This window comes from Rana temporaria, chromosome 1, assembly GCF_905171775.1.
Source record: "Rana temporaria chromosome 1, aRanTem1.1, whole genome shotgun sequence".
Taxonomy (NCBI): domain Eukaryota; kingdom Metazoa; phylum Chordata; class Amphibia; order Anura; family Ranidae; genus Rana; species Rana temporaria.
The window spans coordinates 449,715,513-449,859,691 of record NC_053489.1 but is presented as its reverse complement, the minus strand read 5'-3'; the positions used below and the strand labels follow the sequence as shown (position 1 = coordinate 449,859,691).

Genomic DNA, 144,179 nt, shown 5'->3' with positions numbered 1-144,179 from the left:
GCGGCTTCACTCTGCTCGCTGTGCCTGTGTGACATGCGGCCCGGGACTGCTCAGACAGCCCACAGCCGCGAGACTCTTCAACACCTTTTTGATTTTCTAGGGGGGTCATTTGCCCCCCCCTTGCCCTATGGAGTGGACGCCCATGTACATACACTTTAATGCTACGATGAGTTGAATATTGCTGTCTATGATACAGGGGAAACAAAGCTCCTTCATAACAAGAGAAAAAAAGAGAAAGAAAAGATGGCAAGACCAGCAATCGAATTCTTCCATTTATAACCTGCGTTGTAAAAAAACAAAAGTAGGAAATTGGGAAGTACAACACAGACCCTTTTATGCCTAATGTCAGTATAAATTAGCCGTAATATGGGGTTGATGATCTAAACTTCCATACAGTATACTGTAGCATACATAATTCATCATACCTGTATTGGATCTCCTGTACACATGGCTATCAGCATGCCTGGGAGTAGAAAAGACGGGAGGTCCATGGTGGAGGACACCTGGCTGTAGGGAGGGGAGACGACGTGTGCGACGGGCGTTTAACAGGCAATCCCCACAAGGGAAAATAGGAAAGGGGGGCTAATTGTGTACCAGGAATTCAATGCAGTCTTTTTTTTTTTCTGATTCCTAATACTCTAATACTCTAATGCTGGCTATACACGGCTATACACGGGGAAAAGTTTTAACAACAAAATACTTTTAACCAGATTTCAATCAAATAACCATCTACCAGATTAATGCGGAACTCTAACCATAACAACTAAAAATAACGTTCTTTAGCAAGGAACATACATTCAACATTAACCACTTCCATACAGGGCACTTACGTACCTTCCCGCCCAAGCCAATTTTCAGCTTTCAGCACTGTCGCACTTTGAATGGCAATTGCGCGGTCATGCTACACTGTACCCAAACAAAATTGGCGTCCTTTTTTACCCACAAATAGAGCTTTCTTTTGGTGGTATTTGATCACCTCTGCGATTTTTTTTTTGCGCAACAACTAAAAAAAGACCAAAAATTTAGAAAAAAATTACGTTTTTTTTTTCCTGTAATTTTTTTGTAAATAAGTAAGTTTTCTCTTTCAATTACGGGCACTGATATGGTGGCACTGATGGGCACAGATGAGATGGCACTGATGGACATCGACGAGGTAGTACTGACGGGCACAGATGAGGTGGCACTGATTGGCGGCGCTGGTATGCGGCACTGATGGGCACACATAGGCGGCACTCATGGGCGGCACTGATGGGCACTCATGGGCGGCACTGATGGGCACTCATGGGCGGCACTGGGCACTCATAGGCAGCACAGATGGGCACTGTGGGGTGGCACAGATGGGCACTGTGGGGTGGCACTGATGGGCACTGTGGGGTGGCACTGATGGACACTGTGGGGCGGCACTGATGGACACTGTGGGGCGGCACTGATTTACTTGTTGCCAGTCAGTGCCCATTTGTGGGCACTGATTGGCATTTTTTTTTTTGCATCTTTTATTTTTCCCCATTTTTTTTTTCAGACTTTTATTTTATTTATTTTTTTCAGACTTTTATTTTATTTTTTTGACTTTTTTTTTCCCATTTTTTTTTGTTTTGCCCTTCCCTGGTGGGCATCCCTGGTGGTCTATGTGGCGATCCGAGGGGGGGCTGCGCTGATAAACAATCAGCGCGAACCCCCCCTGTCAGGAGAGCCGCCGATCGGCTCTCCTCTATTCGCGTCTGTCAGACGCGAGTGAGGAAGAGCCATCAACGGCTCTTCCTGTTTACATCGTGATCAGCCGTGGTTGGACACGGCTGATCACGTGGTAAAGATAGGGTGACCAGACATCCCCAGTTTCAGGGGACAGTCCCCTGATTGAGGACACTGTCCCCGGACCAAGTCTGTCCCTGGTTTTGTCCCCAGATTGGATTTAATAGGGGGCAGGGGCAATTTCAAAGACAGTCAGTGCAGAATTAAAATAAAAAAAATAGAATTACACACCCCCGCTCCGCCGTGCCTACTAGCATAGGGGGGTTGTATTTTTCCCATTATCTGTGCCCCTTTCTGATGATTATGTGCTGGTCGGAGTGGAGGGAATATTTCTTTAGTTTCGGGCGCATGTTCTTCTGCCTTGGCTCAAATCCTGGCCAGCCACCTGCCCATCTCCTTGCCTTCCTTGGCGGAGTGATCTTCCTCCTCTCACCATCCAGTAGTAGCCGGGGCCCGGAGAGTAAGACTTGAGAGGCTGTGAGGCGGGCGGCGACGGGCAGAGAGTCGCTGATTGTTGCCATTACTAGTAAAGAAAAAATATGTCCCCGGATTTCATTTTAAAAATCTGGTCACCTTAGGTAAAGAGTCTCCGTGAGAGACTCTTTACCGAGATCGGTGTTGCGGGGTGTCAGACTGACACCCCGCAACAACGATCGCCGCGATGCGCGCCCCCGGGGGCGCGCAGCGGCTCAGAATCCTGAGGATGTCATATGACGTCCGGTCAGGATTCTACAACCACTTTGCCGACGTCAATCTGTCATTGGCGGGCGGCAAGTGGTTAATAATTATGCCACCAAAATTAGTGTGCATTTTAAATTGCCTCCAGCATTGCTCCTGTTTCTTATTGCTGGAGTCTGCCAGAGCATTGCACTCCAAGCCCACCCAGTTAGGTGATCCTATTTGATGCCTAGCGCTTTGGTGGAAGAGGAGACACACAACGGAGGAAGCATGAGGATCGGACATCGAAGAAGGACCCACCAGCCGCCACTGCTGCCAGGAGAGCACAATGATTACTGCTAGTGGCTAAAGCTGCTGGAAATAATCGTATGCTTAAAATCCGACATACGGGCTGTACGCAAGTCAATATTCTGCTTCTTCCAAAATATATAGCAGACCTTTGAAAGACAGTGCATGTTTTTTTTGTGGTTTTTATTTTTGCGTAGAAGTTGGATAGGGTGAGCCTAGGCATACGTGACAATGAGGACTCTAATTCTACTCTATGACTTCAGGGTGAACGCACCCCCCCTGAAGTGTAAAGCTGAACAGTAACAAACCAGAATCCAACAGGAATACAGTCCTGAATATGGAAAGTAGACGCTAGTGATCTCCCAGGACTCATCGAAGGTTGGTAATCGCTGTATCCTGATCTCTAGGCAGCCATGTGCAGGGGCATCAACTTTAGTCCTCCAGCAGCCTGTGTCCTGAATCTTTTAGCGGCTTCCTAAAAATGCTCTAGGAGGACAGAACAGAGGTCCCCCAACCGAACCATAACTGGAACCCCATTACAGTGCTTGCAGCTTTAGGCCCCTTTCCCGTTTGCGGATGAAAAAGGGACATACATTGGTCCCTATGAGATCACGGATGTCAGTGGATGAACATCCGCTGACACCCGATCTAGTCCGCCTCCGCAAAGGTCCGATTTTGCAGACGGAAGAAAACCCTATTTTTCCTTCCGTCTGCAGATCGGATCGGATGAACACGGACATACGGTCCGTGTTCATCCGATCCCCCCTTAGGGAAGAGCGGAGAAAAGACAGGGCCCCCTAGCGGAGTCCCTCCTAACATCAGATGCCCCCAGAAGAATCTGTCCTTGCATCAGGTGCCCCCAGCTGAGTCTCTCCTTACATTTGGTGACCCCATCAGAGTCCATCCTTACATCAGGTGCCCCCAGCAGAGTCCCTTCTTACATTTGGTGACCCCATCAGAGTCCATCCTTACATCAGGTGCCTCCAGCACAGTTCGTCCTTACATAAGGTGCCCCCAGCAGAGTCCTTACATCAGTGTCCTCATCAGAGCTCAGTCCTTAGATCAGTGTCCCCTCCTTACATCAGTGTCTGTCCCCTCTCGTCGGACGCAGGGCAGAGAGTTGGCGGCAGCTACAGTTCCCGGCTTTCTCCATGTGTTTTTTTTGTTTAATCTCTCTTTATTAATTTTTTTCTTTACATATAACATTTAACATGCCTTGACACTTAAAGGTAGATCAATACTACCTTCCTTTACTATATGGCGGTAGAAAAGTGGGGAGAGCGTAGAAAAGTGTTTGTGACTATAAAAAAAAATGTATTAATATATATGTATTCCTAGTGCTATATAATTGTGATATTTGTTATTTCCTCTGTGCCTTCTTATACTTATTTATCTGTGATTCAGGTTCACCTCCCTTATTGAGGGGTAACAACACACACAAAAAAAAAAAAAAAAATTGTGTATAAATGTATGTTTTAAATATTATATATACAGTATATATATATATATATATATATATATATATATATATATATATATATATATATATATATATATATATATATATATATATATATATATATATATATATAAAAAATATAAAAATTCTACTTAAATTTGTATTTTAAATATTATATTTATATGTGTCTTCTTATTTATAATTGTTGTGTTCCCTTCTTAATTATACTTGTTTTCGGAAGAGAAAGGAGAAGAAAGGGGAAAAAAAGGGGGGGGGGAAACACATTCTCCCCCCCCTTAAAATAGGTGAGGAGGATCTTTCTTTTTTATAGTTCCTATCTCCTTTTCCGAGCTTGATAAGGCTTTTGGTTTTATCCATCTATTTCTTGGTTATGATTTTCCCAGATCTCCCAGATTTTTTTTAAATTTCTCCTGTTCATGCCTGATGTCATGTATCCATTTTCTGCTCCCATTATTACAACTACTTCCCTTTTCCATTCTTGAAGGGTGGGGCATGTTGCTTGTTTCCAATACCTTGGAATTAATCTTTTGACCGCATTTAATAAATGTGGTACAATGCTATTTTTATAAGTTTTTTTAACTCTTGTGGTTCCATGGAACAGGAATTGTAACGGTGTAAACTCTATTGTTTCCTCCGACATTTTCCTGATCCATGGTGCCACTTCCTCCCAAAAGATTCTTATCCCTGGACTTGCCCACCAGATATGGAGGTATGTTCCCTGCTCCCCGCACCCCCTCCAACATCGGTCATCTCTTGTTGGATATATTTGATCTAATCGCACTGGGGTGCGGTACCATCTAACCAAGAACTTAAATGCCATTTCCTGAATGGCTGAGCTTGTGGATGTGGCATGTGTAATTGTGATTATTTTTTTTAGTTGGAATGGGGGGAATCTGCATCCTCGTTCTTTTTCCCATTCTTTGATAAAGTAAGGGGTTTATTTATTCTGTTCACTACATATTATTTTATACATTTGTGACAATATTGCCTTGTTTCCACTGAACGGAACGGTTTGGGTCAGTATGTTTGGAACGGTTTAGAATGGACCGGTCTATTCTCGTGAGTGTTTCCACTGCAAATCGGAACGTCGGGACCATACAGGATTTAGGAAAAATGCCTAGCGCGTCCACCAATCAGTGAGATGTATTTGTAGGTCTGCCCTAATGGAACCGTTCCATTTCTATGGCCCCACATCTGAAGCAGGACCCAGAATGGTCCGGTACGGTTCGCTTTTATGGCACGCTTTCATAATGCAAACACCCAAAATATCGTACCGAACTGAACCGATCCGCTCAGTGAAAACGAGGCATAAGTGGTCCAGGCTTGATATGTTTCTACATATTTTTTTGAATATAGTTAGGGAATTCAAAATTCTTACTTGAGGGTCTAATCGTCTAAAACAACTTTGCATCTGGCTATATCTCCATCCTGCATTACCATATCTCCTTGTGATGATACTAAATCTGCCTGAGGCATCATGACCCCCAGCTGTGCATACCTCAGGCACATTGTGCATACCTTCCAACTTTCTAAAATGGAAATGAGGGACACCTATCGGCAAAAGTATGCAGGCATAGGACACACCATTGCCACGCCCCCTTAAAGGAGAATTGTACAAAAACATACGATTGGTTAAACCCACAAGTGCTTTTTTTTACCACTACTATTCCTTTATATTGGCTTTTGGAATGTAAAAATGCAGCAATTTAGAAATCAGATGAAAGGTTTAGCGCTGGAAAACCCTTTTTGATAGATAAGAAGTGCATTTTATATACATCTGTATAGATCAGACCAAAATGAGGGACAAATGAGGAGAATAAGGGGAAAAGGGGGATAGGCTGTTTCAGGGCCCCCCTTTTCATCATGGGATTCATGACAGGGGGCAGTTTCAAGCTCTCCCTTGGGTTTTTAGGCGGGAATCCTGGGGATTGGTTAGTGCAGGCTGTTGCTAGGGGTTAAGGATGAGGTTGTGATAGGTTTAGGGTAAGTTTGAGCGGGAATGTTAGTGATTGGTGTAAGCAATCCAGTTGCTGGGGTAGATTTGAAAATTTAAGGGTTCTGGATAGGTCAGTTAAGGTCATCTGACCTTCCAGAACATTCCAGCTCTGGGAGAAGCCCTATTTAAGGAGCTGTCTGCTGTGAGTCAGGGCCAGCTGTTTCCAGGAGTAACCCACAGCGGATCTCTGAGCTATTGCTCTTTTCAGAGCTCTTAACACTTTCCCTGTGGTTCTCCTAAACGGCATGAAGACATTAATCAGGCAGCTGCTGGAGCGGGGGGACGCGGAAGGAGAGGACTGGATTCGCCAGTGCCTTCGCTTACCGTCGGGTCAAGACGCGGAGTTCGGCATCGACGACGGGGAGCTGCCGGAGGAGTCGGTGGACGCCATCGTGGAGGAAGAAGAGGAGGCGGGTCCAAGCATCGAATTTCCGCTTCCAGGTCGGGCCGCGATCTCGGCGTCGGCCCGGGAGGAAGAGGAGGACCTTCCGGTGAAGAGGCGGCGCACACTGAAGAAGAGGTTCAGCCCATCCTCCAGTCCCTGTCGATCACGGAAGAGGGAGGAGTCAGTGCCGCGGTCGAAGAGGCAGCCCGCCCAGTCAGCGTCAGCAAGGGGCGGGAGCGGCGAAGACCCGACGGCAGCGTCACGGATTCCGGTGGCGTCACCACGGCAACGGGCAGCGTCGGCTGCTGATACAGAGAGGGGTCGGCGAGGTGGCTCTCCGGCGCCTTGCGCAGCGGAGAAGAGGAGGGAGACCATTGCAGGGGCAGCTGGGCACATACCAGTGCTCTGTGCACCACAGATGCCAGCACGCCCGGAGGCGGAGCTATCGCAAGGTGAGACAGGAATGTTTGATAGATTTTCTTCTGCTCTGACACAGTTTTATCTGACTTTAGGAAGCAGAATGCATTTTCCCCAGGTATTCCGGTACTCTCTTCAGGTCCTCACAGGGCTAGTCCTGTGGAGGCGGCAGCAGTGATATGGTCGAATGACAGGCATGATCTGACAGCCGGATCAGCAGTGGTACCTGACCCAGTGCATTTGGCTGTTTCTGCACAGGCAGCTGGCAACCGGATAGCCAAGTGAGGGAGGCAATGCCATGTTTGTTGTCCCCATTAGGATTTCATCTCTCTGCTGCTATTAAGGAAAAAATTTGGAAGGGAGAATTTATTGAAATTCTCTCTTTGCTGCCTAATAGTAAGGAGGTGTTGAAATCTGAAAAACCTGATCGGTTAGAGGAGGACAAACGTAAGTCTGGTCCATACAAATCCTTTTCGAATTGGTTACAAGGGTTTTGTATTTATGCCAGCGTAATGTGTGAACGGTTTCCGGTCAAGAGTCCGGGATTGTTCCAACATATAGACATCATACAGGAGGCTTACAAGGGTTTTCCAGGATATGCATGGTTTGTATATGATGAAGCATTCCGCCACAAGCTATCTGTGTATCCTTCTTTACAATGGGGGTCCAAGGACGTAGGTCTTTGGCTTAATCTTTTCCTTCCGCAGAAACAATTAACGCCCAGGACAGTCCCAGGTAATGGCCCGTCGGTTAATAATGTAGCTAACAAGAAAGGTCTGTGTTTTTCTTTCAATGATAGCCAATGTCGATGGCCCGCATCGTGTAGGTATAAGCATGAGTGTGCTCTCTGCGGAGGTTCGCACCCAGTGGTTAAGTGCTTTCGGAAAATGTCCGTTGGCAACCAACCCCAAAGGGAATATTTTCTCAAAAGCAACCACGCCGGTGAGACTGGAAAAAATGCTCCCTTGGTTGTGTCGGTACCCAAAGCAGCGGACGGCGGAGCTCCTCATTAATGGTTTTGATGAGGGGTTTTTGATTCCGCTTTTTTCTGGTACGGGCGTGACTATGGTGGAAAATTTAAAGTCTGTAGCGGCTTTTCCTTTGGTAGTTGAAGAAAAGTTGACGGCAGAAATCAAGCTGGGCAGGATTGCGGGCCCATTTTTAACACCTCCTTTTTCAAATTTTAGGTTATCTCCTTTGGGGCTTGTGCCTAAAAAGGAGCCTAACACTTACCGATTAATACACCATTTATCGTTTCCGTCGGGTACATCACTGAATGATCAAATTGATGCGGATTTCTCTTCAGTATCTTATGCATCATTTGATCAGGCGGTCCAGAGAATCAGAACATTGGGAGTCTCGGCGTTGCTGGCCAAAGCGGATATCAAGGCCGCTTTTAGGCTTTTACCCATTCACCCTAGATGTTTTAGTTCTCTGGGTTTTCAATTTCAGGGACAATTTTATTTTGATCGTTGTCTTCCGATGGGATGTTCATTGTCCTGTTTCTATTTCGAGGAATTTGCTACTTTTTTGGAGTGGGTGGTTTCCTGTACTTCAGGATCCCCTTTCCTAATCCACTATCTTGATGACTACCTTTTTATGGGAGCAGCTGATTCCTCGCAATGTCTGGACCTTTTACATCAATTTATGGAAATATGCAATGCTTTTGGCATCCCATTAGCCCATGAAAAAACGGTCTACCCTTCTACCTGTATCGAATTTCTCGGTATCACTATTGATACGGTTAGAAGGGAATTTAGGTTACCATCAGAGAAAGTCCTGAAATTGCAATACCTCATTCGGTCTTTCATTAAGAGGAAGAAGGTATTGCTTAAAGAATTGCAGTCACTTTTAGGCCTATTAGCTTTTGCAACTAGGGTTATGCCGGTAGGAAGGGTTTTTTCCCGGAGACTCTATTTGGCTATAGCTGGGATCAAGAACCCCTATGCGCACATAAGATTGACCATTGATTTGAAGGAAGATCTTCTAGTATGGCAGAATTTCTTGTCTCATTTCAACGGGAGAGCTTTTTGGCAGGATGATTTTGTTTCAGATAAGGATTTCTGCCTGTCTACAGACTCAGCTGGTGCTGTGGGTTGTGCAGCTATCTGGGGTAATCACTGGTGTTTTTCTTCTTGGCCATTGGATTGGGTAAGTCGAGGGTTATGTAAGAACATCGTCCTGCTTGAACTTGTTCCTGTAGTGGTAGCTCTGGAGGTTTGGGGAAGTCATTTTGCTAATAAGAGATTATTGATTAGCACAGATAATAAGGGCGTCATGTTTGCCATTAACTGTCTATCCTCCAAATCAACACCGGTTATTACGCTATTGCGTTATTTGGTATACAAATGCTTGTTTTTTAACATTTGGATCAAAGCTCAACACATACCAGGTAAGACTAATGAGGTGGCGGACGCCCTATCTCGTTCACAGATGGAGCGTTTTTTCTCCCTGCTACCCACGGCAGACAGAGTCGGGACATCTTTCCCAGCCAATATATGGGGAATCGTTTAATATCCAAGCATATTGAGAATTCTCTGGCTTCCTCTTCTTTGACTAGTTACAGGTCCTCTTGGTTACTTTGGTTACAATTTTTAAATTCTTGCGGAACCCCTGTTGGTTTAGCATCTGAGGAGTTGGTGTTATCCTTTTTGGAAACCTTATTGACAAGGGATTATTCATGGTCTCATGTGTATAAGGTATTATCTGGTATAGCATTTTTTCAGAAATTAAATAATATAAAGCCCTGTTTGTCTTATTTTTCGGTACAACAGGCTTTAAAAGGCTATAAGAAGGGTCATTTTCATAGGGATAATAGATGCCCGGTCACTCCTCAGATGCTAGCCTCTTTATGTACAATTACAAGTTCTGTTTGTTTTTCCATTTTCAAAGCTGTCCTTTTCAAAGCAGTGTTTACAATGGCCTTCTTTGCAGCCTTGCGTATTGCTGAAATTGTGTCCAGTAACAAAAAGAATCCGGCAGGTTTGTTTTTTCATCACATTATTATTGATGGGGCTGGTTTACATATTTTTATTCCTCACAGTAGGGTTGTCCCGATACCACTTTTTTAGGACCGAGTACGAGTACCGATACTTTTTTTCAAGTAGTCGCCGATACCGAATACCGATACTTTTTTTAAAATGTGTCCCCAAATGCAGCGATGTCCCCCCACAGATGCAGCCATGTATCCCCCCATCCAGCCAGCGTCACCCCCCATCCAGCCAGCGTCACCCCCCATCCAGCCAGCGTCACCCCCCATCCAGCCAGCGTCACCCCCCATCCAGCCATTGTCTCCCCCCATGCAGCAATGTATCCCCCCATCCAGCCATTGTCACCCCCCATCCAGCAATGTATTCCCCCAGCCATTGCCACCCCCCATGCAGCCATTGTCACCCCCCATCCAGCCAGCGTCACCCCCCATCCAGCAATGTATTCCCCCAGCCATTGTCACCCCCCATGCAGCCAGCGTCACCCCCCATGCAGCCAGCGTCACCCCCCATGCAGCCAGCGTCACCCCCCATGCAGCCAGCGTCACCCCCCATCCAGCCAGCGTCACCCCCCATCCAGCCAGCGTCACCCCCCATCCAGCAATGTATTCCCCCAGCCATTGTCACCCTCCATGCAGCCATTGTCACCCCCCATGCAGCCAGCGTCACCCCCCATGCAGCCAGCGTCACCCCCCATGCAGCCAGCGTCCCCCCCCATGCAGCCAGCGTCCCCCCCCATCCAGCCAGCGTCCCCCCAGGGGGAGTGTCTATGCGTGGTGCGAATCATTACAGCTATTCAAAGCTGTAATGTTCCCGCCCGTATTACAGAGTCGGCGGCAGCGGGGATGAGGCGAATGGCGGCGGATTACGGCGTTTCGTGGCGGCGGGCGGCGTTCGGCGGCGGGCGGCGTTCGGCGGCGGGCGGCGGCGGTCGGCGGCAAGTATTCTATTTATGTATCGGGGCGGGGTATCGGCGTCTGAGTACCGCCGGAAAAACTCGGAATCGGTCCCGATACCGATACTAGTATCGGTATCGGGACAACCCTACCTCACAGTAAAACGGATCGCATGGGTAAAGGTCATTGGATTCACCTGGCGGCCTGTCCAGGTGCATCGGTATGCCCAGTAGCATGTTTATTTGCTTATTTACAGGTCCTCCCCCATAGGGACGGGGTGCTTTTCCTGCATGAAGATTCCTCTCCACTCACTACTTTTCAATTTCGGGCAGTTTTGTCCAAGTGTTGCAAGGCTCTGAATATATCTGATTTAAAGATTACATCGCATTCCTTTCGTATTGGTGCGGCTACAGAAGCTGCTAAACTGGGTTTTGATTCAAGTAAAATTAAATCTTTGGGTAGATGGAGATCTAATGCTTTTCAGCTATATGTGCGTCCTAATTTTATTTCTTAACTGTTTTAGGTGTGCCGAGGGTGGTCTGGATAATCGGTCACTCATTCGTGTACTGGGCACATCAGCGTGCGGACGCCAGGTGTTTTGCTTCCACTTTGGGTCTGGATCCGAAATTATTTCAAGTTTTTTGGTGCGGTAGGAGGGGAATGGTTTGGGTTGAACTGTTGTTCGAATTTGATGCTTTAGTTTCTGTTTGGCCCAAACCTAGTATCCTAATTTTACACTCGGGGGGAAATGATATAGGAAAAGTGAGAACATTGGATCTTGTCTTTGGGATCAGAGATACGATCCAAATTCTTCATGAATCCTACCCGCAGATGGTCATAGTTTTTTCAGAAATTCCGCCCAGGTTGCGATGGTTGGAGTCGGCGGTTCTCAGGCCGTTTGAAAGGGTCAGAAAGAGGATCAATAAGGCGGTGGAGAAATTCATGCCACTTGTGTTGGGTTTCTCCTATCGACACATTGATCTGGAGGGTGGTTTCCCTGGGCTGTATAGGGATGACGGAGTCCACCTTTCGGAGATAGGCCTGGACATATTCAATGTTGCTCTTCAGTCCTGTGTTGAAAGGGCCGCGGTTTTGGGGTCTGGGGACAGGCAGGGTTAAGTCACCCGTGCCTGTCGTTTGGGGATATTGGTTGAATGATTTAAGACAATTCATGCAGCTTGAGTCGTAGTGACTGAGCTGTGAATTTTAGTTGGTACAGTTGTTTCGAAGTTATAAGATTTTAATGGTAATATTTATTGAGTATTGAAAGAAGAAACCAGTAGTTATGCCGCGGCCTTAATTATCCAAAAAATTTGACTATTTTAACTTAATAAAAATTGGTGTGTGTATTTAATTATTTAATAAATTATTTATTTGAATTTAATTATATAAAGGTGTGTGGTCTGCAGTTATTGTTATGTCCAGGCATCCTGTTTATAATCCCATAAGGGGAAAAGGGGGATAGGCTGTTTCAGGGCCCCCCTTTTCATCATGGGATTCATGACAGGGGGCAGTTTCAAGCTCTCCCTTGGGTTTTTAGGCGGGAATCCTGGGGATTGGTTAGTGCAGGCTGTTGCTAGGGGTTAAGGATGAGGTTGTGATAGGTTTAGGGTAAGTTTGAGCGGGAATGTTAGTGATTGGTGTAAGCAATCCAGTTGCTGGGGTAGATTTGAAAATTTAAGGGTTCTGGATAGGTCAGTTAAGGTCATCTGACCTTCCAGAACATTCCAGCTCTGGGAGAAGCCCTATTTAAGGAGCTGTCTGCTGTGAGTCAGGGCCAGCTGTTTCCAGGAGTAACCCACAGCGGATCTCCCCACCCCCCCTTTCCCTTGTCGCGGTGTAGCTATCTGGTAAATCCATTTTGCATGGTAGCAGAAGGGGATATTGGTTGAATGATTTAAGACAATTCATGCAGCTTGAGTCGTAGTGACTGAGCTGTGAATTTTAGTTGGTACAGTTGTTTCGAAGTTATAAGATTTTAATGGTAATATTTATTGAGTATTGAAAGAAGAAACCAGTAGTTATGCCGCGGCCTTAATTATCCCAAAAATTTGACTATTTTAACTTAATAAAAATTGGTGTGTGTATTTAATTATTTAATAAATTATTTATTTGAATTTAATTATATAAAGGTGTGTGGTCTGCAGTTATTGTTATGTCCAGGCATCCTGTTTATAATCCCATGAGGGACAGAGGGACATTGCTCCAAGCCAGGGACAGTCCCTCAAAATCAGGGACAGTTGGGAGGTATAGCTACACTGATAATGTACACAGGATACATGTGATCATTGTTCCTGGGAACTGAGAAGTGATGGCTGTGTTGTGAGTGGGAGCATTTTGAAGTGGTGCACACAGGAAGTAGGAAGAGGTGAAAGAGGACTGAGCGCAGTGAATGATGGGTAAGCTGTACTTGTCCTTGTAAGTGGATGATCATGCTGGGGATGAGTGTGATGAAAGCAGTATGTAAGTCTCTGTCATTGCCATCTGTCAGGCTGCAGCCTGTCCACACTGTGTCTGTCCTCAGAGCTGCAGATCAGCCGATTAGGAGCAGCCAAGTGTTTGACAGCAGTGTGCTCCAGTTCCTGGCTTGCCCCCTCTCCAGGAAAGCACTCAGGTAATACAGATGTCATGCTGACAGCACAGCAAACTAATGTCTTTTTCCTGTAAGGCAGCTGGTTGTTGGGTTAATGATCATAAATGTGTTTGTTGCAGACATGCTTCCTTAATATTTGCTTTAAGTAGGCAAAGGATTGTAACATTGTGAAAACATTACTAAGTTATCTTAGACCAGGGCTTGACAAATTTGCTTTGAATCTAGGAGCCAGCAAAAAAAGTTAGGAGTTTCTTTGTTTGTTTTTTAACTAACAAATCTTATGGCTGCAACATGAAACGTTCCTGAAAGTGAACTTATCCTTTAACAGCCAGAGCTATATTTTTGCATTTCTAGCACCGATTTAAAAACACATTTTTAGGGCTGAAGATTACATAAACCCACCAAAACATGATATATTTTCTGAAAGAAGACACCCTAGAACAGCTGTCACTAAATGGTGGTCCGAACACAGACCGAGTGCCGCCCCTGCCTGAACCCCCCCAGGCTGCCAGTGTGGTGCCCCATTTTAGCACACTTTGGTTGCTGGGACTGCCGGTGTCCCAGCAACCCATGTGCGCCCTGCCCCTTGCTTTTCCTAAGGGGATCGCTGATGGGCATATTTGTTTGTGACCATCAGAGTGCCCCTTAACAAAAAATGTGCATATCAGCATACCCCTTATTTTATGTTGAGGGGCATTCTGATGGGCACATTTTTATGTTAAGTTGCACTCTGATGGGCAGATTTTAAGAGGTAAACTGATGCGCACATTTTGTTTTGCCCATCAGAGTGCCTTCTAACAAAATGTGACCATCAGCATGCCCCTTATTTTATGTTAAGGGGTATGCTGATGGGCACATTTTTGTTGTGCCTCTTAATGTAAAATGTGCCCATCAGAGTTCCCCTTAACATAAAATGTGCCCATCAGCATGCCCCGTATTTTATGTTAAGGGTCATGCTGATGGGCACATTTTATGTTAAGGGGCACAACGATGGGAATATCTGATGTAAGGGGGCACTCTGACGTGAATGCCTGATGATAGGAGGCTCTGTGATGGAGACACCTGATGTAAAAGGGCACTGATGGGCACACATAATCTAAAGGGCACTTTGATGGGCACACCTGATGTAAGGAGGCACTCTGATGGTGACACCAAATGTTAAGGGGGCACTGCGATGGGGGAACCTTATCTTGCAGCTCTCTACAGCATCTTGCAGATTTTTCCATGTATAGTTAGGTAGAAACCGATGGCAGGCAAGCACTATCGCATAACTGAGGAAAGGATATCACCGGTCCCCTTTTTTGCTGCCACTGATAATTTCAGTGCCATCTGTGGAGTAAAAAGGAGTGACGGGGGAGCACTGAGAATGTGAGTATAACTGAACTGCTCTCTCTCCCTCCTCACTGGACTAGGTGACAACAGTGGGAGCCATTGGCTCCTGCTGCTGTTAATCAAATCCGGTGTTGGGGGGGCGGCAGCGCCAAGCCTCACTGTGTGTGTCAATAGACAGATACACCACGGTTCAGAATTGAGCCCGTACCTGTACTGTCATATGAAGTGGCACACAGAAAAGAGGAGGAGCCCACAAGGGGAGGATTAGACCGCTCTGTAACACCACAGCTCAGGTAAGTATAACATGTTAGTTCTTTTTTTAGGAACCTTTAGAATCCATTTAAATTATGTCTGCATGCTTGTTGCCAGGTCTGTCACTGTGCGATTATTGAAGCCACTTTTTCAAAAATAGATCAACAATGGCCAATCCTGCATTCCTTCCAGGAAATCTTTTCTTTAATGCTGAGCTATAATTTTTGTTATAGCAGAATGGTATTGTGGTGTTAGTTATCTGCTAGCTTTATAAACTTAGATTATTCAAAAGCAAACGAGAAGAAATAAAAAGGGTAATGACAAGAAAACAATAAAACATTATCATTCTTCTCTGTTTTGTGTTGTAGGTATGATGAATCCACCAATGAGCTAATCAATGATGACCTGGGCATTGCATATCCTATTATAGATGGAATACCAAATCTGATTCCTCAAGATGCACGGATGATTAACAAAGGCCAGAAGCCTGAAGAGATTGATCAGAAATCAGAATAACCTAACTGGAGTACTGTGCAGACCTGGAAGCCATGTTTCTGTCACTCCCCACGCTGACAGTACTTGTCCCTCTGCTGTCATTGGCTGGGATTTTGTATTCTGCCTCTGTGGAAGAGGACTTTCCCAAAGGGTGCACCAGCACAGCCAGTGTTTGTTTCTACAGCCTCCTGCTTCCAATTACTTTGCCTGTGTATGTGTTCTTTCATCTATGGACGTGGATGGGACTTAAGCTGTTTAGGCACAATTAATTACCAAATTGACTGTACACATTGTTATTGGTCATTGTGGGGGATATCTTTATGCTGGCCTGTAGCAATTCTTGATAATAATAAAAGGTGTCCTGCAATGTAAATGGAGAGAGTAACTTTTTTTTCCTACATATTTCAGGAAATATTTTTTTTTTTTTTAAAGGGCTTTTAACTCTTGCTGTCTATTTCCTTGGAGGAAATACTGTAGACAGTGTGTGCCAACCCACCTTTACCTATACCTAGTATATCAGATGACTGTGTTGTACTGTACTTTTGCTGTATGTTCAGATCCAATTGCATGTGCTTTTGGTTAAATGTTTTTATCCATTGTCATCCTATTGGTAGTAAGCAGCTGATGGACTATTCTCTTCAAACCACCTCATAATTTCTATTTTTTTTTGCAGTATGGCAAAGTTTGTACCTTTTTTTTTAAAGCAAACCTATTCCAACCAGTTTCTTTAACCACTTAAGCCCCGGACCAATATGCTGCTAAATGCCCAAAGGCGTTTTTATAATTCGGCACTGCGTCGCTTTAACAGACAATTGCGCGGTCGTGCGACGTGGCTCCCAAACAAAATTGGCTTCCTTTTTTTCCCACAAATAGAGCTTTCTTTTGGTGGTATTTGATCACCTCTGCGGTTTTTATTTTTTTCGCTATAAACAAAAATAGAGCGACAATTTTGAATTTTTTTTTTTACTTTTTGCTATAATAAATATTCCCCAAAAACATATATAAAAAAATATTTTTTCCTCAGTTTAGGCCGATACGTATTCTTCTACTTACTTTTGGTAAAAAAAAATCGCAATAAGCGTTTATCGATTTGGTTTGCGCAAAATTTATAGCGTTTACAAAATAGGGGATAGTTTTATTGCATTTTTATTAATTTTTTCTTTTTTTTTCTTTACTACTAATGGCGGCGATCAGCGTTTTTTTTTTTTTGTGACTGCGACATTATGGCGGACCCCTAGGACAATTTTGACACATTTTTGGGACCATTGTCATTTTCACAGCAAAACATGCATTTAAATTGCATTCTTTATTGTGAAAATGACAGTTGCAGTTTGGGAGTTAACTACAGGGGGCGCTGAAGGAGTTAGGGTTCACCTAGTGTTTGTTTAGTGTGGCTGTAGGTCTGACGTCATCGATTGAGTCTCCCTATAAAATGGATGACTCGATCGATGCAGCCGCCACAGTGAAGCACGGGGAAGCCGTGTTTACGTACGGCGGCTAGAAACGAATAGCCGCGCTCTTGTCCCGGATCGCTCCCCGCGGTTTTCCGACCGCCGCATGTAGCGGGGGGGGAGGGGTGCCGACCCCCGACAAGGCGGGGACGTACATGTACGCCCATATGCCTGTACGTGCCATTCTGTGGACGTATATTTACATGCGGCGGTCGTTAAACGGTTACGTTTAAGTGCAGTCTATAGTACTATTTGCTATGTTTTTATTGCTTCTTACCGACGTCACCGGCGCATGAGCTGTTAGCCCTTATTTTCTGGCAAGTTTATGCTGGCAGTGTTCTGTTGAAGTGCCCGCGCATGCGCAGGACGGAGCCGCACTCCAGCTGGAGTGACTTGCCAGAGCGCAAGTGCACATCATAGGAGGTATCTCTCGATGCGAGATACCATTTCACAGGCACAATTGAAACCTATACAAACAGCGGGGGGGAGACTGTAGTTCTTACATTGTGCCTCGCTGTTGTGGGGCGGCTTTACAGTGTGCTGATGGTCTGGTTTCCCCGCTGTTTGTATAGGTTTAAATTGTGGCTGTGAAATGGTATCTCCCATCGAGAGATACCTCCTATGATATGCGCCATGGCTACGTCAGCCCAGCTGATCGGCAAATCAGCAGTTGTGCTATGAAGAACGGCGCATGCGCCGTTTGTCCTGGGCACTATACGATAGGGGGCACTTCTCGACAGAACACCGGAAAAATGCTGTGTTTATGCTGGGGGTGCGTCATTTCCTAATGTCGATCTCAGCCCCGAGATCCCACGATACTCCCCATTGAGAAGCTGAGCCTAGAGCCCATGTGACTCGCTACGTCACAGAGGTTATGGAGAGGAGTCGAGGCTTGGCTTGAGGGAATAATGCACAAGTGCGGGATTATAGCCACAAATACATATTGCGGGCAGAAATATATTACTGTACAGAAGCAGAAGACAGCAGTAGTAATGGCGGCGGTGAGATACAAGCAGGAGCGTTCACAGAAACGTATATTATATACAGTATTGCGATTTGAAGTTGCATTGTCTAAGTTTACTACTGCTTTAAAGCCTCATGCACTTTAGATGCTTTTGCAGCTGCTTCTAGGGGAGTCAGGTTTTTTTTCCCCTGCAAGAATGAGCTCTGGCGTGTTCGCATAGAACACGTGCAGAGCCCGCCAGGAAGTATGCACGGCGCTGTGCTAATAACAGCCAGGGAGACATTTCACGATCCCTGCAGCCAAGCATCGGGACAATGTCTCCCTGGCTGTGATTAGCACAGCGCCGTGCACACTTCGTGGCTGGCTCTGCACGTGTTCTATGCAAACACGCCAGAGCTCATCCTTACTCCCCTGCATGTTAACCTATGTGTCCATGCATACATAGGGGGAGATTTACTAAAACCGGAGCACTAAGAATCTGGTGCAGCTGTGCATGGTAGCCAATCAGCTTCAAACCTTAGCTTGTTCAATGAAGCTTTGACAATAAAACCTGAAAGCTGATTGGTTTCTCTGCAGAGTTGCACCAGATTTAGTAAATCTACCCCACAGGCTTTTAGCAGCGTTTAGTGGCAGGAAAAAAAACACTGCCAGCGTGTCCAGGAAAAAAAAAACACTTGATGCTGCTAAACGCTATGCAATTCTTGTTCTGGCCAATGAAATGAATTAATACCCAAGCTCTTGACGCAAGTAAAAGCTTGTGACACTTTAAGGCCCCTTTCACATTGAGGCGTTTTTCATGCGGAACAGCGCTAAAAATATCGCTGCTATACCGCATGAAAAAACCTGCCCTGTAGTGTTCAATGTGAAAGCCCGAAGGCTTTCACATTGAAGCAGTGCACTAGCAGGAGCGCTCCAAAAGTCCTGCTAGCCGCATCTTTACCGCGGTATAGGAGCGGTGTGTTCACCGCTCCTATACCGCGCCTTCCCATTGAAATCAATGGGAAAGCGCGGTAATACCGCCCCTTTTTCGGCCGCTAGCGGGGGTTAAAACCTCACCGCTAGCGCCCGAATATCGCGGTAAATACGACGGTATAGCCGCGCTACGAATAGCGCGGCTATAGCGTCACCGCGGCTGCACGCCTCAATGTGAAAGCAGCCTTAGGCCTCATGCACACTGGATGTTTTTACAGCTGCTCCTAGGGGTGTCTTGTGTTTTTTTTTTCCTGCCTATTAAACTCCCCTGCATGTTAGCCTAGGTGTCCATACACACTTATAGGTGGATTCAGAGAAGTTTAGGCCGGCGTATCAGTAGATACGTCGTCGTAACTCTGAATCTCCGCCGTCGTAAATTTAAGCGTATTCTGGAAACCAGATACGCTTAAATTAGGCTAAGATACGAGCTGCGTAAGTCTCCTACGCCGTCGTATCTTAGGGTGCATATTTACGCTGGCCGCTAGGTGGCGCTTCTGTTGAGTTTGGCGTAGAATATGCAAATGACTAGATACGCCGATTCAGAAACGTACGTGCGCCTGTCGCAATTAGTTACGCCGTTTACGTTCGAGATATGCCGGCGTAAAGATAAAGCTGCTCCTTAGGTGGCGCAGCCCATGCAAGGTATGGACGTTGGAACAGGCCTATCTTTTTATGTCGTTTGCGTAAGTCGTACGAATTTACGTTCACGTCGGAACGGCGTACTTTGGAGCAATGCACACTGGGATATGTCCACGGATGGCGCATGCGCCGTTCGTAAAAAACGTCAATCACGTCGGGTCACGAGTAATTTACATAAAACACGCCTCCCTCATCCTCATTTGAATTAGGCGCGCTTACGCCGGACCATTTACGCTACGCCGCCGTAACTTAGGAGGCAAGTGCTTTGTGAATACAGCACTTGCCTCTCTGACTTGCGGCGTAGCGTATATGCGATACGCCGCCTCAAAAGTGAGCCGCCCTACCTGAATCCAGCTTTTAGCAGCGTTTAGTGGCAGGAAAAAAAAACAGCACTACCAGTGTGTCCAGGAGCAGTAGAGTTTGGGCAGAAAAAAAAATCTGCTAAATGTGCCTAAAAGCTAGGCACGTTTAACATTTAAGCATTACAATGGTCAGAATAAATTGTTTATTCTGGCCAATGAAATAAATTAACACCCAAGAGCTTGACTCCTGTAAAATAATTAAAATCTTGTAAAAGCTTTAGACGCTTTTACAGGCGGCTGGCATTCTTTCTGCAAAAAATACAGCTGGCTTCTAGGAGAGTTATTAGGAAAATTTATTCTTACCTGAAATTTTCTTTTCCTGTAGTCCGTAGGCGGCACACAATGGGTTAAGCTTTCTCCTAACCCCTAAAGGAAGAAAGAGTTAAACTAGCAGTGAGACAAGTTAGATTAATTGATTACCCATAGTGGGACCACCTGTCCCTGCCCTATAAACTGCCCCCAAGAACACAGACACACGTATTTTATGCAGCAATAGAGTAAATTTAATGGGAGGGAAAGCTGTGCCGCCTACGGACTACAGGAAAAGAAAATTTCAGGTAAGAATAAATTTTCCTATTCCTGGTCGTCCTACGGCGGCACACAATGGGATTTGCAAAGCAGTGCAAAAAAGAAAAAAGGGGGGGATCAATGGTTTAAAGCCGCCTGAAGCACTCTCGAGCCAAAGGCCGATCCCTCGGACGATACTACATCTATTCTGTAGTGCTTTATGAAGGTGTTCGGTGAAGCCCACGTCGCCGCCTTACAGATCTGGTCCATTGGAATATGATACCTCTCTGCCCAGGACGCAGCTGTAGATCTTGTAGAGTGAGCTTTTAGGAGAAGAGGGGAATCTTCGCCTTCCAAAAGGTAACAGTGTTTGATAGTGTCTCTTATCCACCTTGCCAGTGAAGATTTACTTGCTTTTTTCCCCTTGTTTGGGCCTTGGAACTGTAGAAACAGGGCTTCAGACTGTCTGAACATCGAGGTTCTCTGCAAGTAAGCAGAGATGATCCTCTTTACGTCCAAAAGGTGCAGGTTATCTTCAGATCTATCTTTGAATACAGGCAACACAATTTCCTGATTGATGTTTGAGGAGGTGGAAACCTTGGGAAGGAAACCCGGCATAGTTCTTAGGACTACTGCGTCCGAAAGTAATCTGAGATAGGGCTCCTTGGATGACAGGGCCTGCAGTTCACTTATTCTTCTGGCGGACGTAATTGCTACCAGAAAAGTGCACTTGAATGTGAGGAACCTTAAGGATGAACTCTCCAGAGGCTCGAAGGGAGGTGATGTTAACCTTTTTAGTACTAAGGGCAAGCTCCAAGCTGGCAACGGTTTTTGGAAGACTGGTCTTATTTTATTAATTGCCTTGAAAAACCTGCTGACGAGAGGAGTTTTTGAAAATATTCCGTTCAGGCAGGAGTTAATAGCAGTCAGCTGGACCCTTAGGGTGTTTGGCTTTAGGCCCTTTTGGAAGCCCTCTTGTAAAAATTGTAAGAGAGATGCTACCTGCTCAGGAGAGGATGAAGTCCTGGCGCACCAGGCGGAGTAGAGGGACCATACCCTGCTGTAGACTTTCAAGGTAGCAGGCTTCCTCGAAGCCAGGAGGGTAGCTATAACCTCCTGCGACAGACCTTGAGCCGCCAAGGATCTGAGTTCAAATTCCATGCCGCAAGCTGGAGTTTCTCGAGGTCCGGATGTAGCATCCCTGATTGGAGAAGAAGGTCCTTCTGGATGGGTAGTTTCCAGACCTGGTTCCTTGCCATATTCAAGGCTAGCGGAAACCATGCCCTCCTGGGCCAGAATGGTAGGATTACTACTGCTCTCACCTTCTCGTCCCGAATTTTCTGCAGCACCTTCGGGATCAGCGGAGTCGGGGGAAAGATATAGACAAAAAGTTTCCTCCAGCTTATCGAGAGAGCATCTAACGCCAGCGGGTCCCCCACACTGGAAAGGGAGCAGAACTGGGGGAGCTTTCTGTTCTGGGAGTTCGCCATAGCATCCACTTCTGGCAAACCCCACTTGGAGGTGATCTTCCTGAAAACCTGAGGGTTTAATTCCCACTCCCCTGGCAGGATCGAGTTTCTGCTGAGCCAATCCGATCTCACATTGTCCACACCCCTGATGTGAGTGGCCGTTAAGGAAAACAGGTTCTTCTCCGCCCAGAGCATGATGCGGGCACACTCCCTTTGCATGGAGGGGCTCCGTGTTCCTCCCTGTTTGTTCAGGTAAAAGACCGATGCCAAATTGTCTGACTGTACTTGAACTGACTTGTGAAGAACTTCGGACTTGAAACGAATGAGTGCCTTCCTGATCGCAGTAAGCTCTTTTAAGTTCGAAGACATCTGAAGCTCTCTCCGAGACCAGGCCTCTTGTACCCAGTGGTCCCCTACATGGGCACCCCAGGCTGAGCCTGAAGCATCCGAGGTGAGGACTATCTGAATCGGAGTCCTGAGGGATCTGCCCTCCCGGAAGCGATGAGGGTGTATCCACCAAATGAGATCCTTCCTCACTATAGGGGAAATGATGATAGTCCTGTCCAAAGAGTCTCGGCTCCTGCCCCATTGGGACAGGATGCAGTTCTGAAGCATTCTGAAGTGGGCTTTGGCCCATGGAACAGCCTCCAGGGACGAAGTCATCATACCTAGGACTTTCATTGCCTTCCTCACTGAACAGTGATTGGATTGCAGGAGATCCTGCACTGCCTGTTGGACATTGGAAGCCCTCTGAGGAGAAAGGAAAAGTTTCATCTGAAGGGTGTCTATCGTGAACCCAAGGTAGGAAATGATTGGAGTAGGGATCAGAGAGGACTTTTTTTCGTTCACAATGAACCCGTGAGAACTCAGCATTCGGAGGGTCTCGAGAAGATGCTGTCTTAACACAATTTCCGAGGGAGCCCTGACTAGCCAATCGTCCAGATAAGGTGTCACGTATATCCCCTGTAGGCGAAGGGCTGCTGTCAGGACCACCACGACTTTTGTAAAGACTCGAGGTGCTGAGGTGATGCCAAATGGTAGGCAAGTAAATTGATAATGGAGAATCTGATGGTTGTAAATTAGAGCTAATCGTAGATACTTCCTGTGCGATCTTAGGACGGGGATGTGCAAGTATGCGTCCTGAAGGTCGACTGACGCTAGGAAGTCTCCCTCTTCTATGTTCGCAATGGCAGATCGAATCGACTCCATTCTGAACTTGCGTTTCACGAAAAACTGGTTTAGGAAAGAGAGGTCTATTACTAACCTCCACCCCCCGGAGGCCTTGGGAACTGGAAATATTGGGGAGTAGAGACCTTGAAATTTCTCCCGATCTGGAACTTTTTCTAGAGCGTGCTTTTTTATAAACTCCTCCACTAACTCTAGAACCACTGGGTTGGAGGGTTTGTTGAGCATAAACCTCTGTGGAGGGAAAGATTTCAGTTCTAGGGAATACCCTCTGGAAACGATGTCTGTTACCCAGGAATCCAATGATGTCTTTTGCCAGACCTGAGAAAAAAACCTCAGCCTGCCTCCCACAGGAGGAGAGGCGTTGATGGCGTCAGGCTTCTTTGGGCTTGTTGAAGGGCTGCTTTTTAGCTGTGGTTGAATCCTGCTTTTTCTTATAGAACGGTCTTCTGCCCCGAAAGGAATAATTCTTCTTCGGGGAGTATCTGGGTCTTCCATAAAATGGTTTATTAGGCCTCCTCTTCTCTACAGGAAAAGAAGCGTCCTTCTCCTCGTTGTAAGATTTGAGGATGTCCTTCAAATGAGGGCCAAACATGGATGAAGGGTGGAAAGGCATGTTAACGAAACTGAACTTTGAAGATAAATCACCCGTCCATTGCTTTATCCAAAGCGCCCTCCTAGTCGCATTAGACAAAGCGAGGGATCTGGATGAAAACTTCAGGACATCTACCGGGGCATCACACAAAAATTCAGCAGCAGACTTCATCATGTGAACATCTTTTAGCAAAGATTCTCTAGACACGCCTTCTTCTATATCTAAGGATAATTGACTCAGCCAGACCCTTAGGGCTCTAGCTACTGGGATTGAGGAAGCTGCAATTTTTGAGGTGGAGGCTGCAGCTAGATAATTCTTTTTGGCTAAGCTATCCGCCTTGCGTTCTAAAGGGTCGGACAATTTGGAGGATTCGTCAGAGGGAAACAGCGATTTTTTTACCATCCGGGCAGCCGCCAGATCCAGCTTGGGTGGATTTTCCCATTCGGACGAAACCTTAGAATCCAACCTATAAGAGGTTTTAAAGCGGGCTCCTGCATCAGTTTTTTTGTCAGGGTTGGGCCAGTCCTTCTTGAACCAGTCAGCAAGAATGGGGTGAAACGGAAACCTCATATCTGGGACTTGAGGAAAGTAATATAATTGGTCTTTCTTTGGCCTAGCCGATACATCTTTGGATGACTCTATAGTGTCCTTGACCGCCGACAGTAGCTTGGGAACTTTGTCTTTGGGTAATAAATACAAATCGTCATCTAGGTCCTCAAATAGTATCTCCGGATCCGAAGAGGAAGCACTACATTCCCCAGAGGAGATAGTTGCAGTGGGGGAAATACCCCTGGAACTTCTCTTCCTTTTCCTGGGCACCAGAGAGTCCTTAATTTCTTTAAAAGTATTGGACATTTCCCCTTTAAACCACGATAGAAATGAATTGGTATTGTCAGATGGGTTTAAACATGATACACAGGTGTCACTTGTATAAGACTCCGGCATGGGCTGCTCACATTTGTTGCAGAAGGTGTGTTTGGACTTTCTCTTGGCTTTACCAGAGGACGCCATCTGGGAAAAACAAGACATAGAGAAGACCCTCTTTAGAACTGCCAAAGCCTCCATACTGGTGTCCCAAAAAAAATCCTGCCAAAACATGCTCTTACCTCTGACCGGCCAAGGGATCTGCTGCCTAAGGCTGAGTGCAGCCATAGCAGATCCCTGCCGGCCAGAAATAGTGTGGACACTCAGACCGGAAGTGACGCGGCCGCGGTATGTGGGAAAACCCCCCAGATGAGACCCCTCTGTTAACCCCTCTGTTAGCCATACACAAGAGCCAAGTGGGTGTAGAGAGGAAAAACGGTCGCCACAGGCGCTTACCTTACCGTCCCTCCAGTCCCTGGACGCGATTTCCGGAACTCCCGGAAGTGCGTCATCAATACGCGCGGTCCACTGCGACGTTTCCGGCCTGTGGAGCGCAAACAAACCTCTGGTATCCATGTAGCCGTTTCTTTGGACGGGGAAAGTATGGCGGCCTCTCGGGAAACACTTCCTACTGCCGAACCAGAGGATGACGGGGCACAGGCTGAGGGACCGGAGATAGCACCCGGTATACAGCCTCCCCTTCGCTCAAGAACCCAGAAGCACCGGGGGTGAGCACTTGCCTCACGTCTTCTTCTTCTCCTTCCAGGTACGAAGAAAGAAAAAATACGTGTGTCTGTGTTCTTGGGGGCAGTTTATAGGGCAGGGACAGGTGGTCCCACTATGGGTAATCAATTAATCTAACTTGTCTCACTGCTAGTTTAACTCTTTCTTCCTTTAGGGGTTAGGAGAAAGCTTAACCCATTGTGTGCCGCCGTAGGACGACCAGGAAAATAAACATCCTGGGGCAGATTCATGTAGATCTGCGGATCTTTAGATCCGCTAGATCTACCTGGTTTGCGATCCGCCGGTGCAATTTAGCGAGGCAAGTGCATGATTCATCAAGAACTTACCTCGCAAACTGCACCGTCGGATCCTAACTCCCCCCGGCGGAATGCAAGTTCCGCGGCTAGGGGGAGTGTACAATTTAAATCAGGCGCGTTCCCGCGCCGATTTAACTGCGCATGCGCCGGGGCAAAAAAGCCCAGTGCGCATGCTCCAAATGACGTCGCTACGACGTCATTGTTTGCGGCGTGTACGTCGTTTGCGGCCATCGGTATTCCCGATCGCGGTACGCAAACGACGTAGAAAATTTTAAAATCGGCGCGGGAACGTCGGCCATACTTAACATTAGCTACCCCTCATAGAAGCAGGGGTAGCTATCCGCCGGAAAAACCCGAACGCAAACGACGTAGAAAACAAGCGACGGGCGGGCGGGCGTACGGACGGACGTGAATCGGCGTTTTTCCTCATTTGCATATGCGACGGGTAAAAAATCGCGACGACACCTAGCGGCTGGCGGGAGATTACAGCCTAAGATTCGACTGGTGTAAGTCACTTACACCAGTCGGATCCAAGGGAGATCTATGCGGAACTGATTCTTATGAATCAGTCGCATAGCTCCGACGGTGGGATCTCACAGATCCGACCGTCGGGTCTCACAGATACGACGGCGGATCAGGAGATCCGCCGTCGTATCTATTGATGAATCTGCCCCCCTGTGTGCATGAGGCCTAAAGCTTATGTCCAGGCAGGCATATAAAAAATAAAATAAAGAACACATTATTGTAGTTTTGTAATCAATAATAACTCGTATGTAATATTTTTTAAATGCAGGCAGTGCAAGTACCTACATTTTGGCATCTCCCCTTTTGCAATCGCTATATACAGGGACAGAACTCTATAGAGGGAAAGATAACACAAAAGCCAAGCAGATGTGCTTTAGTGCAAGGAGCATGCTCATAAGAGGACTGACTGAGCATAAATTGGCTCATCAGTCTGCTGCTTCTCTTATTTTCTAGCATCGGGGCTCGGGTGGGAGGAGACCTATAAGGCCGGGTTCACACTATTGCGAATTGGATGCGGAATCTCTGCATCCAATTCACAATATCAGGAGAATGTGAATGGTTCTCTATGGAGCCGGTTCACATATCTCCGGTGTGGATTTGCACAGGAGCCTTTTGGTCCGAATTCAGGCTGAAATCGGACCTGAAACGGTGAACCAGGATGCACAAGACCCATGCTGGGAGCCGCATCGGCATCCAGTGTGAACCCAGCCTAAGTGAATATCAAACTGCAGCAGAGAAAAATCAGGTCCTCTCATCTGCCAATCAGGCCTGTGTGGTATGACAGAACTGCGTAAATCTCAGGAGTGGACAAACAAATAAAAATACATTTGCAACTCTGATATGTATTTCATGTGTATATTTGACTTTTAGCGTTCAGCTTTAAAAAGATTGCGTGTGTGCATGCCAGCATAGATGACTTTCATGCTTACAGTGCACATTATTTTATATAAACTTTAGGCACAAGTGCAATATACATCTTTAAAAAGTGGTCCTGAAACATGGGGAACAGAGAGAGAATTAATTTATATCAACCTTTAAACATGGCAAGAGAAGAATCCTAAAACCTGAATGAATAAATAATGAGGTTGATTTACTAAAGGCAAATATACTGTGCACTGGAAGTGCACTTGCTCCAGAGCTGAGTAAATGAGGTAAGACGTCACTTTGCAAATAATACTCAATAACATGCAAGGAAAAATAAAAAACAAAATTTTTGTTTTTACATGATTGGATGATAAAAACCAGCAGAGGGGGGCGTGACCGGAAGCCGTCCTGGATGGAAGCCTGAACCTCCTGCTCTCTCTGAGAGGTCACCCCGTTTGGATCGGCACACCCTGCGATCCGCGGAGCATTCCGGAGCCTCGGCCTAGAAAAGTCCCCGGCTTCAGCCTAGCTCTGGAGCGGCGGCCATCTTGGTACACCCGGCAGCGGCCCTCCTCTCTGTTCACACCCACAGAGGAGGAGGAGCCCGCACTCGAGGGAAACATACGCCGCTGTCTGAGGTCTGCACTACTGTGGGGGTTACTGTCTGAGGTCTGCACTACTGTGGGGGTTACTGTCTGAGGTCTGCACTACTGTGGTGGTTACTGTCTGAGGTCTGCACTATTGTGGGGGTTACTGTCTGAGGTCTGCACTACTGTGGTGGTTACTGTCTGAGGTCTGCACTATTGTGGGGGTTACTGTCTGAGGTCTGCACTACTGTGGGGGTTACTGTCTGAGGTCTGCACTACTGTGGGGGTTACTGTCTGAGGTCTGCACTACTGTGGGGGTTACTGTCTGAGGTCTGCACTACTGTGGGGGTTACTGTCTGAGGTCTGCACTACTGTGGGGGTTACTGTCTGAGGTCTGCACTACTGTGGGGGTTACTGTCTGAGGTCTGCACTACTGTGGGGGTTACTGTCTGAGGTCTGCACTATTGTGGGGGTTACTGTCTGAGGTCTGCACTACTGTGGGGGTTACTGTCTGAGGTCTGCACTACTGTGGGGGTTACTGTCTGAGGTCTGCACTACTGTGGGGGTTACTGTCTGAGGTCTGCACTACTGTGGGGGTTACTGTCTGAGGTCTGCACTACTGTGGGGGTTACTGTCTGAGGTCTGCACTACTGTGGGGGTTACTGTCTGAGGTCTGCACTACTGTGGGGGTTACTGTCTGAGGTCTGCACTACTGTGGGGGTTACTGTCTGAGGTCTGCACTACTGTGGGGGTTACTGTCTGAGGTCTGCACTACTGTGGGGGTTACTGTCTGAGGTCTGCACTATTGTGGGGGTTACTGTCTGAGGTCTGCACTACTGTGGGGGTTACTGTCTGAGGTCTGCACTACTGTGGGGGTTACTGTCTGAGGTCTGCACTACTGTGGGGGTTACTGCCTGAGGTCTGCACTACTGTGGGGGTTACTGTCATTGATCATTTTGTACGGCCCCCGAATGATGTTACAAAAATCCAAATGGCCCTTGGCAGAAAAAAGGTTCCCCGCCCATGCTTTAGACCATACATGGATTGAAATGTGGCTTTCTGAGCAGGGACCAATGTATGGGCATGAATGGACATACAAGCAATGTATGGGCAGGGTGGTTGTACAGAAGTCCATCTACCGATTAAATTCTGTACAACTGTTCTGTTGGAATTTTGCCAGTGTATTCTAACGAGGGAAGACTCCTTGCTGTCAGAATACAATTGCACAGCACAGCAGAGTGGATTTAAAAGGACATGTAAACCTTTCTTTAAAAAAAAAATAAAATAAACATGTCATACTTACCTCCTCTGTGCAGTTGGTTTTGCACAGTGTCCCCGATACTCCTCTTCTAAGGTCACTCAGCGGTGCTCCTGGATGTTTTCGAGTGTCCTGTCGGAAAAGCGCTCTCCCTCAGGGCACCCCTGTGTAGGGTTGCCACCTTTTCATCAAGCCAAACCCGAACACGAAAGCCCCTTTTACACTGGCTTTCTGATCAGGCCTGTCAGTTTTTCAGGCGGACCTAATCGGAGCCTTCATTCACCTCTATGGAGCGGCAGATAATATTGGAGACATGTTCGCTAACACCTGCCGCTACGTGATCCGATTCTGTCCGTGAAATCCAGACGGATGGTGACCCTATTTTCCACCCGTCTGGCGGATCGGATGAAAATGGAGAACAGAGCTCTGACAGGTCCATCTCTGCACAGTGATCGGAGACAGACCTGTCACCTGCCTGCTCAGTGGAGATCAGAAGATCGATCCCCCGTTAAGCAAAATGGAGTCTGTTGGCAGGATCTCCCGTGTGAAAGAGCCCACTAGCATATGGCACTGTACCATCACTTAAAGTGGAGATCCCACATAAAAAAAAATACATTTTTTAAAAGCCAGCAGATACAAATACTGTAGCTGCTGACTTTTAATAAATGGAGTCTATTCCCAGAAATGGGTACAAATACCTGTGTTGCACAGGTATCTGCACCCCCTCCCCCCTGAAAGGTGCCAAATGTGACACCGGAGGGGGGGAGGGTTTCTGAAAAGCAGAGGTTCACTTTTTGTGTGGACCTACGCTTTAACTCAACCCATTTAACTGAATGGGGCTGTGCAACAACTGTGTGCAATACCCAATGGCTACAGCACAGTGGCATTGGATTTTAGGGGTTAAAAAGAGGTGGTGAGGAAAAAATCATAATGCTTCTTCACCACCTGTTAAATACTTCTAAGAAATAATCCACTGTGGATCACTCTTCAGAATGCTCTGCGACTTTGTTTACACTTGTGGTTGGGGGACAGTAAAACATAGACATTGAGCTGCAAAGACAGCAGAGGAGGGGATGGGCACACGCAGCAGTCAAAATTCTTTGCATCACAGTGTGGCAAAAATTGAGCTGTAATGCCGGCTGAATGCGGCCCACCCAAGTGAATGGGGGTTTCCTGCATCCCTGTGCAATGCATTCAGTTGCAGGGTGCTGATGTAGGGTTTAAACAAGTGGTGACTGCCTGTCAAAAGCCCTCTGAAGAGCAATCCAAACATGGATTGCTCTTCAGAGGACACCACATGTGTAAACAAGCCCTGAGCCTAGGTTCACATATATGCGATGTGGGAACCAGCGCAATTCCAGCGCCAGGTCCTGCATCACATTTCTCCTGCAAGCAGTTCACATCGCCCTCTGCCAACTGCTGTGGGTGTCATTACGTTGTTAATGACACCCACAGATCGGTTTGCAGATCGCAGTGCGAACTGTGAACTCACACAGGAATCAGAGTGTTCCCACCTATGCGAAACGTTGCCAGTGCGGGGCGGAGGGATTCCCTGCACTATTTCCTGCAAAGCTAATGCAAGTTCGGCCATACAACTGTATACAGCTGTAAGGCTGAACTCGCATTAATTGCACAGACATTGCATGCGGGTGCAAATCACATGCATTGTCTGTTTTTGCACAAGTGTGAACCCGGGGTGAAGCTGTTCAGCCATGCCAGTGTGTTCTGTGTCCAATTATTTCGGTGGAGTGACCTTTTGTGTGCAGAAATTCCAAAAAATGTCTGCTGGGGGGCCAGGAGAAGGAACTCTATTTAACTCCCTGGGGGCTCAAGAAGTGCCGACCTCCTGTGGTGATCCAGACTGTTCTCTGTGATCTGATCTGCTGGAGGAGGAACACGAGTAGTTAAAGGATCACTAAAGGAATTTTTTTTTTTTTAGCTAAATAGCTTCCTTTACCTTACTGCAGTACTGGTTTCATGTCCTTATTGTTCGTTTTTGCTTTGAAGTAGCTGTAATTCTGCTGTGCTCTCCACACTTCCTGGTTGTCTGGCTCCTTATAACCACAGTACTGGGAGCTTTTCACGGTGGTCTAAGCTGTCATTACTGTGTGTCTAAAACTCATCAGAACCAATCAGATTCATTTTAAAAACAAAACACTGCCCTGGAATGGTTTGTTTTTGTTCTGTGGGTCTCTTTACTTCACAGAAACATGAAACCAGTTTAAAACCGAAAGTGAAACTAGAGGCACATTATATGATTGAATTTAATCTATTTTTAATCATTTTTAAAAGGAATCAGTTAACTTTTATGTCTCTATACCCTGTAAACAGTCATTTCAGCAAAAAAAAAAAAATTCCTTTAGTGACCCTTTAATGTCATTAGGGGAAAGTTCTTATCTTTATTCAGCAGTTCCGAGTCCTGACAATCTAATCTCCCCACATCCTCTTCTATACAGATAAGCTGGCTGAGTAATGTAATTGCTGAGAACCTCTGCACAAGGATTACTCCGCCTGAGCCCGAAAACCATCAAATAGTCCCTGCAGAGTAATCCTTGTGCTGCTGATCCCGGCAATTACATTACTCAGTATATCTGTATAGAAGAGGACATTGGGGCTCAGATTAAATTGTCGGAACTGCTGTATAAGGATAAGAACTTTCCCCTAACAACTTTAACTACTAGTGTTCCTCCACCAGCTAAGCCACAGTACAGTTTGAATCATGTGTCCAGGTAGAAGGCGGAAGGAGACCCGGACACATGATTCAAAACCCGTACTGTCCGGGTGAATCCCGTACAGGTGGCAACCCTACCCCTGTGGCCTCTCTCCCATGTCCTGCAGCTGCGTCCATTGACACAGACAGCAGGACCTGGAGAGCGCTGGCAGCTGAAGGAGTGTGGCATAAGGTGAGTAAAAACGATGTTCTTCTAGATAAAAACAAGAACTAACTTTTTCCGGGTTCAGCAGCTGTTCCACAAAATGGGGTGGGGGGTTGTTAGCTCAGTGATGCAGATCACCCAGATTTGGGTCACATGACTTTTTAGACACTGTAATCTCAAGTGTTTCCATTGGAAGAAAAGAATAACGACATGCAATGACCAGCGGTTTTCTGGGAAAAAAAATAATTGAGAGTGGTCAGAAGGCAATAGCTAGAGTTATTCAAGCTGACAGGGAGTTTCTCAGCTTCTCCTAACCTTTTTACAATGGTAGTATGCAGAATAGGGTCTAAAAACATTGTGCACAAATCCTTGAAGAAAAAACAGCAATAGAAGACCTTTTTGGGGTTACTGTTGTATCAGTCATGGACAAGAAATGGAGACTACATGGGTCATGAGATCACCTAAAGTAGACTAATTGCAGATTAACCAAAAGACTGCCTGGTTTGATGAATCTCAATGTCTTCTGCAACATGCATAAATGGTAGTCTCCATTGAGATGAGATGGCTTAAAATGAGTCGGTATTGACCATTAGGGATGAGCTCCGCGTTCGATTTGAACGTGTGTTCGACGCGAACATCATCTGTTCGACCGTTCGAAATACGAACAAAACGGGTCGTTCGCGCCAAATTCGAGTGACACGCCACGGCCCATAATTCACTGCAGCATTGCGCCCTGATGATTGGCCAATCATGCACTATAACCTGCATTCTTGGGCAATCACAGCGCGCAAAAAACGGAGAGCCATAATTGGCCAAAGCCAGGGTGGCTTTGGCCAATTATGTCTCAGGGCTTTAGTACACACCCCACACTATAAAAGGCTGCCTGCAGGGCAGCCTTGTGTAGTGTGTTGCGGCGGTGTTAGTGAATAGATCAGTCCTAGAGAGAGAGAGAGTGTGTCTTTTTCTCTAGATAGATAGAGCAAGCAGGCTAGTCAGTTTAGTTAAAGTTACAGTGTGTAGAGGATATATATACATCCCAGGTGTGTTACATATATTTATACACTGTATAGTTTAGCTAGATCAGTTCTTCCTATCCTAATTTACTGTCTATCAGTTGATTGTGCTAGCTGCAGTATTCTCTTGTGGTGTATTGCCCGTGTTCTCTGTAGTTTGTACCTAAAGTTACTTTGTGTGTACCAGTACTGCACTTGTGCATTGTAGTTTGCACCTAAAGCTACTTGGTGTGTACCAGTACTGCACTTGTGCTCTGTAGTTTGCATCTAAAGTTGCTTTGTGTGTACCAGTACTGCACTTGTGCTCTGTAGTTTGCACCTAAAGTTACTTTGTGTGTACCAGTACTGCACTTGTGCTCTGTAGTTTGCACCTAAAGTTACTTTGTGTGTACCAGTACTGCACTTGTGCTCTGTAGTTTGCACCTAATGTTACTTGGTGTGTACTGCACGTGTGCTCTGTAGTTTGCACCTAATGTTACTTTGTGTGTACCAGTACTGCACTTGTGCTCTGTAGTTTGCACCTAATGTTACTTTGTGTGTACCAGTACTGCACTTGTGCTCTGTAGTTTGCACCTAACGTTACTTGGTGTGTACATCACTTGCGCTCTGTAGTTGGCTGCAAGTGAGGGGACAAACTGGCTGCGTTTGATGGGCACATTGGCTGCGTTTAATGGGAACAGTGGCGGCAATTGATGTTTTTGTTTTTTCAGTTTGTTTGTGCCCCCCCCCCCAAAGATTTTGATCACCAGCCGCCACTGCTAGAGGATAAGTTATAGCGCTCCTCTGGTCATGTGACGATGTTCAGGCTAGCGACTGGCTGCTAGACTTGAGTACTGCCACTTGATAGGAGAACACATTCTGTTCCATGCCAGGAAACATCAGCTATTTTTTACTGGCTTAGGCAGCAGAAAGAGCTGCAAAGGTCCATTGGAAAGATGTGAATCATGGGAAGGGGGATCTTTAAGCTGGCCAGGACTAAATGGGGGAAAACAAAAAAATTAACACAGTACTCCATCTACAGTAGTGAGATGGATGGAAGCAACTTGTCGGTTCAACAGACGTCAATCTAATGATTGGCTTCTGATGAATGGGGAAGACAACACACTGATCAAAATTTGGTTGGTCGCTGCGGATCTTGCTAAATTTCGATCCTTCTATGGCCAGCTTTACACAGTCACTGTCACTTTGCCCTGAATGGAAAAATTGACAGGGACTCTAAAGCCTCGTACACACAAAATCTCTTGTGTGTGTATAAGGCTTAAGTGATATAATCACACTGGAAGCAGGAGACTACCACGTCAGGGGTCCCCAACCCCCGAACTGTGGACTGGTACCGGCTGGTGGTCTGTTAGACACTGGGCCACAGCAGAGCAGTAGGGAAGCAGAAAGGCTTGATGCTTAATTTACAGCCACTCACTGACACAGAGGAAGGCAGGGATGATCTCGGGAGAAGTGAATGGCCTTGTGGACACCTGTTGTGTACATGAATGAGCATTGCACAGCCCCGCCTCCTCTAGTATGAGCCGCCCCAGTGCCTGGCATCAATCTCCAACTCCACCCCTGGTATTCCGCCCAGCAGCTTCTGCCCTTGGTGATTGTGATACACCTGCTGCAGGACAAGGGACAGAGGTTACAGAGAGGAATGAGGAATCCACTTGCCCAACTCTATAGTGGGCGTGTTTTCTCCGGACAGGGTATCAGCAAGTAAGGGCCACTGCCATGGCCCCTACTCAGGTATGGTGTGTGCAGTTTAGCTTCCATGTTAGCGCACACTGGTGACCCATTCCAGTAGTTAGGAAGCTACTAGTCAGCAAAATACTTGCGAGTCCCCCACTCTCATAAGAGAGGAATGCTCTGACTTCACTGGCTGTCTGACCTGGCGGGGGTCCAGGGCCGAGACTGCCACTTGTCTACATGCAGCAGGTCTTGTTCCGATATGCGGTTCCCGGGATCTTCTGTTCTTCACTGGCTGCTTGCTTGTTTAGAAATAAAGGGCCCAATAAATTCTGGGATCTTCCTAATCCTGACACCGAGCCTGTGAAAAAACGTGCAGCCCAAATTGCAGTATCGGCGTAAAACACACACACACACACACTGTGTTAAAAGGCCAATAAATACAGTAATTTCCAAGCAAAGGAATAATGCACTGGCTTACAGAACTGTAATTCATTTTAATGTTTGCAACAGTGAAACTTTTACAAGTATTTATGTTGGTTGTCAGGATATGAGAAAGATCATTAAATATAAACAGTGATAGATAATAGAGCCCCCCATTGTATGATTAGCTGAACATTTTGGCCTCATGTACAGTTAGTTATATTGTGCTGCATTAGTATACCGTTTTGTCTATCATGTATATCAATACGGATAGGATTTTAAGGGGCATTTGCAAAACTGTAGAAACAAGTGTCATTATGAATATAGGTAAAACTGTTCGCTAGGATCTAAAAATAATAAAAAAAAATAAAAAATGTATAGAAATATCCGCTAGCCCTGGCTCGGAGATCCACCCAGTCTTACCATTTCAGAAGTGTCCGTGAAATAATTCTGATTATCTATCAGAACAATACCTGAACATGTATAACACATATACAATGACAAAGCAGGTAAAACATAAAAGTATTTTCTACAGACCTAATGGCAAAAAAACAAAAAACAAAAACAATCTGGTAGTCCTAATATATGGACTAAATACAGATCACCAATTATAAAATATCACAATTATTTAGTCAGAATCTGGGTTCTGAAATCTAGAGATGAAACATATTATAGATTGAAAAACAATGGTTACAGGTTTCTATATTCTGTCGAGTCCTCTGTTGTTCTCTATAGCTAGGAGCAGCTTCTTGCGGAGCATGGCAGATTTGGAGTATTCAGGGAGCAGTAGTAGCTGGGAACATGTCTGAGATTCTGGGAGATAGTCTTCCTTTGGAACACCAAATGAGGTGACTTTCATACATGTGTTTTCAAAACCAAACACAGGGATTTTATCATTTCCAGTCAGGAAATCTAAAAATACATATCAGATGTATAAATCAGGTTAGTCAGCATACCACAAATACTAAATTTATTCATTTTCTTCTGCAGCACTGTATCAAATCAAGACCATGATTTTTTTTAAAGTAGGCAACACAGGAAACAGTAAGGCCCCGTACTCACGACCAAACATGTCTGCTGAAACTGGTCCGCAGACCAGTTTCAGCAGACATGTTTGGCCGTGTGTTGGCCCGAGCGGACCATTTTGGGACGGATCGGACAGGTTTCCAGCGGACAACTGTTTCCCGGACTTGTTTTAAAACAGTCCGCTGGAAACCTGTCCGCCCGGACATGTACGGTCGTCTGTACAGACCTACCGTACATGTCCTGCCGCCCGCATCCCTCGCATGCGTCGAATGACTTCGACGCATGCGTGGAAGCATTTTTAAGGCGGCCCGCCCACGTCGCCGCGTCATTGTCGCGGCGACACCGCGTCATCGACGCGGCGACACCGCGGACACGCGGGCTTCTGTTCGATGGTGTGTATAGCCATCGAACAGAAGTCCCCGGGCAGTCCCCGGCCAGACATGTCCGATGGAAACGGTCTGCAGACCGTTTTCATCGGACATGTCCTGCCGTGAGTACTCGGCCTAAGGGTGAAAACTAAATCTAAAAGGGGATAGTATGTCCAGGAAAAGTAGGGAATATTTATTACAGGTATTTATATAGCAATGACAATTTACGAAGTAAATATATATTGTACATTCATATCAGTCACTGCCCCCATGGAGTCAACCTACCAACATGTCTTTGGACACCTCTGTGAAAGAACGGTTTTCGAACCAGTAATCCTACCTGCACAACTGATGACCCTAGTGTACTGCTAACCCCTGAGTATAAGGCCCCGTACAGACGAGCGGACTGTCCGCTGAAAACGGTCCACCGGACCGTTTTCAGCGGACATGTCCGCTCGAGATTTCTGTCTGATGGTTGTACACACCATCAGACAGAAATCCACGCGTACACGATACGCGGTGACTTGGCCGCGACGATGACGTGGCAATGTGCGCGGCCCTGGAAGGTCAATGCTTTCACGCATGCGTCGAATCACTTCGACGCATGCGAGGGCTTTCGGCCGAGCGGACATGTACGGTGAGTCTGTACAGACAACCGAACATGTCCGACGGACAGGCTTCCAGCGGACATGTTTCTTAGCATTTGTCCACTGGAGACCTGTCCGATCCGCCGGACAATTGTCCGGTCGGCCATACACACGACTGAACATGTCTGCTGAAACTGGCAAACCAGTTTCAGCGGACATGTTCGGTCGTGTGTACAGGGCCTTACAGGTATGTCCAAAGTCCGGCCCACGGGCCAATTGCAGCCCGTGTTTCAGTTTAATACGACCCCGATGGTAATTTGGATAGATATAGATCTATATCTATATATCTCTATATATATATATATATATATATATATATCTCTCTCTATCTATCTATCTATCTATCTATCTATCTATCTATCTATCTATCTATCTATCTATCTATATATATATATATATATATATATATATATATATATATATATATATATATAGAGAGAGAGAGAGAAAAACAATAAATGCGGCGCTAAGAGAAAAAACACTGTGATCCACTATCATATGGAAGTGTAAAAAATGCCACTAGGTGCATACAAAATATGTAATTTAAACATATAAAAAAGGCAAATGTGCATAAAAACCGTATACAGTGATAAACTGAATAGAGTGCTAGAGTCCAAAATCATCACAGTAACACTGAAAAAGATTTATATCTTAGATAACTCTGTGATGCGACTATGTTGAACATATGAGGTGAGTCGCAACACTTCTGAAATTCAAGGCTCAACTGGAATATCCACCATAGAATCCAAAGCCATAAAAGATGTATAAAGAGAATGGGTACTCTTGCCAGACTTCGTGGACACACTCACCAGCGGTGGTGTGTCAATCAGGCATATACGAGATCCTTGAACTGGTACCGTCTGTGGAAGAAACACCAAAGGCAGCCAGGGGAATCCAGAGTCCTCGATCTCATGCGTCCAGGATAAGATGAATAGAAGAGAGGCTCCTCATAGAAGTGAAATCACATGGAGGACATGCAAAAAAATGAAAGAAGGCTCCACATGGTGCAATCTTTTTCAGTGTTACTGTGATGATTTTGGACTCTAGCACTCTATTCAGTTTATCACTGTATACGGTTTTTATGCACATTTGCCTTTTTTATATGTTTATATTACATATTTTGTATGCACCTAGTGGCTTTTTTCCCCCCATTTTTTTCATTATATATATATATATATATATATATATATATATATATATATATATATCTTTGGTGGCCCCAACAAGGGGGGCAGGATGAGTGCCATCAGATCACATACAGGAGTATCTCCTCTTTACTTGGTGGCCTCTGTAATAGGGTCTCCTGGGCTGCCATTGGACGACTGTTCTGTCTATCATAGGAGGCAGGACTTTGTATTATTAGGCTTCATTTCCACTGGCGTTTTTACAGCCACTTTTCTGAGCGTTTTTTACAGCTTAAAAACGCCTGTCCATGTTATTCTATGGCATCATGCCCACATAGGCGTTTTTGAGCTGCAAATGGCATAGGCGTTTTTGAGCTGTAAAAAAAACGCAGGACCAGGGCGTTCTGAAGCTCCAGAGTAGAGCTTTAAAAACGCCAGACGTTAAAAAACGCTCAAAAACGCGACCGCAGCATTTTTAAAGCTGCAGCTCACAAAAAAATGTTTTTTTTTTTTTTTTTTTACAAAATAAACATGGACAGGCGTTTTTAAGCTGTAAAAAAGGCTAACAACAGTGGCTGTAAAAACGCCAGTGGAAATGAAGCCTTAGAGGCCGCTGAGTAAACAGGAGATTCTTCTGTATGTAATCTGTTGGCGCTCGTCCCGCCCCCCATCCCCGTCCCCTCCGAGGCTGCAGACGGGCATGGATCAGGCTGCACTGATAGCAATGGTGAGGCTGCATTCATGGCACTTGAGAGGCTGCATTCATGGCACTTGAGAGGCTGCATTCATGGCAATGGTGAGGGTTCTTTATGGGCATTGACCCTTATTTTGCTTCACAGTTCTTTATTTAAAATGTACGATGTACGTTTTTTCCTGAAACTTCCCTCTTAAAGTGAAGGTGTGTATTATACGCCTGTGCGTGTGTAATACGTCAATAAATACGGTATATCCAAATAACACAAGACAAGAGAATTCTTGTTGGGCAGTGTATTTGTTCATTTGCATTTAATTTTAATGGTTCAAAGAATGTCAGGCAAAACGGTCGTCCCTTACAAAAACAACATAGAATATCCAAGCTCAAACTTACCGACCAATCAGCAACCAACCAAATTCACCTGTCTAACAGTATGCGTTAAAAACAGAGGTTTAGTTGCACGCATTTGAAAATGCATGTGTAAGCTGCAGGCCCCGTCAAGGCTCTCTGTGTACTGCAGTCCTAACTCTAAAATTTAAAATGGTCAGCCCTCACACGTTTACTTCATCAAATCTGGCCCTCTTTGAAAAAAGTTTGGACACCCCCGATTTAGCAGCATTAGTTGTCTGGAGATTAACAGTATATTTATGAGAACATTTCAGAGTATAATATCAGATCCTAAATAATGGATTGTAGGGGGTACTTCAAGCCCTGAAGGTATGGTGAATACCTTATGGAACATAGAGGACCTGAAGCGTAAGTGAAAATTAGTCAATGAGGAGCTCTTAAGTGCTTTGAAAGGGATGGGTGTATATGGAGGAAACTAAATGGGTGATGCCAGAAATGCAGGATTTTATGGGGTGTAAAATATTATATATATATATATATATATATATATATATATATATATTACACAAACAAACATTTTAATTTTTTTTTGTAGTAGATGGGACAAGAAGATAATTTTTTTAGGCCAATTACTGTGCTGGTCAAATGTTTTGCATTGATTTAATGCCTATTTCTAGGTTTACTTAAAATACTGTATTTATCGGCCTATTGCGCGCTCCGGCGTATAGTGCGCACCCCTAATGTGGACTTGAAATTCCTGAAAAAAAATGTTTTATTACTTACTGTTTTGGTGTCTTGCCCGGCGTCCATCGGCGGCCTTGTCCGGTCCGGCGTCCGTCTGCGGCCTTCATGGTGTCCTCCACGCTTCTCCCGCGCTGGTCTCTGAGCCGATCGCCAGTTCCCGCCCTGTGTTTGAACGCCGCCGCCGAGCGCAGTACACTCGGGCACGCTCGGCTCCTCTCGCATAACCGCGAGGGGAGCCGAGCATGGCCGAGTGTACTGCGTTTGGTATACTTCGGCGACCGCGTTCAAACAGTGCGGGAAGCGAGTGTCGGCATATATCGCGCACCCACGATTTTGCCCTGATTTTAAGGGCAAAAGTGCGCGGTATACGCCGATAAATACGGTAGTTTGTTTTCACCAAGCTGACCCAAGCAAACCATTTCCTTGACTAACATATATGCCCATTGGGTGTGCTATGTAAAGTGTATGTAGAATCAGCTGTATACTGTATACATCGCTGTGTTCCAGCAGTGAGATGGGGACTTCCCATTCCTGGAACAAAATACAGTAAAACCTTGGATTACGAGCATAATTTGTAAAAAAATGCTTTGTTTTTGGAACGGAGTATAAAAGAGAAGAGAGGAAACTCTAAGTGTAGCAATAAGTTGCTAAATGTTGTACCTTCATTAAATGTAACCATATTGCTACAATAGGAGGTTCCTCTCATCTCTTTTATACTCTGTTGTGAAATGACGCCACTCTTATATCAAGACATCGCTTGAGTATCAAGGCAAAATTAATGAAAACATTTTGCTCATCTTGCAAAACGCTCTCAAACCAAGGTTTTACTGTATAGTTGGGCTGAGCGCTACTCAGCCATTTAGAAGGATCCTTATATTTTATTTTTTAATCCAGCAGTTAGCAGTCCTGGCTCCCCTGTTTAAGGGAGCGACTGCTGCAGGGAATAAGAGGGAGCGGTGATAACAGCTGGACCATGGGAGCCTATGGATGACATTGTGGCTGCAGGAATTCACAGCCATTGTCAAGGGCGCTCCCATACACAGAGTAGCTGAAGCTGCCAAATCATGTGACCGGACCAAACCAGATTTAAAATAGTTAAGTTCGCAGATGTTTTTTGAACAGTGTATTATGTGTAGGTTATGGACCGTTTAAAGTTAAAATGAGCCTTTACTACCTTTTTAATGAAAATTTTATGAGGACCGACTGTTAGAATGCTCCCTAATTTATACCTCTAGGGGGCACCAACGTTCTCATAATATCAGAATACAATTCAGGGTTTTTCTGTTATTAGTACATATTTATTTTAATGGCATATGACAACCCTTTTGTTGTTTATTTAATATATATTTTTTTTACAAAAGGTCAGAATCGGTGACGATATCTTTGTTTAAAGAGAATGAGTCACATCAAGGCTTATACAAGAATCTGTTCAGTTCAGCTTTCATTACTACAATGGTAAAGGCATAGCTACGAAACTTTTTTTATACCCCCTTCATTAACTATCCATTTCTGAAGATGACGTTTTGACCCACGAGTCAAAAGTTAAGAGGCCCTGAGCTCTGAGCTTCCTTGTCAATTGCCTGAATATCTACTATAATTACAGGACACTTAACGTATATACTCGAGTATAAGCCAAGTTTTTCAGCAGATTTTTTTGTGCTGAAAATGCCCCCTTCTGCTTATACTTGAGTCACATTTTTGCGCCTGATCTCCCGGACTTTGGGGACCCGGTACCAGCACACTTGGCACACATGTAGCCTCACTCTTCCTCTACAAGTTTGCAAAGTTTGTTATCTGGGGGACCTACGGCTGGGGAGCACCGATTTTTCAAATCCGGGCACCCCTTCCATAGACTCCCATGTTAAAGGTAATTTCTCCGGTGAATTGGGGACCCGGTACTGGCCGGTCGTAGGTCTCATGTAACCCTATTTCTCCTCTACAAGTGTGCAATGTTTGTTGTCTGGGGGACCTACGGCTGGGGAGCACCGATTTTTCAAAGCCAGGCACCCCTTCCATAGACTCCCTTGTTAAACGTCAGTCTAGTCATGGACACAGTGAGCCATTGGCATAGTGAGGCATAGTGGGGATCTCGTCCCGGCCGGTCGTAGGTCCCCTGGACCCGGAACTTGGCACACATGTAGCCCCATTTCTCCTCTACAAGTGTGCAAAGTTTGTTGTCTAGAAGACCTGCGGCAAAGGAGCACTGATTTTTCAAAGCTGGGCACCCTTCCATAGACTCCCATGTTAAACGTCAGTCTAGCCATGGACACAGTGAGCCATGGGCACAGTGAGGCATGGGCACAGTGAGGCATACAGATGGACACCCTAGGCTTATACTCGAGTCAATAAGTTTTCCCATTTTTTGTGGTAAAATTAGGTGCCTCGGCTTAGATTTGGGCCGGCTTATACTCGAGTATATACGGTATATGGTATAATACTATTAATGTATGTGTTATTAACACATACATTAAAACAGATAATTGGTAAAGTTGTCAGACACCAGGGGACCACTGATCTCACCGTCATCCTCATACAGAGTAGGTTACATTAAAAAAAAAGAGTCAATATAAATCTCTCATAGTAAGCCTATACATTTACAATAGTTTACCATAAATATTCGGATTCTTGTAAAAGCTCATTTGTGACTGGTTTTGTTAAGATATTGTTAATCAGAATTTTTACAATTATTCAAGTGTGTCCCAAACTTGAATTGTGGTTGCATCAAATTAATAAAAGTAATTATACCAGCTAAAACACTTGATCATTAGAAGTATGAATCTGATGGAAACACTGAAAACTAACAGGAGGTATTCTGACATCTGTATGTCCTCATTTGACAGATGACAAGAAAAAAAAAAAAAAAACATTATTCCACCTACACTCTCATATCATTTCACAAGTCAATAAACGGGCTGCTTTTGAAGACATTTAAGTCTTTTACTTACAGAGAAAGCTCTTCTTTTGTGGTAGTGTCAGTTTATGGAAAACCTTCCAGAACATGATAATGGTTGGGTGATCTCGTGAGTATTTCCCCACATATTGAGTGTTCTGCAGGAAACACAAAATAAGAGTAGACATTTTTAATAGGAACAGATATGTTGTGCTAAGATATACAGTGCATCCAGAAAGTCTTCACAGCGCTTCACTTTTTCCACATTTTGTTATGTTACAGCCTTATTCCATAATGGATTAAATCCATAATTTTCCTCAAAATTCTACAAACAATAGCCCATAATGACAACCTGAAAAAAGTTTGTTGGAAATCTTTGCAAATTTAAATAAAAAATAAAATTACATGTATAGAAGTATTTTTACCATGGCACTCAAAATTGAGCTCAGGTGCATCATGTTTCCACTGATCGTCCTTTACGATGTTTCTACAACTTGATTGGAGTCCACCTGTGGTAAATTCAGTTGATTGGACGTGATTTGGAAAGGCACACATCTTTAACAGTGCATGTCAGAGCACAAACCAAGCCACAAAGGAATTGTTTGTAGACCTCCGAGACAGGATTGTATCAAGGCAGAGATCTGGGGAAGGGTATATAAAGATTTCTGCAGCATTGAAGGTCCCAACGAGCACAAAGGCCTCCATCATCCGCAAATGGAAAAAGGTGTGGAACCACCAGGACTCTTCCTAGAGCGGGCCACCCAGCTAAACTGAGCGATCGTGGGAGAAGGGCCTTAGTCAGGGAGGTGACCAAGAACCCGATGGTCACTATGGCAAGTGTATTTCCAGGCTGGGAAGCAATCAGGAGGGTATACAGGATCTGTAGCAAGAGGAGTTCACTATGTGTGCGTCCTACTCTGACAGAGAGCCTTTTTTTCACTGTGGAGAGGGGAGATACTTCCAGAAGAACAACCATCTATGCAGCACTCCACCAATCAGGCCTGTATGGTAGAGTCTGATCAATATTCCAATAGCACACATTCCTGGTAAAATGGCCCTTACAAAATGTTGGGTGCTGCAACGATTACCAGCTGGGTCCTGGAGACAAACCAAACAATTGAACATATTCGCCAGCACACCAAGGATCGTCCAATTACGTCCAAAAAAGTTTTATTACAAAAAAAAAAAAAAAATCACATAACAAAGGAGCAACGTTTCGGAGTCATGTAGGACCCCTTGGTCAGGCTAATGCCATCCCTACAGTGAAGCATGGTGGTGGCAGTATCATGCTGTGGGGATGTTTTTTCAGTGGCAGGAACTGTGGGCTAGTCAGGATCGAGTGAAAGATAAATGCAGCAATGTACAGAGACATCCTTGATGAAAACCTGCTCCAGAGCGCTCTGGACCTCAGACTGGGGCGAAGGTTCATCTTCCAACAAGCCAACGACCCTAAGCACACAGCCAAGATAACAAAGTAGAGGCTACAAGACAACTCTGTGAATGTCCTTGAGTGGCCCAGCCAGAGCGCAGACATGAACCTGATTGAACATCTCTGGAGAGATCTGAAAATGGCTGACGCTACCATCCAACCCGATGGAGCTTGTGAGGTCCTGCAAAGAAGAATGGGAGAAACTGCCCAAAAATAGGTGTGCCAAGTTAGTAGCATCATACTCAAAAAGACTTGAGACTGTAATTGGTGCCAAATGACAGTGACTGTAATTTTAATAAATTTGCACAGATTTCAAACAAAACAAACTTCTTTCACGTTGTCATTATTTGGTATTGTTTGTAGAATTTTGAGGGAAATAATGAATTTAATCAATTTTGGAATAAGGCTGCAACAAAATGTGAAAAAAAGTGTAGCGCTGTGAATACTTTCTGGGTGGAATGTACAATACAACAGTCCAAAGGACAACATTCCCTTTTGGATTAATTTGGTTCCTTTTTACAAAGAACAAAATACTGATTATATATAGTTCAACAATAGGTTTTATGATGTCAGCAAAAAAGGAGATAGAGCTAGAAATATACATCATATTGTAATTATAAATGATATATAATAAGTATACTTAAGCTTATAATCTGAAAAACATAGAAATGGAGAAGTAGAGGCCAAATATTTGTTAAAAAGGTACATAATAGGTGTATTCAGGAAGTAGGGCAATTTGTACTGGGAGGGGGGCAGTGTGTACGGGAGGTCAAAGTGTGCAGACAAGGAGCGGTGTATACAGGAAGTAGGGCAATTTGTACTGGGAGGGGGGCAGTGTGTACGGGAGGTCAAAGTGTGCAGACAAGAAGCGGTGTATACAGGAAGTAGGGCAATTTGTACTGGGAGGGGTGCAGTGTGTACGAGGGGTCAAAGTGTGCAGGCAGGGAGCGGTGTATACAGGATGTAAGGCAATTTGTACTGGGAGAGGGCAGTGTGTACGAGGGGTCAAAGTGTGCAGACAAGGAGCGGTGTATACAGGAAGTAGGGCAATTTGTACTGGGAGAGGGCAGTGTGTACGAGGGGTCAAAGTGTGCAGACAAGGAGCGTGTATACAGGAAGTAGGGCAATTTGTACTGGGAGAGGGCAGTGTGTACGAAGGGTCAAAGTGTGCAGACAAGGAGCGTTGTATACAGGAAGTAGGGCAATTTGTACTGGGAGAGGGCAGTGTGTACGAGGGGTCAAAGTGTGCAGACAAGGAGCGTGTATACAGGAAGTAGGGCAATTTGTACTGGGAGAGGGCAGTGTGTACGAGGGGTCAAAGTGTGCAGACAAGGAGCGTGTATACAGGAAGTAGGGCAATTTGTACTGGGAGAGGGCAGTGTGTACGAGGGGTCAAAGTGTGCAGACAAGGAGCGTGTATACAGGAAGTAGGGCAATTTGTACTGGGAGAGGGCAGTGTGTACAAGGGGTCAAAGTGTGCAGACAAGGAGCGGTGTATACAGGAAGTAGGGCAATTTGTACTGGGAGAGGGCTGTGTGTACGAGGGGTCAAAGTGTGCAGACAAGGAGTGGTGTATACAGGAAGTAGGGCAATTTGTACTGGGAGGGGGGCAGTGTGCAGGCAAGGGGCAGTGTATACAGAAAGTAGGGCAATGTGTACGGGAGGGGGGGGGGGGGGGAAATATGTGGAAGAAAGGCAGGGTGTACAGGAAGTGAGGAAAGTGTGCAAGAAGGGTGTCAGTCTGTACAAGGGGCCGTTTATACAGGAAGAAGGGCAATGTGTGCAGGGGGTGCAGTGTGCAGTCGGTGAATATAATTTGGAATTCCCAGGTGGTATTAATTTTTTGTTTCTAATCAGACTAGTATGTCACACCCAGTCTTCAGTATTATTTATTCATGCCTGCTTTTTGCAGGTCATCATCTCCATATAGTCTCCCTTATTGTCAGGTTCTTAAGTTAGGGGGTAAGCACAGGCATGATTTCTATCAGTGTTACTGCAAACACCAAAATAGGTCAGAATTTACCTGCTCAAATATATTCCAGTCATATCTTGCATGACCAGCAACAAGATCCATCAGTTCATCTGGTTGGAAAAATGACAGAACGTCTTTGTCACAAACTTTGTGCAGTCCTGTCTTGAACTCCTCAAAAGTCTCGGCCACAGAGGTGTTGAAAATGTAGTCAATGTACTTGTTCACATAGTTGTGCCTTTAAGAGAGCAAAAAAAAAAAAGTAAATCTCAATTTTATTGATTATTATGCATTACAAACATCAATATATCTTTGCTTCTTTGATTTAACTCACACAAGGGGGAGTGATATACTGATTGAGTAGCTCTATTAGTAAACCAGAATGTAAGAAGCCATGTGTTCTGTCGGGGGGGGGGGGGGGGGGGGGGCAGTCCCCCAGTCAGAATACAATAGCTCAGCGGGGGAGATCAAACACTTGAATCATTTTTGATGCAGTAATGCTCCTAAAGTATTCACACACCCGCACGTGTGAAAAAAAGAGATTAAGTTTAACAAACTACCAGTGTTTGTTACCCTATTTTATATTCCTGATATGTGCCTGCTCTATCATGTACTTGTGTGAAAATGTATCCTGCTCTCTTTGTATTGCTTCCTTTGTGCGAAATCCCTGGTGTTCCTGACAGTCACTCTGGTTTCCTATTAAAAACTGACCACACCAAGTACAAGAACACACTGTGGTCAGTTCTCTAGCTATGCTGGGACCTTAATATGCTCTCCTCCAATGATCAGCCTTGTTCTGACACACCTTCCTTGCACAGCCATTCACTGGAAAGCTCCACTGCTTCTCCTCCCCCAGCTCTTATGCAGCTGAGAACAGAGGGAATGTGATTACTTATAAAAAAAAAAAAGGGAAAAAAAAGGTATTTATGTTTTTTTTTTAAATTCATACCACAAATGTTTTGCCCCCCCCCCACCTGTCAACTGCGACCCTCCCCCTTTTATTACACTGCTCCCTACCCGTCATACCACTCCCTTACACTGTCCCCCACCTGTCACACTGCCCCCTTGTCACAATATACCCCCTGCATACTGACCCCTTCCAGTCACACTGCCCCTCCATCATTCTTCCCCCTCGTCACTGCCACCTTCTGTCAAACTTCCCTCTCCTCCTGTCACACTACCCCATTATACTGCCCCCTCCTTTCATAGTGGTCCCTCATCCCACTGCTCCCTTTCTTTCACACTGACCGTCTCCTGTCACACTTCCCAGGTACCCTTATCCGGTCACACTGCCCCCCTCTTGTTACAATGCCCCCCATTATACTGCCCCTTCTTGTCACACTGCCCCCCTCTTATCTCAGTCCCCCCTGCTGTCACACTTCCCAGACACCCTTCTCCTGTCACACTGCCCCCTCTCCTGTCACAATTACTCCATCATACTGCCCCTCCCCCCATCACACTGCCCTCCTCATGTCACAATACTGCTTCCCTGTCATACTACCCCCTTCTTTTTACACTTTCCCCTCCTTTTACAGTGCCCCCCTCCAGACCCTTCCTTTTCTGAATGGACACGGTGAGTAATTGGTACTGCACTCACTGTGTCCATTCATAACTGAAGCATAGTAACTCTGCTTCAGTTTGTAAATGAATAGGAAGCTCTATTGCAGCTGAGGTTGCAGAGATGGAGATTGAGGGCCCTTCATGGTTTCTTGCACCGGGGCCCTGAAGGTTCTAGTTACGCTTCTGACATGCAGTACCTAAATCCCACACTGATAATTATAATCCCATGTAAATGCAATGATCGGTTGAAACTAAAAACTGTTGTGAACTGCGAGAACAAGGATACATACTTTTTTTCACTGGTCACACGCTCTGATGTTCCATTTGGAACGAGTTCCACTGTTCGGTTTTCCCAGGTGATCTAAAAGTACATTTAAATATTTCTGGTTGGTATATTTCAGAGTAACGAAAACATTGAATTATGTCCATCAACCAGCTTTCATTAATTCTGTTCTTAGTCTAGAATGCGGTTGTGAAATGAGAGTACGCAGTGTAGCGAAGAATCTCTTAATAAGATTACATCAATGATGTCATGGAAGACGGAGCTAGCTGAGCAGGCCAGAAGGTTAGATGTGTAGGTATCTGTTACCACTAAAAATAAATTATGCTTACTTAAATCCAGGCGATATTATGGTGCAGCGTCATACAACATTTTCTAACATAGCATTTGTTTGATGAAGGGATTTGGCAGTGTATTAGGTACTATATTTACAATATGCCAACTGCAAATTCTGTTGCAAACCATAAATTTCGACCTAAATAATATACTGAAAAACAGATTAAGTATGTGAACCGCATGGCAAAATGAGCATCGGATCCAAAAAACATAGGCAACTTAAAGCGGTGGTTCACCCTAAAAACTACAATTTTTTTATTCCACTGCCCCCCCACATTACAATTCGATTAAGGCTCTTATTATTTTTTCCATGCTGTACATACCTTAGTACAGCATATTCACCCGTGCATCCGGGTTGCGAGTCCCGCGGGAGTGGGCGTTCCTCACATGTGTTTGATTGACATTTTGCCCAAAAACGAGCTCCCCCCCGTCGCGTAAGCCGCGTCACGGTTGGCGAAAGGAGCCGAACGGCGAGTCGGCGCTATACTGCGCATGCGCATCGCCGTTCGGCTCCTTTCGCCAATCGTGACGTGGCTTACGCGACGGGGGGGGGGGGGGGGAGCTCGTTTTTGGGCAAAATGTCAATCAAACACATGTGAGGAACGCCCACTCCCGCGGGACTCGCAACCGGATGCACGGGTGAATATGCTGTACTAAGGTATGTACAGCATGGAAAAAATAATAAGAGCCTTAATCGAATTGTAATGTGGGGGGGCAGTAGAATAAGAAAATGTAGTTTTTAGGGTGAACCACCGCTTTAAGATACAGATATAACAATGTATCAAAATAAAAGAACTGGTGTTCAAGTGATAAAATCGCGCTATAAAGTTGGGTGTGGTCCAGTGCAAATAAATGAACCTAAAAGCCAGAAAATGAATAATTGTGACAGGTGATCAAAGAAAAGGATGTTCAGAGCACCATACACCGATTCAGAGATAGCACCAATAAGTGGGTCCTGTTATGCCACTTACCATAGATGAGGTAAAGTCAGCATAAATAGCTTCTCTTATGTCAAAACTTTCAAAATCCTTCAATTAGGTCAAGGGGTAAAACTCAATGGAGGCACATATAGGAGAGAAAGGGGAAAGAAAAACTACAATAGTGTAATTCCACCTTTTATCATGTACCCCACAAACAGTTAAAACATCCCATAAGGTAATGCCCGTACAGGAGATCACATATATATGAGCAGAGTAAGGAGAAGATATCACCAGTTCACCGCTGTCCTCCACGTCTAGGGGCCGCGCGCGTGCTGTACAGCGTTTGTATTGATGCACGGTGATTGGTCAGCGGTGGAACGCAATGGAACGCAATCTTCTTCCTTCCTTGTGGCGCCGTTGTAGCTACGCCCTGACGCGTTTCGTCACTTCCGACTTCAGCAGAGGGCGCCCTCTGCTGAAGTCAAAAGTGACGAAACACGTCAGGGCGTGGCTACAACGGCGCCACAAGGAAGGAAGAAGATTGCGTTCCACCTCTGACCAATCACCGTGCATCAATACAAACGCTGTACAGCACGCGCGCGGCCCCTAGACGTGGAGGACAGCGGTGAACTGGTGATATCTTCTCCTTACTCTGCTCATATATATGTGATCTCCTGTATGGGCATTACCTTATGGGATGTTTTAACTGTTTGTGGGGTACATGATAAAAGGTGGAATTACACTATTGTAGTTTTTCTTTCCCCTTTCTCTCCTATATGTGCCTCCATTGAGTTTTAACCCCTTGACCTAATAGAAGGATTTTGAAAGTTTTGACATAAGAGAAGCTATTTATGCTGACTTTACCTCATCTATGGTAAGTGGGATAACAGGACCCACTTATTGTTGCTATCTCTGAATCGGTGTATGGTGCTCTGAACATCCTTTTCTTTGATCACCTGTCACAATTATTCATTTTCTGGCTTTTAGGTTCATTTATTTGCACTGGACCACATCCAGCTTTATAGCGCGATTTTATCACTTGAACACCAGTTCTTTTATTTTGATACATTGTTATATCTGCATTTGAATGGTTTTATTTCCATTTAAAATTTAAATTGCTGCTGTCAGGCTAAATACCCATTAACATTTGCGGGTACTTGCCTATGTTTTTTCTTTCATTTGCTTATCCAATAACTTTCACTATAGAAAAAGTTCATACCTAGTTCCCAGGCGCCAAGAAATGCACTGCAGGCCTTTCTATTTGCACCTTTTTCTATAACTTAAGATACAGATCTAAAGTCTTTCTCCATATTATTAGTTCTTTATTTCTTTATTGTGAAGGGCTGTGTCACTGCACAATAGGAAAGTTCAGTAGTTGGCATCAAGAGCAGCTTGGGGAACCAGGATAAATTTTTCAAGAAAATACCTAATCCACAATCTGTATCTGAGGCTCTGTCAACTTGAAATGATTTTGCTGATGGGAAATATCAAGCTGATTTTTTTTAACAAAGAGGAAAAATTTACAGAAGCTCACAGTAACAGATAAGAAACTGTCTTTACAAGCATATCTGATTAGATGCTTTGCATTACTGCACTATTCTTTCTGAGCCGTCTTAATAGCATCATGGGCCCCTGGGCAAAGTAATGCACTGGGGCCCCACCAGCTTGCCCCAATTTACACACCTACCTTCAAGAAAGAAAGTATAAATAGTTGATAGAATTAAACATATAGGCCCAGATTATCGTAGGAGATACGCCGGCGTATCTCCAGATACGCCGTCGTATCGCCGAGTCTGAGCCGTCGTATCTTGGCGCCTGATTCAAAGAATCAGATACGCCAGAATTTGTATAAGATACGACCAGCGTAAGTCTCCTACGACGTCGTATCTTAAAGCGGGAGTTCCGCGGGAAAACAGTTTTTTTTAAAGAGCTTTTTGTCACGCTGGTGGTACATAGAAAATAGTACTCACCAGTCTCATCCTCGCTGCCGCTAGCACTACGATATCGCCCAGAAAGATATTTTATAAAATTTTCTGATGGACATTGCCATCTTTACTACTGGCACTCTGAAGCCGTCCTGCAGGATCTTCCGGGATGCGGTGAATGCTGTCCCAGCATTCACCGCTCTATCCCGCGCATGCGCAGTGTGACGGCGAGGCGCGCCGTCAACACTGCTGAGTTGCTAGGACAACGGCCGGCAGCGTCCTGAAAAGGACACTCCCCGCTGTGCCTAGCATATAAATTTATGTTTACTATGGGAGAATTGTATCCGCCCCCGGTCACATGACCGTCACCTGACCGCGTGCAGTCAGGTGACGTTCGAAAGATCGCGAGATTGCTTCTCTAGCTGCTGTGTCTCGTCACCGTCCAGAGACACACGTGTTAGCTCCCAAAATCCTTTGCGGAGCTAGCCGACACGCCCATTCCCGAACCCCTACAACCCGGATGTGCCTGCTCGAGATGCTGAAAAGGGGGTATGTAGATTTTTATATTTTTTTGGAACCGCCAAATCGTCAGGCACACCGGGGGGACTGTTATATCAAACAAAGTGACCTAATAGGGTGAACCTCCGCTTTAACTGCATATTTACGCTGGCCGCTAGGGGCGTGTACGTTGATTTACGCCTAGAAATATGTAAATCAGCTAGATACGCCAATTCATGAACGTACGCCTGGCCGACGCAGTACAGATACGCCATTTACGTTAGGCTTTTCCTGGCGTAAAGTTACCCCTGCTATATGAGGCGCAGATGAGGCGTAGCAATGTTAAGTATGGACGTCGGAACAGCGTTGCATTTTTCACGTTTTACGTCATTTGCGTAAGTCGTTCGCGAATAGGGCTGTGTGTCATTTACGTTCACATTGAAAGCATTGGCTTCTTGCGGGTTAATTTGGAGCATGCGCACTGGGATACTTTCACGGACGGCGCATGCGCCGTTCGTAAAAAGCGTCATTTACGTGGGGTCACATTAAATTTACATAACACACGCCCACATCTTCCACCTTTGAATTAGGCGGGCTTACGCCGGCCTATTTACGCTATGCCGCTGCAACTTTGGTTTGAGAATACTGCACTTGCCTGTCAAAGTTGCGGAGGCATAACGCAAATAGGATAACGTTACGCCCACACAAAATACGCGCTTCTAAGTGAATCCGGGCCATATTCATTAGTGCTTTCAATAAAATCGATTTTACCAAAGGAAAACATTCCATAAGTCAAAGACTAGTCAACACAAAGGGCACCGTATAGGTTCTGGGATGCCTCCCGGGATACGACCATATCGGGACAGTTTAGTAAAAAGCATGACTGTCCCAGCAAATCTGGGAAAGTTGGCAAGTATGATGTAATGCAAGATTATTGTGGGGGCCCCCTATATACCTGGGGCCCCTGGGCAGTACCCAGGAGTGCCCTTGCATTTCGATGGCCCTGCACATTACTGTAGGTCCGATGCGTTACTTTTCTACATCAGAAGTCTGTGTATAGCTACTAAAATTTCTCAAAAAAGATGTGTTAGTTGGGAACAGCTGTGAATCCTGTTGGAGAGTGTCAGTATCAAAGGCGTAGTGCATTTCATTTCAACATTACTAAAAAGCATGGTGAGCACCTCTGATAAATATTGTCCCATAGGAAATTAGAACTTGGCTTCTTATGGCCAGTCTAAGGGGCGTGTTTTATTACGTTAGACTTTTTTTTTTTTTAGACACCTTACTTCTTTTACAATAAAGGTCATTTATGCCCAAAAGGATGCCTTTGTTGTCTACTCCTTACCTCAGCCTACATGCTACATTTAAGTATGAGATGTGCTAATATACAGTGGGTACAGAAAGTTTTCAGACCCCCTTAAATTTTTCACTCTTTGTTATATTGCAGCCATTTGCTAAAATAATTTAAGTTCATTTTTTCCCTCATTAAATGTACACACAGCACCCCAAATTGACAGAAAAAAAACACAGAATTGTTGACATTTTTTCAGATTTATTAAAAAAGAAAAACTGAACTCACATTATTATTATTATTATTATTATACAGGATTTATATAGCGCCAACAGTTTGCGCAGCGCTTTACATCAGGGAAGACAGTACAGTCACAATACAATCAATACAGGAGGGATCAGAGGGCCCTGCTCGTTAGAGCTTACAATCTAGAAGGGAGGGTAGTCACATGGTCTTAAGTATTCAGACCCTTTGCTCAGTATTTAGTAGAAACCCCCTTTTGATCTAATACAGCCATGAGTCTTTTTGGGAAAGATGCAACAAGTTTTTCACACCTGGATTTGGGGATCCTCTGCCATTCCTCCTTGCAGATCCTCTCCAGTTCGGTCAGGTTGGATGGTAAACAGAAATTTTTAGGTCTCTCCAGAGATGCTCAATTGGGTTTAAGTCAGGGCTCTGGCTGGACCATTCAAGAACAGTTACGGAGTTGTTGTGAAGCCACTCGTTATTTTAGCTGTGTGCTTAGGGTCATTGTCTTGTTGGTAGGTAAACCTTCGGCCTAGTCTGAGGTGCTGAGCACTCTGGATAAGGTTTTAGTCCAGGATATCCCTGTACTTGGCCGCATTCATCTTTCCTTCGATTGCAACCAGTCTTCTTGTCCCTGTAGCTGAAAAACAGCCCAACAGCATGATGCTGCCACCACCATGCTTCACTGTTGGGACTGTATTGGACAGGTGATAAGCAGTGCCTGGTTTTCTCCACACATACCACTTAGAATTAAGGCCAAAAAGTTCTATCTTGGTCTCATCAGACCAGAGAATCTTATTTCCCACCATCTTGGAGTCCTTCAAGTGTTTTTTTTAGCAAACTCTATGTGGGCTTTCATGTGTCTTGCACCGAGGAGAGGCTTCCGTCGGGCCACTCTGCCATAAAGCCCTGACTGGTGGAGGGCTACAGTGGTGGTTGACTTTCTACATCCTTCTCCTATCTCCTGACTGCATCTCTGGAGCTCAGCCACAGTGATCTTTGGGTTCTTCTTTACCTCTCTCACCAAGGCTCTTCTCCCCCGATAGCCAAGTTTGGCCGGACGGCCAGCTCTAGGAAAGGTTCTGGTCGTCCCAAACGTCTTCCATTTAAGAATTATGGAGGCCACTGTGCTCTTAGGAACCTTAAGTGCAGCAGAAATCTTTTTTGTAACCTTGGCCAGATCCGTGCCTTGCCACAATTCTGTCTCTGAGCTCTTCAGGCAGTTCCTTTGACCTCATTTGCTCTGACATGCACTGTGAGCTGTAAGGTCTTATATAGAGAGGTGTGTGGCTTTCCTAATCAAGTCCAATCAGTATAATCAAACACAGCTGAACTCCAATGAATGTGTAGAACCATCTCAAGGATGATCAGAAGAAATGGACAGCACCTGAGTTACATATATGAGTGTCACAGCAAAGGGTCTGAATACTTAGGACCATGTGATATTTTTTATTTTTTAATAAATCTGTAAAAATTTCAACAATTCTGTGTTTTTCTGTCAATATGGGGTGCTGTGTGTACATTGAGGAAAAATGATTTTAGCAAATGGCTGCAATATAACAAAGAGTGAAAAACTTAAGGGGGGTCTGAATACTTTCCTTACCCACTGTACTGTGATCAAGGCGGTTGTGCCGAAACGTTAGGCCATTGTACCCGTTTATGTGTACCTAATAAACCATTCACCAAGGATTTGGAGTGCTGGCTTCTTCTATTGGAATGTACTTATATTATGCTATGCATGTCTTAGAAGAAAGCCGGGGGAGAGAGTTTCCACGGCTACCTGGAATGCACGGTAGCTAATTTTGGAATACAGCTATCATAGGATGCACCTTAAAATCTATCAAAGCTGTGCAGTCCTAATTATTGGCCTTTACATATGTACACACCTACCAACTTTTTGAGATGGGAACAAGGGACACCTATTAGCAAAAGTATGTCGGCATAGGACACACCCCCTTAAAGGAGAATTATCCCCCCAAAAAAATATTATTTAAACCCACAAGTGCTTTTTTTACCACTACTATTCCTATACTGGCTTTTGAAATTTACAAATGCAGCAATTTAGAAATGAGATGAAAGGTTTAGCACTGGAAAACACTTTTTGAAAGATAAAAAGTGCATTTTATATACAACTATATAGAAAAGACCAAAATTAGGGACAAATGAAGAGGAAAGAGAGACTTTGTTCCAACAGTCCCTCAAAATCAGGGACAGTTGAAAGCCATGTATGTATCCTTAAAGCGGAGTTCCGGACACAATTTCACTTTTTAAATATAAATACCCCTGTAATACACAAGCTTAATGTATTCTAGTAAAGTTAGTCTGTAAACTAAGGTCCGTTTTGTTAGGTTGTTACAGCATTTAGACACTTTATAAAATAGAAATTGACTGGGGCCATCTTAAGTGTGGGCATCATGAAGCCAGACTGTATGACTTCCTGGATTTCAGCCTTGCAAATCTCGCACATGCTCAGTGCTGCACAAGCAGTGTAATAGGTTTCAGATCAGGTTTCAGCACCTGTACTGTCCAAGTCACATGATTCTTCGAGACTGGGGAGTGCACAGACTCCTGGAAAGTTACACCCACTACATTCCCAGGAGTCTGTGCGGTGTAGGTTAGGAAGCTTAAGCACCTAGGTGCAGGAAGTTTGAAGATTAACTATTCTGCCTAGCAACAACACTTTGAAGGCATCTAAAAAAAAAAACATTTTCGTAAAGGACTAATGACATTTTTTTAAAACTACTGATGTAATGTTATATTTATAGGTGGAACTCCACTTTAAGTCGGGACATCTATGAAAAGATCAGTCATTAGAATAAGTAATAAGTCAAGACCAGTTTCTTACAGTAAAATACAGTTCAAGGGCTTCCACTGCATTTTCTTTAGCATCCAGTATGATCTGTAGACTTCTACAAAATAAGAAAACATCATTCCAGATTTGCCTGCATACAATCATAATACTGTAGGTCTAAAATGCAAGAGGGCCTATCAAAAAAAAAACATGCATATTTACCAAATGTCCCGATCTGTCTTACTAGCTTAAGATCCCTGGTGGCTAGAGACATGATTAACCCTTTTATTGCTAACAAATCCTTGCTGGCAGTACATAATTAACCCTTTATTGCTAACAGATCCCTGATGGAAGCACCGGATTGACCTTCTTATAGAACCATGCCTATATTAAAAGAATGCCCCAGACCTACCGTATTTATCGGCATATAACACGCGCCGGCGTATAACACGCACCCCAATTTAAGAGGGAAGTTTCAGGAATAAAAACATTTTTTATTTATTTTTTATTTTACGGTCAGTGTCCATCTGCAGCCTCAATGCAGCCTAATCGGTTCCCATCTCCAGCCTCAATGCAGCCTATGTGCCCATATCCAGTCTAAATGCAGCCTATGCACCCATCTTCAGCCTAAATGCAGCCTATGTGCCCATCTTCAGCCTAAATGCAGCATATGTGCCCATCTTCAGCCTAAATGCAGTCTATGTGCCCATCTTCAGCCTAAATGCAGCCTATGTGCCCATTTGCAGCCTTACCATCTTTCGTGCAGTGAGGGAATCACTGAGCCGTCATCTCCTGTTCACTTGGCTTTCAGTCGCGACGGCAGTCACATACACAGTCCCGCCTCCGCCATCGACATTGGACCAGCTCCTGTGATTGACAGAACACTGGTCCGATGCCGGTGGCAGAAGCGGGACTGTGTGTGTGACGTTAGAGCCGAGTAAACAGGAGATGACGGCTCAGTGAATTCCAGCGGCGCTCGTTCCCCTCCGAGTCCAAGGTACACTATCGGCGTATTGATTTTCCCCCTATTTTCAGGGGGGAAAAGTGCGTGTTATACTACAATAAATACGGTAATTAAAATACATGCTCAGCCTACAGCGTCCATAAAAACGCTTTTGAAATGTTGGCAACTATGCACATGCAGTGTTTAGTGGGATAATAGCAAGGAACCTATACATGAAATGGCTAGCTCTGCCCTAAGTAACTCAAGTTCTGACTTTACACAAGCCCTGAAGATAAGGCTAACAATTTCAAAGCTCAATTTCAAAATCAATATTCTTTATAGAAACGTAAAGAATCCCTGTCACCAGACCTCACTTTTAAATGAAAACCTTGCAGGAGTAGAAGATAATAATAAGCATAGTACTTGCATCCCCAATTAATTTTAATTTTTTTTTCTCACGTTGTGACCTGTGTCATTTTTTGTAGAAATCTGACCACTTCCTGAAAATGTCAATCTCCGTCTGTGCCTGCCCCCTCCCCCTGCTGGCATCAATAATTATGGTTAAATTACATGCACAGGTAATCAGCCAAAAAGGTATATAGTGGCAGTATTTTAATGTAAACAGAAGATTTATAAACTGTGGGCACTGTGTGTGTGTGTGTGTGTGTGTGTGTGTGTGTGTGGGGGGGGGGGGTGTAGGAACCATTTTCATAAAATGGGTTTAGTAACACTTTAAAGCTGAACTCCATGAATACGAGATGGAGTTGTATTCACTGAAAAAAAGGGATTTTTTAATACAGCTTACCTGTAAAATCCTTTTCTTGGAGTACATCACGGGACACAGAGCAGCATATTCATTACTATGTGGGTTATATGGAGTACCTTCAGGTGTTGACACTGGCAATCTCAAACAGGAAATGCCCCTCCCTATATAACCCCCTCCCATAGGAGGAGTACCTCAGTTTTGTAGCAAGCAGTATGCCTCCCAAAATGGTCCCCAAAAAGAGGGGTGGGAGCTCTGTGTCCCGTGATGTACTCCAAGAAAATGATTTTACAGGTAAGCTGTATTAAAAAATCCCTTTTTCTTTATCGTACATCACGGGACACAGAGCAGCATATTCATTACTATGTGGGATGTCCCAAAGCAATGCTCACAATGAGGGGAGGGAGAACATCTCCAAGACAAAAGGATTTAATTTAGAGAAATACTCAAATCATAATAAATCCAACTTAGTTGAGAAAAATAATCTTAAATTTTTAATTTAACTCAAAAAAGAGGAGCCCCCGGAATCCGAGGGTCTCAAACTGCAGCCTGCAGCACTGCCTGCCCAAAGGCTGTATCAGTATTCCTTCTTACGTCCAACTGGTAGAATTTTGTAAACGTGTGGACAGAAGACCAGGTTGCCGCCTTGCAAACTTGAGCCATAGAGATCTGGTGATGTGCTGCCCAGGAGGCGCCCATGGCCCTAGTAGAATGAGCCTTTAATGATACTGGAGGAGGCAACCCTTTCAAGCCGTAGGCCTGAGTGATTAATTGCTTAATCCACCTAGAAATGGTGGACTTTGCAGCTGCCTGCCCCTTCTTGGGCCCATCCGGTAGAATGAACAGCACATATGTTTTCCGGATCTTCTTTGTAGCTTTAAGATAGGCCTTCATGGCCCTGACGATATCCAAGGTATGCAGCAACCCTTCCTTTCTGGAAGTAGGTTTAGGGAAGAAGGATGGTAATACCAAATCCTGGTTCAAATGAAAACTGGATATAACCTTCGGTAGGAAGGAAGGATGAGGGCGTAGAACGACCCTGTCCTTGTGAAAAATAAGATATGGTTCCTTACAGGATAAGGCCGCCAGTTCCGATACTCTTCTTGCGGAAACTATGGCGACCAAAAATACTAACTTCCTTGTCAGTAAAACCAAAGGAATTTCAGCCAACGGCTCAAACGGTTGTTTCTGTAAACCTGACAGAACAAGGTTTAAATCCCACGGGCAAAGCGGGGATTTAACTGGAGGTTTAATACGTAAGACCCCTTGAAGGAAGGTCTTAACCAGCGAGTGGGTGGCCAGCGGCCGCTGAAACCACACTGACAGGGCAGAAATCTGTCCTTTGATTGTGCTTAATGCCAATCCTTTATCCACTCCTAGCTGGAGAAAACTTAAAACTCTATCAATGGTGAATTTGCGAGAAAGCCATCGCTTGGACTCACACCAGCCTACATAGGCCTTCCAGACCCTGTAATAAATCACCCTAGAGACCGGTTTCCTGGCTCTGATTAGGGTAGAGATTACTTTCTGAGACAGACCTCTACCCCTGAGAATCAGGGATTCAGCTTCCAGGCCGTCAAATTTAGATGCCGTAAGGCAGGGTGGAGGATCGGACCTTGCGATAGCAGGTCTGGCCGTAGAGGAAGAGTCCAAGGGTCTCCCACTACCATCCTTAAGATTAGTGAGTACCATGCCCTTCTGGGCCATGCTGGAGCTACCAGGATGACTGGTATGTGCTCCACCCGGATCCTGCGCAGCAGGCGGGGTAGTAACTGGAGCGGGGGAAACGCATAAAGAAGTTTGAACTGATGCCAAGGGCAAACCAACGCATCGGTTCCGCAGGCCATCGGATCCCTTGAGCGGGACATGAACCTGTCTAGCTTCTTGTTGAGTCTCGATGCCATGATATCCACGTCCGGCACTCCTCATCTTTGGCAGAGTGCTTGAAAGGTTTGTGGATGCAGAGACCATTCCCCCGGCAATAGAGTCTGGCGGCTTAAGAAGTCCGCCTGAAAGTTGTCCACTCCGGGAATGAATATTGCCGATATGCAGGGCACATGAGCCTCTGCCCCTAGGAGAATCAAGCTCACTTCTCTCTGAGCGGCCTGACTCCTGGTTCCCCCTTGGTGATTTATGTATGCCACTGCCGTGGCATTGTCTGATTGAACTCTCACCGGGAACCCCTGCAATTTCGACGTCCAAGCCCTGAGGGCTAGTCGAACCGCTCTGAGCTCCAAGATGTTGATGGGTAAAAGCTTCTCTGGCCTTGCCCAAATACCTTGGCGAGTGGAACCATCCACAATCGCTCCCCAGCCCGTCAGGCTGGCGTCTGTGGTCACTATCTTCCCAGCCACTGGGTTGAAAGACTTTCCCTTCAGTAGATTCTGAGGGTCTAACCACCAACACAGACTTTGCCGGACTCTTGATGAGAGTGGCAACGGGATATCCAAGGCCTGTGGCCTTCTGCTCCATGCTGACAGGATGGCTGCCTGTAGGATGCGAGTGTGGCTCTGGGCGTATGGCACCGCCTCGAATGTAGCCCCCATCTTGCCTAGTAGTCTCATACATAGGCGAATAGTCGGTTCTTTCTTGCTTAGAACCAGTAGGATTAATTCCTTGATGGCTTTGACCTTCCTCAGAGGTAGGAACACCCTTTGTTGTTCTGTGTCTAATCTCATGCCGAGATATTCCAACTGCCTTGTGGGCTGGAATGCTGACTTTTCTCGATTTAGGACCCAGCCGAACCTCTCGAGGTATTGGACCGTGAGGGCCACTGCTCGCTCCAAGCCGGGAGACGAGTGGTCTATGACTAGGAGGTCGTCCAGGTATGCTAGGATCGTGACCCCTTGGATCCTTAGCTTGGCTAGGATTGGAGCTAGAACCTTCGTGAACACCCGGGGGGCCGTAGCCTCCATTAGGTTGGAGTAGAAACCCAGCCCCTGTTCCAGGACTGGTACCTCTACTATTACTCCCTGGGAAAGTAGATGATCTAGAGCCGATCTTAATGCGGCTCCTTTCTCCAGATCGTTTGGAATCCTCGACTCCTGGAAATGAGGAGGAGGAAACCTTAGGAACTCTAGCTTGTAGCCTGTGGCCACGGAAGACCGTACCCACTCGTCGGGAATGCTGGCTTCCAAAATCTCCGAAAAGAGTCGCTGCCTTCCCCCCACCTTCGTGGGTGGGGGCGCCCCTTCATGAGGTAGACTTGGGGGCTGGTTTTGCTGGCTTGCGAAACCACTGCCTCTTGCCTCTAACAGCCTGTCCTTCTGATCTGCTGTTGAAGCCGAAGTTTGCTCTTGCAGGAGGCCGTCGATACTGCTTGGCATTAGAGGGCCCCTGCCCAGGGGAGGACTGTCGTTTAAACGCAGGCCCCTGAACCTTCTTCTTAGTTGGCAAGAGTGTACTCTTGCCGCTTGAAATGGTCTGAATGTATTTATCTAGGTCCTCTCCGAAGAGCCGTCCTCCATGGAAGGGGAACCCTACCAGGAGCTTCTTGCATGGGGGCTCAGCCTCCCAGCTTTTCAACCATAAGAGTCTTCTCATATGGATAAGGGATAACGATAAACGTGACGCTTGCTGGATGGAATCCTTGATTGCGTCTACCGTAAAACATATGGCCTTAGGGACATCCGAAAATTCTTCTGCCTGCTCGGCAGGAATAAGTTCAAGCATTTGCTTAAATTGATCTGATAAAGCTTGAGCGACTCCAATCGCAGCCACGGCTGGCTGTACTACTGCCCCTGCAGAAGTGAAGGAGTTCTTAAGTAGTGCTTCCAAGCGCTTATCAACTGGATCTTTGAAAACCTGTACGTTCTCTACAGGGCATGTTAACGATTTGTTAACACATGAGATGGCTGCGTCTACTGCAGGAGAAGCCCATCTCTTGGAAAACTTTTCTTCCATAGGATATAAGACAGAAAATTTCTTAGGTGGTAAGAACACCTTGTCTGGTTTGTTCCACTCTTGGAACAAGACTCCCTCCAATAGAGGATGGATCGGAAACACAGCACTGCTTTGAGGCGCCCTCAGTGAGCCCAAAGCTGAAATCGTCGATACCTGGAGATCTGGTACAGGCAGGTTGAATGCCTTATGGACCAAGTCCGTCAAGCCTTGAATCCACCAGCTCTCCCTCAGGGAGACTGCCCCAGACTCCTCTGTATCCGGATCTTCGATCCCTGAACCTACTCGGTCTTTGTCCAAGAGGTCGTCCAATTCCCCAGAGGAAAGGACCTCCTCTTCCGAGGGTCCGCGCACGGGTGACGGAGATCTATTCCGCTTACTACCCCGTATAGCTGCGGCTATCATTTCTCCCATGCTTCTCCGCATCTCATTTAAAGAGGTGAGCAACACCTCCTCCGTGACCATCTTAGGGTTGGGTTGACTCGCGTCAGCTCCAGCCCCAGATCCCGATGGCCCAAAGGCTCCCTGTGGGGAAAGCAGCGGCATAGCTCTGTCCGAGACCTCAGACTCTGTGGGGGAATCCCCACCTTTTGTACCCTCTGGCTTGTTCTTTGATGCCATGGTACAATACCGAGGTACACCTGCTACTTATTGGTACCTGGGACTTATAAATAGTTAAATGCCCAAACACCTGTTTGGGGAATAAAAAATGTTTCCTCTACCCCAGATGACACTTTTTTTTTTTTTTTTCAAAAGAAAAAAACTTTTCTTCTTTTTTTTTTTCTTTTTTTTTTTCAATCTAGGCAAGAAAAAACATTCTATCCCCCTGAGTAGTATTGCCAAAGAAAAGACTATGAGATGGAAAAGAAAAAACAGCCTATTCCTAGGCTAAACCACAATCTTCTGAAGACTGTAGTATTCTTTCTGGCCACTGTGTGTCCTCAGCGCCCCGTGCTTCACTCCAGTCCTTCCTCCCTCAAGCCAAAGTATTGAATGAGCTGTGGCACTAAGGAAGGGCCGCCCCTTCCTTAAACCACTGACCCGCCCTTCCCCCCCAGCTAAAACGGCGCCAAATGCGCCTATAACACGTGCACGCGCACCGCGCGCGCGCCCGCCGACGGGGGGGGGGGTTGGGAGGAAGGGCCTCTCTGTTCCTGCAGCCGCAGGCCTGGAACACACGAGGAGGTCAGCGTTTCTTGCCTGCCTTGCAGGCATGAGGAAGAGGACTGGATAGAGCATCGCCTGGAGGCTTGCAGGTAAGCATAGCTCTCTGACACACACATACATTTGTACACAAGAGGCCCCACTCACAGCTTTTCCAACACTACCAGGGAGGTCACTTTTTATGGGGAATGATAACATATAGAGCCATCCTATCTTCATGATATGTGACTGGTTTGCCAGATGCAATGCATAACCTTAGGCATGTCCCCTGTGACCTCCCAGAAAAAACTTGCTAAGAGCCAAGTTCCGCAAGTTTTTCCCCTTACTTACCTGCTCCATGCCGCAGGACTTTGCCAAGCAAGAGGCCCAATCTTCCCCCATCTCCGTGGGGATGTCTAGACCTTCAGGCCCTGGGAACCTTCTTCTTCCATGAAGGATCCACTGTCCTGGACCCATACAGCACCCTGGCAAACAGAAAACATTAGGCGCCCAAAGGTTTTCTAAGTTCTGGGCCCAGGGTCCAGCTCTCTTAAAAAGAAAGCATTATGGGCTATACCCCAAGGGTTTGGGGTCCGGTTACTGACCACCTTAGCGCTCAGGCTTTTTTGGACAGAACCGGTAGCTCACCTAATCCCAAGGATGCGGAGGCAAGCTAAACCATGACTAACACCTAAGACACTGGCGTAAAAACTGAGGTACTCCTCCTATGGGAGGGGGTTATATAGGGAGGGGCATTTCCTGTTTGAGATTGCCAGTGTCAACACCTGAAGGTACTCCATATAACCCACATAGTAATGAATATGCTGCTCTGTGTCCCGTGATGTACGATAAAGAAAATAAAATAAATACAATGCATAATATGAATAAGCAGCAGATCTGAGCAAGCAACCCCTTGTGGTCTGTGTGCAGAGAGGATGCTGCAAATTGCTTCACCCTTCTCCCATCTCCATAAACAAAGGGAAAGTGTTCAGTTTTCCTCCGAGATAGCTGGAAACAATGTAACTAATAACAGGGTAGCACAGAGTTATTTTAGTTCACAAGATTTCTGCCAGGATAAACAGGTATTTTGCATACACCAAAAGATATAAAAGAACAGTTTCAAGGTTATATTTAACAGACCAAAAAGGGACTAAATAAGAGAAGTTCATCATTGGGGATTACATATCCTTATTAGATAACTGACTTACTTTCCCAAAGTAGGCTGCAATTCTTTTAAATCATCCAGAGTAAATTTTTTGCCCAGAAGCTTCTTATACAAAGCAAGTGGAAACGGCAGATACAGGACCCACTGATTGAAGATTGCCAGGCCACAAAGTACTCCATAATAATAATACTTTTTCTTTTCTGCCAATGCCTGCAATTGGGAAAAGCTTGACTGTTTATGTAAGACATTGATGTGACCACCATGTCATGGCTACTAAATGACATTTCTAAAGACATTAGAAATATGTAAAAAATAATTACAGGTGCTTTATTTCACACTTTGTTACTCCTTAAAAACGTGGTTACAGTCCTTTCTTTTTTTAAATCAGATTTTATTTATTATTAGGTTTTCAATTTAAGGGTACAAACATTATAAAACACATTGGGACAAGATACATACAAAAAAAAAAAAAAAAAAAAAAAAAAGGAGAATAAAAATACATTCCAATACATTGCTGCAAAATGTATAAGGTTCAATAGAGACACTGGTCCATCCAGTTAAACCCAAGTGTTTATGTCACTACCATTTTCCATAGCTCTGTACATTTTGTTTGCCAAGAAACACATCTATACGTTTTTTTTTTATTTATCCAGACTGACTCTGCCAATTGTGTTCTACATCCTACCTCTGTAACAGTAAAGAATCCTTACTTCATTGTGTGGCTGTGTTTCTTCTTTAGAGACCCAAGATTAATAGTTTTCTCCCAATGATATAGACCACATTGAAAGATTTGTATATTGTGATCATATTCCCCCTTAAGCACCTCATCTGCAGGGAGAGCAAGATAAATTTTTGTAGTCGTTCCTTATAACTGAGGTCCTACACAGTGGCGGCCCATCTATTAGGGGCGCCCCCTCTATCCACGGCCACCACCCCCATGCTCTGTCCACTATTCTGACAGGACACCTCCACCCCCACTTCATGCGTCCGGCCCCTGAATTACAGCGGCGGGGGTGTTTTTTTGAAGCACGTGATTAGAGCCAGAGACTCTAATGCCTTGTACATACGGTCAGACTTTTGACCGTGCAAAAGTCCACCGTGAGTCCGTCAGAAGTCCGACGGAAAGCAAGAGAACGGGTTCTCTAACCAAGGTCCGTTGGACTTCTGGAAAAAAAAGTCAGATGGAGGCTACACACGGCCAGACTTTCCTAGAAAAAAAGCATCTGCTAATGCCATATTAGTATTTTTTATGCTACTTTTTGTCTTATGTACCATGCTGCGTGAACAGGGTCAGGATACTGATCCCAATGGGTATGGACCATGCCTTGTCTTCTTACGTTTTTTGGACGTGGTCCGTTCCAAACCAGCAATAGTTAACATACTAACATATGATCTCGATGAGTTCATGTGATTTCCGCAGCTTTTTAATTAAATAGGTGTGTCTTAATCTGTTGGCCCGCAAGTCTGTTGGGGGCCATCAGACATAAGACACATAGTGTTTTTACTGTTTACCCTTATGTGTGTTTAGGCAGTCTATTCATGACACGTTCGGGTTTTCCCTTTCTTCGTCCATTACTTAAGATGGCGGATGGGCGGCTGACTGGGATTCACTTTGAGGTTGGCTCCGCCGATTGTGTGTATTTATGCGGTGACTCAGAGCGTTGCCTTATCCCGTGACCAAGTCCCAATAGAGACGAAACGCTGGGAGGCGGCGTTCTGACGTCACCGCATTACGTGTCAAGACCCGGAAGAGACGGGTACACGCTTCTGACAGCCGGCCGGCTAATCTGTTTTTATGCTTGAATACCACTTGATTGATGTAATTTCGCATTCTTTTTATCTATCAAAACATCTGAGAGATTTTACACTATGCAAGTCTCCCTTGGTTTTTTTGCATATCCTTGAGTGCTGATATCCCTTGATGATTACTATCCTGGTGAAAACCTGGTGGCTTTATCTACCCTGATGGATGTTCCCATTACATTCTTACTGTGAAATGATGGCTGCTTTCTCATATCTCTGCTGTGTTATCTCTGCTGTGTTTGATCTCTTTGAGATCTCAGGCTCTGGTAAGGGTCAGTGTTTGATGGTGGTGGAGGTTCTTCGTCGTCATCTACTGCACTGTTATGTGGATCACTTGCACACTGGGCAGACTTTCCTAATTTTTGGTCTAATTTTGGACCAATTTTTTCCATCACATAGAAAAAAAGCCCGTCTGACTTTTTCCTCTGAAAATCCGTCCGTGTGTACGAGGCATTATAGGCTTCAAAATAGGGTGGGCTCATGGTGCAGAGCATTGCGCCAAGAGCCCACCCAGGTGTTACTACAGCGAATGAATATTCGCTTTTCAAACACTGATCCTCAATCCGGCAGGTCTGAGAACCGTTTTCTGATTGGCCAAATCAATCACCGATCAATGACACCGCTATGGGATCTGATGATGAGTCCTTGCAGAATGCAGATGACAGTCAGACAGGCATTCAAAGGGGGGCATGTGAGCCTGTGAGAAGTGTACTTAACCACTTAAGGACCGCCTCCTGCACATTTACGTTGGCAGAATGGCACGGCTGGGCACAGGCACGTACCTGCACGTTGCCTTTAAGAGCCCAGCCGTGTGTCGCGTGCGACCCGGTCCAAAGCTCCGTGACCGCGCCCGTGGGACCCGCGGACACGTTCGCCGCCGGTGTCCTGTGATCGTTCACAGGAGCTGAAGAACGGGGAGAGGTGTGTGTAAACACACCTTCCCCGTTCTTCACTGTGGCAGTGACACTGATCGTCTGTTTCCTGATATAGGGAACGACGATGAGTGACATCACGCTTACATCCACACCCCCCTACAGTAAAAATCACTCCCTTAGGGCACACTTAAACCCTTAGCGCCACCTACTGCCATTGTCATTTTCACAGTAATCAGTGCATTTTCATAGCACTTTTCGCTGTGAAAATGACAATGGTGCCAAAAATGTGTCAAAAATGTGTCAAAAGTGTCCGATGTGTCCGCCATAATGTCGCAGTCACAATAAAAAAAAAAACGCTGATCGCCGCCATTAGTGGTAAAAAAAAATTATTAATAAAAATTCCATAAAACTATCCCCTATTTTCGTAAACGCTATAAATTCTGCGCAAACCAATCGATAAACGCTTATTGCGATTTTTTTTACCAAAGATAGGTAGAAGAATACGTATCAGCCTAAACTGAGGAAAAAAATGTTTTTTTATTTCTTTTTTGGGGATATTTATTATAGCAAAAAGGAAAAAATATTGCATTTTTTTCATAATTGTCGCTCTATTTTTGTTTATAGCGCAAAAATTTAAAACTGCAGAGGTGATCAAATACCACCAAAAGAAAGTTCTATTTGTGGGAAAAAAGGACGCCAATTTTGTTTGGGAGCCACGTCACACAACCGCGCAATTGTCAGTTAAAGCGACGCAGTGCCGAATCGCAAAAAGGGGCAAGGTCCTTAACATGCATAATGGTCCGGGTCTTAAGTGGTTAAATAACGGCAACCAATGTCCCTTAAAATATATTATGAATATTACCACAGTCAGCTACCCCAGAGTCTGGGGTAGCGGACTGTGGTAATATTCATAATATGGGTAGCTGACACAGACTGTGGTAATATTCATAATATATTATAAGGAACAGTGGTTGCCGGTATTTTAAGTCCACTCGTCTACAGCTGATTTTTTCTTTTTTAAATTTACCATTTTAAAGAATCGTGATCTTTGTTCTAAGCAAAAGAATCACAAATTTCATTTTCCCCAGAATCGTGCAGCTCTAATGCTGGCTATCTGCTAGCCTTTCTTGCTGCAGCTTGGTACTGCAATCTTTTGCGGAGTCTGTTTATTAGGACAAGATGAACATTGGCTCTCTCCATCCTCTCTCAAATTATTCCTCTGCTTTCTTTCTGCTCTCACACAAGATTCTTTTTTCCTTTTCACAAAATAAGTTATTTCTCACACACATGGTATATGCATACTTCCAATTACACCCCAAAACGCATTCTGCTACTCATCCCGAGTATGACGATACCACATGTGTTAGACTTTCTCACAGCCTGGCCACATACAGGGGCCCAACATGCAGGGAGCGCCATCAGGCATTCTAGGGACATAAATTACACATTTAATTTCTTGACTACCTCTTACACTTTTGAAGGTCCTGGAGCACCAGGACAATGGAAATGCCCAAAAAAAATTCCCCATTTTGGAAAGTAAACACCCCAACATATATTCTATGAGGCATAATGAGTATTTTGAACAGGTCATTTTTTTCCCACAAGTTTTTGGAAAATGTGGAAAGAAAATGAAAACTCATCTACAGGAGAGTGTGTTCTTTGAAAAACGACAGACTTACTGGCTTGATCACCAGAGAAAAATAGAAGAAATCCTACAAAAAAAAAACGAATGCAGCAATTATATTTAAGAATTGGTAAGCTGCAATATAATAAATATTTGCTTTTAGGTATGTAGCGCCTGTTTACTTTCAGTCCAGGTGCTATCTTAAATTTAGAGGGGGATGAGAGAGTTAGTTTACTCTCATCCAACTAATTCATGTAAATTAGGCCTCTACTCTAGCTGGGCTGTACTGCCAGTTCATTCTGTGTTCCGGAGATACCTTTCCATCTTTGGGCGACAGGTGGCAGCAGTGGAGTTCAGTCTGAAGCGCCTCTTGCAAGCAGCCAATCAGAGGAGTTTCTCCCTCGCGGGGCATGCTGGGGGAGACGCCATTTTTGGGGTCGTTCTTCTGCTGGTTCCAGGGTGCGGCACCCACCTTCAGGGTGTGCGCACATCACGGGCTCCAGCGATATAGTCTACCAGGCCGGGGCGCACGTGCTACGCGGTGTCCTTGGTTCCGGGACCACGATGGCCCGGAGCAACTGAAGCTGTGGCGGGGCCCCAGTCATCTACTGGGTCCCCAAATTCCTCAAGAAGATCCCAAGCGAGTTGTGCTGTTCGATGGGGAGTCAGTCTGAGGTGGGCCCGGAGGCAGGCGATCCAACAGGGCCTAGACAATCCATCGGGGATCGAGGTGACTGGACATTGACAGTTTGTTTGATGGCAACCTGTCAGTCGGTGACCATTTGAAAGACTACCTGAGGGAGATTCAGGCACTAATTTACCAAGGAGGATTTACCTCACTACCTATGTTCTGGAGAAGGGAAATGTGGCAGAGGTCCCGTTCTGACTCGTCAGTTCTATTAAGTCTGTGGCAGAGACTCATTTTCTCCTCAAGTTCTGAGTGATACTCTGGCTGCCAGGTCGGTGTGAGAGGCCTGTCCAGGTACACTATACCCACTCTGGCTGGAGTGGCGACGAAGCAAAGTGTTATTTGAAGCAGGACTGCTTCTGTCCTATTCAAGCCTGAATCTGCAACTTCTCCTCTTCACCCATCTTTCTCCATCTACCTCGAGTTCACTGTTTGCCGTGTTGGGCAAGAATAAAAGCACAGAAAAAGACACCTTGCTGTTTGGACATTCCGTCATTGCTCATCATCATCATCATCATCATCATACCCCTGGACGCATCACAGAAAGGTAACACGCCATCCCAAATCTATCTAGCTGCTCCTGCGGGGGTAGCCCTACACGTATAATACTGCTTTAAAGTAAACCTGTCATGAGAGAAATATGAAACTTATCTTCTCAAAATGCTATTGCCTCGTCATACTGACATTCCGAGGGGAAGTGATCAAAACAGGAGCAAACAGAATATGGGGCAGCTGTGCATGACAACCAATCAACTTTTATCTTTCATTTTTTAAAGCGTAACTGGACAAGCTGAAGATAGACACCGATTGGTTGCCATGCACAGCTGCTCCAGATTCTGTCTGCTTCAGTTTTGATAAATTTCCCTCTTTGGCTTACATATGTTAAATCACTAACTCAGAACTAATATGAATGCAAAGACTTCTATAGATCTACAATGTCAGAGAAAAGTCAGAATTGTTCTAGCTCTCTCATGGAGATTAACTCCAGGGATAAAGCGGTAATTCTCCCACTCTACAAGATTCTGGTCCGGCCTCATCTGGAGTATGCTGTCCAGTTCTGGGCACCAGTCCTCAGGAAGGATGTACTGAAAACCGAGCGAGTACAAAGTAAGGCAACCAAGCTAATAAAGGGTCTGGATAATATTCGTTATGAAGAAAGGTTGTGAGCACTGAACTTATTCTCTCTGGAGAAGAGACGCTTGAGAGGTGATATGATTTTAATTTACAAATACCGTACTGGTGACCCCACAATAGGGATAAAACTTTTTCGCTGGAAAGGAGTGTAATAAGACACGTGAACACTCACTAGAATTAGAAGAAAAGAGGTTTAACCTTAAACTGCGTAGCGGGTTCTTTACTGTAAGAGCGGCAAGGATGTGAAATTCCTTTCCACAGGTGGTGGTTTCAGTGGGAAGCATCGATAATTTAAAAAAGCTATTAGGATAAGCACCTAAACTACCGCAACATACAGGGAAATACAATGTAAACTACTGACCTATAATCACACACAAAGGTTGGACTTGATGGACTTGTGTCTTTTTTTTTCAACCTCACCTACTATGTAACTATGTATTGAAGCCCGAGGGTCAATATAACAGCCAGGAACTAGTATTTTCAGAAAGGGTTTGACAATGGCAGCCCCTGTATTTCTCCTTAATGTGTTGTTATATTCACCATAATAAACCAATTAACTGGGGGGTAAAAACATACAGTATATTGGGGGATAATATCTATAAAAAATGTATACAAGTTGTCAGTGGCAACATAATACCTAATAACAAAGAAAAAGGAAAACTTACATGACTTGGAAACCATACGGGCAACATTGGGTTGGTGCAAGAGAATAATCCATAATCAGGATGAACCATCTTCTCCCCCACATTGAGAAAGAACTCCATAAGAGCACCTCTGGGATTAACTGAATTCTCACCATGGAATTCCACCTGTCAGGCCAACATGAATTTAGTATCTTGCCATTCATCAGCACATATAATTAAGGATTTCTATATAATCTAGCATACAATTATTTACCCGATTGCAAAATAAAAAAAAATATATAAAGTACCCGTAATTCCTTCCTGAGATCACAGTCTTCTGCAATACTTAGTTTATGCAAGGTATCTTCCAACAGATGATCACGTCGCAATTTGAGGTGCAACAATGGTATCCTTGGATTTTCACCGATGCCCTGCATTCTATTCATCATCAGCGCTTGTTGAGCTTGAAGCTTGGCATCCTGAGAAAAGAAAATTTGTATATAAACCTGTTTCTATAAAAGAATAATGATGGCGAGATTATATTTTATTAACACAACTAAGAGACTTTCAGTGTGCCATAAAAGAAATCTGCAATTAAAGATCTTTTTCAGCCATTTATCATCAGCAGTGTGATGATGTCAGAATTAAGGGAACAGTTGGCATGGGCAAAGATTACATCACTGGATCACCAGTTCCAACAATAAGAACTAGCGAGGGATAAGGACAGAAGACTCAGGCAAGTACAAAGAGGTTTGGATGGAGTGGTTGAATGGATGTAAGGCCATGCAGTGTTGTATTTAGGCAAGACTAAATCTAAATTTGACCTTTGCACACAAGCACGGAAGGACAGGGACACTTAATTTTTCTATATTCTTTTTTTTTTGGCTACGAGTAAGCATCACAGGAAACATGTCAGCTCTATTTTCCTAATCCACTTCTTGGTTTACTGCATGAATTTTGGCTGTTTTTTCCATTTGAATTTTTTGTTTTTTTTTCATGTTTTGAATAAAGACATCGTTTTTTGAGGAGTGCGGCGATCCAGGATTTTTCTTTCCTCTCATGGTAATTGAGCACAGCCAGCACCCTCTTGGTTTGTTGGGACGGAAGCAATGGAGATTGATTGTTTTTAGAGCGGTATACTTTTCTTCATTCTTTTTTTTTGTACATTTTTACACTGTTACTTTCATATTTTTTTTATCACTTTAATTGCTGTCACAAGGAATGTAAACATCCTTGTGACAGCAAAAGGCATATAAAAGGTACTCTTTATGGAGAGATCTGGTGTCTATAAGACCCCAAATGCACTTAAAAGCATTCAAAACACCAAGATCTGTGTTTTTGAATGCTTTAGCTTTTTAAAAACTGGCACAGATGGTTTCCGAGTAAACCGGAAGTGATGTCATGTCATACAGTAAACCGGCTGGTCGCTCGAGTCTCCTAGTGGGATGGGAGGGCCCTAGAGAGCCGCGGAAAGCGGCGACATCCTTCACACTGCTTGTAATCGCAATCAAGAAGCTAGTAAGCCGATTCGATTGTGATTACAAAAGAGCTGACTTCCGGCTCTATAAAACAATACCGGGGAGATGCCTGCAGCTGCAGGCATCTACCTGGTACAACCACCGAAAAGACAGGAAGTGGTTAAAGAGCCGCCTCTGCCCTTCTGCCTGGGGGCAGCGCCACCCACTTGAAAAATATAATTTAAAGCAAATGCCTTGTTTGCCTCGTGGTAGAAATGCACCTAGAGCTGAACCATATGACCACGTTACCATAATACTTACATTCTTTTTCACTTCTCCATCAAAGTGAAGATAATGAACCTTAGTGGGAAATGTTAAGATATATGGATAGCGACAATATACTACAGGAACAGAACTGTCACCAGCATCCTACAGATGAGATGGAAAAAAATAAAATAACATTGAAAGGCTTACAACATTATACCATCAGTATAACAGCTTATCAGGCAGAAATACAGTATTTCAGTAGATTTTTGCAGTTATTTAATCAGGTGAATATCTGACCAAATAACCTGGGAGTACACCTGCTTACTTTCAGGCTAATTTTTTTACTTGCAGTTGGGGGCAGTAAAAATAGGTGGTTGAGCCACAGTTTTACCCCTCCCCGATCATCGACCCTAAAATAACACACTGGCCAGAGGGGTTTTACACATGCCTTGGCTATGGCAAAAAATATACATTCTGTTGCATTTGGCAGGAAGTGCCACCATTGAACGTGACCCATTCAAGTGAATGCGCTTCACCAGAACCACAAGCCAAATGCTAGGCTCACACTTAAAACATACTCATTTAAAAACCACATTCAGCTGTCAAAAAACAAAAAACAAAACAGACATTCAGGAGGTGGAAGTATCACTGAATGCCTATCAGCCACTCCTGTACCTCTCCCTCTTAAAAGCAGTCCACTACAGATCACTTTTTAGAGACTGCTGCAAGCATAAGCAAGCCATTTTTAGGTGCCGACTGGGTGCCGACTGCTTTCTCATGCAGAGTCAACATCCTCAGTACAGTAGAAGACGAATTTGTCACTATTTGGAGTAACAAAGGATAATTAAAGCATCTAGAATTTAAAAGAAAAATAACAGACTGGTTCACAGTGGTTGTGACGACTAGGATAAAGTGGTCACATCCTTGTTTTGTAGGTGAAACTGAACAATTCATATGTGACTGAAGAGAATGGAAATGGGAGTCATATCCAAAAGATGTTAAAAATAAAATTTTCACTTATGTCACAAACTCAATAAAACATTAAGGCTGGGTTCACACCTATGCAAAGCCAGACATTGCATGTGATCCGTACCGCATGGCTGTGCACATCACATGCTATGTCTGTGGGATGGGAATTCAGCCAAAATGTCCTCAGATTTGGTGGCTGCATTCGTTTCCCTTTATTTTTTTTATTTTTTTAGGTGTAACATGTTAGACTTTTTTTTTCTGCTTGTTCCAAAATTTGGTACTCTAAAAACTGGGACCAGAGTGCAGCGGTACCCTCAGCTCAACGCTTCAGTGTTTGTGTGCTCTCTACTTCCTGTCCCTGATGGTTTATTTTCTTATGGAATAAATGTCTACAATTAAAAAGTCTATGGGCCAGATTTTCAAAAGAGTTACGATGGTGTATCTCAGGAAACACCGTCATATCTCTGTTTTTGGCCCCGGGTATCTATGCGAGTGATTCCTAGAATCATTTTCGCATAGATACGGCCAAGATCCGACAGGTGTAAGTCACTTACACCGTCGGATCTTAGATGTAATTCGACGCTGGCCGCTAGGTGGCGTTTACGTTCAGTTCTCATTTGACAATGCAAATGAGCCTGATACGCTGATTCCCGAACGAATTTGCGCCGCGTAGTGGTCGTTTACGTCGTTTCCGTAAGCGTAAGGTTACCCGTGCTATATGAGGGGTAACCTTACGCCAGTCCGCCGTATGCCATGTTAAGTATGGCGTCAGGTCAGCGTCGTCTTTTTCCGTCGGTTACGTCGTTTTACTAAGTCGTCCGCGAATACGACTTTACGTCAATGACGCTCACGTCGGCGTCATTGCCGTTTTCCGTCGTGAGCTGGAGCATGCGCACTGGGCTCTTTTTCCGTCCGGCGCATGCGCAGTTCGATGGGCGCGGGGGCGCGCTTAATTTGAATACAAGCCACCCCCTTTGAATTACGCGGCCATGCGCCGGGCCATTTACACTATGCCGCCGCAAATTACGGAGCAAGTGCTTGGAGAATACGGCACTTGCTCCAGTAAGTTGCGGTGGCGTGGTGTAAATGGCTTACACTACGCCAACGCCGATTCTTTGAGAATCTGGCCCTATGGGTCTAGCCACTGCAGCAACTAATTCCAATCGGAAAAGAGCAGGAACAAGTAAAAAAGAGCACATGGACCAGAAGCAATCAACTAAACCAATGATCTAACTGCGTTTCAATTTTAGGAGAGCCATATGCTAAAAAGACAACAATAGCAGTAGGCATAATTAATCATGTTTTTACTCACAGGTTCCTTTTGCCATATGCGCCAGTTACAAAGATCCAAAGGAACAATGATCACCTCAGAAACCTCGGGAACACAGAAGTGAATTTCTGGAACTTTAAATTGGGCTTTATTGTTTACCTGCATCACAAAAATCTGAATTACTTCAAATAAAACCTATAGAATACAAAAAAATACAATACTTTAGTGGTATCATTCAATAAAGAGTTTATATTAAAGCGGAGGTCCGCCTAAAAAAAATATATATATATATTAAAAGCCAGCAGCTGCAGGATTTGTAGTTGCCGACTTTTAATAACCTGCTCGGCTCCCGGCTGCTGCCGCCACCATCCTCGGGTAAGGGAATCCTGGTTCCCTACTGCGCATGCGCGAATCAAGCTGCGCGTCCTCACGGGTCCCTTCTGTCTTCTGGGACCTGCGGGTCTCCCAAAAGACAGCAGGGGAGGACAGTGTAGACACAGGAAGTGGCGTAGGTCACCACAATCACTGCGGTGATCTATGCCAGGAAGTGGGAGAAAATACCTGTATTACACAGGTATCTGCTCCATCTTCCCCCCTGAAAAGTGCCAAATGTGACACCGGAGGGCGGGAGGGTTCCAAAAAGTTGAAGTTCCATTTTTGGGTGGAATTACACTTTAAGTTGATTCTCAAGTCCAGTAACCTAAGCACACAATTCTGATGTGCGCAAACTTTGCCCACCCTTCCTGCCTCCTATATATTCCCATCAGACAACTCATCATTGTAAAAGGACATAAGAAATGTGTGTGTGTTTGGTAGGGGTAGATGGAAGGAAGTGTCATACTTTTGCATATCAGAATTATCTGGGTGATTTAGCTGTAAAAGCGGGTTATTTGAGGCTGCTACAGGTGTGTACAGGCACATAGGTGCTTATTGAACATGTTGATTTCCCAAGGGCACCACCATGTTTGATAATCTAGTACATGTGCAAATATGCTGAAGCACATCAGAGCACATGCAGGGAGTTACCTGCACATGCGCAGACATGCTGAGATCTGAGGCTACCAAATCCTAAGCCCTGCTTCCTGGCATGTGTGACATGGACAACCCAGGAAGCATGGGTGAATGTCATTTCCACCTAGTATTTTACTGCAGCTCAAAAGGTTTGGAAACCTTTAAAAAAAGAAAGAAGGCGATTGTGGCAAAAACTCTCCCGCGAACACGAGCTTAAGTCGGAGCGTTCGCTGATGACCTTGTTCCTGTGCAACCCTGAGGTGCCGACTAGTCTTACACACCACATGTCGTGGCCCTGGGCCTTGTGGAATCTGTTCCATTTTGGGCACCTGGTGGACCCTAGGTCTCGTACGCTGCTCCCGTTCTCCAAGCTCCAATCTCAACATGACCTCCCCAGACAAGTGTTTTACAGTTACCTGCAGATCCGCCATTATGCCCAAACTATAGCCCCGCGGCTGCAATTCTCTGCTCCATCCCCATTTGAACGCATTATATTAGAAGGCCGCTCAAGTAGAGGACTGATCTCTGACATTTACCAAATCCTGAACAAGCACTCCATGCAGGTCCAGGGTAAGCACCCCTATATGCTCCGCTGGGAGAGGGAATTGGGAGAGGCGATTCCAGAGGAGGCGTGGGGGGCAATCTGGCGTCAGGCGGCCAAGAGTTCCATGTGTACCCTCTATAAGGAAAACTCCTACAAGATCCTCTTCTTTTGGTACCTGACTCCGGACATCCTCCACAAAATTTATCCCTCCTCCTCTGATCGCTGCTGGTGGTGCCAGCAAGCTAAAGGCACGCTCTTCCACATTTATTGGGCGTGTCCCTTAATAGTCCCGTTTTGGACCTCTACGCAACAACTATTGACCCGACTCTTCAAGGCACCCATACCCTGGACCCCCAAACTCTTCCTCTTCGGTCTCTCCCAGCCAAAGCTAGCCAAACCCTATAAAAAACTACTCAGGCACGTTCTCACAGCAGCAAGGTAGCTGATAGCCCTCCACTGGACGAGGACTGCACCCCCATCACAGGAAGCCCTTTATGCCAGGGTCAAAGACGTTGAGATAATGGAGAGAATGACGGCCAGACTGAGAGACAGACTTGACGACCACAACAGTGTCTGAGAGCGGTGGCACTCTTGGGAGGATCCACCCCGATTCGGCGGTCGACATTGGAAGGTACCTCTCCCCCTTATTTTGCTGCTCATTTGGTCCCCCTCCTTTTCCTCTCTTTCTGCTTCTCTTCTCTCTCCCCCCTCTCTCTCTTTTTTCCTCTCTCACTTCTTTAAGTATATTTAAAGTGTGTTACGAAAAGTTGAACAAGGCTTCAGTTTTGAGATACTGTACACTACATATTCTTCCAGAGACATTGTTGCTATTGTTCAGTTGTGGGACACCATGCTTTACAGGAGGATCCCTCTTCCAGGTTCCCGACACTTTGTATACTAGACGATGCTCTAGTTTTACTTCTGCCTATGTCTACTTGCCGTTTTTGTACCACTGTTCTACTGTTTTATTTGTTCTAAAAGATTAATAAAATGTTATTTAAAAAAAAATAAAAAAAGAAAGAAAATTATTGTGGGAACGGGAGGGGAAGGAGTAATTAATACGTTGTTTTATATGTTCAAGGGTAAAGGTCTGCTTTAAACTTTGAAATTTGTCCCCAAAAAAAAAAATGTAGGCAGGACGACAAAGGACTAGTCACCAATATTGCTTGTGGTTGCTCTGCAACTGATCTTCTTCCATTAGAGACCCACCGTGCCTTGTTCTGCACTGTGTTTCTGTGGAGGTGGCCATTTTGGTAGAGGTAGAGCTTTGCTTTCCCATGTACTAGCCTCCAGCAAAGTGAATCTTAAACAGCACAAAAGTTACATCATCAAAACTTACTCCAAATTGCTGGAGACAAGCAATCAGAAGCAGAAGAGCCTTAGTTGTAGAAATACAACTATGAGACTATAGGCTCAGGAATGTCTAGGCACCCTTACAAACCAGGACATGCACAGCTTTATTTCAGGAGGAATTACAGACAAAAAAATAAAATTTCAGCATACTACTTAGTAACAATAGACATTTCTAGATGCCCTTTTTGAGTTCTGTTTGACTTCAGCAATTTTTTTTTAAATTTTCTATTTATTTTTTATTTATTTTTTAAACACTGGTTAACAGGGTTTTTCAGTGAACATGGGGGAAAGCATTTCTGGCACCTCGAGCACTGAATGTATTTAATGGCACTGAATGTATTTAATAAGAAGGAGTGCTAGGGTATGCTGGAGTGTCTAATGATGCTGGTTGCTGGGGTATCTATTGGTGCTAGAGGGGATCTATTATTGTGGGAGGGGTCTATTGTTGCTGGTGGCGGATCTATTGTTGCTGGGGGGTCAACTGTTGCTGGGGGGGGATTTATTGTCGAGGGAAGGGTCTATTGATGCTGACTGCTAGCATATCAAAATGATACCTGGTTCTGTGTTCTCTAAAAGGGATAGTACTGGGAGCTGGGTAGAGGGTGGAACCAAGGGACGGTGCTCAGAGGTGGGTAGGGGGAGGGGACAAGGGGTGACTCAGAAGGGGGGGTACCTGCACCTATTTTGAGAAAAAAAGCCCTGCTAGTTAGGGTTCCAGCACCCTGCATATCATAAGATAAAACATTTGTAACCAAGCAAGTTCAAGAACATCCCAGCCCAACATTTATCCTAAACCACAAATCATCTTCTGGATCAAGTGCTGTACTCTAAATTGGACTCGTACTACTAGTGTAAAATGTAGTCCAACCAGGGACTCTATTTAAGTTTTTAATATACAAGGACACACGGCTCATATTTATTATTTTACATTTCAAGCTGTGCCCTATTAAAGCGGGGGTTCACCCGGAAAAAAAATTTAAACATTAGATTGAGGCTAATTACGTGAAGCAGAATCGGGTGTTTTTTTTTAAAAGAGATAGATGTTCTCTGCCACTTCCGGGTATGGTCTTCGGGACTGGGCGTTCCTATTTTATTGACAGCCTTCCGACGGTCGCATACAGCGCGTCACGAGTTGCCGAACGTCGGTGCGGCTCTATATGGCGCCTGCGCACCGACGTTCGGCTACTTTCGGAAACTGGTGACGCGCTGTATGCGACGGTCGGAAGGCTGTCAATCAAATAGGAACGCCCAGTCCTGCAGCCCATACCCGGAAGCCACGGAGAACATCGATCTCTAAAACGGTAAGTACTGCATTGATTTTAAACAAAACACCCGATTCTGCTTCCCGTAATTAGCCTCAATCTAATGTTAAAAATAGATTTTTTGGGTGAACCTCCACTTTAAGTTTAAAAAAAGTGGTTGCAAGTCCTTCCACTGTAAAAAAATTGCATTACAGAAATAGGACATATATGTAGGAGCTTCATTCTGGGATGTATATAGTTGTCCGTAGACGTATCTCTGGAGCATAGGGTACGTTGAAGCCCAAATCTGTATTTAGGAAGTAATGGATTTTTAACCAATTAGGAATCTGAGGATATGTCCAAAACATACAAATTAGGTTTTTAGGATCGCTTGTCCAATGCAGACACTTTGCATGGTGTTAGAGCCCATTTCGAACAGACGCTAGCGGCTAAGGTGTATAATAGAGGTCTTGAATAAATGTGAATTGTAACGGCATGTCTTTTGTACTCCTTAAACTTAAATATATAGAAGTTGGCAGCCATTGCGGACTTCTCTTTGTAAAAAAGGTTAGTTGTCTGACTGTTACTCTGATGTAATGTTTATATTTTCATCATAGAACTTGATACAGAATAATTAGAGGTCTGATCAGAATTTTTTGGCTATGGATTTTTCAGATGTCTTTTTTCAGTAATGTGAATGTGCAGTAATAAGTAAATCAATAGCAATAACCACAGATGCACAGGTTATCTCTAGTAAAGGTAGTACATTAGTGTTATAGCTGCTTATCTCCTGAAAAGGTAGTAGTCAAAACATACACTAGGAACTGCATACCTTGTATAGCTTTTTTAGAACTTCTAACAAATCTTTAGTACCATCCTTTTGAGTGTGTACCGCTACTATCAAGGAAACTTTGAACATATGAATATGCTTTTTCAGCGAGTTTTCAGGTAATGAATACCACGTTGACTCTGGTAAATGAAAATAAAACGTAATAATTATCAAAATATTAAAAGACACACTAAATCATAAAAAATGTAGGTATATATATATATATATATATATATATATATATATATATATATATATATATATATATATATATATATATATATATATATATATATATATATATATATATATATATATATATATATATATATATATATATATATATATATATATATATATATATGACCAATGTCCACAATACAAAACATAGAAGGATATTTGCCTGCTTTGTGGACTTAAGAAGGCTTTGACTCAATGTGGCACCCAGGCCTGTTTCTCAAACTATTGGAGAGTGGAATAGGAGGGAAAACCATATGATGTTATCAAGAGTTCACATACAGAGAACAGCTGCAGCTTAAACGTGGATGGGAAAAGAGCAGAACACTTCCGGAAGGCCCGTGGAGTCAGACAGGGCTGCAGCCTAAGTCCAACCCTCTTCAACGTCTACATCAATGAACTGGCTACAGCTCTAGAATCCTCCCCAGCACCAGGACCGACTCTACATGACACTGAGGTGACGTTCCTGCTGTATGCGGATGACCTCCTACTTCTGTAACCAACAGAGAAAGGCCTACAAGACAGCCTGGAAGTGCTGGAGAAATATAATGCCACATGGGCACTACCTATTAACTAAAGCAGGGGTCTCCAAAACTTTCTAAACAAAGGGCCAGTTTACTGTCCTTCAGACTTTACGAGGGCCGGACAGTGGTCAGTGAAAAAGTCCCAACATTGGGAAAAAAAGGGATTTTTAATAACAGCTTACCTGTAAAATCCTTTTCTTGTAGTACATCACGGGACACAGAGCAGCATAGCCATTACATATGGGTTATATAGTGCACCTTCAGGTGATGGACACTGGCACACTCCGACAGGAAGTTCCCTCCCTATATAACCCCCACCCATAGTGGGAGTACCTCAGTTTTGTAGCAAGCAATATGCATCCCAAAATTCCCCATAAGAGGGGTGGGAGCTCTGTGTCCCGTGATGTACTACAAGAAAAGGATTTTACAGGTAAGCTGTTATTAAAAATCCCTTTTTCTTTATCGTACATCACGGGACACAGAGCAGCATAGCCATTACATATGGGATGTCCCCAAGCAATGCAAATGAGGGGAGGGAAAAACAACCATGCACAGAAAAAAACAGCGGGTGCCATAGGACAAGAGGATCTTATACTGCGGCCTGCAGAACCGCCTGCCCGAAGGCTGAATCAGCGTTCCTCCTAACGTCCATTTGATAAAATTTAGCAAACGTATGAACCGACGACCAGGTCGCTGCCTTGCAGACTTGGGCCATGGAGACCTGGTGATACGCGGCCCAAGAGGCGCTCACGGCTCTCGTGGAATGAGCCTTGATCGACAAGGGCGGGCTCTTACCTTTCAGGCCGTAGGCCTGTACAATCACTTGTCTAATCCACTTGGAAATGGTGGCTTTAGACGCTGCCTGACCTTTTTTAGGTCCTTCCGGCAGAATAAATAAGACTTCAGTCTTGCGAATCTGGGCTGTGGCTTTTAGATAAATCTTAACAGCCCTAACCACATCTAAGGAATGCAGGAGTCTCTCCTTCTTAGAGGAAGGTTTAGGAAAAAAGGACGGAAGAATTAAGTCCTGATTCAAATGAAAGCTAGATACCACCTTCGGCAGGAAGGACGGATGTGGCCGAAGAACGACCCTGTCCTTATGTACAATCAAATAAGGTGTCTTGCATGACAAGGCTGCCAGTTCTGATACCCTTCTGGCGGAAGCCATAGCGACCAAAAAAACTAGTTTCCTAGTCAACAAGACCAGCGGGATTTCAGACAGCGGTTCAAAGGGCTGACTTTGCAAAGCCGACAGAACCAAGTTTAGATCCCAAGGATATAGGGGAGCTTTAATCGGAGGGTTAATCCGAATAACCCCCTGCAAAAAAGATTTCATTAAGGAGTGAGAGGCCAGAGGTCTCTGAAAGAAAATGGATAGGGCCGTGACCTGTCCTTTGACTGTGCTAATAGCCAGACCTTTTTCTACTCCTAATTGTAGGAATTCCAAGATTCTCCCAATGACATACTTGCGGGGATGCCATCTCTTAGCCTCGCACCATGTAATGTAAGCCTTCCACACCCTATAGTATAAGCCTAGAGACTGGCTTTCTTGCATTAATCCGGGTGGGAATGACCCGGCCAGAGAGGCCCCTGTCTCTAAGAATTAGGGATTCAGCCGCCAGGCCGTCAAATTTAGGGCCTGTAAGGCAGGATGGAAGAACGGTCCTTGTGAGAGGAGGTCCGGCCTTAACGGGAGGACCCAAGGTTCTTCTACTGCCATCCTTATTATTAAGGAGTACCAAGGCCTCCGGGGCCACGCGGGGGCTACCAGAATCGTTGGCTTGTGCTCCACCTGAATTCTGAGAAGAAGACGGGGTAGCATCCGTAACGGAGGGAAGGCGTAGATCAGTGCAAACTGATGCCAAGGACATACCAGGGCGTCCGTCCCGTAGGCCAATGGATCCCTTGTCCGCGACACGAACTTGGTCAACTTCGTATTGAATCTGGAGGCCATTATGTCCACCTCCGGGACTCCCCATCTTTGGCAGATGGCCTGAAATACCTCGGGATGGAGGGACCATTCTCTCGGAGACATCTGATGGCGGCTGAGGAAATCCGCCTGCCAATTGTCCACCCCGGGGATAAACACTGCTGAGATGCAGGGAACATGGGACTCTGCCCAAGCAAAGATCCGGTCCACCTCCTTCTGGGCTGCTTGACTCCTGGTGCCGCCCTGGTGGTTTATGTAGGCCACAGCCGTGGCGTTGTCGGACTGTATCCTCACAGGGGAGTCCTGTAATACATCTGTCCATGCAACTAGAGCCAACCGGATTGCTCGTATCTCCAGAACATTTATCGACAGGATCGATTCTGCTCTTGACCACTTCCCTTGCTGGGTCAATCCTTCCAGGACTGCGCCCCACCCCAAAAGACTCGCGTCTGTAGTCACAATCCTCCATGAAACTGGACTGAACGACCTTCCCTTCAAAAGGTTTTGTGGGACCAGCCACCAGCACAGACTCTGACGGGCTGCCTGGGACAGGGATATGGGAAGATCCAGGGCCTGGATTCTCTTGTCCCAAGCTGCGAGAATTGCTTTCTGCAATTTTCGGGAGTGGATTTGGGCGTAGGGCACTGCCTCGAAGGTGGCCACTAGCTTGCCCAAGAGGCGCATACACAGGCAAACTGTTGGCCTTGCGCTGCTTAGAACCACCTGGATCAATTCCTTTATAGAATCCACCTTGGACTGGGGAAGAAAGACCTTCTGCTGCATAGTATCTAGAATTAACCCAAGATACTCCAACCTTCTTGTGGGCTGCAAGGCCGACTTGTCCTGATTTAGAACCCAACCCAGGGATTCTAGATAATTTACCACTAAGCAAACTGCCTGCTTTAGGCTGGCTGCTGAAAGATCGACGACTAGTAGATCGTCTAGATAAGCCATAACCAGGATCCCCTGGGATCTTAGGTTGGCCAACACCGGGGCCAAAATTTTGGTGAAGACCCGGGGAGCCGTGGCTAGCCCGAAGGGCAAGGCCGTGAACTGAAAATGCCGATGGCCTAAGGCAAACCGGAGGTACCTGAAATGGCCGGGGTAGATTGGCACGTGCAGGTATGCATCCTTGATGTCGATGGATGCGAGAAATTCCTTTCCCTGTAGGGCGGCCATCACTGAACGAATGGACTCCATACGGAAGGAGCGAACCCTTAAATAACGGTTCAGGGTTTTTAGATCCAATATTGGTCTTACATCGCCGTTGGGCTTTGGGACTATAAATAGATTTGAATAAAATCCTTGTCCGCGCTCCTGAGATGGTACTTCCATAATCACTTGTTGATTTAAGAGGCGATCTAGGGCTGCTAGAAGCGAGACCCCTTTCTTTGGATCGCTTGGGAGCCTGGACTCCTGGAAGTGAGGAGGGGGAAACCCCAAAAACTCCAGCTTGTACCCCTGAGCCACTGAGGACAGAACCCATTCGTCGGAGATTCTGGCCTCCCAAAGCTCCGAGAAAAAGCGGAGTCTTCCCCCCACCCGAGAGAGTGGGGGCGTCCCTTCACAGATTCGCTTTAGGGGCAGCCTTAACTGGTTTGCGAAACCACGGCTTTTTGTTACCTGAAGCTTGCCCTTGCGGTCTGTTTGCGGGTGAACGGCCAGCAGGCCGTCGATACTGCCTGGAGGGTGAGGGACCTGGACCTGGAGAGTTTGGGCGCTTAAAGGTTGGCCCTCGAAACCTCCTTTTAACAGGCAAGAGAGTGCTCTTGCCACTGGAAATCTTCTGGATATACTTATCCAGATCATCTCCAAACAACCTCTCCCCCTGGAACGAAAACCCAGTTAAGAGTTTCTTACAGGGAGTCTCTGCCGACCAATTTTTTAGCCATAAAAGTCTTCTCATGTGAACCAGAAATAAGGATAACCGAGAAGCTTGCTGGATGGAATCCTTAATGGCATCTACGGCAAAGCATAATGCCCTAGGCAGATCAGCCAAGTCCTGTGCCTGTTGTGCCGGAAGGTCTCTTAGAACCTGTTTGGCCTGGTCCTTCAATGCCTGGCATACTCCAATGGCGGCTACCGCTGGTTGCACTACAGCACCTGCGGTGGCAAAGGAAGATTTTAGCAGAGTTTCAAGCCTTTTAATCGACAGGATCCTTAAACATGTGAATGTTGTCTACCGGACACGTCAAGGACTTATTGACACATGAAATGGCTGCGTCCACAGTAGGGACAGTCCATTTTTTAGAAAAACTTTCTTCTAAGGGATATAAAACTGAAAACCTCTTAGGAGGAAGAAAAATCCTATCTGGTTTGGCCCAATCCTGAAAGACTAGGTCCCTCAGTAAGGGATGGACCGGAAAAACCGCACTGGATTGGGGAGCTTTTAAGGAACCAAGGGAGGATACGGTAGCCTGAGGTTCAGGCAGGGGTAATTTAAATGCCGTCCGTACCATGTCCGCTAGGGACTGGATCCATAGTCTCTCTGCCTGAGAGGCTGAGAACGGTTCCTCTATTGTGGATTCCTCCGAACCCTGTTCCAGGGGGTCATCCCCCTGCTCCGCCAAGAAATCAATTTCTTCTTGGGAAAGGACCTCCTCATCTGGAGAGTCAACCCTAGGGGAAGGGGACCTAGTCCGTTTCTTCCCGGGTAATGATGCGGTTAATAAAGCAGTCATCCTTCGCTCAAATCCACCTAAGGTGGCGGCTAACATCTCCTCCGTAACAAAGGAGGGAGTTGGTTGGGTAGGGCCAGCCGTAGCACCTAGCAACTCCAATGGCTCAACTGGGCTAACGACCTCTGGTCTGTCCGGGGAGGAAGGCACTGCAGAGGCCTGGCCAAGATCCTCCGAACCCGATGGGGAACCCTTCTGCTTTTTTGTAGCTTTAGCATTTTTGGTGCTTCCCGCGCCCTTAGGAGCCATCTATACAAACCCAAGGTACTCCGCTAAACACAACTGACTGTCTTAATCAGCAGAGACAAAAAAACACCTCTTGAAAAAAAGTGTCAAAAAATTAATAGGTTAGGGTGCTGTTAAATTATTAAACTTCCCATAACCTAATGAAGATGGACAATACAATGCCCCAAGGGCTTGTAACTCACACTAAATGAGCTAAGTAAAGCCACCTTTTATGCTGATCTGGGATAGAGCCGTGGGTAGCAAGGCTCAGACTGCTGCAAGTACACCGGCCTTTTAAACAAGAAACGAGCCGCAGGCTCTTATAGAAAAGTGTACTTCACCAAATCACCACCGGGTGTCACTCTCCCTTCGCAAGGTACTGCTCTCGAGCAGCTAACAGCGCCGCTGCTCCGTGTCCCACGGCGACCCAGATCGACTGCCAGCCTAATATAGGCTCTCAGAGCAGGAAGAGGGACCGCCCCGAAACTCCGCCTCCTCACGCAGCGTCGCCGCGTCTATTTACACCGCGCGCCCGTTCCAGACGCTGCTGGAGGAGCAGAGACACACGTGGAGCTGCAGGGGAGTGAGACGCCCGAACAGGCTTACGGGGGAACACATGTAGCTGCGCGGATGGTAAGACCTCCATGCTACACAAGTGACCCCCCCTAGCGCAATAGCAGCTCTTTTTGTAAACCTTATGGTCATGCAGCCGTCTACCAGAACCAGCCAGGGGAAGCATTAATGGGTACATAGAACCATCCTGTCATTCAGACTTTGTGGAATGAGGCGCCCATGCACAGAGGCATAAAGTGGGCTAAACCCAGAGTCCCCTGTGGGGGCCTGCTGACAAACCAAGTTCCGCAGGCCCCCTCTTACCTTCTCCACGCCGCAGGGTATTGCCATTGCAAGAGGCCCAATCTTCCCCCTAAAACGTGGGTATCGTCATAGACCTTCAGGTACCGGGGTCCAGATTAGGAACACCACACTCCTGGACCTATATAGCACTGCTGGCAACAGGAATTACTTGGTTGCAGGAAACCAGTCCTGGAACCCAGAGTCCAGCTCTCGCAAAGGAGAAGCGTTATAGGCAAAACCCCCTCCAGGACCTGGGGGCCCGGGTACCGTCCACTTTGGCTATGAAGCACCTTGGACGGATCCGGTCAGCTTGCCCTGGTCCAGAGGACAACTATAGGCAGAGCTCTTCAATGTGCACCAACACCTAAGACACTGGCGAAAAAACTGAGGTACTCCCACTATGGGTGGGGGTTATATAGGGAGGGAACTTCCTGTCGGAGAGTGCCAGTGTCCATCACCTGAAGGTGCACTATATAACCCATATGTAATGGCTATGCTGCTCTGTGTCCCGTGATGTACGATAAAGAAAATAATGTCCCGTTGTTTGTTTCAATGGGAGTAACTCTGCCTCATCATTGGTGTCATTGGGCCCCATTGTTGGTGTCATTGAGAGAAACTATGCCCCACTGTTGGTGTCATTGTGAGGAATTGTCCCCCCCATCATTGGTGTCATTGGGAGGAATTGAGCCCCATTGTTGGTGTCATTGGGAGGAATTGTGCTCTATCCTTGGTGTCATTGCAAGGAATTTTGCCCCATCATTGGTATAATTGAGAGGAATCGTGTCCCATCGTTGGAGTCAGTGGGAGGAATTATGCCCCAATGTTCGTATCAGTTGATGAAATAGTGTCCCAAAGGCCGGATAAAAGCAAGCAAAGGGCCTCATTTGGCCCCCGGGCCGCAGTTTGGAGACCACTGAATTAAAGCAAAACAAAAATCATGGTCTTCAGAAAAAGAGAGAACACAAAACACATAAGGAGCCCTTCGTTTACATAAAACAGCATGCTTGATGAAACCAACAGCTACATACCGCAGTATAGAAATAAACAAATCAGGAAGTTTCAAGCCAGCCATAGAGTCACTAAAAGACAAGGCATGCAAAGCCTTCTATGCCATCAGAAGACAACTGTAAACCACCAGTAAGAGTCTGGCTTAGAATCTTTGATAACGTTATCACCCCAATCCTTTATGGCAGTGAAGTTTGGGGTCCTTTCACCTTCCCAGACCAATCCAGATGGGACTCCAGCCTGCCTGAAATATTTTACCTAGAACTCTACCTCCTCCAAGTATATTGGAGCACCTCCAACAGTGTGTGCCAGTCCGAGCGGGGCAGATTTCCTTTACTTCTCACAGTACAGAAAAGGGCACCATCATCTTGGGTCCACGTACAACATAGCAGTCCCATCTCATACCACAATAAGGCCCTACTGACCATTCAGGACCACTCAAAGCCATGTGGGCTGAAACAACTCATCAGTGCCTTGTCTATCGCAAACCCTCAACAATTCAGCATTTACACCGACCACCAATGTAATGGGGATATTTATTCGGACCACAAATAGGAGAGAGGACATTTACACTGGTGACAAATATAGCAAGAGCTATATGTACCAGTGGCATTTAGAGCAGTGTTTTACAACCTATTTTCAGTCAAGGCATCCTTTGGAACTGTGCACAATCCCAGGGCACACCAGTCTGAGGGCTCATTCACACCAGGAGGTGCATCCTAGCATGCACTTTTTTGCGTATTTGAGCATGTCACATTTTTTAATCCCCCCCTCTTAGCACAACTCCCCCAAATTCCTCTTTTTAGCACAAGTCCTCCCCATCCCCCTTCCAGCATAACCCACCCATTTTCAAATCCCACCATCCCCTCTCCCAGCACAATTCTCAAATCCCCCCAACTCCCCTCTCATAGCACAAATGTGGGCTGTGCTTAACTCCTGTGCAGTGTGTGGGCTATGTGTGGTAACTCCCATGCAGTGCGACTCTGAGGATAGAGAGAGCACAGCCTGGACGGCTCTCTCTTCCTCCCTGCAGCTATGTATGCTATGGCCAGCAAAGTAGAAAGCTGTAGGGCTTCCCGACATGTCCTTAACAACCGATGATGTCATTGGTCGGTAAGGCGCAGACGGGCAGCCCGCACAGCTTTCTGCTTTGTCAGGAATAGTACACATAGCTGCAGGGAGGAGGAGTGAGCCGTGCAGGTTGTGCTCTCTCTCTCTCCACGCAGAGTCACACTGCACGGGAGTTAACACAGAGTAGCGCTCAGACCGGGATGTGTCCGCGACACCCCCGAGGACTTTTTGTGCCATCCCGGTTGAAAAACCCTGATTTAGAGAGACCATTAGTCCTGACAAGGAACCAGAGCACCTGGTGTTGGCACTTTGGTCCTCAGACCTGAAAGTTGTAGTACTGGTGTCAAGCAGCAGGTGTCTGAGAAGCCAGCAGGATCCAGGAAAAAGTCTTCATCTAATGCTGGTTGTTAGGAGGGTATCTAGCCCCTCCTCTAGCTTTCCACAGTGCTTCAGTGTTTTTCCTGTGTCCCCATGTGCTAAATTCCTCCTAACCTGTAACCTGGTTTCCGCCTGCTTGTAACTGCTCCTGGGTATTTTTTTCCATTCCGGCTATTCCTTGCTTTTCAGACCAATTCTGTTCTGCCCTATTCATCCTCCTGTCTGTACATAGCTTAGTTAGTTTGTGTAGGTTTGCTCGTGTTTGGTTTAGTTTGATTCACTTCCACTCATTAAAGTGATAATAAAAACAATTAAAAATAAACATGTTATACTTACCTGCTCTGTGCAGTGGTTTTGCACAGAGCAGCCCAGATCCTACTGGCCCCTCCCTCCCGCCAAGTGCCCCCAGAGCAATTGGCTTACTCTGGGGGCACACAAGCAGCCCGCCCCTGAGCCACTGTTCTGCGTGTCCATTGACACACAGAGCTGGGGCTCTGCCCTGCCTCCCTCTCTCTCATTGGCTCACAGCGGGAACCAATGGCTCCTGCTGCGGTCTCAGCCAATGAGGAAGGAGAGTCCCCGGAGAGCCAAGGCTCTTGTGCACATCGCTGGATCGTGATGGGGCTCAGGTAAGTATAATACCTTCATGCACAGAATACATGAAAGTAAAAAACCCTCAGCCTTTACAACTACTTCAAGTTGACTTTTATATAGGTTCACTGGGTTTTGTATTTTACTTTTACTTCGTTTTGAGTCTGGTGTTCTCTGTACATATCCACACATACAGTATCTGGTCACACCTGCTCTACAAGATACTAATACATGGTATTCTAATATAACACTGAGACCAGTAACAACCAGACTGGCTGCACAGGGGATCTGTTACTTTGATTGTATTCACTTGCTTCTTCAAGATGCATCCAGATGAGATGTTTTGTTAACAGTAGAGGGAATTTTGCAGCCAAATATTACAGGAGCAAACCAGTGAACAGTTGTTGGAATGCCTTCGTCTAACTCAGGGGTCTCCAAACTTTCTAACTAAAGGGCCAGTTTACGGTCTTTCAGACTCTAGGGGGGCAGGACTGTGGCTATTGGGAGTAGAAAAGGTCCCAACATCAATTGGGGGGAAAAAAAGTCCCATAATTTGTTTCAGTGGGAGTACATGTGCACCATCATTGATGTATTTGGGATAAATTGTGACCCATTGTAGGTGTCATTGGGATTGGGAGGAATTGTGCCCCATTGCTGGCATCAGTAGATTAAATTGTGCCCCAAGGGCTGATTAAAAGCAAGCAAGGGGCCGCATCTGGCCCCCTGGTCACAGTTTGGAGGCCACTTGTCTAACGCATTCAGGGTAGAATTTCAGCTCCTGATTCAGCTTGCTCTGAGGCTGGTTTACCCGTTTACTCTGGCAGTAAAGATTTTTCTCCTCCCTTTAGTTTGTCTCAGGTTGTGTCTCTCACATAGTTGCTGAAAGATGATAAACCCTACTTTTTAGAACATTATTCAGTAGATTCATATCAAGCCCTGCTGGATTTTATCAATGCAGTACATTTTCCAGACAGACAAATCATGCAATCATCCGCAGGACTCCAGTGTCCAAGTCTAAAAGGAAGCAACGGTTTTTTTCCATACCAAACTATTCTGTCAACTGCCACTCCTGTCTCAACCACTGTTCAGACAGATCCGTGCCATTTCCTGCCTCCTTGCCTTCTGCCTCAGACTAGCCTGCCTCCATGCCCACTACCATAGACCAGTCTACCTCCATGCCTGCTGCTTCAAATCAGCCTTTTCTAGAGCCAGCTGCTACCATTCAGCCTACCTCAGTGTCAGAAACTCCAATCCAGCCTGTGTATATTAATCCTGCCCAGCCTGTTCCTGTGCCAGCTACTCCTGTCCAGCCTGTTCCTGTACCAGCTGCTCCCGTCCAGCCTGTTCCTGTACCAGCTGCTCCCGTCCAGCATGTTCCTGTACCAGCTGCTCCCGTCCAGCATGTTCCTGTACCAGCTGCTCCCGTCCATGTTCCTGTTGCCATGCTAACTTTAAGCCAATCTGCTCTTGAATTAGCCTCTGCTCTGACTGCTGACCACCTGGCCACCAATGTAATGGCATTTACATTTTTATGTGGAACACAATTGCTTGAGTTTGTAATAAATAACCTTCATATAGAAGAACTTACCCAACATCTTCAGGGCATTAGTGCTGAGATTGTTGATAGCATAAGCAATAGGAGCTACTAATGGTAAGCAGATGCTCACATCATACATTATGGGGAATTCTGGAAGTAGAAGGTATATAGACAAAGCCTCATAGAGAGCTGGAATAGATTCAATGCCTGGAATCAGATCATTTTTCAAAACGGAGCATAACTGAAAGAAAGTAGAGACAACTTTATGTAGAATTTTTGTGTTCTGCCAGATAAAGAATCTGTTGTATCTTGAATGTATAATAATTTATAGCAGAACTGCTTACAACTTGGTAGTAAGCTGCTGGGCGATTTATATTTTTACCAATCATGATGAATTGTGCTATTGTTCTCCGAAAGTGTATGTAAACCCTAACAAAGTACTTCCCATATTTTTTCCCTCTTGTTCTGTAATTATAACCACTGAAAATGTTTTCCTATATGTGTTCAATAAGTGCAAAAAAATATATGTCGATCCTGCCAGAAATGCAGTGCTGTCTGGTGTTAAAACTTCAGTGTTATATTAAGACATGTCAAGAGGTAGATTAATGCTACAGAACATTTCCCTATTGTTATAGAGATGAGAAGAAAAGGGGTGATCTGTAGTTCCAACACACCTCAGCACTGGCTTATCAATAACAAATCAGCTAAATTATCTATTTCCCTTAAAATGTCTGGCATGTTCTGCTGGTGCTCATAGATATAAAGTTCTTTGTCTATGGACATCTTTACAAATCACTTTGTATGTCAGAGCTCACATACTTACAATATCCATAATCCATTTGCATTGGCATAATTTTGTAAATAGTTCACTTGCACCATTAAGGTCCACTATTGGAGGAGATGTGTCTAATGGAGTGGCTCTAAAATTTGGAGATATAAAAACTGGTTTAGTATAGACAACTGGGGAATTAAACAAGGCATTGTTTAACCACTTAAGGACCGCCTCCTGCACATATACGTCGGCAGAATGGCACTGCTGGGCACAAGCATGTACCTATACATCCTCTTTAACCTCCCTGGCGGTATGATTCTTTCAGAAAAAACATGCTGAAAGCGGTACCATTATTTGCAAGGAAATTTGGCGTTTTATATTGTAGGTCTGTAATTTTTAGAAATAACTCACTTAAATCTGACCAAACAAGATTCTAATAGGCATCCCGGGTATGACATTTTTTTAAAAACAAAATTATAAATTATAATATAATAAATAATTATAAATAATTATAACAAATAATAATATAATTATAATAAAAATTATTCAATAATGTAATCAAATTAAAATCACTGAAATTTGCTCAGTTGCAGAATTGTTGCTGTCATTATTTTTTTTTTTAATGACGAATTTCCCCACAAATCACTATCGCACAATTCTGCAAGTGATTATAATTTATTATCGCTGTTTTTTAGCTGATCTAAAACCATTTTTGACATAAAGGGACACTTTTGGTTGCTATGGACAATCTACAGTTTGCAGGGAGAAAGAAACGTTTTTATTATATAAAATGACATGCATGACACAGGACAGACCACTAGGGACAAGGGGGGTGTGTATTTTTTACATACAGTACTGTAATCTATAAGATTACAGTATACTGTATGTAATGTGTTTGTTTACGTTTTTGAATTTGGCGCCGTTCTCCGTCCCCGTGCGTCGTAACGTCGCAGGGAACGGAGATCGGCGTCACACGGAGGCACAATGTGAATCGAGCGAGGTCCCGCTCGCTCACACAGCGCGGTGGCATCGCTGGATCCAGGGACAAGGTAAGTAAAAAGTGCCTGTGGATCTAGCGAGGCGAGCCGAGACTGACTCGGGGTAACCGATCGTAGCAGGAAAATCTAACCCCGAGTCAGTCTCGGGAACACCTCCAGGCAGGTTAAAGTGCCCAGCCGTGGGTTGCAGCCACGGTACACGTGGACCCGATCGCCGCCGGAGTCCCGCGATCGGTCCCCGGAGCTGAAGAATGGGGAGAGCTTCCCCGTTCTTCACTGTGGCGCTCATTGATCGTCTGTTCCCTGATATAGGGAAAGGCAATCAATGACGTCACACGTCCAGCCCTGCCCCCTACAGTTAGAAACACATATGAGGTCACACTTAACCCCTTCAGCGCCCCCTAGTGGTTAACTCTCAAACTGCAATTGTCATTTTCACAGTAAGCAATGCATTTTTATAGCATTTTTTGCTGTGAAAATGACAATGGTCCCAAAAATGTGTCAAAATTGTCCGATGTGTCCGCCATAATGTCGCAGTCACGAAAAATTAGTATTAAAAAATTAGTAGTAAAAAATAAAATTATTAATAAAAATGCAATAAAACTATCCCCTATTTTGTAAACGCTATAAATTTTGCGCAAACCAATCGATAAACACTTATTGCGATTTTCTTTAACAAAAATAGGTAGAAGAATACGTATCGGCCTAAACTGAGGAAAAAAAGCTTTTTTTTTATATATTTTTGGGGGATATTTATTATAGCAAAAAGTAAAAAATATTGAGTTTTTTTCAAAATTGTCGCTCTATTTTTGTTTATAGCGCAAAAAATAAAAACCGCAGAGGTGATCAAATATCACCAAAAGAAAGCTCTATTTGTGGGGGAAAAAAAGACGGCAATTTTGTTTGGGAGCCACGTCGCACGACTGCGCAATTGTCAGTTAAAGCGACACAGACTTATAAATAGCAGAATCATAGACTGATGGGAATTAGCCATAGCAGGATTTCACCAAGTTGCAACCATAACAGGTTGTCGAGGGCCATGCTAATTCCCATGGTGGTCCACTGACCTGTTCATAGTCACAAAAGCACATAATGAACTATAGAGGAAATCAAGAAATCTAAGCATTATTTCCTTATGTGTGATTCTTATTATAGACTTACCGGTGTTTCAGAAAACTTGCAGCGAGGCAAGCAGGTGAAGAAAATATTTTATTTATTTGCCTAAAAAAAAAAAAAAATATAATAAAATCCCATTAACCACCACAGCATACACTTGGTCAGGCTACAACCATGTTATTACAGCTAGAACCAGAGCCATAAAACACAAAATAATTCCATTTCATAAAATACATACAAAATAATCGTAGTTAAAACAGAAAAAAAAAACACAACAATTTCCCTGTTGGTTAAAATGGAAAATTGGGACATTTTAGGCAAGCATTTTCATTCTTGAAAAGTGATTGCTTCCAAAGTTTAAAAGGTTGAAGAAGTCAGTGGGCAGTTTAGATTCATTATGCCATTCAGGCTAGTAATACACAGTCAGTCAATTTAATATGTTATGTGTGCAATAGGACTGCAATGTTGCGTTAGAGAATTGCTTGTTAATATATGTACGCTGATAGATGGACTTCTTTGTTATCTACTCTAAAAAAAAAATAACGTTATTTGATTCAATTTTTTAATAGATAAGAAAAGGTGCTTTGTAATAATAATAATAAAAAAAAAGGAAACAACATAAATAATTTTTTTTATAAAAACCACAAGAAATAAGCGAATGAATTTTTTTTGGTGTTTTGGAGTTTAATTTTAGTCAAATAATAATATTACTGTGCAAATTTGTGCAAAATGAAAAACAATGTGAATGTTGCCCCTATATGAGATTTTTAAATATTAGGTACAACACAGTAGCCTATCAATTAATCGGTTCCTTTCCTCAGTCTATAACCTGTAATAATTTTTTTTTTAATGTTTGATATTAGAGTGACCTTTTGGCATCTTGATTCTTCTCTCTTCCAGAAATGGGGTCAGTCCACGCATTTACCATGTCTTTATTAAGTCGACAGATCTTTTGCAATTCGTCAATCAGTGTTGTTATTTTGTGGTTCTATGAAGAGAATATTAGAACTTTACAAAGAAATTCACCTTTTGCAAAGGAAAATTAACGTCAAAGGTTGCATGACAGGCAGGGCCAGATTCCTACATCAACAACATAGTTCATGGCCCAGTGTGGCCAACCTGCAAGGTGAGGCACATAGCAAGTCATATATATTGTTGCTGACAGTCCGTAATCTATTCCCATATATGATAAAATACTCAAAACTGTCTCCTTGGTAGTGCAATCTAGCTGTTCTTCATTGTTAAGCTATACATGTTTAGCATTTCCTTGTTCAGCCGAATGAGGAGAAAGGACTTTATTCCCCCCATCCATTCTAAAAACAGCATAGATGGAGGAATCTCCCCTGTGTGCTATTGTATTAAGACAGCTGACACCTGGGGCTAACTGAATTCCCAAAGAGTGACTGCATCTGATTGGCTACGCTGATTTTTTTAAAAAAAAACTTCAGTGGGTCGGTTGGTGCCAAGAGCCATCCATGGCTCAAATGTTGAAAATATATTTATGACTAGCATCAGGCCCGTCTATAAGAGGCGCAGGGGGCAGCTCCATTCACCTGGCCACTAATCTACATGCAGGACACCGGACGCATGGATTTCAATAAGGTTTTTTTTTCTTTTAAAGCACATGATTAGAGCCTGAGGCTCGAATTGGCTTCAAAAAAGGGTGCGCCCCAAGCCCACTTGTGTGACAGTAGCAAATTAATATTCGCTATTCACATTTCCTGTTCAGCCAGGAGGAGAAGCAGCATCTGGCTCTGCCTTTCCCCTGCCTCCTAAGGCAAGGCCTCCGATCGCTGCAGGTGGGGGGGGGGGGGGTTAGTATCGCCACCTTCCTATCAGTCTCCTGTGGGGGAGGAAAATCGCCACCTTCCCATCCGTCTCCTGCAGGGGGGGTTGATCGCCGTCTTCCCTTCCGTCTCCCGCACACAGGGGAGTGGCGTTCCTGCACAGTTTGCACACTCTTGTTGAAACAATAAAGTTTGGTGTGCATATAGTTCACAGTTGGCCATATGTTTTTGGAATGTTTGTTTGATTTTCTAATGGTCAGTGGTGTGAACATTTAAATTTTGTTCAAAATGACAAGAAAATTTGAAGGAGCAAGATGTGGTTTTCGTACTGGAAAAATCCATTCATACCAAAAACAAAAGTTAAAAGCAAAAACAGGATTTTTATAACAGCTTACCTGTAAAATACTTTTTTTGGAGTACACCACGGGACACAGAGCCATATTCATTACATAATGGGTTGTATGGTCATCAGAGGTGATTGGACACTGGCACAACCAATCAGAGATAGTTGCCCTCCATATAGCCCCTCCCATCAGGGGAGTACCTCAGTTTTGTAGCAAAGCAATAAGGTTGCTTTTAAGAAGGGGGAGGGGGGCCTCTGTGTCCCATGGTGTACTCCAAGAAAAGGATTTTACAGGTAAGCGGTTATACAAATCCGGTTTTCTTTATCGTACACCACGGGACACAGAGCCATATTCATTACATAATGGGATGTCCCAAAGCAATGCCCTATATGAAGGGGGGGGGGGGGGACACAGATCAGGCAGACCGCCATGGACAAGAAGCTCTATACTGCTGCCTGCAGTATACTTCGCCCAAAGGCGGCATCCTTATTTCCACTCACATCTATCTGATAAAATTTGGAAAATGTGTGGACTGAAGACCAAGTTGCAGCCTTACAGAGTCCTATTCTTTAAACCCTAGGCTTGAAAAATTGTCTGTCGGATCCACCTGGAGATAGTGGATCTTGACGCCGCTTGTCCCTTCTTGGGACCATCTGGCAAAATAAACAAAATATTTGTCTTGCGTATCTGAGCTGTTGCCTGCAGATACACCTTTACACCTCTCACAAGATCTAGAGAGTGTAACAACTTTTCCTCCGGTTTCGCAAAGAAAGAAGGTAGGACAATGTCCTGATTTAAATGAAAAGCCGACACCACCTTAGGTAAAAAGGCAGGATGGGGTTGCAGTACAATTTTGTCTTTATGGCAAACTAAATATGGCTCTTTACAGGAAAGAGCTGCTAATTCAGAAACTCTTCTAGTCGAAGAGATCGCAAATAGGCCAACTTCCTGCTTAAAAGAATCAGCGGAATGTGGAGAATAGGTTCAAAGGGTTGTCTCTGCAACACTGATGGCACTAGATTCAGATGCCATGGGCACAAGGGAGACTTGCCTGGTGGATTGATCCACAGTACCCCCTGAATGAAAGCCTGCACTAGGGAATGAGATGCCAGTGGTCTTTGAAAGAAGACTGATAGAGCTAATATTTGACCCTTAAATGGTACTAAGGGCTAATCCACTCCTAGCTGGCAAAAAGCAAGAATCCTACTTATGTCATATCCAGGGCCGTCTTAATGAGCGGGCACACCTGGGCAAGGACCAGGGGCCCCTGCACTTTCCTGTCCCCTGGTAACCATGTACTACTACTCCTTCTTGCTTAGGGGGTGAATTTATATATTTTCTGGGCCCCGTCAGTTTAATAGCAGGGCCCAGAAGACAGGAGCTGAGGGAATGCTTGTGGGTCTGACACGTCTGTGGCTTGAGGTGAGCAAGTTCAGCTCTTTACTCCCTCCGGTGGCTAAACTTGAGAAGACACCTCTCTAAAACATTTTTGGAAAAGGTCCTAATAAAGCTTAGGCTCCTTTTCCCTTACCTTATCCCCGCTGCAAGTTTAACTGCTGTTTTTACAGACAGTACCAATCTTCACCCATCTACGCAGGCTTTGTGTGCCAGCCTTTAGGGGTATGGGTTCCTATTTAAAAGGATACCTCTTCCCTGGGCCTTGTAAAAGACTCTGAATAGGCCTTTTAGCTGCAATAGCGAAAGTGCTGGAACTTCAGTGCCCAGTCCTCAAAAAGAGAGACATTACAGGCAACGCCTCCTACGTGAGGCCCGGATCTCATCCAATTTTGGACTAATAATTTAGCGTCCTGGATGGACCCGACGATCTAGCTCCTTTAGCCCTCAAAGGGTTCTTTGATCGAGCTTCCCTTAGCACTTCTCCACCCTGATGGGAGGGGCTATATGGAGGGGAACTGTCTCTGATTGGTTGTGCCAGTGTCCAATCACTTCTGGTGACCATACAACCCATTATGTAATGAATATGGCTCTGTGTCCCGCAGTGTATGATAAAGAAAACGGAAAATGTATTATCAAATACTTACCGTAAATTTCCTTTCCTGATAGGTTCCATGGCAGCATACGTGTGGGTTGGCCCCACCTCCATAACTACCCAATAGGACCCCTCCCTATAAATTTCACCTGTGGGCTCTCAGCCGTGTTCTGTAACTAGCCTACTCCAAGCATTGGGAGGGACTCCTGCTGCCATGGAGCCTATCAGGAAAGGAAAATTACGGTAAGTATTTGATAATACATTTTCCGTTTTCCTGACATGCTCCATGGCAGCATACATATGGGAAATAACTTGCCAAACACACCCGGGCGGCCAAAATGCTGAAAATAAATTAATTTAACACTGTCAACTGACAGCACTTGTAAATTAAAATTCAGTGAAGATAAAGCAGCCGGTTCAACACAATAGTGGGAAACATAACATATTAATAGATGACCACGAAGCCGCTCTGCATATAACTTCAGGTGCGACATGACGTGAGGCTGCCCAAGAAGTCAAAATGCTCCAGTTTGAGTGCGCAGACACTGCCTCTGGAGGAGCCAAGCCCTTGGCTTTGTATGCCCTCTGGATGGTCTGAACTATCCAAGCTGCAATGGATCTGATTGAGGCCCGTTTTCTTTTGTTCTTTCTATGAAGAAAAATGAAAAGAAAATCTGTTTGTCTGAAAGATTCTGTCATTTCCAGATATTGACTTAATGTGTGCCCCACATCAAGGGGATGAATACGATGATCTTCAGATAACCCAAAAGTGGGCAGTACGATTTCCTGATTTTCATGAAAAATGGATGTAACTTTAGAAAATTAGACCAGCATAGGAATTAATACTGCTCTATCTGGAAAGAAGGTCAAGAATGATTCTTTTGAAACCCAGATTTCTGATGTCAGACTCTTTTAGCTGAAGCGACTGCTACTAGAAAGATGGTCTTGAGAGTAAGATCCTTAGCAGATAGTGGTTTATCCGGATCAGAGCTGATCGTGGTAAGATAGCCCAGGACAAGAGGCAGATCCCATTTAGGGAACCTTGATTTTCTCTGGGGTCTAAGCCGGATGGCACCCTTAAAGAATTGGCGAACCAAGGGATGATTGGCACAAGAGATTCCAGTAAATGCAGAGATGGCTGAGATTTGCACTCGAAGAAAACTGATTGCTAAAGGGAAGTCCAAACCGGTTTATAAAAAACTGAGTATATCTTGGACCTCTGGGGAACTGCAAGGGTTAGTTCTGGAAGACATATGATCTGTACATTTTGACCAGATACGCTCGTAAACTTTGTAGTGCTATTTCTTCTAGCATTAAGAAGAGTTGAAATGGCTTATTCTGGACATCCTAATGCTTCAAGCCTTCCCCTCTCAAGAACCACACCCTGAGGTGCAGATGAGCCGGACATGGGTGCAACGTTGTGCCCCAAGAGAGGAGATCCGGTCTGAGAGGAAGAGGGGTCGAGTCCCGGTAAATGAGAAGCGTTAGGAGGGAAAACCATGGCCTGTTGGGCCAAAATTGAATCACTGCTAGGATTTCTACATCCTCTGATCTGAGTCAGCGAAGAAACTGAAGAATTACAGGTATTGGTGGAAAGGCATATGCTATGCTGAATTTCCATCGATCTATGAGAGCGTCTATCCCATAGGCTTGGGAATCCCGGAACCTCAAATAATACTTGATCAACTTGTGGTTGTATGGGGACGCAAACAGATCCACTTCTGGGGACACTCCCAGTGTTAGAAGCCAATTAAACAATTCTATGTGCAGAGACCAATTGTTGTTGTTCAATTGGATTTGTGATAGAAAGTCCGCTTGAACATTCTGGACCCCCGGAATGTACACTGCCAAGATGTTGGCTAGGTTCTTCTGGGCCCAATTCATAATTGGCTCCACCTCTCGGAGTAAGGACCAGCTGCGGGTTCCACCCTGCTTCCTTATGTAAGCAACAGCGGTTGTGTTGTCCAGCCTGGAGCATCACAGAGGAATCCATTAATAGATAGCGGAAGGATATGAGCGCCTGAAAGGCAGCTCGCAGCTCCAGTATGTTGGATACAGTTCCTTGAGAAGGTGTGCTCCACCTGCCTTGGGCTATTTCTCTCAGGCAATGAGCACCATAGCCCTGATTGCTGGCATCTGAGGTTATTGTAACCCAAGTGATGGGACGGATCGAATGACAGTTGCGGAGATTCTTCCCCTGAAGCCACCACAGAAGAGACTTTCTCATGGGTTGAGTGAGCATGATGAGTTTACTCTTGCTGTGGAAGTCCCATTGCTGGAGAAACCCTTTTGGAATAGGCGAGTGTGTCACTGAGCCCACTTCACCATAGGAATGGTGGCTGCCATGGTGCCAATCACCTTCAAAACATTGAAGAGCAGATAGGTGAGGAGCAGCAAGTGTTGCGCGTATCCTGTCCCGGATTGTTGCAATTTTCTCTTCGGGCAATGAAATGGTGCCTTCTATTGTGTTGAAGAGGGCACCTAGAAATATCAGAGATTGTGTTGGAACAAGATGACTCTTCTCCAAATTCAATAGCCATTCGAATTCTTGGAGAGTGGCAATTACTAGGTCCCTGTGTTCCAGGAGTTGACTTCTGTCTTGAGCTAGAAGTAAGAGATCGTCTAGGTAGTGATGATGGCAAAATCCTTTCACTCGGAGGAGAGCCACAACGGCTAACAGAACTTTGGAGAACACCTGAGGTGACGTTGTGAGACCAAATGGTAGGCAGGTGAACTGTAAGTGTTGATTGCCTAACGCAAAGCGGAGATACTTTTGATAGTCTGCCGCCACTGGAACGTGGAAGTATGCATCTTTCAGGTCTATTGACACTAACCAATCTCCTGGATGGACTGACTGCTGGATTGTCAATAGTGACACCATTTTGAATTTCTTTCCGAATAAATCGGTTGAGATGAGTCAAGTCTATAGGATTTGTTTCTTTTCTTCTGTACATGGAAGATTTGTAGGCATGAATCTGAGCCTGGGGTTGCTGTTGAAGACGCAGGTGTGGCCTGAAGAGACCGTCTTGATGGTCCAAAAATCTCGAATTGAGGCCGCCCAATTTCAGAAAGACTTTTCAGTAGACTCCTGATTACTAGAAGGAGTACTCTTAGTTTGCTTCTTGAAAGAAGACTATCTGGATTTCAAGGGCCTTGAAGATTCACGACCAGGCCTGTAGCCGCGTGCTTCCCTTGCACGGTCTGTATTCTGTGCTCTAAAAAAAAGTGCGTTTCTGATTTTGTACGCGCCTGTACAGAGGAAGGAACCCCGACTTACCACCTGTGGCCCGGGAAATGGCACTATAGAGTTTATTGCCAAAGCAAGAAGAGCCCTTAAAAAAGGGAATGCGGCACCAAGCTTGCTTTGAAGCTGGATCCGCCGACCAGGGACGAAGCCATAAGGCACGGCGGACAGTAACCGCTGACAACATTACTCGAGCGACTAGGCGAATAACATCAATAGAGGCCTCCCCCAGAAAGGCCGATGCTAGCCTGATTTCCTGAATAGGAGAGCTCTTGGCCATTTCTTCAGAGATACTTCTGAGGGAATCATTCACATTGTCTGACCATGCCTCTAAGGCCCCGTACACACGACTGAACATGTCTGCTGAAACTGGTCCGCGGACCAGTTTCAGCAGACATGTCCGGTCGTGTGTATGGCCGACCGGACAGGTTTCCAGCGGACATTTGTCCAGCCGACCGTTTTGCAGCGGACAAATGTTTCTTAGCATGCTAAGAAACATGTCCGCTGGAAGCCTGTCCGTCGGACATGTTCGGTCGTCTGTACAGACTCACCGTACATGTCCGATCGGCCGCCATCCCTCGCATGCGTCGAATCACTTCGACGCATGCGTGGAAGCATTGTACTTCCAGGGCCGCGCACGTCGCCGCGTCATCGGCGCGGCCTCGTCATCGTGTATCGTGTACGCACGGATTTCTGTCTGATGGTGTGTACAACCATCAGACAGAAATCTCCGGGCGGACATGTCCGCTGAAAACGGTCCGGCGGACCGTTTTCAGTGAACAGTCCGTCCATCTGTACGAGGCCTAAGGCTTTTGAGACAGCTGCTAAAGCCAGAATTGGTTTACAGACTGATCCTGCTGTCAGGTAGATTCTCTTCAGGTCTGAATCAAGCTGTCTCTCTAGAGCAGTGTCTCTCAACCTTTCTAGTGCCGTGACCCCTTGATAAAACTTCCCAGGTTGTGGGGACTCCTAACAGTAAAATTATTTTTGTAGTGTGGGTTGTCGGCACCCAAGGCAAGACAAGTAATTTGCACCCCAAACCCACGGAAATTTAGCGCTCCCCGAGTCCCTTCACAGTATTAAAACCCCTTATGGTACATTTTAGGATGTACCACTCTTTCTTTGTTCTTCTTTTATCTCTCTCTATTCTAATTTCTTGTTCCCCCCATCCATCCCTCTCTCTAGCCCTCTTTCTTGTTCTTTCTCTTAATCTTTCTCTTCCTTTTTCTTTGAGATCGGTGTGGGCTTCAGGAACAGCCCAGGATTCAGTGACCCCTGGCAAATAGTCATTTGACCCCCGAGTGGGTCCCGACCCCCAGGTTGAGAACCACTGCTCTAGAGGATCTTTGAAAGAAACCGTATCTTCCAGGGGAAGGGTTACCTATCTCACCAAACGCATCAAAGCTGCATCAACCAATGGAGCAGAGTCAAGATGTTTCACGTCTTCCTCTTTAAAAGGAAATAATTTAGCAATTTTTGACTGCATAGAGCCTTTTTTTTTTCTTCTGAGATAATGGCATCTATTTCCGTGACAAACAGAAAATAATGTCGCTCCTTATTGAGCTGTTTAAAACGTTTTCTTTGTTTGGGAGGAGAGATAATTGGATCTTCCAAATTCAAAACTTCCTTGACTGCTTTCAATAACGCAGGAACTAAGGCATAATCAAAGCCTATCCCCATATCATCCACTTCTGAACCACTTTCTGAGGGGGGAGCTGAGGGATGGCTGGTTTGAGCGACTTCAAAAGTCTCATGCATTTGTCCCTGATCCAACAAGGGAATCATTGGGTCTGGAGGACAATCATGCTGCACTCTGGAATTTCTCTCCTGTAGCGACTTGTTCATGACCCGCTTAACCAATGCTTCTAGGTGTTTGTCTGCACCTTCCCTTTCATTGGCTGCCTTTGAAAAACAACAGTCGCAAAGGGACTTGCTAGCAGAAAACCGGAGCCTTGCACCCCCAACAAAATCTCTCTGACCTCTTGCTGTGAGATGAGGGGGGGGGGGGGGTTGAGGAGTATCCCAACTGGGATGTCCGGATTTAGAAGGATTATGGTGTCTAGAAGATGAGTGCCGGTGGTGCGATTTAGAGGACCCGCTGCGTCTGTGGGACTCGCTGTGATGTTGAGGAGGAGGAGGGAGGAGGGAGGAGGGAGGGAGGAGGAGAGAGACAAGCATAGTCATGACAATGTCCTATACTCCACTCTCTTCCCCCCCAACAGGAAAAAGAAAAACATTGTTTTGCAACCTTACCTGCTGAGAGAGGGCTGGCCACTAGGGGGCAATGAAGCATCCATAGTAGAACAGACACATTGCAGGTGGGAGAGTCAAACACCAGATCTTAAATGACTAAAACACTGTGATACTCGGGCGCATGCGCAAACCAAACCTTGCTTTTATTCCCGGGTCCGTCTGTTCGTAGAACGCAGACGGGAACCCGGAAGTAAGAGGGAGCGGCGGCTGGAACGCACGGGAACCAGCCGCTCACTGGGCAAGATGCAATCATGAAAAAACAGCATATGGAAAAACAGAGAAAACAAACAACAAACAAACACTGCTGCCATGAAGGCGATGCTGCTTACCACCACCTACGATCAATTCGGCCAGGGACACCGCATCCATACACAGACAACAGGCTTTCAGCAGATAATGGCCACCTGCACATTGCTAGGTATTCAGGCCTGTGCGCTCTCGTCTCTCCAGTGAAAGACATAATCCAGCTCTTCAGCGCTACTCTGCAATACACTCCATACCCTGCTTAACAGTCAAGGCTTATCGGAGGGATGAGACACCATATCATCGGCCGATCTTGATCGTAGGAACAATCGTCTTCAGGTAGGAGAACCAAAAACACATGGTCCTACGGAGGAGGACAAAAAAGAAACACGGCTGAGAGACCACAGCTGAAATTTATAGAGAGGGGTCCTATTGGGTAGTTATGGAGGCGGGGCCAACCCACACGTATGCTGCCATGGAGCATGTCCGGAAAATAAATTTTGAAGTACTTTTGAATGGCATTCATCAAGTCTCTGATGGCCATATCAAATGTGCTGCCAATGTATTTTGTAATATTCATTCGAAAATTTACCAATATATGGCTAGCTTAAGGCAGCAGTTTGTCTACTCTTCTAGTTTTTTTTAATCTAGGTGCACTGGTAAGGAGTAGAAGTTCATTCTAGTATTTTCTATTTAGCCCCATTTATATATTTTTTTTAAAAACAAACTGTTAAATTGTACACATTCATTGCCATTGGAATCTGATTGTAGAGTTGATAAGAGCACCTAGACCCAAGAAGCAAATGGCACCAAGACATGGCTCAGCTTCTGTGCCCATCTCTTTTCTGAATATTTCTTTCAAGAGAGGAAGATCAACAGTGCAGCAAACTGTCAATAATTAATGAAACAGGTGCTCTGCTTGAGAGCTGCTATTGCACACAACATTGTTTTGTACTGTATGTAAAATTCTAGTTTTTTTTACAGATAAAAAAGTGGCTACAGATCTCACACTGAGAATGACAACTGGCAAGGAGGCTGCTTGTTTCCGAGCTTCTACTGTGGTGTATTTATAGTTCAAGCTACATTCCTACAAAGTGAATGAGCCCTGATCAGTCAGATTTTACCAACACTTCCAAAACTCAAATATTGCTTTGGAATTAAAAGATAAGGTCCATTATCAATAAGGTCCTGTTCACATTTCATGATTTGGAATCACGGATGATTCCAAATTGTGTCAATGAGTGTTTTTGTTCAGAAATCACTAAGGCCCAGATTCTCAAAGAAGCGCCTATCTTTAGGCGGGCGTAGCGTATCTCAGATACACTACGCCGCCGTAACTTAGAGCGGCAGGTCCCGTATTCAGAAACAACTTGCGCTCTAAGTTACGGCGGCGTAGTGTATCTGACACGGCGTAAGCCCGCCTAATTCAAACTAGGCTGGTAGGGGGCGTGTTGTATGTAAATGTTTCGTGACCCCACGTAAATGACGCTCTTATCGAACGGCGCATGCTCAGTATCACGTCGAATTTTCAAAGTAAATTACGCCCACTCAATGCTTAGGCGACGTGAACGTAACCTACGCCCATCCCCATTCACGGACGACTTACGCAAACGACGTAAAATACGAAGCTGTTCGGACGTTTCCGACGTCCATACCCAACATGACTTACCCCTGCTTTATGAGGGGTAACTTTACGCCGGTCCGACGCCTTATGTAAACAACGTATCTTGATACGCCGGGCGCACGTACGTTTGTGAATTGGCGTATCTAGCTAATTTGCATATTCCATACGGAAGCGCCCCTAGCGGCCAGCGTAAATATGCACCCTAAGATACGACGGCGTAAGAGACTTACGCCGCTCGTATCTAGGCAACTGTGAGGCGTATGTGATTCTATGAATCAGGCGCGGAGATGCGACGCCTCACACTCAGAGTTACGACGGCGTATATGGAGATACGCCGTCGTAACTCCTTTGTGAATCCGGGCCTAAGATTTTTACTGCAGAAACTCTGGGGCATATCAATATTTGTTTAAAGGGAACTCATGTTTTAACTCATACATGGTCTAGATGTCAAAGGTGAAGGTTGAATTGCAATTATATGGCTATGTATGACAACCCTAAATCAAGAAATATTTAAAAGAAAACATTTGAAAACAAAAACCTGTGGTTGCAGTGAAGAAGTTGCAAAGCCGACATAGTTTCCAGCAAAGATCCGTTTGATATGGATGTTCGTAAAGTCTGAAATAGAAACATTACAATGTCAATGCAGTCATATGCACTGAGGGGACTGTGCTGGGGGGGGGGGGGGGAACTGTACTGAGCAGTTTGTGCTGGGGAAGTCTGTAGTGAGAGGGTAGGCTGGGGAGGGGGGGTGTAGAGATGTGGGGGAGATTTGTACTGTAAGGGATATGGACTTGGGGATGAGGGTGATTTGTACTGGGAAGAGGGGGCCATTTTGGTTGTACTCTTTAATGTGGCATATGGATTACGTACTCATGACCCCTGCACTATAGATACAGAGGGGAATTTATAAAAACTGGGGCAGCCAGAATCTGGATCAGCTGTGCAGAAGCTGATTAGTTGACATTAATGTGCTGAGTATAGAAGTAGGCTTCGGTTTTATTTATCTATGCCCACTGACATTGTCAGTGGTCAGGCAGACACCAGTAGCTTTAGCAGTAGAGAGGTTCCCACCGACCAGCTGGATAAATGAACAAGCAGGTCACTGTGGTAGATGACGTGAGCTCGCCCAAGGTGCGGGGTTCAAGTACTAACTGATATTCACCAGAGCTCCTGATGGGTTTTGCTGCATGTTCGAACCAGGTCATGATCCTCAGGATTGCGACCCTCCAGGAAGTGAGCATGCTGGGGTGCAGTAGCAAATATAGCAAGTAGGGATTAAGCAGTAGCATAGTCAGTAAACAAACCATATGTCGATAACAAGTTGTTGTAGGTTGGGATCAAGCAGGATTAAGCAGTAGCATAGTCAGTAAACAAACCATATGTCGATAACAAGTTGTTGTAGGTTGGGATCAAGCAGGTGTGTAGTTGAAGAACAAAACCAAAGGTCGGTAACAAGTGGTAGCGGATGGCAGCAGGAGTGACAAAAGCAAGATATTTAACATTTAGATTTATAATGATACATAAATTTGACACTGAAAGCAATGGAGTTGTACCTTTTGGACATATTAGGCAACTGATATCTAATGTCCCTGGTTCCTGTGGAGGTTGACTTTTATCAGTGGTGGAAGTTTTCGGTTTTGCTTGCAGCCCACGACCAAAGGACACAATGGAGTTAGATGTGGAGATATACAGTAGTGTGTGGTAGCTGCAATCATAAAACATAGTTCTGCTCAACAATGTCATTGCTTTACTTACATATAAAACAGAAGAATAGTTAAAAGGTACTTTTTTTAAATTAAAATAGCAACACACTATACTTACCTGCTCTGTGCAATGGTATTGCACAGAGTGGCGCCGAACCTCCTCTTCTGGGAATCCCCTGCAGGTGCTCCAGACTACTTTTCCTCTCAGGGTACCCCCTCGGGCTTGCTCCCAGGCTGTGTATATCCACTGACACATACAGCGTAGATCATGCATACAATGCTTGAAGTTGAAAAACCTTGAGACTTTAGAATCACTTTAATAAATGAAATGAAGCTCTGCTGACCATCATCCAATCATGTGCAAGCAAAAATGCAGTTTTATTTTATACATTTTTTTGCATTTGGTTGTGTTTCCCTTGCTAGGTAAATTGTTACCACATTCACTAGGGACTGGAGAAACTTCCCTTTCAAAGTGCAACTTCCATTGCAAAATGAAAAGCCCATCTGTCTTTAGCCCCTTAACGCCCGCCGCACGACTATTTACGTCCGCACAATGGCACGGACAGGCAGAAGGACGTATATATACGTCCTTGCCTTCCCGCGGGTCGGGGGTCCGATCGGGACCCCCCCCGCTGCGTGCGGCGGGCGGATTCCCTCGGGGAGCGATCCGGGACGAGGGCGCGGCTATTCGCGATCGCTCCCCGGAGCTGAAGAACGGGGAGAGCCGTATGTAAACACGGCTTCCCCGTGCTTCACTGTGGCGGCGCATCGATCGTGTCATCCCCTTTATAGGGGAGAAACAATCGATGACGTCAGACCTACAGCCACACCCCCCTACTGTTGTAAACACACACTAGGTGAAGCCTAAAACGTTCAGCGCCCCCTGTGGTTAACTCCCAAACTGCAACTGTCATTTTCACAATAAAGAATGCAATTTAAATGCATTTTTTGCTGTGAAAATGACAATGGTCCCAAAAATGTGTCAAAATTGTCCGAAGTGTCCGCCATAATGTCGCAGTCACGAAAAAAATCGCTGATCGCCACCATTAGTATTAAAAATTTTTTTTTTTATAAAAATGCAATAAAAATATCCCCTATTTTGTAAACGCTATACATTTTGCGCAAACCAATCGATAAACGCTTATTGCAATTTTTTTTACCAAAAATAGGTAGAAGAATACGTATCGGCCTAAACTGAGGAAAAAAAAAATTGTTATATATGTTTTTGGGGGATATTTATTACAGCAAAAAGTAAAAAATATTGAATTTTTTTCAAAATTGTCGCTCTATTTTTGTTTATAGCGCAAAAAATAAAAACCGCAGAGGTGATCAAATACCACCAAAAGAAAGCTCTATTTGTGGGGAAAAAAGGACGTCAATTTTGTTTGGGAGCCACGTCGCACGAGCGCGCAATTGTCTGTTAAAGCGACGCAGTGCGGAATTGTAAAAACGCCTTTGGGCATTTAGCAGCATATTGGTCCGGGGCTTAAGTGGTTAGTAAATCAACCCCTAGGTGTTCAGCAAGATTAGTGTTAGGCTCATGTGTACATGTCAGTGGTGGTAGTGGAGGGAGGTTGAGTGTTACGGACTTAAGAATACAAAAACATTTAAAAGACTATAGACCTATTGGGGGAAATTAAAGCGGTAGTAAACCGCAGCCTTTTTAAAAAAAAAAAAGTTGTATTTTAACCACTTAAGGACCGCCTCCTGCACATTTACGTCGGCAGAATGGCACGGCTGGGCACATGCAGGCACGTCCTGTGCTAGCGCCCGCGACCCGGTCCGAAGCTGCGGGACCCGCGGACCTGATCGCTGCTGGAGTCCCGCCATCGGTCCACGGAGCTGAAGAACGGGGAGAGCGGTGTGTAAACACAGCTTCCCCGTTCTTCACTGTGGCGGCGTCATCGATTGTGTGATCCTTTTATAGGGATACACAATCTATGACGTCACACCTACAGCCACACCCCCCTGCAGTTAGAAACGCATATTAGGTCATACATAACCCCTTCAGCGCCCCCTTGTGGTTAATTCCCAAACTGAAATTGTAATTTTCACAGTAAACAAATGCATTTTTTGCTGTGAAAATGATAATAGTCCCAAAAATTTGTCAAAATTGTCCGAAGTGTCCGCCATAATGTCGCAGTCACAAAAAAAAAAACAAAAAAAAAAAAACTCTGATCGCCGCCATTAGTAGTAAAAAAAAAAAAATGTATAAAAATGCAATAAAACTATCCCCTATTTTGTAAACGTTATAAATTTTGCGCAAACCAACCGATAAACGCTTATTGCGATTTTTTTTACCAAAAATAGGTAGAAGAATACGTATCGGCCTAAACTGAGGGGAAAAAAAACGTTTTTTTATATATTTTTGGGGGATATTTATTATAGCAAAAAGTAAAAAATATTGCATTTTTTTCAAAATTGTCGCTCTATTTTTGTTTATAGCGCACAAAATAAAAACCGCAGAGGTGATCAAATACCACCCAAAGAAAGCTCTATTTGTGGGAATTGTCTGTTAAAGCGATGTAGTTCCGAAGAGCAAAACCTGGCCGGGTCCTTTAGCTGCCTAAAGGTCTGGGTCTTAAGTGGTTAACCTGCAAGGCAAAGGCATATTGTGCTAGTATGCAATGCTTACCTTCGAATGAAGCCCTCCAGTGGCGAGCTGTCACCGCTAACAGAACTTCCAACTTCACCATCTTCCAGGTTTGCGCTCTCCGGCCTTCTGATTGGCCTTGCCGCGCTGACGTCACTGACCACGACATGGAGCCCTGAAAGGACGGTATGGTATGCCGTCTCTTCAGAGGGCATGTGCCAGTGACATCACCTGCTTCATGCAGTGTGAATATGTCCTAAACTGTGTATGTTTAGGAGATATTCAACGTACCTACAGGTAAGCCTTGTTATAGACTTACCTGTTTTTTTTTTTTTATAAATCTCTTTATTAAAATTTCTCTTTTTTTGTTTCATATCCAAATATGTCTTTCACATTTATCTCTATAAAATCATACATAAAATCATACAAATCATTTCATTACAATCACATACATTATGTTCATACATTCTATACATTTAACCTCTTTCTTAACCCTTTCTTCCATTGGTGTAGTTCCATCCCACTTCCGTACCCCCTACCCTGAAGCCGTTGTCACATTCTCTATCCAATTTGCCCATAATTTTTTATATTTCTCCCCATTTCCTCTATTATAGTAGGTCTCTTTATACAATGACAAATTACTGTTAATCAAGTTTTTCCATTGCGCCACCGAGGGAGTTTACGCCCTCTTCCAATTTAACACTATTGCCTTTCTTGCATAGAAGAGCAACAGACCCACCTGTGTTCTTCTTTCTATAGGGGCCATATTTTCCTCTACTAGTCCCAAAAGGCAAATCTCTGCCTCTAGGTCCAGTTGGACTGATGTCACTTTATCAATTACTCTCAAGACCTCTCACCAAAAACACTTTATCTTCGGACAGGTCCAGAAAACATGTATAAAGTTCCCTGGAATACCTGCACATCTCCAACAGCTTTGAGGATTTGATGGAAATATTTTAAACAATTTATACGGTGTATAGTAACTCCTATGTGTTATTTTAAATTGAATTAATTTGTCTCGAAGTGAGACTAAAATCTGGAATGGAAATCTATATACCTCCCCCCAATTTTCTGATGATAATTTTGGGACATCTCTCAACCAACACTCACATATTTTACCTGTAGTTACAAGTTCACAAACAGGGTTTACTTTCACTTTATATAATGATTGCACCACTCTTAACATGAGAAAATAGAGCAGATGCTGCTGCTAATTAACAAAAGGGGTACAATCAGTTATCTGTGCTGTCATGACAGGACACAGCACAGAGACCAATAGAGCTGGAGCTGCATGCTCTGATTTCTCAGCTCAGAGCGGGTAGGAGGAGGAGATTTGTTAAGTAGTGTAATCAGTGCGTGGGCAAATAGAGGTATATGAGCGGTTTGACAGCTCGCAACCAGTATGCCAGGCCAGACCTGATGGAAATCTGCGGCAGATTTCTATAGTTAATTTGGTGCCGACCTGTGGTAGTTTCTTTTTCACTCTGAAATAAAAAAACAGACACAGGTGGCACAAATAGACCTGAAACAGGTTTAGCTGCTAAAGCAGGCCATACACGGTCGAATTTCGAACAAATTTTCTTTTCAAAATCAGAAAGTTCGTTTTTTTGTGATCCGATGATGCCACCATTGATTTTCGAAATTCGGCCGACCAAACCATCATGTTGCCGGGAATATTCTTTTCTCTCCAGGAATATTCGTTTCTCTCCGGGAATATTCTTTTCTTGCACATGTGCGCTTTTTTTCTATTACATTTCTCGCACGATTCTTCCATCATTGATCAGAAAATCGTTTGTTTTTCAAAAAATTTCCAACATGTCGGATTCCTCAAATTTGATTGCCGCACGAAAATCAGCTGTTGCTGCGCCCACTAACGGTGCGAAATTCGTACGGAAATTCTTTGATAAGATTTTCGAAAGAAAATTCTTTCGAAATTCGAACCTTTAGTTAATGTGGTGCACACCACTCCTGAAAGTTTACAATGGCGCACGAAGCATAGGTAATTTCCCAGTTTGTCTCCAAGAACTTAGTAAAAGAAGAACCTAGCGTAAGAGAAACCAGTAAGGCTCACCACAGAAACTTTTTTTTTTCCAAAATGTATCAGTTTTTAACAAAATATGAATCTTATAATTTGCTCCACACCTTCCACAGGCTATCTGTGAAACCTGTCCTTCATATTCGTCAATCTTCTGAGGTTCTGCTGTGTTACCCTCCACAACCTTTCCTAGTTGTCCAAGGCTGCCATTACCAAATGTGTACACTGTACCATCCTAGAAAAAAAAGAAAACATAATACCAAATTATCATCTACTGTCTGCAATTTTTTTTTCTAGTTTTTAAGAAATAAGTACAGGAAGTTACAGGTTTACAAATAAGATAGGGTCTGTAGGTTTGTTCTTAAGTTGAATTTGTATCCAAGTCGGGAACAGGTACATTTTTAAAGTGCAATTCCAGCCACAAAAAATATTTTTGCGTAGTCAGAAGATTTCACCTCACTTTCTGTACCTATGACAATTGGATTTAGAAAATTTTGGGTTGTTGTAGAAACAAGGATTGGTGATAAAGCTTCATTAGAGACACATTTTTCCTACGATAACCCTTACAGTAGTACATTTTCCTTCCTAGGGGTAGATTTCCTCTCACTTCCTGTTGTCTCCCTCCATTTGTAAGTAGGAGTCATATGGACGTTGGATGTTTGTAAATCTGGGACTGCCTGTAGTGTTTGAGGCAGTGCATTACCAAACACCATGAAATGCCAAACTGCACCTTCTGGAGCAAGAGAGATACTTTCTTATTGAAACCTCATTCCAATTATGTAGTGCTTTTTTTTTTGTAAAACGGTGCTGAAAACTGAAAGATTGTAAACGTGTGGAGATGCACAATTAAATTAAAGGGGTTGTAAAGGTTTGTTTTGTATCTTCTAAATAGGTTCCTTTAAGCTAGTGAACATTCACAGCGTCTCCCCGCAGGGATGTAGTCGCTACGGAGGGGGCGAGCACGCTGACTAACCCCCAGCCAGAACAGCTCAGAATGGGGGCAAGCTTACTGAGGAGGAACAGGAAGTGAGAAATTCAGACAAAGAAAAAAAACATTTAGAAGGGAAATCTAAGGAAAAGGTAAGTGAACCAACAATGCACTAGCTTAAAGTAACCCATGTAGAAAATAAAAAAAAAACCTTTACAACCCCTTTAATAAAAGAAGATAAGATCTCCGTTATGGAGGCGACTAAACTGAATTTATTCTCCCTTAAGAAGAGACAATAAAGGGGGTCAATTGAACTTGTTTTTTTCAGGTTACATGATCTTAGTACAATGTTGCATAAATAGTTAGAACTCTTCCTACTAGGACCAAAAAGAGGACATATACCTAGTTAGGTCACAAAAAGGAATACATTCTTGACCAAGGTTTTAATTCCTCCTTTATGTATTGGGGTTGAATGTGTCTACTCCTTCCTGTTCAGTCTGACACCCACCAAATTTACTGGAAGTGAGCGGAAATTTCCCAAATGGAGACACAGGCAGTGCTAAAACTAACTAACTAAATAAATAAATAAATAAATAAATAAATGTCCAGTATCTGAACACCTTCCAAGCCCTATTGTTTCTGATAGTTTTCTTTCTATCAAAGCGAACTATTCAGGTTATAGCTATATGCTTTTTCTTAAAGTAGAACTAAACCCACAAATTAACGGTTTGCCAAAACAGTTACTTTCAAGGCATGCCTCTGATGATATCCTTTAAGGTTCTCAGTGTGCTTATGCCAGACCTCAACTTTGAAGCCAACACATGGCTGGTGTCATAACTAATTAACGTGCAGCACCATGGCAACTGTATATCAAACAGATAAACTAGCAATAATACACCACCACAGGATGGTACTGTGGGTGTAAACAGTGGTAAAAAGTGCCACATACTATTAACTGAGATTGGATACATAAGGAAAAATCATTGGATTTTATAGGCACCAATATATTATATATATAAAAATGTACTTAGAACACATTTACAAAATATCATAAAAGCATATAAAAAGTGAATACAGACTGTACAAACAATAAATCAACACAGCCAACTCTAACCCCTGGGCCAGGGTCGGTAGATTTAACAACCACTGGGAATATCCCTTAGCAGAGTGGAAGCAGAATAACGTTTTGGAGATGCAAGCTCTACATGTTTCACGATGCAATGCTTCTTCAGGAGCTTATCAATATTTTACACTGAATAAATGGAAGAAATAAATTTACAAAATTGTCAAACACAATATATGCATTTTGTTTTGTAAAGGAAGAAGTTATAAGAAAAAAAAACAGATTAAGACTGAATTCAGGATCCCAAAACTAGGAGCAGGCATACAACCAGGGCAAGGAAAGATGTGGGGCTACACCCATTATCAATAGGTTAAAAGAAAGCCTGATAACTGTGCATATGTATTTCTAGATTGTAAGCTCTAACAAGCAGGGCCCTCTGATCCCTCCTGTATTAAATTGTATTGTAACTATAATGTCTTCCCTGATGTTGTAAAACGCTGCGTAAACTGTTGGCGCTATATAAATCCTGTATAATAATAATAATAATAATAATATGAAGACTGAAATGTGAAAATAGGCAGACACCAACTTCCAGTGTCTGGAATGTACATTTATGAAATAACATAGCTTACCATGGGTAAGTATGTATATTTCTAGCGGCCCGAGGATAGGTTCCTCATTATGAGCAGTCCAGCAGACACATAAGAGGTGGATACTAATAACAGCTTGTAATAAGCTTGCAAAATTGAGGTGGTTTAATCTGGGGGTATAGAAAAATATATATCCATAAATGGTATACAATAAATCAGGGACCATATACCTCCCTATCTATAGTCATTGTTAATTGAAAAGTAGATATATCATACTAACCTCAAATAATAAGCATGTATCCTTGCCCTGGTTGCATGCCTGTTCCTAGTTTTGGGATCCTGAACTCAGTCTCAATCTATGTTTTTTTTCTTATAACTTCTTCCTTTACAAAACAAAATGCATATATTGTGTTTGAGGATTTGTATATTTATGTATTTTTGACCTTTATTCAGTGTAAAATATTGATAAGCTCCTGAAGAAGTTTTGTATCGTGAAACATGTAGAGCTTTATTCTGCTTCCACTCTGCTAAGGGATATTCCCAGTGGTTGTTACACCTACCGACCCTGGCCCAGTGGTTAGAGTTGGCTGTGTTGATTATTGTTTGTAAAAGTCTTTATTCATTTTTTATAGGCTTTTAGCAGTGGTGGAATTATCGTGGGTCGCCACAGTCACACTTGCCACTGGTCCCTGCAGATCCGCCACTTCAGGGGGGCCCGCCGCTCTGCCAGTGTGAGGGGCTGTCGTTATGGCTATGCCGACTACCGGTAGGTCCGCTGCAGCTGCGCCACCTGGCCGTTCGTTCCGCCGCGGGGAGGGGGGCTTTCGCCCGCTGAGCGGAGAGAAGACTGGCTGAGAGAGACTCTGCACCACCCCATCCCACCCTACCTATCCAGAGAAAGACTGTAGGGAGGCGGGGCAGACACTGAAACATGAAGTCAGCTGACACCAATCGAGTGAAGGGGAGGGGCTCTTCCCATGAGGAAAGACATGCCTGGAGGCACGGTGAAAGAAGGTGAGGAATCGATCCATCCCAACCTCCACCACCTCTGCTCCTTACTGATCCCATCCCTACCCCCCCCCCCATCACTTCTACAACAGAGGTGATGGGGGGGATAGGGATGAGATCAGTGGTGGGGGATGGGATCAGTAAGAGGTAAAAGGTGGTGGTGGTGGGAGAGGATGGCACCACCATAAATAAATAAATTAGAATATATATATATATATATATATATATATATATATATATATATATATATATATATATACAGGGAGTGCAGAATTATTAGGCAAATGAGTATTTTGACCACATCATCCTCTTCATGCATGTTGTCTTACTCCAAGCTGTATAGGCTCGAAAGCCTACTACCAATTAAGCATATTAGGTGATGTACATCTCTGTAATGAGAAGGGGTGTGGTCTAATGACATCAACACCCTATATCAGGTGTGCATAATTATTAGGCAACTTCCTTTCCTTTGGCAAAATGGGTCAAAAGAAGGACTTGACAGGCTCAGAAAAGTCAAAAATAGTGAGATATCTTGCAGAGGGATGCAGCACTCTTAAAATTGCAAAGCTTCTGAAGCGTGATCATCGAACAATCAAGCGTTTCATTCAAAATAGTCAACAGGGTCGCAAGAAGCGTGTGGAAAAACCAAGGCGCAAAATAACTGCCCATGAACTGAGAAAAGTCAAGCGTGCAGCTGCCAAGATGCCACTTGCCACCAGTTTGGCCATATTTCAGAGCTGCAACATCACTGCAGTGCCCAAAAGCACAAGGTGTGCAATACCCAGAGACATGGCCAAGGTAAGAAAGGCTGAAAGACAACCACCACTGAACAAGACACACAAGCTAAAACGTCAAGACTGGGCCAAGAAATATCTCAAGACTGATTTTTCTAAGGTTTTATGGACTGATGAAATGAGAGTGAGTCTTGATGGGCCAGATGGATGGGCCCGTGGCTGGATTGGTAAAGGGCAGAGAGCTCCAGTCCGACTCAGACGCCAGCAAGGTGGAGGTGGAGTACTGGTTTGGGCTGGTATCATCAAAGATGAGCTTGTGGGGCCTTTTCGGGTTGAGGATGGAGTCAAGCTCAACTCCCAGTCCTACTGCCAGTTTCTGGAAGACACCTTCTTCAAGCAGTGGTACAGGAAGAAGTCTGCATCCTTCAAGAAAAACATGATTTTCATGCAGGACAATGCTCCATCACACGCGTCCAAGTACTCCACAGCGTGGCTGGCAAGAAAGGGTATAAAAGAAGAAAAACTAATGACATGGCCTCCTTGTTCACCTGATCTGAACCCCATTGAGAACCTGTGGTCCATCATCAAATGTGAGATTTACAAGGAGGGAAAACAGTACACCTCTCTGAACAGTGTCTGGGAGGCTGTGGTTGCTGCTGCACGCAATGTTGATGGTGAACAGATCAACACACTGACAGAATCCATGGATGGCAGGCTTTTGAGTGTCCTTGCAAAGAAAGGTGGCTATATTGGTCACTGATTTGTTTTTGTTTTGTTTTTGAATGTCAGAAATGTATATTTGTGAATGTTGAGATGTTATATTGGTTTCACTGGTAAAAATAAATAATTGAAATGGGTATATATTTGTTTTTTGTTAAGTTGCCTAATAATTATGCACAGTAATAGTCACCTGCACACACAGATATCCCCCTAAAATAGCTAAAACTAAAAACAAACTAAAAACTACTTCCAAAAATATTCAGCTTTGATATTAATGAGTTTTTTGGGTTCATTGAGAACATGGTTGTTGTTCAATAATAAAATGAATCCTCAAAAATACAACTTGCCTAATAATTCTGCACTCCCTGTATATATATATATATATATATATATATATATATATATATTCTAAAGTGGTATATTAAACAGAGGCTAAGATGGCACCTTCCGTGGCAGGAAAGGATAGGAGGGTTTAGTTTCATCTTAACAGCAGTTTGTGAGGGGGAGAGTTCACTGTTTATTCAAAATAAGGAAAAAGTTATCACAATTTGTAAATGTAACATTGTCATCCTAGGAACTGGCCAACAAGTGCCATTAAAATAAATACATTACTGACAAATGGTATACCATCCCTAGGATGGACAAAATAATTGTGTGTATCAGTTATAACATCTACTACCCTTTATTTCTTCTGTTTTACGCTACAGTAATTACATGACTAAGCAGCACTAATGTACCTTGCTTAGAACAGCTGTATGTTCATCCCCACAGCTTATGTAAGCAACGCTGAGGTTTCTCAAGGAGGTCACTGCGTATGGTTTAAATATTCCTGCTGAAAAAAAAAAAAAAAAAGTACAAATTAATTTGCTTTTCATAAAGTTTCACATATACCCTGGTACCACCAACTGCAAATTACCTCTCTGGGGAACCATTTTGAATCCTAGTTGTCCGGCATTATTCTTTCCCCATCCAAAGACTATTCCCGACATAGACAATGCTAAACTCTGGGAACCACCTGCAGTGATCTGGACGAGCGGGACTCCTCTAAGGGACTTCACAATTTGAGGACTTGCATTATCTGATGTTTTATAACCCAGGCCAAGCTGACCAGCATCATTCTTTCCCCACGAGAACACACTGCTGTCTAGAAAGGAAAATCAAGAACATGTCTCAGCAATAGCTTCCTACAAATAACGCATAATGTCAAATTGTCAAATCATGTGTACGGGGCCTAAGATGGAGGTTGTCAATTGAAACTATAATGATTTTGGTCAGTTGTATGTATATTGTTTAAGTATATCCAAACCAAAAAGGATTTCTTTTTTCATTTTGGATAGAGTGAAGGAAGGTTAATGGATAAAGCTGCAAAAATAGATTAGGCACCCATTAAAGTATATCAATCAGTTATTTATGCAATTTCAATCCTGTGGATCATAGCCACCGGGAATAAACTCCTGGGGAAGAGTATAGAAGCAAAAGCTGCAAAGAATTGTTCCAAATAGCGCTTGGATCCGAAATACAATAACGTTTTATGGATGGCTGAAATATGAATGATTGAAATCTAACGATACAAAACCTTCCAAAAAACTATATGCAGGTTTATTCAAAAAAATATAAATGTAAATTAAAAACCAGTGTCTCCAGAATGAGGGCCAGATTGAAGAACAAACACAGTGGCTATGCCTGCTTACTGCATTCCTGCAGAGAAAGGTCCAGGGTGTGTATCGCTGGAGATCCTCAGGCAGGTATCCAAAGTTGTCTGTCTGTGCTGGGAAGCCGCTTAAGGGACAGGGGGTGCTGCCACGGGAACCACAGTGCCAGTATATGGAACCAGGAAGAGAAAGGGACAGGTGGAATAGCCGTAAGCGGCGCCCAGCGATGACGTCAATCGCAGCGCCGGATGGTGATGCGGGCGGAAGACACTGGAGTGTGGGCGCTGGTGAGGGAAGAGTAAAACCACTGCAGCTGTCAGAATACCTGAACAGTGGCTGTATCCGATTGGATGCAGCATCTGTTTGGCCAACAATTTTCCACCCGTCTCCTTTGATTTTTCAATCAAAGTACTGTATGTCAGTAGGAGCTGGCAAACAGGGACACTCGCATAGCAAATTTTGTATGGTTCCTCAGGAGACCAACTTAACCAGTAAACAGACAGCAATAGAAACCTGACAGTGGTTCCAACCCCTCACCACATCTTAATCTATAAAATAACTTTTAATACATGACAAAACATTACTAGAGCATTATAGGTGTATCTAAAGAAAGAAAGAACATGGCAGAAGTTATTTAATTTCAGATAACAGCGTCTCTCATTAAATCCTTGAATGCATTTGTATTAAGAGATGGAGATGAGTCCCCACTGTGACGCATGAAATTGCTTGTACTTTATAGTTTGAGCTATTGGGCTCTGTAAGCAATAGGCTTTTTCACAACAGAAGAAACATGTAAAAAATAAGCCTCACCTACTAGTTTTATATCTGAATACATGATATTTATATCATGTAGTCATATTAACTTAAACATACTTTTTACATTATGTTCTTTCTTCCCAACCCCGGTGAAGTAAGAAAATATTTGCAAAGACTCTATCCATACCCTTAAATTTTGACATTTGCTGTTGGTTCATTCCCTGCCTATGCCCTTCAGATTACCTAAATACTTTTGTAGATCTTATTGTACGGTATACAGTTAATATGGCCTACTGTATATCTGACTATAGCACACACTGTAAAAATTATCTCTACCTTCATGTACTGTTTACCTTCTGAAAGAGCAACCGTATGGTAATGTCCACAAGCTACTTGTATGATTTTTACGTCAGAGAGCCCAGTGATCCTTCTGTAATATCAAAGAATAAAAGCGTTAGTACCTGGAACTTGTCCTCTACAATATAACCCCTTGCTATGTTATCATTTCATGACAAAAATCTAATTTACAAAATTCTCGTTAAATGAATCATGATGAAACACTGCTGTGTAAAAATAAATAAAAACATAAATCTCCAGAAGATTGCATGCTAGATAGCTTGTAATTTGGGCAGGTTTTTCTCAACAACAATCATTCAACTATCAATAAATCTGCATAAACATAACTTACCTTGGGATGGGACTTTTTTGGGGCACCTGCCCTGACCCAAGTTCTCCATGCAATCCATTGCCCCAAGTAAATATGTTTCCTTCACTACATATTGCCACAGAGTGGTTTGACCCACAACTCATGTCAATAATAGTTTGTGCTTCCAGAGCATGGATTGGTTCTGTCAATAAAACAAATTTAATACAAACACTTAAATTAATGATTCTCATTGAGATACGAAATACAGATGCTAACATTCCAGTAGCCATTTTCTAGTACATGTTGTAAAACAACAACACTTGTCTCATGGTCTTGAAATCCAACGCCAGGATCATAATCAGTGATCACTTTCTTGCTCTCTTTGGTAAACTGATTTAAACCCTTTACATTACTGTTGTAATAGCTCGCTCACCTTCCATTACATCTGTGACATCATCAACCAGTGCTCAGTGCATTCAAGAGTATCCCCAGGCCGGTAGGAGGACAAAACAACGTACATCACTTCCAACCAGATATCCGATTCTCAGATCAGACTACTTTTCACAGGAGATCATGGGATTCTAGTGAGATTTATGCTTGTGTAGGGGCATTTCTTCTCTGCCTCCTTATTGACAAGAGACACACCCATCTAGCCAGTAGTACACCGCTGGAAGTGAAGGTATAGGAAGGCAAAGACATGCTGATGAGAAGGGCTAAGTTAAAGTGAACCTGCTACTTTGCTCTGTGTGTGTGAAACACTGGCTCACTTTAAGGGCCCATTCACACCTACAGTATGGTAATGTGTAGTAAAAATTGGATTTCTCTTCCGTTCATGGACGGACACAGCAGCCTTTGACCTTAGGGTTATATCCGCTTCCTTAAGGAGAGTTAGGCAGAAAAAAAAGCACTTTAAGTGTTAACACTTTCCTCAGTGCAGCTCCTCCCAGGGGACGTGGTTCCCCGGGTATAACCCACACCCTGCCTTAGCAGCCCCAGTTTCTCTCTGCCTAATGTCAGGAGAGGACAGGCACTCTGGAGTCCCTGTACTCTGGAGATTTTTTGCGATTTTTTTCGCTTTTTATTGTTTTATTCCTGCATTTTTGAATCCTGGGACTCTTCTATCAACTGCCGACTGGGTGACAGGCTGGGTCTTGACTCTTGTAGTCCCCCCCCCCATGTTCAGCCATCGAGCATGTGCCGGCCCTCAGCTCAGCTTTAGGTCATCCACGACAGGCCCCATTGCTCCAGGGGCGGCCAGGGAACTACATGTTCCAGGACACACATATGACCGGTCTCTATGGCCTTGTCACAGTGTGTCTGGCCGACAGCCATGCCGTTAGTGGATGTTGGTTTCGTCTAGGATACCTCCAGCCGGTGCTCGCAGGACGGGTAAGTAGTGGCCCCTTGCCCTGGCAAGGTGGTATGGCTGGTGTTTTCCCTGGGGAGGTCGACTGAGGGTCCGCCCTGCCTTCCTCTTTACCCTTTTCCTCTCCCTCCTTCCCCACACTGGGTAGCGGCTGTGAGGGGGGCCTCCTGGGGTCTCTTATTGCCACCGGGGTCTGTGTGTATGCGTGGGGCTGTGTTTTTTACTGTGCAGGTGTTACTGTGTGCTGCGCTGTGTGCTGCGTCACTGGGGGTATTTTAAACTGCGCAACGGCCGCCATTTTGCTGTGGTCACGATTTACATAGCTCGGCAGCCATTTTCTTGTAGCCCGCTGGTGTTTTTTTCCTCAAGCGGCAGCCATCTTGGATTTCTCTTGGCCTCGTGTGGCCGTTTTAGCGCTGCAAAAGACCGCGAATCTCCCCGACAGACGCAGCGCAGCCAGCTTCAAAGCACACCTCAGGTTTTTTTCAGCTCACACTGCACCGGGTGGGGTGGCGAGTTCTCTGGGGGCCTCTACTTCTGTTTTTAGCAGCCAGGAGGTGACCGGTGGGTGGTTCTGCCTTGCAGTACCGGGTGACACAGCGGTGGGGCATTATGGAGCCTGAACCTGGTACTTCTGCCCCAAACATGCCCGAGTTAACCCTTGATGCCCTTACCCCTGCCACATCTGTTGAGGCAATGTCGGCTGTTCTGGAGGCGTTTCTCGCCAGGTTTGAAGCGGCTAGTGGCCAGAAGGGGGGTAAAAAGCGCCCCCTCCCTGAGCCTGCTTCTGGGGATGTCTCTGACTCAGAATCAGGCCCTGCTATTGCGTCTGGCTCTGGTTCTGTCATGTCAGAGGATGCGGGCTTAACCCACGCGGACAGTGAGGATGATGACTCTGCTTCAGGGTCAGTTGCTGATAAAGTATTTGTTGGGGCTCTTATTTCTGCGGTGCGTGATACTCAGAAACTTGAGGATCTGGCGAAGACACCAGATGTGCCAGTCCCTTTTGGGTTCCGCAAACCGCCGCGCACCACTAAAGTGTTTCCTTGTGTTCCTTATTTGGACAAATTATTGTACAAGGAATGGGATACGCCGCAAAAAGTTTTTGCCGTTCCAAAATACTTTGCGACCCTTATCTTTTGAGGAGGATTTTTTTGAAAAAAATGGGTCTCTCCTCCGTCAGTGGACCCTCCCGTTTCCAGATTGAGCAAAGCCACCACATTGCCTGTGGAAGGGGCTCCTGCCTTTAAGGACCCCGCAGATAGGAGTGTGGAGACTGTGGCCCGCTCCATGTTCACAGTAGTGGGTTCGACTGTGAGACCGGTTTTGGTCGGGACTCTGGTGTCGCAGACGCTGACCGAACGGGCAAAGCTTTTGCGGCAGGAGCTGGAGGCACAGGATGCTTCCGAGACCTGTAAGGACCTGGCCGAACAATTGGTTCAGGGTCTGAAGTTCGTCTGTGAGTCGGTCCTGGATACACTTCCCTTGCTTTCCAGGGCCTCCGCCTATGCGGTGGTACTGCACCGCCTTGTGTGGCTGACATGCTGGTCTGCGGACCAGTCCTCAAAGAAGGCTTTAGTGGATTTGCCCTTTAAGGGTGAACGGCTTTTCGAAGCATCCCTGGATGACATCATTAAAGCGGTGGTTCCCCCTTAAAAACAACTTTTTTTTATTCCACTGGCCCCCCACATTACAATCGAATTAAGGCTATTATTTTTTTTTGGCTGCTGTACATACCTTGATACAGCATCTTCACCCGTGCATCCGGGTTGCGAGTCCCGCGGGATTGGGCGTTCCTCACATGTGTTTGATTGACATTTTTCCCAAAAACAAGCTCTCCCCCCGTCGCGTAAGCCGCGTCACGATTGGCGAAAGGAGCCGAACGGCGATGCGCATGCGCAGTATAGCGCCGACTCGCCGTTCGGCTCCTTTCGCCAACCGTGACGCGGCTTACGCGACAGGGGGGAGCTCGTTTTTGGGAAAAATGTCAATCAAACACATGTGAGGAACGCCCACTCCCGCGGGACTCGCAACCCGGATGCACGGGTGAAGATGCTGTATCAAGGTATGTACAGCAGCCAAAAAAAAATAATAGCCTTAATTCGATTGTAATGTGGGGGGCCAGTGGAATAAAAAAAAGTTGTTTTTAAGGGGGAACCACCGCTTTAAGGATGCCACGGGTAGTAAGAGCACGCTGCTCCCACAGTCTGGGAAGGGCAAGGAGCCTCGCCGTAAGCAAGGGCCCTCCTTTACTACTCCCAAGCATTTTTTTCGTGCGCCCAGTGTGGCGGGAAAAAGTTTGCGAGGTGCTAAGACCCCCGCTGCGGGGCAGAAACGCACCTGGTACCGCAAGCCTAACAAACCTGCGGACAAGCCTGCTTCCGCATGAAGGTCTGCCCCCGCCCGTGTCTCGGGTGGGGGGCCGACTTTGCTGCTCGGTGGAGGTCTCTTCTTTCCGACCGTTGGGTTTGCGAAGTAGTTTCCTCGGGGTACAAGATAGAGTTTCTCTCTTGTCCGCCAAACAGATTTTTTCCTTCCAACCTCCAGCTTCCTCCGGATCGCCGGAAGGCTCTGGCAGGGGCTGTCCAGGACCTACTGGACAGGGGAGTGATTGTGCCAGTTCCCTCGATGGAACGGTTTCAGGGGTTTTACTCCAATCTGTTTGTAGTCCCCAAGCAGGAAGGAGTCCGTCCAATCCTGGACCTCAAGGCCCTCAATCGTTTTGTCAAGGTGCAAAAATTCAGGATGGAGTCGATTCGCTCGGTAATAGCAGCGCTCCATCAGGGGGACTTTCTGTCATCCTTGGACATCATGGACGCGTACCTACATGTTCCCATATGCACAAAGCACCAGAGGTTTCTGCGATTTGCGGTCGGAGAGGACCATTTTCAATTTGTGGCCCTCCTGTTCGGCTTGGCGTCGGCACCACAGGTTTTCACCAAGGTGCTTGCCCTGATACTAGCCCTGCTGAGACAGCGAGGGATCGCTATCGTGGGATACCTGGACGACCTTCTCCTGCGAGCTTCTTCAGGCTCAGAATTAGAAGAGGACGTGTCTATCACGTGTCAGACTCTCCAAGAGTTTGGCTGGCTTCTGAATGTCAATAAGTCAGTGTTGGTTCCGTCTCAGAGACTGGAATACCTGGGACTAGTCCTTGATTCCGCAGAGGCGAGAGTTTTTCTCCCAACGGAGAAACTTCAGACACTGCAATCTGCGGTGCAGCAGGTGTCGACCCAGAAGTGGTTATCTCTTTGATTCTGCATGAGGGTTCTGGGTCTGATGGTGGCGGTTCCGTATGCCCAATTCCACACCAGGGAGCTACAGAAGGAAATTCTGTCACGTTGGGACAAGCTCCCGTCATCACTGGATTACCAGATTCAGTTGAGTCAACTGGTCAAGGCCTCCCTGGTGTGGTGGCTGACGTCTCCGGTGCATCGAACCGGGAAGTAATTTCTGCCGTGCCACTGGACAGTGGTCACGACGGATGCCAGCCTCTCCGGTTGGGGGGGCGTTTGGGGCACCCAGTCAGCCCAGGGACGCTGGACTCAGGAGGAGTCCCACCTTCCAATCAATATACTGGAGTTTCGAGCAATCAAGCTGTGCCTTGCCAGGTGGTCCCAGGATCTGCAGGGCCTATCGGTCAGGATCCAGTCCGACAACGCCACGGCCGTGGCGTACGTCAATCATCAGGGAGGCACACAAGTTCAGCTGCAGCGACGGAGGTCGCGCACATCCTTCGGTGGGCCGAAAGGTCCGTTCCAGCTCTGTCGGCCGTGTACATTCCGGGGAGTACAGAATTGGCAAGCCGACTTCCTAAGTTGCCAAACACAAGACCAAGGAGAGTGGTCACTTCACCCGGAGGTGTTTCAGAGTCTGTGCCGAAAGTGGGGCACTCCAGACGTGGACCTTCTAGCGTCCTGTCTCAATCGGAAGGTGCCACGGTTCGTGGCCAGGTCAAAAGGACCCGTGGGCGGATGCGTCAGACACGTTGGTGGCGCCTTGGGGTCACTATCGCCTAATTTACGCCTTCCCTCCTCTGAAGCTTCTTCCTTGCCTGCTGTGCAGAGTGGAAGCCGAAGGGATTCCAACAATCCTGATTGCGACCAGATTGGTCACGCCGCTCCTGGTACACGGACCTGGTGCGTCTGGTGGCAGACGCCCCTTGGCGTCTACCCCTGAGAGAAGATCTTCTGTCGCAGGGTCCGATCTTCCACCCAGCTTTACAGTCGCTGGCTTTAACGGCATGGCTGTTGAGAGCCAGGTGTTGAAGGACCGGGGCCTACCGGGCTCAGTGGTTTCTACCATGCTGCGTGCACGGAAGTCTACTTCACGGAGGATTTACCATCGTACGTGGAGGGCCTACATCTCTATGCGTGAGGAGATGAGATGGCACCCCCGTACATACGTGGTGTCCCGGATTCTGCAGTTTTTACATCGGGGAGTGGACCAGGCTCTCGCCTTAAGTACGGTTAAGAGTCAGATTTCAGCTCTGGCTGTTTACGTTCAGAGACCCTTGGCAGTGCACTCCTTGGTGCGCACGTTTGTGCAGGGGGTCCGGCATGTGGCCCCTCCTGTGCGCCCTTCACTGCCCCCATGGGACTTGAATTTGGTCCTCTCGGTGCTTCAGGACGCTCCCTTTGAGGACATTCGGAAGATCCCCTTGTTGACTCTGTCACAGAAGGTGTTTTTTCTGGTAGCGATTACATCGATCAGACGGGTGTCTGAACTGGCGGCCTTGTCCTGCAAGGCTCCCTACTTGGTCATCCATGAGGATAAGGTGGTGCTGCGGCCGCAGCCGTCTTTTCTCCCAAAGGTCGTTTCGGCTTTTCACATTAATGAGGACATTGTTCTTCCATCCTTATGTCCTCGGCTGAAGAACCCGAAGGAGGCCACTTTACATTCCCTGGATGTGGCTCGGGCCCTACGAGTGTACTTATCGGCTACGGCTCTGTTCCCGTAAATCGGACTCACTGTTCGTGTCGCTGAATGGTCCTAAAAAAGGTCTGGCAGTCTCGTCGGCCACCATTTCTAGGTGGATCAGACAGGTTGTGCTTCAGGCCTATGCCCTAAAGGGGCGGGCGCCTCCCTTTCGGGTTACGGCGCATTCGACCAGGGCGATCGGTGCCTCTTGGGCTTTCGGACATCAAGCCTCTGTGTTACAGGTGTGTAAGGCAGCGACCTGGTCGTCAATCCACACTTTTTCAAAGTTTTACAAGGTGGATGTGAGTGCATCTTCTGATGCCTCCTTCAGCCGCAAGGTGTTACAGGCGGCAGTTTAAGGTTAGAGTTCCTCCGTTGAGTAACTCCGGTTTTGTTTGGGGTGTAAGCTTGGTTTGCTGTGTTGTTTTCCCACCCCTCAAATTTTTTGACACTGCTTGGGGACGTCCCTAAGGTCAAAGGCTGCTGTGTCCGTCCATGAACGGAAGAGAAAATAGGATTTTTGTACTCACCGTAAAATCCATTTCTCTGAGTTCATGGACGGACACAGCACCCACCCCTCCTTTGTTTGTACGGCTTGTTACGAACTGGGGCTGCTAAAGCACGGTGTGGGTTATACCCGGGGAACCACGCCCCCTGGGAGGAGCTGCACTGAGGAAAGTGTTGTTAACACTTAAAGTGCTTTTTTTCTGCCTAACTTTCCTAAAGGAAGCGGATATAACCCTAAGGTCAAAAGCTGCTGTGTCCGTCCATGAACTCAGAGAAATGGATTTTACGGTGAGTACAAAAATCCTACTTTTTTGTACTCACTGTAAAATCCTTTTCTCTGTCGTCCATGGACGGACACAGCCTTCACAAGTCTTGACATATGGGTTATGTTCCTGTTCATAGGAGAGGACTAGGCAGAACATGTTAGATATTTAAATACATGTTACTTTAAATGTTACTTTAACAGAGTTGAACAGCCCCGCCCAGGGGGCAGTCCCTCCGGACATAACCCTCCGCCCTGTAGCATGCAGCCTCAGTTCGTAACAAGCAGTACAAACCTAAAAAGGAGGGGTGGGTGCTGTGTTCGTCCATGGACGACAGAGAAAAGGATTTTACGAAGAGTACAAAAAATCCTATTTTCTCTTTTCGTCCAAGGACAGACTTATCCTTTGAGGACCAAGTATGGCGACTAGCAAGACAAGGCCGCCAACTCAGAAACACGTCTGACAGATGTAATGGCCACTAAAAAGGCCACCTTTTGAGATAGTGTCAAGAGAGGAATCTCTCTGATATTTTCACAGAGAGGTTCCTGCAGAACCGAAAGCATCAGATTCAAATCCCATGGAGGAAGAGGTGGTCTAAAAGGGGGGGGGGGGGGTACATGATGAATCATCGGGATCCCCTCGGTCTCCACTCCACTTGAGGCAAGACGCCCAGGAGATCCACGTCTGGTGTGCCCCACATCCTGCAAAGGAGTTGAAACACCTCCGGATGCAATGACCATTCGACCTCGGACGCTTCAGCCGAGCTCCGTGTTCCCCCCTGATGGTTGACATATGCCACAGCCGTGGCGTTGTCCGACTGGATCCTGACTGGGCGACCCTGCAACCTCCTCGACCACGAGGAGAGGCACAGCCTGATCGTCTGAAGTTCCAGGACATTGATCGGCAGACGGGATTCTTCAAGAGTCCAGCGACCCTAGGCCGACTGGACCCCCCCAGACACCCCCCCCCAACCTGTGAGGCTGGCGTCCGTCGTAATCACCATCTACTGGAAGGGGGAGAAACGTCTTCCCGGACCAAAGAGCCGGGGATCTCAGCCACCAATTCAGAGAGACTGACTAGGTGACCTACCTGAATCTGGCGATCCAGAGACAACGTAGATTTGTTCCATTTGGACAGGATCTCCCTCTGCAATACTCGGATCAACCCTAAGGTCTTCCAAAACGCTGAGTCGGCACCAGGACCGACTTCTGGATGTTTAACACCCAACCAAATTCTCTGAGGGTCTGGCTGGCTATAGACACATCTACCTCTAATACTGATCCAGAAGCTGGTCTCAGAAGAAGATCGTCTAAGTAGCCCACGATGGCAATGCCTCGCTGTTTCAACAAAGCTAACATCGGGGAGAGCACCTTAGTGAAAACTCTTGGTGCTAACGCTAGGCCAAAGGGAAGAGCCACAAACTGATAGTGGTCTTCGCCGATCGCAAAACGCAGAAACCTCCGGTGTCCTGCGCAATTGGGACATGCAAGTATGCGTCATTGATGTCCAAGGATGCCAGAAAGTCCCCCGGATGGAGCACAGCCACCACTGAACGAATTGATTCCATACAGAACTTCCGTACTTTTACAAAGGCATTTAGGGCTTTGAGGTCCAAGCTACACTGTTAGGCAAATTAGTTTAGCGCCCCCATAAATCGGCCGCACTGCTTTCAGTATGTGGGCGGTTGTCATTCTCCAACTGTGGGGGGGGGGGGCTTCGCTTCAAATTTTTTACCATCCCTGTCCCATTGCAGAGATTTCCCTTCACTTCTTGTCCCATAGCCAAACAGGAAGTGAGAGGAAATCTATGCAAATTAAAGAAATCCATTGCCCCCCTCCCCCCCAGGCCATCAGGACTAGTGTCCCCACTTGAAAATGTCAGGGTGGGTCTTAAACCGCAAGGGGTGTTGTCTTGACAGGAAGGGGTGGGTCATATTTAAATTAGGGGGTGCACAAGTTTGGTCAGGCCTAGGGCAGCACAAAACCTAAATACATCCCTGGTTCACACCTCTGTTTTTTGGTGCTTTTTGCAGAAACACACTACAGTTCATTTACCGTATTTATCGCCGTATATCGCGCACTATTTTCCCCTTAAAATAAGGGGAAAATCGTGGGTGCGCGATATACGCCGATAGCCGCGTCCCGCGCTCTGTTTGAAATCCTGCGCCGACATATACCGAGTGCAGTACACTCGGGTACATTCGGCCAGGTTCGGCTTCGCTCGTGCTCACGCATAAACGTCACAGAGCGTGAGCGCGAGCTAAGCCGAGCCTTGCCGAATGTACCCGAGTGTACTGCACTCGGTATATGTCGGTGGAGGCGTTCGAACTGAGCGCGGGAAGCGGGGACTCGACGTGAGGCGCGCGCTGGAGAAGCCGGGAGGACACCATCGAGGCTGCAGACGGACGCCGGACCGGATGATGGACGCTGGAAGACACCAAAACTAAGTAATAAAATCATATAACTTTTTTTTACAGGAATTTCGGGGGCAACATTAGGGGTGCGCGGTATACACGGGAGCGCGTTATACCGCGATAAATACGGTACATGTTTTCCTATGGGACACATTCACATCCATGATTTTTTTTCAGCTGCTGCATATTTGGAAAGGGCAAGGACTTTTTAACGCAAAACGGTGCTATTTTGTTTTTTTTGGTTCAATTTACTTCAATGGGGAAGCTGCAGAAAAGCATGTAATGTGTTTTTGCGGCAATTTGTGTTTTGTAATCTGCCCAACAACAAATTGGCCCAAAAAAAAAAAAAAATTACAATTTTTTTTTTAAGGCCATTATCCGATTAATCAAAACAATAATCGGCCAACTAATCGATTATGAAAATAATCGTTAGTTGCAGCCCTAAGTGAGAGTCTGAGACACCAGAGTTGCAGCCAAAATAGGCCTCAACGCAGACCCCAGCATGGTAAACATGCAGCGGGTCACTGCCTCGGACCTCCTATCAGTGTGGTCCTTAAATGCAGGGGTCCCCTCTACTGGAAGAGTGGTGATCTTATTAAACTGCAACCACCGGAGGAGAAGCCCACTTTTTCACACCCTTTGGGAAAAATAACTGAAATCAGTCGCTTCCTATAACCATCAAGCTTCTTACACCTCTCACCCGAAATTTTGGACCACTCTTCCTTTGCAAACTGCTGCAGGTCTCTCTTACTGGAAGGGTGCCTTTTCCCAACAGAAATTTTAAGATCTCTCCACAGGTGTTTAATGGGATTTAGATCTGGACCCTTTGCTGGCCACTTTAGAACTCTTGTTGCCATCCATTTCTGGGTGCTTTTTGACGTATGTTTGGGGTCATTGTCCTGCTGGAAGACCCAAGATCTCGGAGAGCAAACCCAGCTTTCTGACACTGGGCTCTACAGTGCGACCCAAAATCCTTTGGTAATCCTCAGATTTCATGATGCCTTGCACACATTCAAGGCACCCAGTGCCAGAGGCAGCAAAACAACCCCAAAACATCATTGAACCTCCACCATATTTCACTGTAGGTACTGTGTTATTTTCTTTGTAGGCCTCATTCCGTTTTTGGTAAACAGTAGAATGATGTGCTTTACCAAAGAGCTCTATCTTGGTCTCATCTGTCCACAAGACTTTTCCCATAAGGATTTTGGGTTACTCAAGTACATTTTAGCAAACTGTAGTCTTGCTTTTTTATGTCCGTGTCAGCAGTGGGGTCCTCCTGGGTCTCCTGCCATAGCGTTTTATTTCATTTAAATGTCGACAGATAGTTTGCGCCGACACTGATGCTCCCTGAGCCTGCAGGACAGCTTGAATTTCTTTGGAACTTGTTTGAGGCTGCTTATCCACCATCCGGACTATCCTGCCTTGCAACCTTTTATACATTTTTCTCTTCCTTCCATGACCAGAGAGATTAGCTACATTGCCATGGGTTGCAAACTTCTTGATAATGTTGCGCACTGTGGACAAAGGAAAATCTAGATCTCAGGAGATGGACTTGTAACCTTGAGATTGTTGATAGACAGTTGACAGACAGTTGACAGTTGACAGACAGTTGACAGACAGTTCTCTATTCCTCTTTCTGTTGTCCATGCTTAGTGTGGCACACACAGACACAAAATGCAAAGACTAACTTGAACTGAACTTCTCTCCTTTTTATCTGCTTTCAGGTGTGATTTTTATATTGCCCACACCTGTTACTTGCCCCAAGCAAGTTTAAAAGGTGCATCACATGCTTGAAACAATCTTATTTATCAACAATTTTGAAAGGGTGGCAAAAATTTTGACCAGCCCATTTTTGTGGAGTTTTGTGTGACATTATGTCAATTTGCCTTTTTTCCTCCTTTTTTTTGTTTTGTTTCAATACACACAAAGGGAATAAACATGTGTATAGCAAAACATGTGTTACTGCAATACTTTTCTGTGAGAAATACTTGATTTTCTGGAAAACAATTACGGCCATGACTGTATGAACTTATCAAACACTTTTAGGCTCCATTCACACTAATGCATTTTTTGATGCCTTTTGCAGAAATGCAGGGAAATTTCCTAACATGGTTTCCTATAGAACATGTTCACATGAATTCTTTTTTGTGCCTCTGTGTTTTTGAAAAGGGTCGGGGACTTTTTTTCCTGCAAAAAGCAGCGTTTTGCATGTAATAGAATCCAATGGACCCGCATCAAAAACGCAAGTACCGCGTTTTTATCAAGATTTTTTTTTTTTTGTGTCCATGGGAACCGCAGGGGCACCAGCTGCCACCTCTGGCACGTTTGGGGAAGAAGGACCAGATACTGACTCCATAACACCACAGACAGCTCTAAGGATACAATTCAAGACCTGAAAAGTCCACCCTCCTTTCTGCACTGACCGAGGGGGTTACCCAGGGGACTCACAAACCCAGCAAGAAACTGCTCAGCACCGCTGCTCGCCCGGAGAATTGTGCCGTTCAGGAAGCCAACACTAGAGGCCAAAATCCACACCAAAATGGCTACCAGAGGCCTCAGAGAAAAAAAGGCATGACCACAAGAAAATGTCCGCCCGCAATATCAACCTGCGCCACAGCGCGGTGTCGACAAAATGGGCGCCAATGGGAAAAGTCAATAAAAGCAGCAGGCATACTAATAATGGTGTCGGAGCACCGCGATGTGAATGAGAAGGCTGAGGTAGGGACTTACCTGAGGCAGAGCACCTCCCCCTAGAAAAAAACGGGCCCCGACACCCCACAGTCCCCCACTGGGACCCGGAGTCCCCCCACAGGTCGCAGTGAGCCCTTTAGGGCAGAAGGGGAAATGAGACAGAGAGCAGGGAAAGGGAGGATCGGAGAACCCCCTAATCCCAGGAATGGCCAGCCGCACCAACCCGCTGAAGCAGGAGGAACCGTACTCACCTGTCCATACGAGGAACCGCTGGTGCGTTCCTGACAGACCTACAACCGAGTTGGAGTAGCTGTCGGCCTGGTCCACTGTGAGTGAGACAGCAAACAGCCCAGTCATATGTGGACCCTGGAGCAAAAAGCCCACCGGCCACCCCTGGAGCCATAGGGTATGTCGTGGCTGACCCAGCGCCTAGCTAAGGTCTGCTCACGCTTGCTGGCCGGACTGGGGAGACTACAAGGATCTATATTATCCAGCCTGTCATCCAGCCGGCAGTTGATAGAAGAATCTCAAAAATAAAATACAATAAAAAATGTCTTCAGGGCACTGGACTCAAAGGGGGCCACGTCCTTCTCTGCTAGGCAGGAAAAAAAAACTGAGGCTGCATGCTGCAGGGCAGAGGGTTATGTCCGGAGGGACCGCCCCCTGGGCAGGGCTGTTCAACTCTGTTAAAGTAACATGTATTTAAATATCTAACATGTTCTGGTTAGTCCTCTCCTATGAACAGGAACATAACTTATATGTCAAGCAGTGGCGGCCCGTCCATAGGGACGCACGGGCGCCGCCCCCCCCCCCCCCCCTCCCACAGTCACAAAAAAAAAACGGGCCCTTTTAGAACTTTTATTCGGCTAAAATGTCATTTTGACATTTTAGCCGCAGTTCTGGCAGCCGTCTATAGAGGGCGCTGCAGCGCCACCCCCTCTCGCAAATAACACACATTCGTGCATTGTATGTTATTGTTGGTTGCCAGCGCTGCCTGGTCTATTCAGATAACCGGATGCGGGACGCCGGTTACCCGAATAGCGGCAGCTGGTTGGCTGAGGGGAACTGCCTATCAAAGCCAGCGGCTCTGATAGGCTTTTCTCCGGCTCTCAGCTGTCTATACTCTGAGCGCAGGCAATCTGCGCTCATTGTATAAGACAAACGGCCGTTTCAGCCAATCAGGTTCCCGGATTCTGGTTATCAGGAACCTGATTGGCTGAAGCTTCACCACAGTGGCAGAAGACATCAAGGGAGCACATGGAATCCTCAGGTAAGTGCTTTTTACAGGGAAAGGGGCACAGTGGCATCATGGGGCACAGTGGTGACAAAGGGCACAGAGGTGACAATTGGCACAGTGGCATCATGGGGCACAGTGGTGAGTGACAATGGGCACAATGGCATCATGGGGCACAGTGGTGACAATGGGCACAGTGGCATCATGGGGCACAGTGGTGACAATGGGCACAGTGGCATCATGGGGCACAGTGGTGACAATGGGCACAGTGGCAACAGTTGAGGGGCACAGTGGCTGCGTTTGATGGCATGGCACAGTGGTGACAATTGATGGCACAGTTGCTGTTTGATGGCATGGCACAGTGGTGACAATTGATGGCACAGTGGCTGCGTTTGATGGCATGGCACAGTGGTGACAATTGATGGCACAGTGGCTGCGTTTGATGGCATGGCACAGTGGTGACAATTGATGGCACAGTTGCTGTTTGATGGCATGGCACAGTGGTGACAATTGATGGCACAGTGGCTGCGTTTGATGGCATGGCACAGTGGTGACAATTGATGGCACAGTTGCTGTGTTTGATGGCATGGCACAGTGGTGACAATTGATGGCACAGTGGCTGCATTTGGTGGCATGGCACAGTGGCTGCATGTGATGGGCACAGTGAGGCTGCAATTTTTTTTTTTCGTTTGCGCCCCCCCAAAAATTTTGAGCACCAGCCGCCACTGATGTCAAGACTTGTAAAGGCTGTGTCCGTCCATGGACCAAAAGAGAAATGTGGATTTTACTACAAACTGCCTCCCCAAATGGCTTACTATGATGGGCTAAATGTGTACACATAACATCTTTTGATTGCAATGAAAAAATAAACCTTGAGATCTAAAATGTAAGCTGCATGCCAAGTAACATAACATACAACTGCACAGTGAAAGTGTTGCCTGATACAAAGGATGAATGTCCAGGTGTCCAGTGTTTACTGCTGCTGTAAGTGGGGACTCAGAACCTGCTGTCTAGTGAAAACACAACATAATGACCGATCCATTAGTAGGAATAGATTTTTGTAAGCTGAAGAAAGTGTACCATGCCAAGTGCACCATGATGCTTCACTGATTGGTGGGCATGTGAAAGGGGGGGGGTGTTCATAAAGGGCATGGCTTATTTGACAAACCTTTTCCCTTTATTTTCAGGGCATCAGATATCTTAGTGGCTCTTAGCACTGCAAAGGAAGTTGGCACTGGAAGACTTCCATCTGCCAGATGCTTTGAACACCAGGCTTAAAGCGGGGGTTCACCCCAAAAAAAATGTTTAACATTAAATTCATCCGAGTTGTCAGAATGAGAATAGGCTGTTTTTTTTTTTTTTATTGCCGTACATACCGTATTTTTACCGCCGCTTCCGGGTATGTAATCTGCGGGACTGGGCGTTCCTAATTGATTGACACCCTTCCAACCGGCGCATACAGCGTGTCACGAGTTGCCGAAAGAAGCCGGACTGCGAGTCGGCTCTATACGGCGCCTGCGCACCGACGTTCGGCTTCTTTCGGCAACTCGTGACGCGCTTTATGCGCCGGTCGGAAGGATGTCAATCAATTAGGAACGCCCAGTCCCGCAGATTACATACCCGGAAGCGGCGGTGAAAATACGGTATGTATGGCAATAAAATAAAAAACAAAAAACAGCCAATTGTCATTCCGACAACTCGGCTGAATGTAAAAATTTTTTGGGGGTGAACCCCCGCTTTAACAGGCAGCAGGGTCCTGCTCTGGTCGAATAGTGAAAGCCCACAGCCCAATAGTCTCCAGCCTGAGGTTGGAGGCCTTGACATTAGATGCAGGGATCTACCTACTATCTGCTCTGACTAAGCAGAAGAGGACAGAGTCCCCCTTTAGGTTTTTTAAGATTGGACCCACAGATAATCCATAGGGATGAATGGACCTTCTGATCAAGCAAAAACAGGCGGGCCCGATCAAAATGCCTGCGTGAAAGGGGCCTTATTTATCGTGTTTTACATTCATAAACCTTTAATCCAAATGTTTTAATTTGTAAATCTCAAAAGGAAAAGAGGCGATAGGTGACAAGTAGATTGTGATCTGGGCTTGAAGACCCGCCATTCCAGAGCATCAAACAGAGTGCAATGCAGAGGAACTACTTGTAAAGTTGGAACTGCAGTAGGTGTAGCACCCCCTAGCAGTGGCGGTGCGTCCATAGAGGGCGCAGGAGCGCCGCCCCTTCTCTCTCTCCTGCACTGCCACTGAAAAACAATACATAGATTCATGCATTGAATGAATCTATGTATTGTCGCCGCTGCCCACCATTCAGATGGCTGGCCCCCTGGTGAACGCCGGCCATCTGAATAACGGCAGCTGGTTGGCTGTAGAAGTGTCTATCAGAGCCAGGCTGAGGGCTGTAATCGGCTTCCAAATAGTTAACCTGGGGACGCACGGGGTGTGCGTTCCCCGGTTAACACTGACACGCATCTCAGCCAAACAGGTTCACCGGATCTGGTTACCGGTAACCTGATTGGCTGAAGCGACAGCGAGGGCAGGACTACTTCAAGGGATCGTGGAGGAGGATCTGAGGATTACTAACCGAGAAAGGTAAGTGCCATTATTTTTTTTTATCAGATATGTTTTATAGCAGAAAGTAAGAAATAATTTTGACATCAATCTTGTTTGGGTACGATAACTCACGGCCGAGCAATTGTCAGTTAAAGCGATGCAGTGCCGTAACGAAAAAATGGTCATTAAGGCCCCTTTCACACGGACCGTTCAGGTCCGCCTGTCAGTTTTGTCGGCGGACCTGAACGGCCGCTCCATGAAATCCTATGGAGCAATAACAAAAAAAAAAAAAAGGGGGGGATAATATACTGAGCCAACCAAAATAAACTAAAAGTAAGCTGCCAACACAACAATAAGACAAAACTGTTGTGAAAAATTGTGAACAAAACATATGGTATAAAGTGTGGCGCTAGTGAGATATTGGGTGACTGGTGTCAACCAAAAAATCTGTAGTGAAATAAATGAATACTACAACAAATTTAAGAAGGGAACACACTATATAAAGTGTGATCCCTAAGCATCCAAGGAATAGCGATATCTCTAAAGTGTGCCAAAAAGACACACAGTATTATAAAAATGTGACAATGAATAAATGATAAATAAAAAAAAAACACTTATGCAGTGATTCAATAATCAACCTTGAAAGATGACTATTAATGAATGATAACAGTCTTTAGACTACTGCAATAGACACATGTATAGTCCATATACATGTACAAATGCACAGTCCATGCAGCCGCAGAGGACACACACTGAATTTAATTCAATCACAGATGTCTTGAAAAGCAAGAGCGGTGTGCAGTCATAAATGGTCACCCAGGAGTGCATTTTGGTCAAATGAGGAGAATAAAATACTCTTACCAGTGGATGAGGACCCGACTAACCTTACAGTTGCGTGTTAACTGAACTTGTATCCACCGGTAGTGGAACTCAAGATGTGAGTCTTCCAATGGTCTCCTCCTATTAGCACTAGCACCAAGGGGGACGGTAACTCCAGGGAGCAGAAAAATCTTGAGTACTGAACGATCCAATGACTAGGCCTATCCCAGGGAGGGAGGGCGGAATCTTCCCAACGTCGTCTGCCAGCAGATTCGCCGTGTTGACGTCACGCCAGCTGATCAACATATCAGCTGGAGAGATGTTGGTTACTGCGCTTGAGCACACCCATCGGAGGTATTTCTCGATAGAAACTGGCTCTCTATGGAGCCGGTTCACACATATTACTGGTGGTTTCGGAGCAGATTATGCAGGGGTCGTCCTGTACATCTTTGGCCCTGTTTCAGGTCCGAATTCAGGCAAAAATTCAACCCTGATTCGTCCCTGAAACAGAGAACAGGGGCGCACTGGACCCCTGCTGCGAGCCTCTTCCATCATCAGTGTGATCCCAGCCTAATTGTAATGCACCTATGCACACAGGCCCGTAAATAAGCGGCATGCATTCATTAAAGTGGTTATATTAAGGCTTACCTGTAGGTGTTGGAAATATCTCCTAAACCTACACGGTTTCTGAGATATTGAAAATGTCCCCAAACGCAGTCGTCTTCAGCGCATTCTGGAAAGGGCGCGCTGTGCCGTTTCTAGAGGGGGGTAATGCCGTGACTGGCGGCTCCCGCGCGCAGCCAGACCGGTCACAGAGACGGAATCCGTGGCCTCGGAAGGAAGAGAGCTGATAATGGAAGGCTTTCAGCCAGCGGGGACATCGCAGGCTTCGGTTTTAGGTAAGTGACACATAATGGTAGGGTGACCAGACCTCCCCAGTTTCAGGGGACAGTCCCCAGATGGAGGATTCTGTCCCCGGTTTTGTCCCCGGATTGGATAGAGGCTGGGGCTGTTTCAAAGACAGTCAGTGCAAAATAAAAAATAAAAAATCTGAATTACACACCTCCGATCTGCCACGCCTACTAGCTTAGTGAGGTGTATTTTTTTCCCCCATTATCTTTGCCCCTTTCTGATGATTATGTGCTGGTCGGAACGGAGAGGATAATTCATCAGCTCCGCTTGCATGTTCTTCTGCCTTGGCTCATGTCTCGGCCAGCCGCCTGCCTGCTTATGTCCTTGCCTTTCCGGGTGGAGTGATCTTCTTCTGCCCCCCACCCAGTAGGGCCCGGAGAGTAATGCCGCGTACACACGATTGGAAATTCCGACAAGAAAACTCCAATACAAGCTTTTGGTCGGAAATTCCGACCATGTATAGGCGCTAACGGAATTTTTCTGCCGGAATTTCCCCAAGATAAATTTGAGAGCTGGTTCTCAAATTTTGCGACGGGAAAAGTTCTTGTCGGAAATTCCAATCGGAATTTCTGACGGAGAAAAATCCTACGCATGCTCGGAATCAAGTCGACGCATGCTCAGAAGCATTGAACTTAATTTTTCTCGGCTCGCCGTAGTGTTGTACGTCACTGCGTTCTTGGCGGTCAGAATTTGGTGTGACCGTGTGTACAGGGCCGGCCTTAGGTGTTCAGGTGCCCTGTGCGAGCTAATCCTGTGGCCCCCCCATCTTCACCCCTCACCCCCTGGTCACCTAAACATACACAAAGAGGACAAAAATATTTGTAACAAATAATTTGTTTTAATAAACAGACAATTTAGTGCATGTGCAAACAATCCATGCATCTCAATGGACCCTTTCAAACTGAGTCCTGCAAGCAGCATCTTTGGAGCAGCTTTCGAGCGCTGAAAAAAAAACGCTCCAAAAATGCCCCTCTCCATTGAAATGAATTGAAAGCGCTGTAAAAACACCTTACCCTTTCACACTGAGGCACTGCAAAAACGCCTTAAAACGTTAGGGTCTTAGCGGTGCTTCACCAGCAGATTGGGATTGCAGATGAGGCTTCGCTCTAATCTCTTCCCCTAATAAAAGCAGCACATACAGTACACATAAAACACTGGTTAGGCAACACAGTTAAGCCTTTAATTGCCCTAGATCAGGGGTCTCCAAACTGCGGCCCGGGGGCCAGATGTGGCCCTTTACTTGCTTTTATCTGGCCCTTGGGGCAATATTTCATCTTCTGACACCAACAAAGGGGCACAATTCCTCCCAATGACACCAACAAAGGGGCATAAATCCTCCCAATGACACAAAATGGGCACAATTCCTCCCAGTGACACCAACAAAAGGGGCACAATTCCTCCCAATGACACCAACAAAGGGGCAGAATTCCTCCCAGTGACACCAACAAAGGGGCACAATTCCTTCCAGTGACACCAACAAAGAGGCACAATTACTTCCAATGACACCAACAAAGGGGCACAATTCCTCCCAGTGACACCAACAAAGGGGCACAATTCCTCCCAGTGACACCAACAAAGAGGCACAATTCCTCCCAGTGACACCAACAAAGAGGCACAATTTCTCCCAATGACACCAACAAAGAGGCACAATTTCTCCCAATGACACCAACAAAGAGGCTCAATTCCTCCTAATGACACCAACAAAGGGGCACAGTACCTCCCAATTACATCAACGATGGGTCATTACTCCTCTTACTGACACCAAAAAATGGGGCATTGTTTACTCTTGCTGATACCGGAACATTTTTCTATTTCCAGTGGCCACAGTCCGGCCCCCCTGAAGTCTGAAGGACAGTAAACTGGCCCTTTGTTTAGAAAGTTTGGAGACCCCTTCCCTAGATGATTAACCCCTTGCCAGCCAGTGTCATTAGTACAGTGACAGTGCATATTTTTAGCACTGATCACTGTATTCGCGTCACTGGTTCCCACAAAGTGTCAGATTGTCAGTCGCAATATCGCAGCCTCGCTATAAGTCGCTGATCTCCGCCATTACTAGAAAAAAAAATTTAAATTCCATAAATATCCCATAGTTTGAAGACGCTTATTGGGATATTTTGTACCAAAAACATGGGCCTAAATTTATGAAAATAACGTAAAAAAAAATAAAAATAAAATGGATGTTATATGGCAGAAAGTAAAATGTTTTATTTATTTTTTTCAAATTTGGTCTTTTATTAAAAAAACAAAACAAAAATAAAATAACGCAGAGGTGATCAAATACCACCGGAAAAAAAAATACAAATTGTATTTGTGTACAGCGTCGCATTGCTGCGCAGTTGTCAGCTTAAGTTATGGCAGTGCACATCGCAAAAAATGGCCTGTCATGAAGGGGGGGGGGGGGTAATCTGTGAAATTTCTTTGCCCAGAGTTTATTTATACTTCAGGCAATAAACTGACAAACATGAAAGGGACATACAAACTCCATGCAGACAAGTGTAGGGAGGGATCAGATGGGAGATGATCAGCAGGCTATGGTACAGACAGAGCGATCATCTGTAAGTGCCAGGCTCACATCTGTTATGGTGCCCACCCCCCCCCTCCCCATTGGAGTACAGGCGAGGGGGGAGGCGGGAAGACAGGTGTGAAGATAGACACTGACAGGTGTGAATATTGTCAGCCTGGGCCTGCTACATAAGGGGGAGGGGACGGACGGCCTTACTGTAACTTTTCTTCAGAGTACGGCAGTCTGGCAGTCCCGTCCCGGTTTCAGTGCGAGTCCGAGTGCCCTCTGCTCCTGGCGCCTTTAGGATTTAAAGCTGCATTACGCACGACGCACGCACGCTTTACGCAACGGCGCTATCCACTGGGCTGAGACAAGGAGAAGGAGAGGGAAGGAGGGGACCAGTGTACGGCACTTCGGCGCGACGGCGCCCCCCCCTCTGCAGCGCTGGGGTGTCGCGCTGCTGAGAAGTGCTTCGGCTGCCCGGATGAATGATTCAACATACTAAACTGACTGCGAGCTGTGACGGCCGCACGGCGCCCCTGGTGGCTATGGCGCTCTGTGCGGCCGCACAGCCCGCACAACGCAAAGTCCGGCCCTGCGTGTGTATGCAACACAAGCTTGACCCAAGTTTTTCTTGTCGGAATTTCCGATCTTGTGTACGTGGCATAAGACTTGACAGGCTGTGAGGTGGACGGCAGCGGTAACGGGCAGAGAGTTGCTGATTGCCACCATTACTAGTAAAAAAAAAAATATGTCCCCAGATTTAATTTAAAAAATCTGGTCACCTTACATAATGGGCTACTATGCGATGCATAGTAGCCCACTATGCTTTACCTTTGCAAGGAAATAAAGAGGAAGTAAAACCATCCACAGAATATCTGCCTTCCATTCAAACCTATCTGTCAGGGTTTACTTCCTCTTTAAGAAAAAAAATATATATATATTTTTTTTTGGTCAGTAATTTATGCCTCATGCACACAAAAATAATTTAAAACCCTTTATAACTGCTCCTGCACCTTTCTGTTGTATGAGGTAAATCAGCCTATGGACATCCATTGTTTCACAGTAAATATATTGGTGTGTCATGCTTCAGGAGTCTTTAGCAGTAAACGAAAGTGAAACCAAAGTCACTGCTGCTAGGAAATGAAACTCACCTCGCCCTGGGCTTAGCAAAGTCATTAATGGGAAAAAAAACCTTCAGGGAAATATGAGCATTGTTGAAATCAACGTGCACAAACAATAACAAACTATACATAAAAAAAAAAAATGCACGTTGCTTGTAATTGCATTAACACCACATGTTTCAGATCAACTCCTTCAATTAGATTTACCAAATATAAGGACCTGTATCCAATTAAACAGGCCCTTGCACTACATAGTTTTTAGTAGATCTAAAGTAAATTGTACAATCAGATTTTAAGGTGTGTGTGTTGAGATTAAACATATCTTGTGGATGCAACTATTATAAGCATTCTAAAACTAATGATACTTTTTTAATGAATTGCCTTGCTACATCAGGAAAAAATATCTAATGAAATCAATATTTTATCAATATTAGTCCTTACCCAGACCGCTTTCAGGAGACTTTCGGCCCAGCTGCCCACAGAAGTTTTGACCACAAGAGAGCATGGTGCCATCCTGCAGGAGAAATAGGGTGTGCACCTCACCACATGCCACCTTCTGCACCCCTGCATATCCATCAAAGCCATCATTCTCAGTAAAGTGAATCTTTTCATTATCTTGGCCAGCAAGTCCCAGCTGGCCAGATTTGTTGTTTCCCCAGCAATACATGAGTGCCAGATAGACAGATCTGATCCATGAGAAGCTTGTCTAGGTACTGAGAGGAGTGTATGTGTGACTCAGCAGGCTAATATCAAGACTCCACCTCACAGGGCTAAAGTTTACAAGTTACTTTATGAAAATGCCTGATGTGTGACTACAGAACAAACAAGGATAGAACACAGTGAGAGGAAAGAAAGAAGTGCAGAGACATTATTGCTTTGGTGACATGCAGGATTTTAAAATGAGGATTTTTGTGTGTGTGTGTGTGTTTTTGGTGTAGTTTTGTGCATTTTGTATTTTATTTAACTGGAAAGTTTCACTGTAACAGGAAAATCTGTGTGAGCAAAATGATTGTTTACAGATTTGATGACTGCTGTACTTCCTCAAAGCATCAAGCGCTGATTGGAGCTTCGGCTCAGTAAGCCCTCGTTCACATCGGGCCAATTTGACATGTCAAATCGCATGCCAAATTGGAGCCTATTGCCGGCAACGGCACCGTTCAAATCAGTGCGACGCTGACTTTTGGTGGCCCTGGGGGGTGATTTGAATAGACATATGTGCATGAACCCGCACAGATTTCTGTCAAATCGCCCCTGAAGTAGAACTGAAATGCTGGTTCGAAATCATGTGAATTCAGCTGAACTCGCACGATTTTAAACCTGACCCCAGTGTGAGCGAGGGCTTATGGATTGTATACACTGGAATTTGTTTGCATTCAGGGCTGTATCTACAAAAAATAGCAGACAGAGTGGATGAACCGGTACAACAAACAAAATAAACAGAGGGAAAAACATACACAGACCCTGTGGATTATAAAAATGGGCAAATTAACAATGTGATCAATGAAACAATCAGTGACTAAACTGTGATTAGGTGTAAATCAAATGAAAGACAAAACAGGAAGTGCCGACCTAAGTGTAGTATTAGGATGTAAAATGTATTCACTGGATTAAAAACATTCACCGAAGCAAGGGGGATATAGTATGCTCATCTGGTGCTTGTGGGAGCCTATCCTGTCCATCTCGCAGACATTGCGCTGCTTTTGGGGACCACAGGTGTAATAGTAGCTTGGCGTTCCAGGAACCAGGGAGAACCAGCATGAACCACCAGAGCGGATGTGACGTCACAAACCATTTTCAGATCTCTCCAGAGATGTTTGATAGGGTTCAAGTCTGGGCTCTGGCTTGACCACTCAAGGACATTTACAGAGTTGTCCTGTAGCCAGTACTTTGTTATCTTGGCTGTGTGCTTAGGGTCGTTGTAATGTTGGAAGATGAACCTTCGCCACAGTCTGAGGTCCAGAGTGCTCTGGAGCTTGTTTTCATCAAAGATGTCTCTGTACATTGCTGCATTCATTTTTCCCTCGATCCTGACTAGTCTCCCAGTTCCTGCAGCTAAAAAACTGGCTGACTAGTCTCCCAGTTCCTGCAGCTAAAAAACATTGTCACAGCATGATGCTGCCACCACCATGCTTCACTGTAGGCATGGTATTGGCCAGGTGGTGAGCGGTGCCTGGTTTCCTCCAGACATGACATTTGCCATTCAGACCAATAAGTTCAATCTTTGTTTCATCAGACCAGAGAATTGTGTTTCTCACGTGTCATCACAAGGTGCAGGTTCTCCGAGTGATGTCATTGGATGGCCACACCCGATGGCTATATAAGAAATAGCAGACAGCAGGAGACAACACAACAGAGGAAGACAGCGTTAGAAGAAGATCGCCTTTTTTTGTTTTTAGTGGGTAAGCAGCGGCAAGGAAGAAGACAGCACCAGGAGAAGACAGCTCAAAGAGCAGACAGCTCCAGAGGGAGAAGAAACTACTGGAGAAAATAGGCACGTTGGAGATACGACGGGGGACATTTTTCATTTTTAGATTGCAAGGCATTCTATGTCGGATCGAGTCAAGGAAGAAGTCCATTTAGATAGACCCCTGGAAACAGCTGGAATCCAGGGAGCGCCTGTGAGATTTCTGCCAGCTATTGTCTTTTTTAATGTAACCCATACTTTACTAGGAGTCTTGGCCTTGAAGTAAAGAGCCACATCCAGAAGTCCCACTTCGCCATTTGATTTTTGGCTACGTAGAAGGTTATAGGCCAGTCTAGGGTGTTTGTCCTGCCATACAAAGGCCAGAAAAGCGAATTCGTTTAAAGGAAGTCTGTGGGAGGGCAGTCGATATAGTGTATAAAATATAAATTATTCTGGGTAAGACCGTCATCTTAAGGGCAATTATTCTTCCAAACCATGTAAGCAGAGGACCTCTCTAAGCCTGTAGATCTTTCACTGTCAAGAAATTAACATAATTAGGTCATATAAGAGGGTAGGGTCAAGGAAAATAAGTAAGATAAAGAACCTTTACGCCATAAAAAGGTAAAGGAATGTTGCAAGGATGTTGCCATAGCAGCTGGGACATAGATAGGCAGGAGTTCCGATTTCCCAAAATAGATTTAAAAAATTTGAAAGAAGGCCACATTTCTATAACTCAGACATCAGCACTGGTAGGGCAACTAGAGGATTCAAAAGATAAAACAGAAGATAATCTGAATAATGGTTATAGAATAGATAGTTTATGTTTCGTGGAGCCAATGCGAATCCCGTATATGTCCATATTACCCCAAACTGTTTGTAAAAAAGTCTCTAAGACCAGGGTGAACAATATTGGGGATAGTGGACGCCCCTGCCTAGTCCCATTGCGTATTATGAAAGGATCTGAGAGCACTCTGTTAACCTTCACCTTAGCCCTAGGGTCTCTGTACAGGGATGTTAATCAACCCATCATGCGATCGCCCTGGCCCAGTCTGTGTAATACTTCCGACATTTAGACCCAATTTACCCTGTCGAAATGTCTTTTGGGCATCCAGCGAAAAGACCAGGGTGCTTG

At 45.2% G+C, this 144,179-nt stretch overlaps 3 protein-coding genes across 4 annotated transcripts; 2 read left to right on the top strand and 1 right to left on the bottom strand.

Annotated features, from left to right (window-relative positions):
- The first annotated feature begins 13,281 nt into the window (after positions 1-13,281).
- Positions 13,282-15,594, top strand: PYURF (PIGY upstream open reading frame). The gene is made up of 2 exons (XM_040327455.1): positions 13,282-13,490; positions 15,422-15,594. Exons 1-2 carry the CDS (start codon positions 13,303-13,305, stop codon positions 15,567-15,569), a joined length of 336 nt encoding a protein of 111 aa, XP_040183389.1. The 5' UTR covers positions 13,282-13,302; the 3' UTR covers positions 15,570-15,594.
- On the top strand, positions 15,581-15,921 carry PIGY (phosphatidylinositol glycan anchor biosynthesis class Y). The gene has a single exon (XM_040327463.1). The coding sequence runs from the start codon at positions 15,602-15,604 to the stop codon at positions 15,815-15,817; it is 216 nt and encodes a 71-aa protein (XP_040183397.1). The 5' UTR covers positions 15,581-15,601; the 3' UTR covers positions 15,818-15,921.
- An 18,945-nt stretch (positions 15,922-34,866) lies between these two features.
- LOC120916459 (probable E3 ubiquitin-protein ligase HERC6) lies at positions 34,867-141,375 on the bottom strand. 2 transcript variants are annotated; one of them, XM_040327436.1, is made up of 23 exons: positions 141,085-141,375; positions 119,377-119,536; positions 119,042-119,118; positions 117,197-117,424; positions 117,018-117,112; positions 111,345-111,472; positions 106,460-106,611; positions 105,445-105,521; positions 94,291-94,409; positions 93,467-93,526; positions 91,359-91,455; positions 90,587-90,776; positions 79,508-79,644; positions 74,569-74,685; positions 72,342-72,449; positions 70,872-71,042; positions 70,606-70,749; positions 63,860-64,026; positions 55,957-56,020; positions 47,906-47,976; positions 46,110-46,293; positions 42,713-42,815; positions 34,867-35,728 (listed from the first exon to the last, which is right to left on the bottom strand). In XM_040327436.1, exons 1-23 carry the CDS (start codon positions 141,308-141,310, stop codon positions 35,517-35,519), a joined length of 3,087 nt encoding a protein of 1,028 aa, XP_040183370.1. In that variant the 5' UTR covers positions 141,311-141,375; the 3' UTR covers positions 34,867-35,516. The 2 variants fall into 2 exon arrangements, with proteins under 2 accessions (XP_040183370.1, XP_040183377.1); XM_040327443.1 differs by having other exon boundaries at positions 117,018-117,109.
- Between the last annotated feature and the right edge of the window lie 2,804 nt (positions 141,376-144,179).

Bases quoted from the DNA above. Each gene is read 5' to 3' on its own strand.
- PYURF (XM_040327455.1), top strand. From the start codon at position 13,303: ATGATCATGCTGGGGATGAGTGTGATGAAAGCAGTATGTAAGTCTCTG. The intron at 13,491-15,421 runs GTAATACAGATG...TTTGTGTTGTAG, and splicing joins CTCTCCAGGAAAGCACTCAG to GTATGATGAATCCACCAATG.
- PIGY (XM_040327463.1), top strand. From the start codon at position 15,602: ATGTTTCTGTCACTCCCCACGCTGACAGTACTTGTCCCTCTGCTGTCA.
- LOC120916459 (XM_040327436.1), bottom strand. From the start codon at position 141,310: ATGTATTGCTGGGGAAACAACAAATCTGGCCAGCTGGGACTTGCTGGC. The intron at 72,450-74,568 runs GTGAGTAAAAAC...TCTCATCTGTAG, and splicing joins GCATATGGCAAAAGGAACCT to GATGCTGGTGACAGTTCTGT. The intron at 64,027-70,605 runs GTAAGTTTTCCT...TCCCAATTGCAG, and splicing joins CCGTATGGTTTCCAAGTCAT to GCATTGGCAGAAAAGAAAAA.